The sequence below is a fragment of the Rhipicephalus microplus genome, chromosome 6, assembly GCF_043290135.1.
Source record: "Rhipicephalus microplus isolate Deutch F79 chromosome 6, USDA_Rmic, whole genome shotgun sequence".
Taxonomy (NCBI): domain Eukaryota; kingdom Metazoa; phylum Arthropoda; class Arachnida; order Ixodida; family Ixodidae; genus Rhipicephalus; species Rhipicephalus microplus.
This window is the reverse complement of record NC_134705.1, coordinates 76,360,414-76,504,592: the sequence shown is the minus strand read 5'-3', so window position 1 is coordinate 76,504,592 and position 144,179 is coordinate 76,360,414. Positions and strand designations below refer to the sequence as shown.

General features: G+C 46.3%; 1 protein-coding gene across 2 annotated transcripts; it reads right to left on the bottom strand.

Annotated features, from left to right (window-relative positions):
• Positions 1–27,844: 27,844 nt before the first annotated feature.
• LOC119167583 (uncharacterized) lies at positions 27,845–120,469 on the bottom strand. Of its 2 annotated transcripts, XM_075866084.1 has the most exons (9): positions 120,387–120,469; positions 103,329–103,400; positions 86,037–86,132; positions 77,103–77,213; positions 58,643–58,735; positions 53,895–54,005; positions 48,476–48,574; positions 29,851–29,958; positions 27,845–27,929 (listed from the first exon to the last, which is right to left on the bottom strand). In XM_075866084.1, the coding sequence occupies exons 2-9, from the start codon at positions 103,390–103,392 to the stop codon at positions 27,919–27,921; spliced, it is 693 nt and encodes a 230-aa protein (XP_075722199.1). In that variant the 5' UTR covers positions 103,393–103,400; positions 120,387–120,469; the 3' UTR covers positions 27,845–27,918. The 2 variants fall into 2 exon arrangements, with proteins under 2 accessions (XP_075722199.1, XP_075722200.1); XM_075866085.1 differs by lacking the exon at positions 120,387–120,469.
• Between the last annotated feature and the right edge of the window lie 23,710 nt (positions 120,470–144,179).

Here is a 144,179-nt window from a genome sequence, read left to right as displayed (position 1 = left end):
GTCGGAAGTCCACGTGTCTTTGTGCTGGAGGCAGCACATCGCGCCCAAATGAAGTAGACACGCTATAAATAATAATAATATGTGGGACACATACAGAGCAAGTGAGCCAGCTCCAGAACACGATAAACAAAACAGAAGGTGAAAACCAAACTTACTCACGACCAACAGCTGACGTTCCCGGCTGATCTGATAAAATTTCTTCATTGGAGCTGAAATCCGATGTCACCACATTGTTGTTCGATTCCTCACTGCTCGAGAAATCCAAAAGATCGCTCGTCGAGGCGTCGGCATCGAGCGAAATTGCTTTTTTCCGAGCGCACGTGGTTTTGGATGTTGACGCCATCACGCGGATCACGTGCGTTTCAACCTTTGAATGGGCGCGCCCTTTAAAAATCACTGCCACGCGGTGAAAATGCGAACGGTACAGAAACGAAAATTCTAGTGTGTGTATATTCGCCTAGATGGCGCTGCAAGTCCTTAAGCACGGTGTTTGTTGAAAAATAGGGGCGTAAAATCGTCGTTCACCGGTGAACGATGCCTAGTGGCGTGGTAAAGAAAGAGTTGAAGCAGATGCACTGTACTGCTTGTCAGATTCTTGATGGCCAATGCAGTGTTTACCGCTAGCAGGGCAGACTATGTATTGTTTGTGGTTTGACTTGCACTACTTTAGGCAAAGGTTCGCTAAAATAAAATGTTTGGTCTCAATCCGGTCGAGTACTGCAGAGTTCAACACCATGATTACACGACAATATTAGTTTTTATGTCTCTCCAAGAGATGTTTACATTTATAAATCCAGAAAGGTGAAATTCTATTTTTTCACAAGTGTGCAGATGCACAACTGCAAAATTATGAAATGCAATACTGACAGCAATTTTTTGTTTTATTGTGAATCCGTTTGGGGAAGCAGAGCAGTAAACAAGTGCCACTGTTAATTGAGACCATGTGCCAAAGCCCACTGATCCTCAGAGTAGCTTGCATTCCTAGCTGCCTAGCATGGAGTAAGAGTGAAGGTTTCAAATCAAACGTCAAAATGAAGCAATGACGTGCTGCTCATAATGGCCTGCTTGTGGTCCAGCATTTTCTCGGATTAACGATGAGATGTGAAAAGCTCTCAAAACTGCACAGCAGAAGTCCTTGAACACAATTGCTGTTGAAGAACTGGTGCAGGGCTAATGGTTTAAATATTAACTGAAATAAAACACACTTTATTCTCGTTCATTCTAGTCATAACGCTCTTTCACCTACCGCCGCTATACTATCAACGGCCACAGATATCTTTGTAGCATTATGTTCACATTCTTGGAAGTAGTACTAGAAGCTCATCTAAAGCACCATCATCACATTTCACTCATAAGACAGAGGGTAGCTCACGGTATGAGAACAATAATTAAAGCACGACAATTTTTCAACTTTGCCTAAACTATACTACACCTTTATTCAGATTCATATTATGAACTGCTTTACGTCATGAACGAACACCTATCCATATCATATCCTCCCAGTTCAACGTCTCCAAAACCAAGCCATCGCGTCCTAACATTCAGTACTCCACTCACCAGCTTGTCCCCACTTTTTTAGCAACATAGTGTACTAATAGTGTGTATTTTAGTGAAATACAAAACCAGAATTCTTATATTTAGGTGTCTTAACGGTTCCGTAACAGCATTGTCTTGCAGAAATGTCAATTAGTAAACACTAATCGCACTAAATCCGCCTCTAACAACATTTTTACAACCACATACACGCACTGACTACAACAAACACGCTATCATATTCATATCATATCGATCGTAAAAAAAAAACCCGACATCGGTAGCGTAGACCCCCCGAATGCAAAGAATAAATGCCAGGGTCCCAGATGGAATCAAACCCAAGCATTCTGCGTGGCAGTGTAGCATCTTACCACAGGGCTACGCCATGTCTCGGAACTTCTTTTCAAATTGACGCTAATCTTCGTGAAACGTCAATAGTGGTTGCAGTGTGGCCTATCCAATGTTATAAACATTACATATGTACTCTTTTGATACAGCCGTCACGTCAGGATAACGTCAATTGTGATTAGTTGTCATACGCTCAAGTTTATTTATGTAGCAAGGTCCACGTCCAGCATCCTCGCAAGTATCATTGCTCCATATCAGCTTTTGGTGTTGCTAATGTGCTTGTTTCAGTTCGCATCGTTGAGTAAGTGCAAACAACTGATTATATAAACATCTGCAACTCTTCAACATATGCTGTGCGTGCAATATTGACACATATATTACAGTCTTTTTATGACGTAATTCACAATAAAAAATCCAAAACGGTCACCTTCCCTCCACATGCTTCGCGTAACGCCGATTTCCAGGTACGTGGGATCTGCCGATTTTTTTTTCCATAGTCATGTATATAACTGAATGTTGCTTTACTATGATTTCTACAGTAATTCATATTACAATTTGGCTCGTCGTTATTCCTATAAAATGGCAGCATATACACGGGGTGAATGATGGAGAGTGGGGCGAAGCATCCATCCGTCCATTCGATCTTGCTTCCGTCTGTCCATGCGTTCGTCTGTGTGACCGTCCATGCGTCCATACGCCTGTCCGTGCGTGCGGCTGTTCGTGCGTCCGCATGTTCATCCGCGCGTCCGTCCCTGCATTCGTCCATGCATCCGCCCCTGCGTCCGTTCATGCGTCCATCCGTCCGCGCAGCCATCCGTGCGTCCACGCATGCATCTGTATGTGGGTCCGTTTGTCCATCTAGTCAACACTCTAAGTACCACCGTCTCGCATTTTTTCATCCTATATTCCGCGTATATAGAAGCAACGCCATCCAGCGAACATTCCAAGGACTAAACGAGAGGTGGCACACACACACTTTCTTACGGCTTGTGCTTCGTGTCTACTTCCCACCTTTAACCACCTCGAGTTCATGGTACATACTAGTTTACTGTATTCGTAGCACTGTGGCCCAACGCTCGCTATACCTTTCTAAAACCAAGGAGGTTGCGCCCAGTGAGTATAACGTAGCAACCCTTTCTTGTCTAATAGTGCTCAATGTACATGCCAATGGCTGCTAATGGGGAACGAGAGACAGGAGAATTCGGCTTTTAGTTAACGCGCACGCTGCGAATTTTTTATTGTTCAACAACGCACAGGAGAAATCACCCACCAGCACCACCTTGAAGGTCAAAGCGTAAGACATGTTACGCACTATTTTACGAGGGACGAACGGGTGCCGCTTTAAGGAGCTTCACCCCTAAAAAGCATTTAAATTCAAGGATTATGAACGTGCTAGAACATAAAGTCATTGCATAGTGAAAAGTACGCACAGCACTTGAAAATATGAGGTGGGTTCAACTTTCATTTCAGCTCTGATAACAAACAGTACTGTGGTGTAACTGTGCATGCAGATTACATACCAGGACAGATTTTGCTTGTTTAAGGATAAGTGATAGCAAAAACATCCAGCGCTACAAAAGTTATTTGCAGGTTTTTTATGCAATGTAAGTATTAAGTCTCAATAGCAGCAGGTTTCTTCTGGCCATTCATGGGTTAATTTTACGTTTTCAATTGTAAGCAAAGGTTATCTTGCACAACTTTTTCTCGTCAAGAAGAATGAGAAATTATGTGTACTGAACGCCTTCAGGAAAAGTCAACAAAGGCAGATGCTGTCCTCATTGCAGTACTTGCTTACACTGGGCCGAGTAGCAATACCCGGCAGCATTCCATTCCTGATCACTGATCTACATTGCTTCAGGGGCCAGCCTTTTTATAGGGAGTAGAAAACAAAATGATTTTAAATTCGGAGTTCAACAACCTGCTGTCTAGTGACATTTTTACTTGTTTTTCAGGACAGTTGCAAGCAAAGAAGTCTGCACTTTTAGGTGAGTCAACATTACAGAGCAAGTCACAAAGATGGCATAACATCGCATACAAGAACCGACAGCTGCACAAGCGGCTGAATCAAAGAGTGAACTTAAGGAACAGAAGCATAGGGAGGTTTCTATTGTTAAAAAATTATGTGACCTGATCCCGTGCCAAGTCTACTAGATTGCTCCACCATTCAACCTGCATACAGACGAATCCCAATACTTAATAGGAGCGATACTCTAATAATGAGACGAAAGACTGCCAAGTAGTTCCTAATTTTGTGTGGTTGGTTACCGCAGCTACACGTTTAACGAAGCGGAAGTGAATTGCACAAAAACAGGGAAAGAAGCACCGGCCATCCTAAAGCCACCCAAAAGCTTCAACGAAAGACGGTGGTGCAGTATTCATATTGAGGATCCCACTTGCTGATGTGTAAAACAGTAAATGCTGTCAAGCTTTGAGAACAAACTGAAGCTCTAAACTGACAAAAGCAGACTTCATCGCAGTGCCACCCACATTAAACAAAAAAGACATTCCATCTTTATCATAACCACCGTTCTTTGGGTGGTCACAGCGGCATCCGGCGGACGTATATGAAGCTAACCAAGCAGTTCACATGATTCGGCATGAAAGGCACATTAAGATAAGTACAATTTTATCGAGAGTGCCTGAATAATTAAGTAATGTTTAGGCAGCTAACTCAACAAATGGTACAATCACAATACTTTTATGCGCTGTTGGAGGTCATTCACATGATCTTTGAAGAATATTGTCAAAAAGGTCAACAGGTTATTGCTTGTAAGAGGATGGTGGCAGCAAAAGCAGAAAAGGGGATACCAACAGTCTGATCTTCTTCTAAGCTAAATGATGTCTGAAAAAAAGTCAGTATTACCATAGTCCTTCAATACTTTTTTTTTTCTGGTCATCAAACTCTCACGAAAGTTTCATATGGGGACAAAAGTGGCCACCAGACATGCCACCGTAAGCAGGTGGGCGTCAATCAGCCGCACTTGGCAGGGCTGTAGCACAGTCGCGGAAGCGTTTCCCATCAAATACACTTCTTCAGATATTTTCGTTCTCCGGGTTCTTACTAACAAAATATAGCAGCTATTAGTATTGTCAAAGTGGCCCATGATGCGCGTTGTCAAATTGCCCAAGCCTTTGATCGGTGAAGTTACGCGGACTCGTAGCGTTCCTGAATTTCTCAATTTCTGCATAGTCACTTTCAGACTTAAACCGAACGCTGTGACTGGTTCTAGATGACTGAAAGGTTAACATAGTGTGCGCTAGAGATTGTGGAGCAGCCGTACTATGGCTGCAACCAACGTTCATTTTCGGAATAGTTGTCAATTGATTCTATAGGGCGTCACGAAGCAGCGAATAGAAGTTCACGTGCCAATAAAGAAATCTATATACGAGGGTCACTTGGCATTAGTAGCTTTGAAGTACTTCTTGAGGCATACTTTTAGAAATCAAGCCGAAATATTAAAAGCTCAGAATGAGACACCATACGAAAAGGGGTGCTCAAGTTGTATTATTTTTTTATTTGGTGTCATCATTTGCGCCCTTGATTTTAAATAGTAAAAATGAAACGAAACGATTGTGAGCTGATAGATATAGGCACCACATCCTGTTTCGAAACGAAAGCTTTTGATTTTACGCATGCAGATTTGATAACGCAGCCGAGTTCTGATGTACTCGCCTTTTTTTTTTTTAACACACTCCCATGTGCTCCTCCAAGGACCACCACTTCTAAGTCGGCGTTCTAAATAGCCACCCCGTTCTTCCTACCACTGATAGAAATCAACCAGAATCTTCCTTCAGCCCAGTTGTTCAGTTTAAATGACTCAGTTGTACAAGAAACTACATTGCTCTTTTCAGGTATTTATAGAGATTTCCTTTATGCGCTTTGATATGCTTTTCAATCCAACTTCAGCTTTTATGTGGGAGACTTTTCTGACCAACGGAAACAAATCTGTGCACCACTTACCTAGCAGTGGGTAGCGCTTTGGATTGGGCGCCTTGCAAACACATTTCAGCACACATGTCGACATTTTTGCTGAAATTACTGGCAATCGTCAAAAACTCCAAACTGACATGAGCACAGACACATTACTTATTCGAATGTGCATTTCATTACCTGTCGTTGAAAGTTAGGAGGTGGAGTGAATGACACAACAAAATCACTGAAAAAAAATGTATGCCTCTCGTTTCTTCCCTCCTTTGTCCCGGCAGGATAAACAACGTCTGTCAGCACTAAACAGTTTGTTTTGCTCACGCGTAAAAAACATTCAGGTGGCACCTATTTAAAAACGCTCAATTTCTTCCGCAGTGCTCAGGAAATGTGCTATACAGCCAACACTGGCCAAATAAGTTCGATCGTTAAGCAGGATGCTCTCAACAATGCTCCTGTAAACACTGGCACAGGCTATTTTGGCCATGGTATGTTCATTTCCAGGCGTTCTTCCACAGTTTGCAAAAGCCGCGATAATTTCTTCCATGGCACTTGAGAAAATTCCCGTGACTTGATTTTAGTTAATGCAATTGGCTTTCGAGAGCACCTTGTGAGCGCTTCGAGTCAGTCCTTGCTGCTTAGTTTAGCAAACTTTTTGCTGCATAGCCACCGAGGTAATCCAAAATGCAGTCCTTCGTTGACTCGGAATAGATCACGTCTTGCATGCATTCAGCGTGCTCCAGCAGTATATCGTCAAAAATAACTGCCAAGGTATCAATCTGAAACATATTTCGCAGTATCACGGTAGCCAGAGTAAGAATTTCGAAAATAAAATAACATAAAAAGCAGAATAAAAACTTTTTCTATATCATACGACCCGACGTTCATGTCATTAGCATCAAAAGGCTATATGACATTCAGCACATTTATTATGCACAAACACCTTACAAGCAACATTGATGAGGGCTATTCAAATAATCACCTGATTAACAGTGGGTTCTCTATCTCGGAGGAGATCCTTCATTTTCAAGGAAAAATGTGGCCTTTTTTAAAGTGGTTGCTTCTTTGCACGCGAATGCTGTTTTGGTTTGGAAAGGTAAAAAGGCAAGCCTTCAAAACTCCTTTGTACGGCGTCTTCAACCAGTCATGGCCGTTCGCAGGGCAGCGAAACGATGTCCTCGTTTCCTGTGCACACGTCCTCACGTACAATGTCAGTAGTGTCGGAAAGTTTTTCACACACGCGGGCGTTCTTTGAGTCCCACGACCACCACCACTCCGCGCCAGCACTCTGCGTATGGCGGCCAGTGAAGCAGCCAGCCAAGTCGGCTTCATCGCCCCTCTATCTACGTCAGCGCTGCAGTGGAAAAAGCGCGGGTGGCGAATGGAGCTCTCCTTTGAGTGACGCGGGAGTTTCATGACCAGAATAAAGTATTAAACGACCATGGTATTAGTCAGAAACAGTGAACCAGAATTACAGTCATCAACCCAATAAATGGCAAACCAACAGCGAATTGCGCTCAAGCTTACTGCTATATGTCAATTAGCAGTGAACGGGCTAATGAAGCAAGCTAATTGAGACATAAATCACTAAATAATCACGTCTACAGACTTCCCATAAAGATGGAAAAGCTGTCTTTAAAGGACGTAGCTCATCATGCACAGCCCTAAAAATCATCTCTTGCATGCAAACCCCTTCTGTATTGTTACACACTGCTGCCTCAACGAAGCTACTGCAGGAGTGGGAAAAGAAAAAAAAACAAATAGAATCTAAATTTATAAACATACTTTTCACTGCTTCTGCAAAGCAACATATTTACCAGCCCACGTGACTGGGAGCTGAAGGGATGATCAGCCTGACAGAAAACACAACTGAAGAGGGTGAAGCTAAATACAGAAAGAAAGTAAAAAGGAACCTAAATAAAAGGTAGAATACAGCTTCACCAAGAATTGAGGTTCGGGACTTTACGCTAGCCACAAAATAATTGTGAATGTCAGCGGTAAGTCACAGAGGGCCATTTAAAAACTCTTCGGTATGTTGGCCTCAATGGCACCTCCGAAGTGTGGCAGCTTGGGCTAGTTGGTATGGCATGACGATAGTTATAGCGCGAGAACAAAACCACGACAAGCGCTCGTGTCCTTCGTGTCCTTCTTGTCTCTGTGTCGTCGTTTTGTTCTCGCGCTATAACTATCGGCACCTACGAATCAGCCTCCACAGCCAACAGTCTAAACGAGTACCACACTAATTCTGAAGGCGAGTTAACTCGGCCATTCAAATTCTGTGAATACAAAGTTGACTCGGAGCAAGTGAGAAGGAAATAAAACCTTGATAAAAATGTTATTTGTTGTACGTGGACTTGAGGCAGGGTTGGAGGGAGACGAGGAGGAAGAAGAGGTTAGAAATAAAGAAGATGGCTGACACCCCAGCCTAGTACCGTGTATTATTACAAATTGGCGCAGCCGCGTATACTTTCTGTGCGGACATTCAAGATGTGGGTGGACTTCAGCATTGGAGCAAATCAACGCGATGGCATCCGGATCTTGACCGCAACGCCTCAAGATGAAGGGGAACTAGCTCTTCCGGAAGCAGTAAGCACTGACGCACTTGTTTCCTATATAAGCACTAAAATGAAGCTCACTCCAGACCATTTACTTGCTAAAAGAACGGTGAGGATCAACATGAAACTTCAGGATTATGAGAATTTCGTGCTGACTCCAGTTAGAAACGACGCGAAGCCTGCTACCGCTGCTTCGCCCGACAGTTCCATCGAGCTGATCAACAAGTTTCTTGAACTGCACCAAGAACAGAATAGGCAGCAAAATGATTTATTGCGCTTGCTTGTAAACGCGACGGAAAGATTAAGCAGACCGAGTCACGAACAAGTGAAGCCAGACAGGTTTGACGGAGAGTCTAATAGTCCCGAGTCCTGGCTCACGTTTTACGAATATGCATGCAATGAAAACCACTGGCACAGCGACGAAGATAAAGTGAAAAACATGCGACTATTTCTATCGGGCATAGCAAAGAGTTGGTACGAATGGCGTCTCAACGCTAACAGCAACAAACCATGAACAGAGTGGAAAGCAAGCTTTCTGAGCTCCTTCAGCGAGAACAAGGTGTTGCTATGGGACAAAGCAATCACGTTCAAATACAGGTCTGGATCTGCACTCAGCTATTTTTATGAGAAAAGGCGCTTGCTACAGCTGGCGGACTTATCTTTGCCTGAGACGTCTGTGGTTCCGCTTATCATTCATGGTTTAAGTCCGGACCTCCAGAAGCAAATACAAATGCGAGGACCCAAGACAGTCGAAGAACTTCTGCAGGGAATGCGAAACCTCTACCTCCAGGACCTAGAAACCCAGCGTCAACCGATGACACCTGCTGCAAGGAATACCGGGGCCACACCAGCTGAGCAACGACGCCCGCTTGCAAGCTGGAGACCTACTGCAACACCCATATTCTTTGTCAATGCAACATTTTTGTGGGAGGGAACTGAAGAACTTAAGTTCCATAACGGAAAGTTCACAGTCCCAGAAACAATGGTGCCTCGAATTTTGGAGCTCTATCACGACTCCCCGCACTCAGGTGGACATGATGGCTTTTGGAGGACATATTACAAGATTCGTCAGCATTTCCAGTGGAAACACATGAAAGAGGACGTTCAACGGTATGCTCAGTCCTGTCATCAATGTCAAGTTCACAAAGCCAAGTACCTTCAGAGAACTGACGAGATGGTTTTGCCTCAACATTCCGACGTACCATTTGAAGTGATTCATCTGGATTTCGCAGAGCTCAAGAAGAAGGCTGCAGGGGTAAAAAGAACGCAGTCTTTCCTAGTGGCAGTAGACCAGTGCACAAGAATAGTGGCTGCACGGCCGGGAAGGGAAGACGCAAATAATGTGATCGCTCTTTTGAGTCGAGAGATGTTCAAGAATACAAAAATAGTAATATCAGACAATGGGCCAGCGTTTCTCAGTCAGCGTTTGCAAGATTGGGCTAAGGAACGAGGAGTTGCATTGCGACGCTGCGCTCCGTACCATCCTGCAGGAAATGGCATGGCTGAAAGAATCATTCGGGATTTGAAGCAGTTCATTTCAATGTATCCAGATTTTCAGGGTGGATGGAAGTGCTGCTTGGAGGCAGCTGTCGCTCATCACAATCGGTCGCACACTGCGAGCATCGGCTGTAGTCCATATTTTGCAGCTTTAGGAAAGGTACCAGTGCTTCCTGCTGATCAAGAACTTTGCATTGCAGACCGCCTGCAATTGTGCGAAAAACGAAAACCTTCGGAAGCCTACCAGCGATACCGGGAAAGTATGAAGAGGAACTTTGACCGTCGCCACAACACGCGGATACCTCAGATACAACTGAACGATCTGGTGCTCGTCAGAAAAGGCCTTCCCGGCACAAAGCAGGTGTACATGGGACCTTATCGCGTGGTGCAGATCGCAGTGCAACATGGCGTTCTCAAAAGGGTCGGTTACACCGACGATGATGGTGTGCTGGAGTTTGCGACCATTGGAAACGTTTTCAAGTATCACCCCAGGAGGGATGAGTCTTCAAAGAGGGGGAGTGTACGTGGACTTGAGGTAGGGTTGGAGGGAGACGAAAGGAAGAAGAAGTTAGAAATAAAGAAGATGGCTGACACCCCAGCCTAGTACTGTGTATTATTACATTTGTTATATTAAATTCAGGTTTCTTGTGGCACATCAGGCAATTCTAGGGACTTCATGCTGCAATCTGGCTAGTTGTGATGACATCATGTACCAAAATATTCACTCAGTGTCACAAAAACTATCAAAATGACTGCTTGTGGGTCGGCAATGCAGCAACAGTGCATAGAAGCTGAGCGGGTTTCACGATATTTGGCACAAGCAGATGGCGACAAGTTCATATTGTGTTACGATGTCAGGGCACTGTAGAAATGGAAGCTAGCTTTTAAAAGCATAGTGCAATTACTTTTCTAGAGTGCACCTGAACTTTGCAGTACATATTCAAGATAATTGAAGGCTGGGCCTTCCGTTTGATGCACGAAAATGAAAATTTTGCAGTCAATACCCCTTCAGAATCCCAGTAGGTTTGAAAACAAGTGCTGCAAAAGTGAAGAAAGCTCAAGCAGTTGCAAAAAACAAATGATTCATTGCACAGGGAACAGAGAGGACTGAGTAGATAAAATGCATAAGTTGGAAATGGCAACAAGAAGAGTGCTGTGTCTGTATTATATGCAGTCTCCTTACGTACTACCTGTTAGAACCTTGTTCATTATGCCATGGTTAGCAGGCATTGAAAAGAAAATGTCAACTAACTTTCCCAAGATTCCCAAAATTTCAAATTATCTTTGAAGAATCCATAACAAATATGTGTCAACAGCGTAGCATTGTGTCATTTTGTCAGTTAAACCTTTGATTGAAATATGGTAGTAATAACAGCATCATCCATATAGCTCTTACCTTGCATGTAATCCTGAGATGTAATGAAGTTTTTTTTTTACACATTACCATGGAGCCAGAACTAGCAGTGTTGCAAAGAGCACATTTAATGTCTAAGCAAGGTGCTGCAAACAGATTATAAACTGTTCATAAACTGATCATTCGCAGCCCTACAGCTAATGTAGCATTCCCTGTCACGTGCACTCGGTACACTAGCATAATTCTTTTGCCTTACGCGAACATGCATTGTCTGTAACAAGAAATGCCGAAGAGGGTAAATTTTTTAACACTACAAGCAACTTGGTTGCAGCTGGTTATTATCTTCATTCACAAGAAATTTGTCGATTATTTGACGTGTAAAGATTGCAACTAAAACCACTAACAATTCCGGAATGAAATTTTTATGTACACACTGCAGTGTTTCCCACCCCAACTGCAGCGATTTGCAACATGTTTACTCTGGCTACTTGATCGTAAAAACTTCACCCAAATACTTAGCAGTATAGGAGTGAACCCTCAATAAATGCGTTTGTACTTTTTATTATTTTATAGCTTTAGACAAACAATCAAAGAAGCTGTGGGTTTCAGTTCAATTTTTTGTTGTTTTTCTGTTTTCCACTGAAGTCTATGCGCACTAATGGCACTCTGCAACATCAGCCGTAGTTGTGCCTCTGCCCGAACATTGTTTGCGAACTTGACTGCACCGACGGTCTCGTAAACCAGCATAATATGGCTCTGTTAATAACTGCATAGAAAAAAAAGAGCTTATCGAGACCGGCATCTCAACGTCTTATTAAACTTCACTGGATACGACAGTCCACTTCTTGGTGTCTCCTGCAGTCTTTGGAAACGGACCAACACTGCCGGCAGCCGTAAAGAGCTTCGATAGGAACACGCTCCCAGCGTTTTTCGGCACATTTGAAGTATTTACGCGTGCCTCAAAACAATAGAAAGGCGTTTTTCACAATCAAAATCACCTCAGCAAACACACCACGCTTATTTAGTCTTGCCTGCCAACCGCCTGCAACATCGTCATGGGTGCATCCATATTTGCTGACGACATCACGCACGAACCAATGAGCGCGCAGCTTCCGAGAGCCTCGTAAAAGCACATGGCGCATTGCATTGCAGAAGGGGGGGGGGGGGTCTATTCGCTCACCTTTGTAAACTCGCGGTGGCTCCATCACTGTAATCACGATTACCCTATATGGTGACGCGCCCTTTCACTCTAACGATAGCACTGCGTTGACGGGCCCCGTCACCATAGTCACTGCTTTGGTGAAATGCTGCAACGCCTTTTTCAGAAGAACACAGATACTGGCAGACACAAACACTACCCAGGAAGCAGCCTTCCTCGTACAACCAGAAAGCTGCAACCATTAAATGCGGTCTAGGTGGCTGGCCAGCAGAGCTGACGGTGCACTTCGGTATCCGCTGTGCCGGCGTTGTTCGTAATTGCACTGTTCTTCAAACATTCTCACAACGAACGCTGGACCCATACTTTCTACAATGTGTACGTAAACTGTAGCGTAGCTTCCTTAAAGTCCCATGTATCCAGTAGTTGGTGATTCAGTGTTACCGTCGCCATTCACGTAAAGGGGACCACTGTCAGCCAACAAGTAAAGCTAAATATTGACGGCACAAGCGCAAATAGTAGTGATGTAAGTATTTGCCAAATATGGCGCGAAATTAAAATTTTGTATAACTGTGGACCCTTTACATGCCTTTTGAAAAATGTGCGAGGTGACCGCGCCTTTAAGCTCATCGTTTGCTTGCGCTAGAGAAAAGATAGACTAGAAAAAAGATTTAAGACGCTAGCATTCTAGGCCGAATAGTGTGCCTGAAATATATACATCAAAAACTTTGCAGATGAAGACAATTTGGTACAACTGCTCACAAGCACAACAACATAATAGTTTCAATACTGCCATCGCCCCATCGTGGGAAACCACTGAAGCTAGACAGCAGCCCTGATAATATCACTTTGGCAACCTTGGAGTACAGCGTTTCTTTGCTTAGCGTTTCCCATTCACTGTTACGAAAGCAGAGGGCACGCAGGCCACGTTAGCCAAGGCAGTCACAAGAGCGGCTATTTAAACATTCTGTGAGAGCTAGTTGAGCTTTGAACTCGCACGCAAGTAAACGGCGCATAACCAGTAAATGTGCGTAATGCCTCCTTTCCCGGCAATGCACACAAGCACTACGACCATACTGCCTAAAACAAGCCCTGTTAGTAGACTGCCTGCATAGGCCCCTCCCCCCCCCCCTACTTTATGGTGCTGGTCGGAAACAAAATAAGCCAATCAACAACAATATACCCAAGTGTCACATAAACCGCCAATTTCTGGCTTAAAATAGCATATAAAACATTACGAGTATTCGAACAAAAAATAGTTTTTTTCCTTATCAGTCTCTTACTAATCTATAACCGCGCTTCAATTGTCCGGTGGGCATACATGTCTGTGGTAATAGGTATTCGACCACTTTTTCTTCAAGATCCACCACAGATATTAGTTGACCATGCTTCGTGCGCAAATCCGCTCCAACGCAGCGCTTAGGCTGGAATGATGTGGCAAATTAGGCGTGAATAGCGTGCAGCGTTTCTTATGCATTCACACCTATACAGAGTGTACTGCATGGGCAGAGCAGATACATTACTCTCGCCAGAGTTTTTTTAACTCCGTGGGGTAGTAGCCCAGAGCTACTGTAGCCCAGATCCCAGAGCAACAATAATCGTCATCATGCTTGCGTGCGCTTCCTTTCTTGAAAACTTGGCACTGGCCACTTTCCTATCGAGAATGCATTGTAACCCTGATAATGGGCATGTCGAACGTGACCGAAATGTACCGGGCGCGAGGCGATAGCGCAACGATGGAACGCCATATAGATGACAATTATTGTTGTGGGAAAACAATAATTATTGTTGTGGGACAACAATAAAAAATGACTACGAATACTCGGCTACTCAGGGGCAATTACCGCTCCATGGAACTTTCCTGCCGACGTAGCGTGAAATGAACGCTGTCTGGCATAGAATACAATCTAGCGCCAACATCTCACTGACGCCGCCAATATATATAACTTCAGCCTTACTGTAAGCCTCCGAACGTTCACTTCACAGGTGCAATTTTATTCTGCCACGTGAGTAAAATAAATTTTAGTTATATTAGAAGTGAAGTTTTTGAGTATGTGGGCACACCCATGCTGGGCGATTGGCCAACAGGGGGATTGATTTTATGAAGACCTCTTTAATAAAAAGTTACGATTTATCTATTTGCGAGAAAGAATGAAAATGAAAGATGAATTTGACAGTGTAATTGCAAAACGTTTTGTATTGTGATGAAGCGGCGCCTTTAAATTTAAAATAAACTTGGAAAAGTAACAAAAAAATCTAGCGATAACTGAAGTCAGCCCTTAAAGAGAACCTGAAACACTTTTTTTTAAGTAACCACGCAATGAATTCACTGGAAGAGCTTATTGCCTCACGAATTCAACGGCACGAAAATTCGAGAATACGTCAAGTATGAGCGGAGTTACAAAGATTTGTGGCGCACTACAATCACGTTCTTCTCTCGTAAGCTAATCGGGGAACAATGGCAGGGCATATATACATATATATATTGATATATATATACATATACATATATATATATATACATATATATATATATATATATATATATATATATATATATATATATGTGTGTGTGTGTGTGTGTGTGTGTGTGTGTGTGTGTGTGTGTGTGTGTGTGTGTGTGTGTGTGTGTGTGTGTACGTCACGTGCACGTGTGGACAAGTCACGGCCTCCCGCGGCTATCTGTAACGACGGAGCGCGCCTAGTTATAATCAACCAATGACTGATAGATGGCCTTCTAATCGTAATTTTTGGGCCCCTTCGCTCATTTGTCGAAGGAAGATAAAACAGTTTTCAGCTGACTTTGATCATTTATAGGCCTCATGCTGCGCTATAACATTTCGCTCGCGTGTTCTTGGGAACCTCACGAAGCCGATATGTGTACTCCATGGGCTATCCATGAAAGCCCGCGTTGCAACGTATTTTCACAATAACTTGGCGTGTCGCACGAATAAAGCATATTTAGCGCGTCACAGAAGGTCCGTTTTGTGCACTGATGCAAAAAACTTGCAAAGTGGTAGTGCTGGTTATTTGCCAACGCGTTAACACTGAGACTAGCCCAGTCAACAAGGGAGTGTCTGCTTACTGACCATCCTTGCGAGGACGCTCCTGAATTCCGCTTGGCGGCCCGACAGTCTATGGGTGTTGCCAATAGCATATGAAGGGAACTTATACAGGAAGTGTTCTTTTCAGGGAAATATCTTGAACTAGGATTTCCATTTGAAGTCATCTTTTCTGAAGTTGGGGCGTGGCAAAAATCACTTGTCATGTTCTTGCCGTTAAAGCTCATGCTTGTATCAGTTGACGAACTTCACTTCAGAATTCTTACCAAATTATTGAATTTTAAATAATGCACCTTGATGGAGATTCGGCTGTTTACCTCCCCACCTTTTTTTATTTACCTTTCTTTCTTTTCCAGTGCATATTAGGGGCTTTTTTTTTCTCGATACCGCAGAGACACTGAATTGCGTTCAGCACCCTGTTGACAATCACGGTGAACAGGTGTGCCGGAAAGGTACAGTGCTGATGATTACGTGTTCATGTGCGTCTAAGTTAAGTGACGTAAGCGTAAGTAACATGCAAGGCAGCACCTTCATTGAAAAACACGAAACTTCACTAGGATCTGCCATCGTGGCCTTCTTAATTGATCTGACCTCCTACGTTCATATGTTGACTGAACATTTATATGTGTGAGGTTGGTGAATTTGGAAGGTTGATCCTTATAACATTCAAGCATCTGTTTCTCGTGTTCTGCCCCTTTTTGGCCACTGCCTCAATTCAATGCCATTAACACACGTGAATGCGGCGGCACTTTTGTAAAGTTTCTAGACGTTAAGCTTGTCTTAACAACTGGACATGTTGCTGGTTTCATGTAGCACGGGCAACCAAAAGATTGCACCCATTTTCCTTAGTGTAAGCTGGCAAAACGGGGCATCAACTTGTCTTAAATGAGCAATCTTTTGCTGATAGCATATCTTCATTTGACAGAGACCTTCTTTATTGCTCAGAACTCCGGCCTGTTTTGATTCAGCTGCTAACCCGTGTAATCTGCTCATAGCACTACCTCAGTCCTTGATAAAAGATAAGAGCCGCACTGATCGGCGCAGTCCGCCAAGAAAAAAAAAAAGAAACGATTGTTGCGGTGCCTTACTGCATACACAAGATCCCGCGTACTCCGAAGTAAGTGGGAACGTATGCAGGCGTACGCGCTAAGTTTTCCGTTTTTAAGAAGTTATGAGCACATTGTTTACTTATGAATTTCGATGCCAGAAAAAGAGGGTGAAAAGAAACAGGGTTTACTTTGTTAAAGAAACCGTAATATATTATCTCCCCTTGAATTATGGAAAGTTACACTGGAGTAGCTTAGTTGTCGTACCAACAACTTAGTTGTCGTACCGACATGGTGCATGAGAATGTTGTTTTGAAACCTGTAGTTTCAGGCCATTTGTTTTTACACAGTAAGTGTTGCAGCTAATAATAGATTTTTGGGCAGTGCTCGTGGTTATAGAGTTCTCTAGAGAAGCATAAGCTCACACGATAGATAAGAGAAGCATAATAAATTGATCGGGACAAAGAAATTGCGTTAGTGCTCCTCCTAATATTCTCTCGATTGATTGATTGATGTTTGATGTTTTGTGGCGCAAGGGCCATTTCATGGCTAAAGAGCGCCAGTTAATCTTACTAGAGATATGGACAATGTCTGTGATAAGCGGGTGTATAAGGGCCGTAAAATTCCACGCGCTAAGGCAGGTAAAAACATCGAAGTAATAAAATCTTAACCATGCCGTGAAAGGTATGTGGTGTTAATGGATGTCGAAACTTTGTTGTTATAAGTACTTTGTTGTAATTAGCACAAGTACCTCACTTGTTCACACCCTTGCATCCAAGGGCCGTGAGGCAAGTGCTTTGTTGAGTGTAGCCACCGCAGCGGAGACATCTCTGGAGAGGTCGTGCTACGGAATGCCTGGGTATATGATATGAAAAGTACAAATTTTTTTTAAAAACGCTGACAACGATTTATGACTAAAAAGTTGTTTCCTACCGACGAACATTGCAGGATGGAGTGGTATCTGTTGTCGGTAGGGTAACGGAAAGTGTTGTCTTCTCAGCGTGTCTAATTCTTTACACTGGATTAAAATCTGAAGTACAGTGAGTGCTTCTCCACATCTATCACATAAAGGTGGATTGCCCCCAGACAAAAGAAATGAATGTGTTGTATGTGTATGTCCTGTTCTTAACCTTGTAAGGGTTACTTCTGTCTGGCGTGAGTTTGATACGAGTGGCCAATAATCAACTTGCGGCTTGATGACATGCAATTTATCATCTGTGTATGTGTCCCATGGGATCTGCCAATAGCCTCTGAGCTTTCGTTTTAAAAAACGTTTCAAGTCGAGTGCAGGAACTAGTATTGATGTATTGGAAGTGGTTTTGTTGGAGGATCCAGCTGGCTGGTCCACCAGAACGTTGCCTTGAATTTCGCGATGTCCTGGTACCCAGCAGACTAAAACATGCTGCGTAGATGAGTAGACTGTGCATAAGAGCGATTATAGCGAGACAAGGATAGGTTTCTTGTGCTTTTAATGAGTTTTCAGAGCTTTTACTACGCTGAGGAAATCTGTATATGATATTACGGGGAATAAAGTATACACGATTATTATACTGGCGAGCAAATGCGTACAACGCTGCTGCAGTCCGAGCACGTTCCCCTCAGCGCTTCGTCGTCGTCATTCTCAGGCATCTACTTAGCCCGTGACACTACCCGCCGGTGGCAGAAGCGCCGTCCCGGTAAGATCAATTCTCGGGGCGTGAGTAGTATGATTTAAGCCGTGAGACGTGCACTATACCGGTCGGGACTGAAGCTGGTACTGACGTGGTATGGAGTGGAGCTATCTCATAGGTCACGCTGGTGACCTTGCGTACGACGCGGTAGGGGCCACCGTAATGGGACATCAGTTTTTCGCAGAGACCAACATGACGTGATGGTAACCACAGCAAGACGAGCAACCCCGCAAAGTACTGTACGTCGCGGTGCCATTGATCGTAAGCAATCTTTTGTTTAAGCTGCGAGGCACATAACCGGCCCCGGGCGACTTGACGGGCGATGTCAGCTCGGGCAAGGACATCACGAGCATAAGCAGTCGATGAGGGGGCGTCAGATGGGAGCATGGTGTCCATGGGCAAAGGCGGGTCGTAACGAACAGTAGGTAAAAAGTTGAAAATCCAGCTGTATCATGACGTGAACTCTTGTATGCGAAAGTAACGAAAGGTAAGTGAATGTCCCAATATTTGTGATCCTTGGAGACGTAAATCGCTAACATATTAGTGAGGGTACGGTTGAAGCGTTCAGTGAGGCCGTTGGTTTGTGGGTGGTACGCTGTAGTGAACTTGTGTTGGGTATAGCAGAATCGCAGGAGCTCGTCGACTACTTTAGATAGAAAACAGCGGCCATGGTCGGTGATCAACTGATGAGGAGCACCATGACGCAGAATGATGTGATCAAGAAGGAAATCGGCTACATCAGTAGCGCAGCTGGTGGGGAGGGCGCGTGCAACGGCCTACCACGTTGAGTAGTCGGTAGCAATAGCAATCCACCTATTGCCGGTGGCCGACACGGGAAAAGGTCCTAGAAGATCAAGGCTGACTCGTAAAAATGGCTCATCTGGTACCTCAATGGGCTGGACGGTACCAGCAGGTCCCAGAGCTGTTTTGCGGCGCTGGCAGTGGTCGCATGTCGCAGCGTACTGTCGCACAGAACGGCAGAGGCCAGGCCCAAAGAATCGGTGGCGAACGCGGTCATACATGCGTGACACCCCTAAGTGTCCATTGGAGGGGGCATCATGGAGCTGGGCATAAAACGTCTGAGCAAAGATTCGCAGGAACAACGAGTAAAAGCTCAGCACCATCTGGGTGGGCGTTGTAGTGGTGCAAGATGTCGTTGTGAAGAACGAACAGTTGTAAGGAGTGGTCAGGGTAGGGAGACTGCAGACCATTTATAATAGCACGCAAAGAGGGGTCGCGGTGTTGTTCAGCAGCTATGTCGGTGAAGTTGGTAATGGAAAGAACGAGGGCCTCTTGTTTATCTTCAATCATGTCAGGGGAATCAACTGGGTAACGGGACAAGCAGTCGGCATTCTTGTGAAGTGGTCCGAATTTATAGGATACGAAAAAAGTGTACTCTTGTAATCGCAGCGCCCAGCGACCAAGGCGTCCCGTAGGGACCTTGAGTGAGAAGAGGCAGCAAAGCGCATGGTGGTCTGTAATAACTGAAGATGGTCGGCCATACAGGTACGATCGAAATTTCACAATGGCCCAGACGAGAGCTAAGCACTCGCGTTCTGTGATCGAATAATTTTGTTCCGAGCGCGACAACAGTCGGCTTCCGCACGCGACGACGCGGTGCGGAAGCCTTGTTGCCACTGCGCTAGCACTGCGCCTATACCGTGGCCACTGGCGTCAGTATGAAGCTCCGTGGCGGCAGATGGGTCGAAGTGTGCTAGGACTGGTGGATTGGTGAGAATGTCAACGAGCGATGAGAAGGCGTTTGCTTGCGTTTGACCCCAGGTGAATGCGACATCCGTTTTGAGGAGACAGGTTAGAAGACGGGCTAATTCAGCAAACTTTTTGACAAAACGACGGAAATAGGAGCACAGTCCCAGAAAATTTCGAACGTCCTTGGCTGAGCGGGGTGTGAGGAAAGCGCGAACTGCTCAGACTTTCGCAGGGTCTGGTTAAATGCCCGCAGCGTCAACAAGATGGCCGAGCACGCAGAATTGGCGTTGCCCAGAGCGACATTTGGACGAGTAAAGTTACAAGTTGGCACGTGGGAAAACATCAAGCGCTGTGGACAGACGGGTAAGATGGTCGTCGAAAGTAGTCGAAAAAACAATAACGTCGTCAAGGTAGCAGAGGCAGATGGTCCACATCATGTCTCGAAGGAGAGAGTCCATCATGCGCTCAAAAGTCACGGGGACATTGCATAATCCAAAAGGCATCATCTTGAACTGATAAGATCCATCAGGAGTCACGAACGCCGTCTTCTCTATGTCTTTGTCGTCCACAGCAATCTGCCAGTAGCCTGAGTGAAGGTCTATTGAAGAGAAATATTTGGCACCGTTTTAACAATCGAGTGCCTCATCTATGCGCGGTAGGAGATAGACACATTTCTTGGTAATATGGTTGAGATGGCGGTAATCAACACAGAATCTCCAGCTATTGTCCTTCTTATTAACAAGTACAATGGGCGAGGACCAGGGACTAGATGAGGTTTCGATCATGCCTTTATGAAGCATTTTATCGACTTCTCACTGTATAATAGCACGCTCCCGGGCTGACACATGGTAGGGCCGTCGGCGAATGGGTCGAGCGTCACCGGTGTCGGTGCGATGGGTTACCACGGATGTCTGGCCCAAATTACGGTCGCCGAAGTCAAAGTTGTCCTGATAAGAAGCAAGCACACGGCAGAGAGAAGAGACTTGTTCAGAGGTGAGCTTGTCAGATAGCATTGGCTTGAAAAGGTCGGAACAGGAACGAGACGAGAGCGACGTTGATGAAAAACCGGGTGGCGAATCGGTGGTTAGGGCGGAAACTGTGTGGTTGACCAGTGGTGTCAGATGCACAAGTGACATGCCGCCAAGAATAACTTGCGCTGAGAAGCCAAAATTGAGGACGGAAAATAAAGTTCGGTTGCCCTTAACGGTAACCACCGTGTTGAGAAGTGCAAGATTACGTGTCATGGCCGCGTCAGAAATCGGGGCAGCAACATAATCACCATCGGGTACTGGAGGATATGGCGAGAGTTGGACTTGGACTGCAGCTTGCGGCGGAAGTCGGAGGAAATCGACCGATTGTAGACGAGGTGGGCTGGTATAGACGGTCTCTGAGAAGGATGGTAGTTCGAGCTGAAGAAGACCTTTAGAACAGTCAATGAGCGCAGCGTGTGAAGTCAGAAAGCCGAGTGTAAGGATGAGGTTATGAGGGCAATTTTCCAGTACAGCAAACAGAACTCAAGTTTGATGCTCAGAAATCGATAATCGCGCAGTGCAGATTCCAAGAACAGAAGGAGTACTCCCATCCGCTGTTCGAACGATAGGTGCAATCGCAAGCTTCAGAACTTTTTGGAGGCGGCGGCGGAGGTCTGAGCTCATCACAGATATTTGTGCACCGGTATCAATAAGAGCCGTTACAGGTAAACCATCAACAAGAATTGTAAGAAGGTTGTACCGCTGCTCGGGAGTAATCAGAGGATATGCAGTCCGAGTCGTGTATGCAGCGTCACCTCCGGGGGTTGCACTGGCTAGTTCTCCGAGCGACGGTCGTAGGAAGACTGAGAACGGTGGGTTTGGGGCGAGCGGGACTGAAGACGCACGGGCGATGGCGAGCGGCTGGTCCGACGTTTTGAATTATGCTCTGCACCTGTCTCAGCACGGGAGAACGGGTCATAAGGTGCACTTTCGGAGCGAGGTGCCCAATCATAGAAGCTTGGTCGAGGTTATGAGGTCCAACAGCTGCGGCAATGGCGAGCAATGGGTCATATTCGATGGCACGTGAAACATATATGGGCGAATCATCATGAGTGCGCCATTCAGCTGGGTTTCGTCGTGGCACGAACGTGCGGTTCGGAGTCGCAACGACTGGAGCTGAGCCGGAAGTAGCAGGGGCATTTGGATGAGGTGGCGAAATGCGCATATTCCCGATCTCTTGACCGACCACGGCCTGTATCATTAAAGAGCATCGAGGTTGTGTCCTGGCGTGCTGACGCTAGACATAGCGGGTGCCATATTCTGGAGTTCCTGATGGACTATTCTGGTGACATTTTCCGGCGCTGGTGGTTGATGTAGAGTGGGCAAATCTTCGCAAGAGGACGTAGCCGCCATGTTGGGAAGGAGGTCAAATCAGCGAGCTATGCGTCTACTTTTCGCCTGTTCGAAGCGACGACATGCTTCGATGACCGACTCCACCGTCGAGCAGTCTTTCGACAGCAGAAAATTGAAGGCGTCATCGGCAATTCCGTTCAAAATGTGTCCGACTTTGTCCTCGTCGACCTTGCGGCACAAAGCCAACACGTCCTGAATGTACGCGATGTACGGCTCTGTGGAAGTCTGAGCACGAGTCTCAAGCTCTTTCTTTGCGGCCACTTGACGTCCGATGGGTACCCCAAATAGATAGCGCAATTTCTGCTTACAGACGTCCCAGCTGGTCAACTCTTCTTGATGTGTCTCGCACCAGAGCTTTGCCGTGCTATGCAAGTAGAAGATGATGTTCACCAACGTAAGCATCGGATCACAATGGTTGCTGCTGCTGACGCGCTCATATAGAACCAGCCAGTCATTGACGTCTATGCCACTTGTGCCGTTGAATGGGCCTGGGTCACGAGATTGCACCACAACAATCGGTTGCGGGGCTGACGGATCTTGTTGACATTGAGTAGCCTGGTCAGTCATCCTGGTAGCTGTGTTGCGCCTTCCGCTGCGAAGATCCAGCTCGTGGGGCTGTATAGCGAGCTGTACCCCGCTCCTTCCACCGATGATGTTACGGGAAGTAAAGTATACGCGATGAATATAGTGGCGAGCAAATGCGTACAACGCTGCTGTAGTCCGAGCACGTTCCAGAAGCACCCGTGAAGAACTGAAGACATGTGTATTTATGTTGTAGTTCTAGGAAGTATGTATGTCTGGAGGTGTGCAATTGGAGCATGCTTCCTAACCTCCAAGAAAGACACATCGCGATCTATTGTCTACCACTGCCACGGTACACTGCGAGAGCCATCAAACGGTGTTCAATTGGCACACCGGTTTCCTTCGCTAGGCCCCACACACGGAGGGAGTAGGGCTCTCTCATGGAAGACCGTTTTTTAAGCACAACAAGGCTTGATATGTCAATAATTGTGGAATGTGATGGGTGATTCTTGTCTGCATTTACATTAGGATAATATTTTAAAGACATGTAACATCTCTGTAGGTGGAGCGACCATTCGTTCAATTCCACGTAGAGGCTTTCCACGGGGCTAGTGAGAAAAGCACCCGTGGAGAGACGGATGCCTAGATTATGAACAGGGTCAAGCATTTTAAGGGCGGTAGGTGTCGCATACTGGTATGCTATTGCCCCATAGTCTAGGTACGTACGAGGCTTTCATACAAATTGATTGGACACTTTTTGTCACTTCCCCACGTAGTGCGTGACAACATTTTCAGAACGTTCATGGCTTTTATGCACTTGTTTTTTAAATACTTAATCTGTTGCATGAAGGTTAGCTTGGTGTCCAAGATGAGGCCTAAGAATTTGTTTTCGGTGTTAACAGAAAGACGTTGCCCATGCAGTTGAATAACAGGCTCTGAATTAAAGCCTCTCTTCCTGTAAAACAAGACACACGTGCTTTTCCCTGCATTCAACCGGAACCCTTTTTCTTCAGCCCAATTGGAGACTTTGTTCAAACCAAACTGAACCTGGCGCTCACACAAGGCCAGATTTCAAGATCTAAAGCAAACCTGGATGTCATCGGCATATGTACAACAAAACATATTGCGAGAGATGGACAAGCGCAAAGAATTCATTTTGATGAAAAAGAGTGTGCAACTAAGTACACCACCTTGTGGCACGCCTGTTTCTTAGACAAATTTTCGGGAAAGAATTCTGCCTACAAGAAATCGGAATGTCCGATCTGACAAGTAACTTTCGATTATGGTAAACATTCTTTCGCAGACGCCAAGATGCGACAGGTCTCTTAATATTCCAAAGCGACATGTTGTATTGTAAGCCTTTTCTATATCGAAGAACAAAGAAAGAAAGTATTGCTTATGAACGAAATTATTTCTCATCTGTGCCTCAATATAAACAAGGTGGTCAGTAGCGGATCTACCCTCTTGAAACCTGCACTGAAATTGGTCGGGCAAATTGTTTGTTTCAAAGAAGTGTTTAAGTCGGCAGTTCATCAGTTTTTTCGAAAAGTTTGCACAGTCAGCTTGTAAGCGCAATTGGCCTGTAACTCGACACTGAAGAAGGGTCCTTGCCCAGTTTCAATATGGGAAAAACAACAGCTTGTTTCCAGGAAGAAGGCATGCGCCAGAGAACCAGATAGCATTGTAAAGCACAGTAAGGTTTTTGTGTTTCAATTGGAACGTGTTTAACATATGGAATACCACACGGTCATAACCTACAGCGGAGTCATTGCCGGAGTTCAGTGATGTTTGGAGCTCAGGTAAGCTGAAAGCTTGGTTGTACGCCTCGTATCTTGTACATATGTGTTCGAGTATTTACTTTTTTATTTTTGTTCTGTATTTTTGGAAAGCGTCATTATAGTGCGACGAGCTGGACACCAGCTTGAAGTGTGCACCGAGGAAGTTCGCCTGATCTTCCAAGGTGTCACCCAATGTGTTTACAAGTGGGAGTGTGTTTACTTGTTTTCCTGCTACCCTACCAACCATGTTCCAAACTTTAGCCTCCTGTGCATAAGAATTGATCCCTGATGAAACTTTTGCCAACTTTCTCTTCTGGCCTGCCGACGCGTTTGCCTGGCCTGAGACTTCATTTTCTTAATGAATTGAAGATTTTCGACTGTCGGTGAGTTCCGAAGTAACCTCCATGCTTTGTTTCGCTGCTTGCGTGCATTTCTGCACTCATAGTTTCACCGTGGCACACGTCGTTTTCCAGGATGTCAATTCGTTTGTGGGATGCATTTTGTTGCTGCATCAATCAAAAACGGATTGAAGCAGTTGACAGCAGCATCAATGCTATAAGTACATATGTCGCGCCAGCTTAAATAAGTGACGGTATAAAACTCTTCCCAATCGGCTTTGCCTAATAGCCATTTGGGAACCTGTGGTGGGCATTCAGTTGATGTAGGTGTGCTCAAAAATACGGGAAAGTGGTCACTTCCGTAGGGATTAGTGATGCTTTCCAGTGAAGTAGAGGCACAAGCGATGGAGATGCTATGCTGAGGTCTATTGAGGAATAAATATTGTTAGCCAGGTTATAATAGGTTGAGTCTTTTTTATTCAGAATACAAGCACTGGAAGAGAGAAGAAACTGTGCACTCAGTCGACTTCGGGCAGCACAGCGAGAGTCGCCCCATAGCCTGCTATGCGTATTCAAGTCTCCAAGGAGAATAGAAGGTTCCGGAAGTTCATTGATAAAGGACTGGGGTTCATGTTTTTGTGGGTGATAGCTTGGAGGTACGTAAAGAGTGCAAATTGTTATGAGTTTGTTCAAAAGCACAGCTCGAACAGCCACTATATCAAGTGATGCTTGGAGTTGAAAGTGTGTGCATGCAATCCTTTGATTCACTTTGACGGCAATACCTCCGGATGATGTCACGCCATCATCACGGTCTTTTCAGAAAATAGCGTATTTACATAAAAATTGGTGTGTTTTGCATTTATGTGTGTTTCTCGTATACACAGCACTTTTGGTGAGTGTTCGTGTAAAAGTTCTTGGACATCGTCAAGGTTCCTGAGAAGGTTTCCGACATTCAATTGTATAATTTGAGTGCTCATCGTGAACGTAAAGTAGTGCTGTGTGTACGAGGAGCGAGTTGCTGTTTAGGCGGGCAGTTTAAATTCAAGTAACAGGGCCATCACCAGGCCCCGTTATTTGCTTTTTTGCTTCACGCGCTCTAAGGAGCCACGCCGCTCTTTCGACACCAAGGGTACCGACGTATCCATTGCCTCCTCGGAGGCACTGGATGCCCGCACGTGCGAGCTGGTTGTTTGAATTCTGGGCCTCGCCCGGTGAGGCGAGGACTTGAGAACTGAGGACTCTGGAGTCTCCGGTCTTTGTTCGAGAGTAGGCGGAGTAGTCTGGAATACAGCCGCCTTCGGGGCAGGTGCCACAACCGCCGGCTTGCTATGTGCCGGCCGAGGGAGTGGCGCGGGCCTGACGCGCCGCTTCAGCATACGTTGGGCCATAAAATGGCGAGACTCTTTTCCTTGCTTCCTTAAAAGAAATGTTTTCTTTCACTTTCATTGTTATTATCTACTTTTCTTTCTTCCAGTATGGACAGGAACGTGAATATGCAGCTTGATTTCTGTCACAGTTTACACAGTGCGGCTGCTCTTCGCAGTTCTCAGACACGTGGCTCAGGGCTCTACATTGTGCGCAGGTCTGGCGACTACGACAGCTTTTAGAGCCATAGCCATACCTCTGACATTGGAAGTAACGACGGGGTTTTGGTATGTGTGGCCTGATTGAAGTTTTCGTGTACCCTGTTTGAATGGTTTCTGGCGATTTACTGGAAGCAAACGTGAGTATTAGGTGTTTTGCTGGTGTTTCCTTTTTGTCTTTTCTGATGATAATTCTCTGTACATTAGTCACATTTTGGGTCTTCCACCCCTCGAAAAGTTCAGTCTTGGTCAGGTCAAGTAAGTCCATTTCAGATACCACTCCGCGAGTTGTGTTCATTGATCTGTGTGGTGCTATGGTTATTGGTATGCCACCGAAATCTGAGAGACGGTCTAGCTTTTCAAATTGTTTTTTGACCGGATTTCGAGGAGAAAGTCTCCGTTAGTCACTTTGGTTACCTTGTATTCAGCGCCAACAGTTTCGGTAACACACCTCAACTACGAAGGGAGAGACGGTCCTGGCTTGCTTTCGAGTTTTTTCACAGTGGATAACATGAAAGTGAGACAAAGTTTTTATTGGCCTGTTGAAAAAGTTTATGTCATCAGTGCATACCCGCTTAAAGCCGGTACGATCGCTAAGTGAGGGGAATGCTTTATGCATGCCTCTTTTATTTTTATTCAGCAGCGTTGGCGCCCACCCGCCATGGTGCCCAACGAGGGGACGCTACAAGTTTCTAAATACTAAACATTTGCCGACGCCAGTCGTAACACGCCACTATAACCCAATGCGCCTTGACCAAGGTAGACTATTTGCACAGGGTTAACCCTCATCGGCAGGAAAATTGGAAGTAAAAGGAAGAAAAAAGAAGACAGGAAAGATAAAAAGTGATAGCAAAGACAAATATCTAGATAGAGGAAGGGATAGGAAAGACGACTGCCGATTTCCCTTGTTGAGTCAGTCCAGGGGTGCCACTTACGTGAAGCCGGGGCCAAAGGGGTGTGTTCCTTCTGCCGGGGGGGCCTTAAAGGTCCTATCACCCCGCGTCGGCTACACGCCCAGGATCCCCTTTTCCCCGGACACGGCACAGCCGCGCACGGCTAGGCGTAGGAGCTCGTCGAAACTCCCTCGTTAGTTCGGGTTCATTGTGTCGCTGCATCTATTATGCTCTCAAAGAAGAAATTTCGCGAACACTAAAAAGTAATCGCCTATATATGCGTGTAATATTATTAATGTGTTTTTCTTTGGCGCTTGGCTTGGGCGGCGTGGCCTGGTTAAGCGTATGCATGATTGCAGCTTCAGAATAAACCATAAGTTATACTTCAGCGCCCTTTGCGTGTTTGTTGATTTCTTCCCTTCTGTGGGCGCTGAAAATTTTATGAGATGTGACTTACAAATGTGAAAGGTATAATGAAGATCACGAAAGATATTTTTTCAATATGTTTATTGTAGAAAATTTTCCGCATGGGATGCCATTGCTTGGGGTGATGGAACAAACGCTTTAGCCTTTCACTGCAAAAGAGGACATAAGAAAGATAATATAGCTGTCACGACCTGTTATTCGTCAAATTATAACACTGCGACATACGATCGTTTCTGTGCGCCCCTATTGTCTTGGTTACTTTTCACAATGACCTCTTGCATGCTGTGTTAAAACCAACCCAATACAGGGCGACTAATGCATGTGGGATGTTGCTCCTTCTGTTTATTTTAATTTTTTAGTCTGCCATGGTTACTACGCTACAAATAAAACACAAAATAATGTCTCTTACGTCTTGCTCAGCTTTTCCTTCTGGATTGAGCACTGTAAGCCTATATGCAAGATGCAGACATTATTATCGCGATTTGTTTCATCAACTGCTGCGAAAGATAGGACATTACCTATGAACGCAACAAAATACTGCGTGCGTTATTTTTTAAATATTCTAATACTGTGGTCAAGAGAATACGGGAGCTTCTCGAAAAGGGGATGTGGAAAGATTAATGTCTGAAGGCAAGACCTGCACGCAATCATGTACTCTGCTCTCATGAACCGTATTACCATTTAGAGCACAGCTTGAAAGGACTTTTATTCGTGTCCTCCGTCATCAACTCAGCACAATCAAAATCGAGCTAATCGCACTAAAACAGAAAGATTACTAGGTATCCAATCCTGGAAGCAGTTAAAAACCTCGTTAAGTTGAGAGAGCTTCCGCAGGGGGGCATGGAAATATATTCCCACCCACAGATAAAAAAGAGAAATAGACTTTACATTAGTCCTAATTGTACAGTGCTCATGGACTGAAAGAGCCTGATTCCGAGCTAAAAAATTACATTCTCTCGTTTACATCATCTTGATTTTTGGTCATATTGGCGCAATTTCGACCTGAACGGTTAGGTCACAGCCGACATTATCTCTTGAGACCTCAGTGTTACTCTGTGCTGCGATTATATTGAGTAACGTCTCATGCCAGTCGTTTGATTTAAAAAAAATATTGTTTGGTGAATGCTGAGCACTCGACCAACATAGTCAGAGCGAGTGCCTTTTTGAAAACCACAAGTGCTGCATTAGGATAACTCCACGCTTAGGCGCACCCAATTCTCTTTCAGCAAAAAAAGTAATAACTCGTTATTGAACAGGCGAGAAGCTTAGGAGGCCATGGTACATGTTTCTAATCGTTGCGTAACCAATGTGATAAACCAATAATTTAAATGGACGCAAAATCACCACCTCTTTAGTGGGACATAAATACGCAACCGCTGACCATCAAGTACTCTGAATCGTAGCTTGTTAATCAGGTTCCTGCTGACACAAAAGACCATTTTTCTCCACTTCTATTCCTTTCAACTTATGTTATGAAATATGCAAAATTCTTGGTAGTCAAAGCAGTGCGTGCTGGCAGAATAATTTATTTCACAGCGTTGAATGAACTTTTGTGGAGCTATTATCACCAATGCCCTTTAGAACTTTTCTACATGTGTTCTAGTTTAGCATTGTTTCCACTTATGAAAATGCAAAAGTGATGCTGTAAACCTTTCTGTACTAATAAAAAAAGGAACATGTTGTTGTTTCGTATTAAAACACACTGTATAACCTGATCTTACTTCTGAATTTTTGAGGTTGGAAATTGACGTGGGAAGTTTGAAAAATACACATTTTTCATGCTATCACCATGAATGTCCATGACGGTTTGGGCGACCAGCATTAACAAAATGAGTACCAACAAACCAAGGCGTGTTATATTCAACGCATCTTCGCAAAAAAAAGCTGAGACGTTCTGTTGAATTCTAAAGACCATCGTTTCCAATAACTAAAACAAACAAAAAATTATGATGAAAGTTCCTGCAAACCTGTGCCACTGGCGACAGGTGTAGCCTGTGTATGTTGTCACCAACGCGCAGGAAAACAGTAAAACAAGCTCATAATACTCAATAAAAATATTATTGCACTCACCACAGGTGCACAGGCAAGTACCAAGGGTCGTCTTTCGGCAAGACGGCTTATAATCACGTCTATAGCAAATTTTCCACGGGAGTGTTGAAGGGTGGCAATTCCGGTCATCTACGAAGGCGTTCAAATAAAGTGTAGTTTTGTTACCCAAAACCATGTGGTAGTTTTCATTGAATTATGTGCACTTCTGGCTCCTTCTAACGTATGAAGCTTCCATCAAAACTATGCAAAAATACATCTGCGAACTTGATGTCAATTTTAAACCAAGCTATGGGGATAATTACACGGGCATTATACTCTTTTGTGAGGGCAAAATGCCTTGTACAAGAAAACAACATCCTGATAATTACTGAAAATATTAAATGGAACAGAAAGATGTTTTTAGGGTAATTTTGTGAATTCTTAGCGGGAACCGTGTGTATTTATCTCACCTGTACCGATGATTTGTAACACCATCAGCTTTGCACATATTGTAATTTTTTTTCATCAAGACGCTGAGAAATAAAAAAGTGGTATAGGAACAAGTACTGGCTTCTGGCGTGTATATGTGTAACTTTTTTTTAAAGAAAAGCTGATAGTGATAAATCAGAGGAGCCATTAGGACACGGTGTCCTAGAACACATCATTCTGCAATTTTTAATCTAGCTCTCAGAGTTCTAACTTAAAGGAGTTCTACTTCTCACAATCTTGCATTTATTCGCTGTGACACCCCTGTGTGTCCTACGTTTTGCTCTCTACAGCACCGAAGGCCAACCATGCACAAAGATTGGTGATATTTTGAGCCGCAGCCGACTGAGGAACATGACTTACGTATAACTGTTGTTAGTCATCTACTAAAAACATAAATTAGGGCACACTAATGCACCGACTAGAAAGACTTAAGTCCGGGCCATTATTCTGCCGGAAGAAAAATAAAGTTTTTTTATCCATAAATCACAGAGACAGTCTTTAATTTTTATGAGTTGAACTGTATACAGCGGTGACATCATTTGTAAATTGAACAAAAGACACTTCAAATCATCGTGATATTCAATTGCATGCAGTACGCTTCAGCTATTGCATTTGCACTGCGAATGCACGCGCAATCTGTTTTACACCTGCTCGCATCGAAAGTTAAAGACCTAGAAACGAATGACGGATCAGTTTCATGCCGCTCTTTACTTGCGTCATTCCTCGTATAGAAATTCTAACAGCCCTCTCTGCTGTTCTATCAGTGATGAGTGTGATGAGAGCTGGCTGTTTCAGCAGTGGTAGATTTCGTGCATATTAGCCGACGGCGCACAAAAACAGCAGTGCACATGACGACCCCTTAACTAATTCAGATAACTCGGACGACTGAGCTTCAGACCTATCAGCTGCGTTCTTGTGAGGCCTCCTCAGCTGAGTCAGATAATTATTTTTTACAAGCTGAAGAAGTATAAAGTCTAGAGCTATGTAAGCATGTCTAAAGCAAAGACACAGCCTTTTTTATATATTAGGTACCTGCATTGCCAAGAGGAATTATAGCAAGAAACGTACAATACATATAAATACTCACATAACAATGTATTCACAAACGATATAAATAAGGTCAATTGAAGAAAAATTGGGAGCCCCCAAGCTGCGCCTTTATGAGCCGAACGCGATAGTGATATTCGTTCATATAGGGCATGCTTCAGACACTTACTGCGTGAAATCTTTTCTACGTTGCTATGCGCCCAATACGTGACCTTGATGGTGCAGTACGGCGTGTGCCTTTTGTAGTGGCTGAGTGGCTTTAAGCTACCGAATCGTAATGATAATCTGATGTTCTGAACCCCGATGACAACGTAGGCTTTGTACAACGCATTACTGTGTCAAATTTTGATGTTGTATTGAGAATAATGTATACTGGACGTGTATGTTTATAAAGTATGAAAGTCCCCATCACTGTATTTCCAAGCAGAGAAAGTTAGTTTCACTCTATTCACAAGCAAAAGCGTGGCTGTATGGCAGAACACCTGCATGCTACGCAACCGACCCGGGCTGGAACTCCGCAGAAACCCGACTTTCTCATTCTTATTGCAATAGGTATTGTATGGACAATGCTGAATATATATATATATATATATATATATATATATATATATATATATATATATATATATATATATATATTGCGTGTGAGTGCGTGGCGTAAGCTACTAGCCACGAAGGAGCACCTCCTACAACGGTTGAAACAGCATGCTATTCATATGTAGTATTTGCCGCTGGCAATGTCGATCTCGAGGGAACTATCGTGTTTTCAGCATTACCAGCGAGATTAAGCATTGAGCACACGCCGTCAGATTATCACGACACGGCGACTCGCGGTCATGTGTTCATTCCCACGCGTACTTTGCCCCGCAGACGAGGTAAGTAGACGCTCACGCGTGTGCTCGCTTATCTCGTGGTAGGAAGAATTTCACGCCTTGGGCATTCCCCAGAACGATTCTGTTTTAGTTACCGGCCGTACAAAGGTCACTGCATTCACTGAATTCTCTGCACAGTCGCCCTTTGAGAAAAGGGTGCGCTTTTCAGACACAGCGAAGTAAGAACTCACATACTTATTCGCGTTCATCCGTACCTATGAGTACGTTCTGTGCGTCATTTTTGCGTGAGCATCGCGGGGTACGTTTAGATCTGCTAACCATTTTTCGCATGACTTTTCTATCGTGCTCAGTGCTTTGCCTTTGCGGCAAAGCTGTGACTTTTGTTTCTTTATTTGCATTGGAACGGGGTTTATTGGCACAAGTAGTGCTTGCACAGCAGGTCTATTGATGCGGGAACCGGGCGGCAGGAACCGACGCAGGATACACAACACTCGGGGCAACAGCTCGCGCTCGGCTCCTCTTGCTAAAGGCGTCACCCGCTGCGGCACATATTCTTCTTCCTCTCTACAATACCCCGGTGACGAAGACGAGCCATCCTGGCAAGTCAAGGTGATGATATTAGGAGTGGGTCGTGATATGGCTTGAGACGACTCACGTGGACAGTCTCACGACCAAGGCGTCGCCTGTCTGTAGATGGCGTGACCGGCTCGATCACGTATGTGACAGGAGATAGACGTTCGACGACGCGATAAGCACCGTGAAACTTGGGGGCAAACTTAGCGGACAGACCTGGGGAGTGGGAGGGCAGTCGAAGCCAGACAAGCGAGCCCACGGCAAAAGTCTCGACTTGCTGGTCGCGGTCGTGGCGGTCTTTTTCGAATGCTTGCTTGTTCGAGGTGAATGATCGGGCCAACTTACGACACTCTTCAGCGTGGTGAATATTTCAGAAAGAGGGCTGAACTCTGAGACGTCGGGACGATACGGCAAAATGGTGTCAAGTGTGGAGCATGGCTTACGCCCATATAGAAGAAAGAAAGGCGAGAAGCCTGTGGTTGACTGCGTCGCGGTGTTGTACGCATAGGTCACAAATGGGAGAATGACATCCCAGTTTGATTGGTCGGAATTGACATACATGGCGAGCATGTCTCCTAGCGTTCGGTTGAAGCGCTCAGTTAGACCGTTGGTCTGCGGGTGGTAGGCTGTAGAGGTGCGGTGCACCGTGCGGCATGCCTGAAGGAGTTGTACAACTTCGGATAAAAAGACACGCCCTCGATCACTTAGCAGTTCACGTGGTGCCCCGTGACGCAGTACGAAGCGTCGCAAAATGAAATTGGCTACGTCACGTGCACCAGCCGTAGGTAGTGGAGCTGTTTCAGCATACCTCATCAGATGGTCGACGGCGACAATGATCCATCGATTTCCAGTGGCAGTGTAAGGAAGGGGACCATATAGATCGATACCGACGCGGTCGAAAGGGTGCGCCGGACACGGTGGAGGATGTAATAATCCGGGTGAATGGGCAGCTGTCTTTCGGCGTTGGGATAATGAACAAGACCGAATGTATTTTCGTACAAAAGTGTACATACCACGCCAGTAGTAACGCTGGCAGATCCGCTTATATGTTTTTAACACACCAGCGTGAGCATGTTGTGGGTCGGCATGAAAATACGCACAGACATCAGATCGCATGTGGCGTGGTATAACCAAGAGCCATTTACGACCATCCGCGTGGTAGTTTCTGCGGTATAGTTGCGCGTCCCGTATCGCGAAAAGTGTGGCTTGGCGGCGAAGAGCGCGTGGGTACGCAGACGTTGGAGAGTCGGAAAGAATGTTAAGGAGAGATGTTATCCATGGGTCTTTCCGCTGTTCAGACGACATGCTTTTGACGGAAATGGGAGCGATGGAGAAGTTGGTGTCCGAATGCAGGTCTGCGGTGGATCTCACTGGTGATCGTGAGAGGGCGTCCGCATCAGAGTGTTTTCGTCCTGAGCGGTAGACGACACGAATGTCGAATTCTTGTAGTCGAAGAGCCCAACGTCCAAGGCGACCTGAACGATCTTTTAGCGACGCCAACCAACAAAGTGCATGGTGATCGGTCGCAACATCGAAACTCTGTCCGTACAAGTAAGGACGAAACTTGCTTAACGCCCAAACGATTGCGAGGCATTCTTTTTCAGTTACGGAGTAGCTTATCTCCGCTTTCGTGAGTGCGCTGCTTGCGTATGCGACGACGTACTCTGGAATACCTGGCTTTCGTTGCGCGAGTACTGCTCCCAGACCAACGCCACTGGCATCTGTGTGCACTTCAGCGGGGCACTTGGGTCGTAATGGCGTAGAATCGGTGGGGACGTTAGTAGGCGGCGCAGTGTAAGGAAAGCTTCGTCACATGCCGGGGTCCAGTTAGAAAGATTAGCTGGACCGTTCAGTAGTTGTGTAAGTGGGGCTACTATTGTTGCAAAGTTGTGGACGAAACGACGAAAATACGAGCACAAGCCGATGAAGCTCCTAAGTTCTTTGAGTGAAGTCGGCTTCGGAAAGTCTGCTACGGCTCGAAGTTTGTCTGAGTCAGGGGAAATTCCATCCTTTGTCACGACGTGACCAAGTATCGTAAGTTGGCGAGCCCCAAAGCGGCACTTCTTTAGGTTAAGCTGGAGGTTTGCCTTGGTAAGACACTGAAGAATGGTGCGCAGACGGTCGACGTGGGTAGGGAAATCAGGAGAAGATACAATAATATCATCGAGGTAACATAAGCATATCTGCCATTTAGGACCGCGTAAAATGCTGTTTATCATTCGCTCAAACGTTGCAGGTGCATTGCACAGACCAAATGGCGTAACCATGAATTCGTATAGGCCATCCGGCGTAACGAATGCTGTTTTGGGACGGTCACACTCTGCCATCGGAACCTGCCTGTAACCTGAACGTAAGTCCAGCGAAGAAAAGAATTCGGCACCTTGCAGGCAATCGATCAAGTCGTCGATGCGGGGAAGAGGGTATACATCTTTCCGGGTAATTTTGTTCAGTCGCCGGTAGTCGACACAAAATCTAATCGAACCGTCTTTTTCCTTCACTAGCACCGCAGGTGAAGACCAGGGGCTAGAAGATGGTTTGATGACGCCGCGCTGAAGCATATCATCCACGTGTTCTGCAATTACACTTCGTTCCTTGGGTGATACGCGGTAGGGGCGTTGCTGCAAAGGAGGGTGCGTTCCAGTGTAGATTGTGTGAGCGACGGTGTTAGTTTGACTCAGTGCCTTTTGAGGAAGGTCAAATGAATCTCGGAATTCATGAAGAAGGGTCATTAGCTGGTCCCGTTGATCCGGAGGAAGCTTGCTGTCGATGGAACAATTGAAGATATCCGAGGAGTAGTCATCCCGCGTGAAGAGAGGAGTAACGGCGTTCAGTTGAAGTTGCTGGCCAGGGTCGTGGGACTCAATAGGCACAATAACGTTGTCATCAACAGAATGAACATAGCCCAGTGTTTCGTGAGCTCTTAAGGTGAGAGGGCATGAGCTAGGATTGCAAACGACAATTCCGGAAGTATCCTGGTGAGGTGGCAGAACGGCGTATGGCAGAGACGTACCGTGGCGGCGACCGAAAACGTCAGATGGCGAGAACACAACGGTAGAGCCGGATAATTCAGTGCGATTGACGGGGACAACGATGGCACTAAGAGGAGGAGCATCAACGTCGGAAGCAACAAGAAGCTTGCCCAGGTGAGTGCACTCATTGTCGGTAGATGGCGCATCTGAAAACACAGATAATTCCACCTGCGCGCGAGTGCAGTCAATTACGGCGTGGTGGCGTGACAAAAAATCCCATCCAAGTATCACGTCGTGGGCACAAGTGGTCAACACAAGAAACTCGATGTGGTACAGGACGTCCTGAATGTTTACTCTCGTCGTACATGCTCCGACTGGTCGAAGTGGTTGCGCACTCGCGGTATTCAGCAAAACGTCGGAAGGCGGCGTCGTTACTTTTCGTATCGAACGGCAGTGTTTCTGACTCATCACAGATACTGCGGCACCCGTATCAACAAGCGCAAGAGTTCGTATACCTTCAACAAACACTTCCAGAACGTTCGTGGGGGACGGGCGAGGACTTGTACAATGCGCCGATTTCGCAGCTCGTGCCTCCGGAGCTGCGGCAGTCAGTTTTCCGTCTCTACAGGGTTCGGTCGGCGACGCAGAGGGGACGGAGAACGGTAGCGGCGTGGTGAGGATGAGCGACGGGGACCGAATGATCGGTAGTCGGCAGCAGGGCGGTGGTCTAGTTCGGTTGGTGACGGGTCGCGTTCCACTGATTGTCGGTCGCATTGACGTGGCAGTTCTCGTTGCGCGTTGTACGGGGCCGGTAAAGAGTAGTCGGAATACGTCGGAGGTGCAGCCGGACCCATTGCGAAGCGCCGGCGGCAGAAGCGCCCCACGTGACCTGGATATCCGCATGCGTAACAGATCGGGCGATTGTCAACTGTGCGCCAAGGGTTTCCGTTATAGCGCTGTTGTGTTGCTGGAAATGGCGTCGTTGATACTCGTACAGGCTGGGGAGTCGGCCCAAGCGGAGGTCGTGGTAGAGTAGCAGCAACAGCAGCATAAGTCAATGGCGCGGTGACGGGTGCTGTCTGAGAGACGGACGGCAATGCCTCAGAGACCTGCGCCTGTATTACCTGCCTGATGGCGGGCGCGAGACGCTCAGAAGAGGGTTCCGTTGCCGGTAGATACGACAGGCACGAAAGCTGTCGGGCCACCTCCTCGCGCACATATCGTTTGATTTCGGACATTATTGCGCTGTGGTCTCCACCCAGGCTCAATGCCGCGAGAGTTTCATCGGTAGCCGCTGGACGCCGTGTCATGACTCGTTGTTTGCGCAACTCCTCGAAGCTCTGGCAAAGAGTGGCGAGTTCGGACACGGTACGTGGGCCCTTGGCCAGCAGCATCTGGAAGGCGTCGTCGTCTATCCCCTTCAAAATATGTTTGATCTTGTCTGCCTCGATCATTAAAGGGTCAAGGCGCTTGCACAAGTCAAGCACATCCTCGATGTAGCTTGTGAAGCCTTCTCCTTGAAGCTGTGCGCGTCCCCGTAGGCGCTGTTCGGCACGGAGCTTGCGTACCTCGGGGCGACCGAACACATCGGTAATGCGTAGCCTAAAGGCACCACAAGTGGCAAAATCCGACTGGTGGTTGTTAAACCAGAGATTAGCCACCTCTTTCAGGTAGAAGGGTACATATTGCAGCTTCGAAGGGTCGTCCCACTTGTTGCTTGCGCCTAACTTTTCAAATGTCGACAGCCAATCTTCGACGTCTTGCTCATCAGTACCTTTGAAAAAAGGTGGATCGCGTACGCGTAGCGCAGTGGGAACGATGACCATCGGAGGCTGGGTCGTACTTTTCTGGATGGTTTCTTCAGCCATGTCTTGGATGGCAGGTAGTTTCCTGTTGCGGAGTTCCAGGTTGAGTTACCCCGCACCTCCACCACTCTGGAACGGGGTTTATTGGCACAAGTAGTGCTTGCACAGCAGGTCTATTGATGCGGGAACCGGGCGGCAGGAACCGACGCAGGATACACAACGCTCGGGGCAACAGCTCGCGCTCGGCTCCTCTTGCTAAAGGCGTCCCCCACTGCGGCACATATTCTTCTTCCGCTCTACAGCATCTTTTTTCAATTTTTTGGTCACGCAAAGATGCTAAACTTCGCGCTTGCGCAAGAGGAAGATTTTTTGCTCAGATCCAATAACACGGACGCCGACAGTTACGTTCTGTTTGGTTCTTTCCACTCGCCTCTCGCTTGTTGCGCGACATTTGCTGCTGCCGCCAAGGAAGCCGAAGACGAGAACTTTTCATCTGCTGGCACCTTGAGGAAACGACCGCTCCGACGTCGTCTGGATATAGAGACGTTTATTCGTTTCTCTTCTCTCCCTTCACTGTCCCTGCACCCCTGGTTTTATCCCCTGTCTCCCCATTCAACCACTCTTACAGTCCAATCATAACGCACCACTCTTACAGTCCAATCGGAACGCCCGGATGTGTCTCTCCTCGCCACAACCTCGAAGACCCACCGCCTCTTGCCCACTCATCGGTTCTCCGCCGTCGCTCAGGTTTCTTTAACACCGGTTCCCGGAATGGTCGACGACGGGCGTTGCCGGGTCGTGAAAAAGCGCCTCCGAGTAAGTTCCCGCGATGCCGGGCTGACAGGCCATCAATACAATTGGCCCGTGCGCCAATGCCGTTGCCTCCGCTGATTCTGATTGTCCGGCGGACGCGTACGTGTACCTTCCACGTGTACCTTTCACGTGTACCGGCCACCTGCAGCCTGGCTTGGTCTCCTGTGAGGCGCCATAATTGAACCCCTTGGGGCACGGAGTTGTCGCGTCCTTTGTGGCCAGCAGACAGTCATCGTCCCGCATTCCGGTGGCCCTGCTTCCTTGTTGGCGAGGGGTCGTCGGCCGCGGGGTGGGTAACATAAGGTATTCGGGGAACGCACGAAGTTCGAGCCCAAAACCTCCCTCCAACTGTGTTGCACTGTATCTATGACATGCGACACAAACACAACCACATATGCACACATGTTCACTGGCTCGACACGTGAGGCACCAACTGTCACTCGTACCTCGTTGACTCCGTCGCGCGCATGCGCTAACAAAGCATACACCCCCTTAACTCGCCTTCCCTTTTATGCGTAATCGTTAGGAGTCGCTAACCGCGACATTGCGTCGGCATTAGCGTTTAGACACCCCTTTTCGTGTTATATTTCCAGGTTATACTTAAGTAGTGCCAACGCCCAGCGTGTCAGCCTAGCGCTCTTCGGAGTGGTTAGAGTCAGAAATTTGAGTGGGTTATGATGGGTAATCACCTTGCTTTTAGCGCCAAACAGCCAAACATCCAACTTCCCCAGTGCCCAAATGATTGCATAAGCTTCATTTTCTATTTTGGCCCATCGGGTCTGAGCCGAGCTAAGCTTCTTACTCAGAAAAGCGATAGGGCGCTCCTTGCCCACCAGATCCTGCTGTGCCAGGCACGCACCAACGGCGTAATCGGATGCATCTGTGGCGAGGATAAAATTTTTCCCCGGGTCTGGTGCCTGCAACACGGACGCCTGCACTAGACAGTTTTTCACCTTGTCAAAAGCTTCCTGCGCCTCTGTATTCCAAGGTAATTTCTGCGAAATACGTCGGCCAGTTGGGTTAGTCAGAGGCATAACGACTTTGGAGTACTCGGGCACGTAGTCCCTATAATAGTTGGCTAGCCCTAAGAAACCACGAAGCTGTCCCTTTGTTTCGGGAGCCGGGATCTCCTTTATTACCCTGACCTTCTCGAGCCATAGTACTTGGTCCCCTGAGACAAACTGTTTGTCTGTGGCCCTCAAGTTACAGCGTCCTACGTACTCCTTCTGAGTGACTTCACTCTGTCGGGCGGCTCCTTCGCTAGCTTCTTCCAAAATACTTCGGAGCTTCGCAAGATATTCCGCTGCTGGCATACCCAATGATTCTGGCACTTCCCAGTCTCCTGAGCAAGTCCTTTTGAGAATGGATAGGGGCCCGTTCGGCATCCACCCGTACATGAGCTCGAACGGTGACCGCCCTGTAGTCGCATGTGGGACCTCACGATATGCCCATAACAAAAACGGAATCGTCCTATTCCACTCGCGTCCACGATCACTGACTATGTGAGAAAGCATTCTTTTGAAAGTGCCGTTCCAGCGCTCGACTAAGCCGTTGCTTCGCGGGTGATCGGGCGTGGAAAATCTCGGAGTTGCCCCAAGTCTTTGCAACATCTCCTGTGTCAACCTCGACGTAAAGTTGGTGCCCTTATCTGAGCAAATTGTCTCTGGCACCCCGTGTTGAGAAAATATCTGCAGTAACGCGTCACATGTAGCCTTTGCCGTTAGGGAACGGAGGCAAATCACCTCTGGCCATCTGGTATGTAAGTCTACGGCACAAAAAGCATAAAAAGCATAGCGGTGACCTGTAGCCGAAGGGGGTACCATGGGACCGATGCAGTCCATGTTTACTGTCTGAAGCAGCGCGCTGGGCCTGGCCAGGGGCTTTATCGAAACCCTATCTAACTGCCTCGTCGGAGATTTCACCCGACATTCATGGCACGACCTACAGTACTCCTTTACATCTCGCGACACCTGCGGCCAGTAAAATGAGCTTTTCAGTCGTTGTAGTGTTTTTCGCTCTCCTAAATGACCTACCCATAGTGAATCGTGAGCCATTTTCAGCACTTCTTTGTGCCTGTGGGATGGTAGCACTAGCTGTTTGCAGATGCGACCCGCGAGGTGGTCCTGATGATACAATAGCTCGTCTTGAGCGAGCATGCCATGCGTTCCGGCCTTTGCCTGCGCCCAAGCATCTCGCAAAGCCGGGTCTGCTTCCCGAGCCTCACGAAACTCCTGTCGTTTGCTTTTGACCGGCTCAGAACCTTCGCTGTTGCTCTCCGTGGTTATGACGCCTGCCATCGCCCGTTGCTCCTCGCATGCCTCATCTGACAGCTCTACTATAGCTTCGGTCTCCTCGACTGCTGAACACTCGTCTGACACTATGTCACGTTTAACCCTTTCCTCGAGAAGCTGTGCGTAATCGTTGAGCGTGATCAGCGCGTCGGTGCCGTCTAGCAGCTTATCTGTGATTGCACAAAACGCGGCCGACTGCACCGCCTTGGACATCACGTAAGGACTTCCTTCAGTAGCTATGAGCGGCACGTAAGCCAACTCAGCGGTTACCTGTTGTTCGAACGCTCCTGTCAACTTTATCTGCGAAACCGTACCATCGTACTGAGGTACCACTACCTTTCTGATGACGCTCACCTCCGCTCCTGAGTCTACCACGGCGTTTAATGATCGACCTGAGCTCTTAAGCGTTGAAGTTTCCAGTGAGGGTTGTTTCTGCTCTTTGCGCTGCCACAACTTGTCTGCCATTGCTATTTTTGACCCGAATGCAGAAGTCGTCACCCTCACGACCAATGGGCCATTTTCTTGTCCTGCTGGCCTAGTGCCTTGCCATGCACCTGAGCCCTTATGGGGCAATTCCTCGCAATGTGGTCGGCACCCTTACACTCAAAACATCGCTTTTTTCCTTTTCCGTCCGTGGGTGTATCTACCGCTGTTTTAGCTTTCTTTTGCCACTCCTCTACATTTGCCTTCTTTTGTGCTGCCTTGCACTTTTCGCTTTCCTCGAATCTCTCAGCGAGCCTAGCCACGCCACTGGGCAGCAAAAAGGACTCCTGTTGATTACATATGACATGCGCTCTCGCTTCCGGGCTCAAACATTCTTTCAAGCGATCCGCGATGACTACCTGCTTAAGTTCCTCGAACGTGCCTACCTTTGAACTCTGGACATAATAGTCGAAATAATTCTCAAGGCGTACGGCAAACTGATTCCAAGACTCCCTTTCTTCCTTTTTCGATCCCGCAAACAACCTCTTGTACTCGGCCGACGAAAGCCTGAGACCCTCCAAAATGCTTGACTTAAGCTTAACATAAGCTTTGCGCTCCTCTACTGTAAGCCTGCACAGCAGCCCGCGTGCCCTTTCACTCAACTGTGGCAAAACTAGCCCGGCCCACCATTTGCTCGGAACTTCATACGACTCGAGCGTTGCCTCAACATCCTCGAACCACATTGGCGCAAGCGCCTCTTGGTTCGGCATTGGTGCCAGTACACTCTTTAACAAGCTTGCGAATTTCAGTCGCCTGTCTTCCTCTGACCTTCCACCAAGCGCTACGCTGTCATCGCCCTCGTTGGACTCTGCCCCATTACGGGCTCGTAGCCGCTGGCTTTCCAGCATCAAACGCTGCTTTTCCGTTTCCGCCTCAGCAATTTTTAATTTAAGCTGGAGCAGCGCTAGCTGCTGTTCCGACGCCGTATCTGACGTGACACTACCATGACCCCTCGTGCCGCTGTCGGCTACTCCGAACGCCTGCAAGTTTTCTGCCCCGTCCCCGTTCATTTCCGAGTTGTCCCTTTCTCTGTCTCGCAAGTTGTAAACCTGACGCGCGCCTAACGTACGCGTTGAAACATGTATGTACGTGTCACCGGCAAGACCTACGCCAGCCATCACTTCAAGCAAATCTTTCAGCACTCACCGCAGCACCCATGTTAGCGCTGTTAAACCTGTGACGCCATCTGTGCGCAGCGCTGCTGCTTCTCATCCCCTCAGGATTCTTCTCTTTGGCCAGATAGTCCATTTTTTTCTATCTGTCATACTAATCACTTCTTCATATTTGCCAATGGCAATACGGACTGCTCTGCTCTGTACTTTTTTTTTCAAATTTATCAATGAGTTTCTTCGCATAGGGTTCAAGCAGACGCCCGCTGTTTCAAACGTCTCAAATTCTGGCTGGCGCAGCCCCTTCGTGTAAGCGATGACGCCTTTGTATTGCGAAAAGACTTCCAGCCACTAACTACTCGGGATCGGCGCTGGCGCGTCTTCCCTGCACCTGAGCCGAAAAGGGGCGCGCACGTGTTCAGGGAAAATAACCAAAGGGAATGCGTGTGCCCCGAAAATAGTTTGACTGTTTCGGCAGTTCATGTTGAACCGGCGAAGAGCGAGGTCATTGGTGTCATGAGTCTCACGTAGGCTGCTAGCAAGGAGTATTCAACGTAACGAAATTGAGTCGTCTGACACCGCAATCACACGTATCGTCTACCTGAGCTGGCGAGACCATCAGGGGCACGCCGTCAACTCCCCTCCACGCACCACGGCACTATATAGTTCATATGAAAATTCCTGTTCAGTTTTTTTTTCAAGTCGTTTTATTATAGACAGCTTAAAATAATTGTAGTTTTGTGGTCTACGTCATACGGGCAGTGGCGATGCAGGAGCTCGATCTTACAATTTTCTGTTGTACGTCCTGTAGTTTCTTCATGTCAAGTTATTTTATTAGTACACAGTGCTGTGGACATATGTGCCTGTTGTGTTATTTCAGAGCATTGTTTTTTGTAGCTGTTCTTTTCACCGTCCGTACCTTTCGTTTTCCTTTTAGTTGAATTTTGTTAACTTTTTGTGGTACCCCCGTTGTAATTACACGCGTTACTCTACACTACACGCGTAATCCAGTAAGGTCGATAGGTCTACACAAAAATTTGAAATGTACCACTTTGACGCCTTTCAGGCATCGCAGGCTTAAACGTAGAGTGGCAGGCTGCGACTCTGCCACAAGCCACTGTTAGATCGGCGGGGCCTCTTCCAAAGTGTGTGATACACGCATAGTCGAGTATACTACGGAAATCTGTAAATTTAAGTGCTCTCTGTGTGTCTGTGGCAAGCCACTAAAGTTCCCTTTCCGAAAACTCCGTGCATCTATAGGTATGTTTTTAGGTTCAGTGCAGTGTCTTTGCACCTCCAATGCGCAGTAAAAACTCCACCTAAATATTTGTATTCTATGGCTTCCTGCACAGTGGAATTTGTAACTGTGTAACGATCGCAGTCATGCGAGGGCTCCTTGGTAAAGGCGACGTGGACATTTTTGTCACACTCAATGACATTCCTCATTTTTCACACCATGTGGCAATCGAATACAAATCGTTTTGCAGTGCCTGTTTGGCCTAGTTGCTATTGATACCCCTATATACCTCAAAATCGTACGCAAATATTCTTAATTATCATGTGATAGTCGTAGTGATGTCGGTAATCAATAACTAAAACAAAAGGAGTCCTAAGACTGACCCCTGTCATACCCCCGAGGTCACAGAAAGATATTTAAAGGAGCAACCGTAGTATGACGGCAGACATTGTCACCTCACAGGGCAGGCATATGCGCGTCCAACCACACAGATAACCGTAAAGACCGGGCCAGACATAGCGTGGCGTGAGAAAACACTGAACTCGAGTGCCTGGGTGGTAAGTGTGGCGCAAAGAGTGAAAAACGGCGCGAGCTAATACACACCTCGAGTTCAGCATATGGAGAAGCTGCTCATGCTGTCAAATTTATGTTGCATACGCGCCAAGTAAAGCGTACGACAACAGTTTCAGTTTAACGTACTTTGATGCATTTCACTAAAATAGATAGCTGGTGGACGAGATACAAGGATACCTAATGCTTATCAGCGCCACCGCCGTAAGACGTATGCTAGTCCCACTATTGTGATATTAGTAATAACGTAACCTCTGGGATCTGCACGAAACACGACTGCCAGGTTTAGGGCTACCCTCGTACAAGTCAGCGGAGCGAAAAAACAGCGCGTAACACAGGACAGGGAAAATACGGACGAAGCGCTGACCACGTCTTCACTGTCCTGTGTTACGCGCAGTTTTTTCGTTTCGTTGATAATGTACCAACTAATCCAAATAATCACTTTAGTACAAGTCAGGCCGTGGCGTTCGCTGTGTAGATTTTCAGCATCGTTCCTGGGTGCACTGAATGCGCACGTTGACCTTTGCTGTTTTGAAGTTCAATGCGTAATGTAAGAACGGCCGTGAGAACGGCCTCTTATCGGGCATGGCTGCACTGAATTGACCCAAGCGTTCTATGCAGCGCTGCTGCGGAAGACGCTTTACGTACCCCACAGCAAGTGGTTGCGTTCCAGGTACTCATGACCTTACGCTGTACTACCAGATTATTTAAGGAGCCAAATCTCACACAAAGTACAAGGCGTGCTATGTTGCATCATGAATAAAAGTACGTACCAAGCTGCCGTTTTATTGACGGGTTCATTCGTCGAGAGGACTGGCAAAAAGAGACGCGTTCAGCACACACTATATTAAAGGTGACTCCTGAGAATTTTTATGAGACGCCCGACGATTTCTTTTAAATAATCAGGATGCCGGAACGCACACCTTGAATTTACCTTGTCTGGCATGAAAACATCGCATTTCATTGTGAAAAAAATTGGCCGATCCCACGCTTAGTGGGAATCGATGATATGCAAAGCACGACTAGGAAGGTTCATATAACACCTTGAAATCAGCACTTCATTACGACACGGAGGTAAATTATGCCTACACGGCTTCCATGTCATCATTATCATGTTTGGACGTGTCATTTACCTTCGTCGTTTATTCGCGTCACGTAAAACCAAATATGGTATATGCGGAGCTAGTGAAACGGTCGCGAGCACACTATGAGTGTAGCATGAAGTCATGTTTTTCATGACACGCGTATCATATTTATCATGTTTGGAAGGGTCATTTACCGGCTTTGTCTATTCACGCCCTGTAGTACCGAATTTGGTATATGCGAAGCTAGACAAACGGTGGCGAACGCATTATGAAGTGCTCAGTATACTTCAAGGTAACGCTGAAGCACGCACACGCAGGGCGCAGCGACACTACGCTAGCGAAACGCGAGCACTTAGTCTGACGCAAGGCGCGACCGGCGCGACCAGCGTCCGTCGGCGCGGCCCACTGGTACAGCCACTGTATTCTAGCCACTGTACCACTGGCAACCAGTGCGATGTGCGACATGCTGCATTTCGCACCAACAGCCGTTACCGAGACAGCACCGTGTCTGCCTCTCTTTGTGACGAAAGGACACCGGACGTGCTCAAACGCGCATGCGTCAAAGCAACGCAGCGCGGCACACACCTGCGAGTGTATGGCAGGCAGATCGGTGCCTGGAGCCTGGCGTGGCATCGGCGGTGAGACGCCACAGACCGAACGCTGGCGCGCACACCCGCCGGGTCACGTCGAACTGCCTTGGCGCATTCAGATTGGCATGTAGTCATGCTTTTAAACTACACGCATGTCGTGATTATCACGTTTGCACCAGTCACATTCCTTAGTCATCCATTACGTCCTCTTATACCAAGCCTGGTACACGTGAAGCTAGGGATACGGCCGCGAGCGCATTATGTTCGTGGCATGTAGTCCTATTTACAATGACACGGATGTCATCATTTTTGTGTAAGGGTCTGGCGCTTGTGTTCGCCATGCTTTCATGTCATACCACGCCAATTTTGAAGCATATCACGCAAACGAAACCACCGCAAGAGCAGCAAGACCACGAAATGTAATTTATGACATTCATGACATGCACGTCATTATTTCATGTTATCACTAGTAACTTATGTCCGTGATAAAATCATGTTATGTCATACCAATTTTGGTATCGATACCACTAACGGAACAGCCAGGAGAGCTAGAAGTCGTAGGTGGCTTGATAGATAGATAGATAGATAGATAGATAGATAGATTAGATAGATAGATAGATAGATAGATAGATAGATAGATAGATAGATAGATAGATAGATAGATAGATAGATAGATAGATAGATAGATAGATAGATAGATAGATAGATAGATAGATAGATAGATAGATAGATAGATAGATAGATAGATAGATAGATAGATAGATAGATAGATAGATACGCTCAAAGTCGCCGAAGTTCACCAAGAAATGCTTCGCATTTAAATGACTAACTTCTTTAAACAGTAATTGCTCGCGCTGCTAAACCGGCCACTGGGCAATTTGTACACATAGGCACTGGATCCTCACCTCCAAGGTATTGCGCGTAGGACACCTTTCCTGTGCTTTGTCGAACAATGGAAGTTTGCTGATGGCGCTGTAACTAAAAGCAGACCGTGGGTATCTGTGTGCAATTAGAGTTTTTAATGCGAAGCATTTCTTAAAAAACTTCGGCGACATTGAATCTATCTATCTATCTATCTATCTATCTATCTATCTATCTATCTATCTATCTATCTAGCCGCCTAGGACTTTTAGCTGTCCTGGCCGTTTGGATAGCGTTATCGATACCAAACTTGGTATGATATAACGTGACTGTATGACCAACATAACTAAATAGTCATAAAATAAAAATCACGACATATATGTCATAAATGTCAAGATTTATATGTCATTGTCTTGCTTCTCATGCGGTGGTTTTACTCAGATGGTATATTGCAAAACTAATATGGTATAACATGACTGCTTTGCGAACACAAGCGACAGACCGTAACATCAAAATCATCACATGCATGTGTAACAAAATGTCTACATGCATGCTCATGATGCACTCGCGGCCGTTTATCTCGCTTCTAATGAACCAAATTTGGTATCACGGGAAGTGGAAAGACGACGAAGGTAAATGACAAGTCCAAACCTAATATTCATATTATGCGTTTCATGCAAAACATGACTACATGCTACGCTCATAGCGTTCTTGCAGTCGTTTCACTAATTCCACATATACCAAATGTGGTATTACGTGACGTGAATGGACGAGGAATGTAAATGACACGTCCAGATATGATAATCTTGATACAGATTTTATGTAAAACAGGACTATATGCTACACTCACATCACGCTCGCGACCGTTTTACCTGCTCTATATGTACCAAACTTGGTATCAGGTTACGTTAATAGACGACGAAGGTAAACGAAACGTTCAAACATGATAATCATGGCATGGAAGCCATGTACGGCATAATTTGCCTTCGCGTCTTGATGTTGTGCTGATTCTAAAGTGACCTATCACTCTTCCTCATTCGTGCTTTGCATATCGTCGATTCCCACTGTACGTGGGATCTGACAATTTTTTTGTCTCTGATTGCCCATTAGCAGAGATTGGCATGTACCAGTGGAAAACACCGGTTCATCACTTTGTGCTTTGCACATCCCCAAGTTTTTCTGCTGCGCAACGCGATGATTAGAGTTAGTGTCAACGCTGCGACCACTGTAAGCGTTCGCTCCCGCTGCTTTTCATCGACTCATGTTTCCCTTCAGCGGGAGATGGTGTGATGTTTTTTTTTTCAATTTGATTCCGTTTAACAGTAAATCAGTGTTGAGACATTATATGAATTGTCTCCTTTTGATACAGAAACAATATTTGAGCAATATAGAGCACCTTATTTTCTCACAACTCGTGAAGTTTTGGAATGCCATCTGTGTTTGCTTAGGAGAAAAGGAATGCTCATTAGAGCAGCTTTCATAAAAGGTTGCGTATCTACACATTTACCATTTTTTTTCTCACTACAAATTTCAAAAATAGTGACTTTACTCGTCCTTACGTTCACTCTTCAATACCTGAATTGTAAAAGCAAACTTTTGGTTGTTTTAATAGTTTTCTGAACATTCGCGAATGACAGGTGATGAAATTAGTGCATACACACCGAAGTTGCCAAAAAATTCTAGCAAATTATTCACTGAGCGAACGAAGTCGAATTACCAGTTCGCCGGTGTGTGTGTAGACTATGAAACACCTAATAAAATATAAATTATTGATTTTTCAACGTGTGTCCATCTCGCCTTGTAGTTTTGTTAACCGCTGTGCTGTAGCGAGCATAACAAATCACAGCAATGAACTAGTCAAATTCACAGTGGCATATCGTCACAGATGCACCTAATTCTAAAGATCACTTACTACATGAGTCAGTATAGCGTCCTTTGTCACTGATCATACACCATTTCATTTTGTTGCTGGTGCATCTGTTTCCTTGTTGGTTACTGCAAACTTTTTCCACTAAAGGAAAAAAAAGAAAATTCTGGATTAGTGGACAAAAATGGTACTTACTGAAAATGAGTGTTTTATGGCTATACAATAAATTTAGGTAAGCAGTTATTTATGAATTACCTTATTAACCAAATGCAGCTAGCACACAAATCTTCCTTCGAGAGCTCAAACAAGAAATAGCCAACAAATATTAAAATGCGGTGATTGTGTTCCCTTGATTGCTTGTCAGCGTGTTTTCACGCACAGTTTTTGTATAGCGTAGGGACGCTGATACATGACTCTTCGGGTAGTGCGTTAAAAATGGTTGTCTATTTGCAGCATCTTCTATAAGAGAGTGTTCCACGGTCCCTATGAGCTATAACTCCCAATGCGTAGCTGTACAGTGGGCAGTTGGAGATACTGATAAAACAAGACAGATTCACTACTGCGAAAATTGAGCAGATCCCACGTGCCTTGTGAAGCACTGTTATGCGAAGGATGCGCATCCAAGCTGGGTTGTACTTTTTTATTGAGCAAAACGTTACGAATTTCCACTAAATATTTGTATAAGTTCACGCACACTCTTACGTTAAATAGCTGCATATGTTTTCTATCACCAGTTGTTTACAAGTGCATAACGATGTGAACAGCAACAAGGATATTAGCAACACCACATGTGGTTAGCTGATATGAAGGACTGCGCCTCGCGAGGATCATAGCCTTAGGCACTGCTACATAAATAAACGTATATAGCACCTGGCTACAATCGATGTTAGCACGACGTGACGGCTATATCGCATGAATGCATACGTAAAGCTTATGAAATTGGAAAGCCAGCACTGCAAGCACTATTGGCAATTCACAAACAATGAGGCCTACTTCAAAGGTAGTTCCGAGGCCTGGAGTAGCTCTAGGGTAGAATACATATTGCCACGCAAATTGGAAAGGTTCGATTCCTGCTGGGACAATGACATTCGTTATGTGCATTCGTCCGGTCAACGCTGGCGACGCCCGCTTTTTTTTGACGATCTTCAGATGCCTGCAAAGCAACACTTACATACATGGCACATGAATACACCACCTCTACATAACCACACATGGCTACATGTGCCCGCTCTGTAGCGTATTGGACAACCTGGCATACTTGCTCCTGGAATGCCAGTGCCATCCAAATCACGACATGCAACTGGGGTGGGACCAAGCCCCAAGAATAAACGAAGACCATCTAATAGAAACGTAGGAGGCCAAGCTCGTCCTCGAGGACCTGAAAAACCAGTGACAGCTCATCGCCAGGACTAAGAGGGCAGTCGAAGCCAGAGGGTTCCTGCACTAGGGAACCCTCCTACCTTAGGGTGACACCGAGCCTCACTCGGAACACTGTTTCTAAATAAGCGTTTATTTCTTTCTGCCTTCATTCTCGCTTCATTCTCGATGGTCAGGGTCAAAATAGCAAAACGTGGAACTTACTCAAACACCTCCTCAATGAAACCAACCCCCGCACAAATCAACGTCGTTCGATCGTGAAGATACTTCATCAGGCTAAACGGACAGTGTCACCGGAAGATGTTATCAAGAACCTCGTGGAAAAATATCTCCCGTTTCCCACGGGCCCTGTGACCCCTCACCCTGATGACTCTGGCAGCGACAACACTAACTTAGACGCCGACTTCTCTATTCAAGTTGTGCGCCGAGCTCTCCATGAGCTTAATGGCCGCTCAGCCCCTGGCCCCGATGGCATCGCCAACAAGCTCCTACGCAACCTGGACGATCCCTCCGTCACTTACCTCACCGACACTATCAACGAAATATGGAAAAAGGGTGAGATACCCGATGCTTGGAAACTAGCTCACATGGTTCTCATACCCAAACCGCGAAAGGCGCCGAGTCTAGATAACCTACGCCCCATATCTCTCACGTCGTGCGTGGGAAAAGTGGCTGAGCACACCGTCCTCAACAGGGTTGGTCGATACCTCAAAGATAACGACTGCATCCCGCACCACATGATTGGCTTCCGACCAGGGCTACCCACTCAAGATGCCATGTTACTCCTAAAGTATCAAATTATAGATGGCGGAAACACTCGGGACACTCGTGCAATACTCGGTCTGGATTTAGAAAAAGCCTTCGATACAATAACGCACTCGTCAATCTTGAAAGCGATCGCAGCCCTCGGCCTAGGACATTAATTTTACTACTTTATCCGCTCTTCTCTCACTCGACGCAGAGCCGTCCTCCGCGTAGGAGACCTAGTGTCGGAAAAAGTGGAGCTCGGACAGCAGGGCACTCCTTAGGGATCCGTCCTCTCACCCACGCTCTTCAACCTCGTGATGATCGGGCTTACCGAACGACTTTCAAAAATCAACGGGCTAAATCACACTACCTATGCGGATGATGTAACTATATGGTGCTCCACAGGATCGGATGGCTTCATTGAGCCCGCCCTGCAAGAGGTTATTGACGCCGCCGAGTCTTACCTCGACCACACCGGTCTCAGGTGCTCACCCGCGACGTCAGAGCTGCTGATATATTTGCCCAAACGCCGGGGTGCCAAGCCCAAAGGGTGGAAACTTCCGGCGGATCGCAATATCACCCTTCTTACTAGAAATGGTCGTACTGTACCCAGGGTAGACACCATCAAGGTCCTCGGCACGATCATCGAGTCACGCGGAACCAACACCCGAACAGTACACAAGCTCAGGACTAAGACTGAGAATGCCATACGACTCGTACGTAGAGTAGCCAACAGGCACCATGGCCTCAAGGAAGACAACCTGCTGCGTCTCGTACACGCGTTTGTTTTGTGTCATTTTACCTACGTTGCCGCTATGCACAAATGGCTACGTGCTGAGCGTGATCAACTCAATGCGCTTATTCGCAAGGTGGTAAAACGAGCCTTTGGCCTCCCTATCACCACTCCAACGTACAAACTCCTCGAGATTGGCGTACATAACACGCTAGAAGAGATCGCCGAAGCTCAGGAACGCGTGCAATTGACCCGGCTCACTACCACCAAGGCAGGCCGCCATATTCTGCGCGAGCTCGGCTTCTTCTCATCGAGGGCCAGAGACCCCCCCCCCCCTCGAGTTGACTCTAATTCCCCGTGAAATCCGCGACCTTATCGCGATCGCTCCCATTCCACGAAATGTACACCCCGAATACAACAGATGCAGGCGCCTTGCGCGGGTGACCGCCATGCCAAGCGCATAGACATGGAAGCGGACAACGTCTCGCACGTGGACGCCGCTGCCTATCGCAACAACCGAGCCTTCGCCATGGTCGCGGTATCATCCGCGCAGCAGACTCTTAACTATGCCACAATCCTCATTTGAAACCGCGAAGTAGCGGAGCAAGTAGCTATAGCTATAGCTATGCTCGACAGCAAACGGGAATTCATCTACAGCAACTCCAGGCTGGCCATCAAAGCCTTCAAACGCGGAGTCATCTCCGACCAGGCGTTACGTATTCTGCGCAATGCGGACCCGAGTGCCCTGAAGCACCACACTGTCATCTGGTTCCCCGCCCATTTCGGCCAGGTGCAGGGTGCCCTATCCAACCTCAACGAGATCGCCCATCATGCAGCGCGCGCACTTACCGACCGCACTGCCACCGGGCAACCTCGATTGTTGGGTTAAATACCAATCGGGATGCATCAATTACGTACAATGAAATTACAAAGCACTTTTACCTGGAACGTCGCATTTTTCCACCCCCACATCCGAAAGCTAACCGACCGCAGATATTAACCCTACGCCTATTACAGACACACACGTACGCAAACCTTGCCACGCTTCACGTTTATTATCCCGATGCATACCCCAGCGACACATGCCCATCATGTGGACACACAGCGACCCTCGCACACATGCTCTGGGAGTGTAGAACAACTCCTCCCGACTCTACCTCAAGCAAGTAAGAGAGGTCCCTCATGAGCTCACTTCTCGCCGACCAGCAATGGGCCGTCCATCAGGCACACGAAGTGGCCGCCAGGTACTTACTTCCTGTCGTTCCCTACGTGGGAGACGCCCGCTACGCGCTAAGCGCGTCTTGCCGGACTGAAATAAAGTTTTTTCATTCCATTCCATTCATTTTCGCTGTTCATTGGTAGATATACACTGTCACACACCTGTGGCACATACTCACATACCAGTAGCACATTCCCGGCCCCGGGTACGTGCCACTGTTTATTTAGTTAACAGGGTGATCGATGGTGATCGTTAGAGCACCATGGCGTATGCGGCTCGATGGATGGATAAATGGCTGGATACAACAAGATAGATAGCTAGATAGATAGATAGATAGATAGATAGATAGATAGATAGATAGATAGATAGATAGATAGATAATTGATTGATTTGTGGGGTTTAACGTCCCAAAACCACCATAATATTATGAGAGACGCCGTAGTGGAGAGCTCCGGAAATTTTGACCACCTGGGTTCTTTAACGTGCACCCAAATCTGAATACACAGGGCTACAACATTTCCTCCTCCATCTGAGATAGATAGATAGATAGATAGATAGATGGATAGATAGATAGATAGATAGATAGATAAATAGATAGATAGATAGATAGGTAGATAGATAGATAGATAGATAGATTGATAGATGAATAGTTTGATGGTTAGATACATAGATGGATAGATAGATAGATGATTGATTGATTTGAGGAGTTTAATGTCCCAAAACCACCATAATATTATGAGAGATGCCGTAATGGAGGGCTCCAGAAATTTTGACCTCCTGGGGTTCTTTAACATGCACCCAAATCTGAATACATGGGCCTACAACATTTCCTCCTACATCTGAGATAGATAGATAGATAGATAGATAGATAGATAGATAGATAGATAGATAGATAGATAGATAGATAGATAGATAGATAGATAGATAGATAGATAGATAGATAGATAGATAGATAGATAGATAGATAGATAGATAGATATGAAAGCGCGCGCAGTAAGCAAAGAAAGACTTAGCAATTATTACCCTCATCTGCTGGAAAATGTAGTGAAACTTTGGTGCTTTACACACACGCGTCCTGTATACAGGCTTCACAATAGAACATTTAACGCAGTACACTTTCCCTGTCATCAGTTTGAATGTGAGTTAAGAGTTATGCTGCCACCATTTATATAATCAAAAGTAACATGAATGGCTTCTTCGACAAACAAGATTTTGATAGTAAATTCTAGAGGCCCACATTCACAAAACAAAAAAACAGGCAGAGAACATTGACGGAGTGACATCTGAGTCTGTTGAACGGGAGAAGGGTTCGACATTTTTACGTCGACACCACGATGAAACCATTAAAATGAGTTCCCAATACATAGGAGATATATGCATGCACTCACCGCAGGTGCAGTGGCATGCATCACTGTCTGAGGTCTTCTCGCAGGACATCTCGGTACCAGGTGTTTTGCAAACTTTCCAGTGACTTTTTGAGGCATCGCAACCTGACTCACCTGCGTTGGGTTGCAAACAATGTATAGCTAAGGTTATCATGAATATCAGGACAATTTTTGTAGCATTACATGCGTGCACTGCTTGCAGCTTCGCACGTGCCAATCTTCCAGCTCAACTCTGTAAACACATATCTGCGTTTCTTAAGCGAATTTCGAACTAAAATACGAAAATATCTATTTCGAGTTGACCCGAAATTAGAGTCCTAATTGTTTCCGATCAAACAAAATAAAACTTGCGTATTTGTGTGTATAAATATGTAAATATTGCACTAGAACTGACTATACTTATTCTATCTGCCCTCATGACTCGTAATACTTTTATTTTGTTTAGCTTGATAATTTTTTTCGCCAAGTTGATTGTAAGTCTCAATTTGGTAGTAAAAAGCGAGCATCAGCATGTGACGCATGCAAACGTGGTCACATTTGCAGAAGAACAATTTCGGTAAGAACAATTTCGGTAAATGAGAGTAACTAATTTAGGCACAATGCTCTACAATACAATTTCTTATTTTTTTTATTATACTGAGCCCTAAGACCACCATTTTTACTGCCCGCCCCTACAACTGACAATTTTGGATAAACGTATTATGACAGCCGTGCATTTTCAACACTAAGGTTCAGTGACCTATAGCAAGAAGCGGTTAAAAAACAAAGCATAACGTATGGTCATTATTCGGCAGTTTGCTGCTGCCGTTTTAGGCTGACGAACACGCTCTAGAGCTAGACGTCAGTCGTTTGCTTAACAGAATAACTAGTGCACGACATCTCGGAGCTTGTGCTTCAGATCATGTAGTTTTAAAGCAGAGACAATAATAAGGTCTTCTGTAGTTTCATCAAAAGATTCCTCGGTAGGTCGCGGAATTCACTTGAACGTTGTACTTTACGGCTCTTGCATTCTCACAACGGATGCATGGTCACTCCGTTTTGTGTGAGCTCGTATAGAAACTGAAGAACCTAAAATGTGAAGGACTTTCGATCTGCAACATGATTTCATTCAATTTCGTATAACTTTCTTGCACTTTTATGTAGCTCATGTTTCGTAAGAGCTCTGTATTTGTATGCGCAAGAGCACGAAAATTAGATTTTTACTTATAACCGATATATTTGTAATGTATTTTTGAAGCCTTTTTTGCTGCCCTTCTTTCTTTCCTGCCAAACTTTTTGTTTCAATGACGAAGTGTTTCCACCCTACTTATAACCCTCTGGGGATTGTAGTCTCTGTAAATAAATGAAAATAAACAAAAAATAGTTCACGTATCAGTATCTTGCAGTGCTAATTTCACGTATCATGCGCTGTAGGGAAATGTTGACAGTCCTATCAGAGAATTCAGGCATGAGGAACGTCAAACTCACAAACGTAAAATGGTTTCAGCACTGATGAGCCATCAGCTTTGCTGGTACTCGCCCACAAAGGGGGATTGGCCAAAAACCGGGCGGCAGGATCATCAAGTGTGCTAAGTCAAGCATTCCGGTAGTCTCGTAGCCATAAATAATATTACCAATAGACTAACAAGGTAATCTTTTTGTTGCCATTATGTACGCACTCACGGAGAGTAAACCTCCCTGCGGTTCCCTAATGTAATCCCCCCGAAGGATAAAAATACTTCCACGTTTATTTTTAAACCTAGCTTCTCAATTGCTTCGACCAAGTATCTTTTCCTTCGATAAGAATATCGTTGGCAGGATAAAAAGAAATGATCTATTGATTCTGATTCCTTGCAAAAGAGACATAACAGAGATGCTGTTAGTCCATCTTTATGTGGGTAGTAATTCATGTGCGGCTATAGCTGCCCGACATGCACATGACGACGACAAACTCAACCAGATCTGCTTAAGACGACTCAGAAGTATTTTTCTGACACCTGCTCAGCTCATACAACTGAGCTGTCTGTGGCAAAAATTCAGTCAGAATATATACACACACCTAAACATTCTCAGAAATGCCCGTGTATAAGCTATATGCGCAAAACATCAACGTCCGTTCAGAAGAAAAATCACATCAAAAATATTTTCACGGTGAGTGTGAAATCTCGCCGTATGGTGTGTCACCATCACTTCGAACATTGAGATTCCAAATACAGCGTGTCCATCGAATGATTTAAAAACTTCAAAACAATCCTAAGAAACGTATTCTTTTTACCAATAGCGAATGGGCTCGTGGACCCTGTTGCCTAGGCAAATCGAGCGCCGAAGAATGTAAATCTTTTTGCCTTGAGTTTCGCTCTGTAATATAGACCGATTCCGACGCTAGCGCGAAAAAAACCAGTGGATAAGGTCATTACCAAATCTGATCAAAACGACACTGCTGAGCCCAGCGGATGTCCGGGAAGCTTTTTCTGCGTTACCAAAGGCTAGTCTGAGTGCTCTTGACAGAGTCCCAGCAATAAAATCATGTAGAAGCTTCTTTTGTTAACAGAAACAGAGTATGCTTCCAAAATATTTATCACGCGTTCAGGCACAAAGGCTTAAGGTCTCCTTCAAAAAGATAATGCTAACATGGCCTCGATAGCTTTGTTCACTGTGGCCCAAGCGGGCATTGCCACACCGCAAAAAGCGTGTCTTTGTGTGTACTGCACTAATGCCATGGAAGGTGTTTTCGCACAAGCCCTCGCTGATTGTGTCTACACTGCGGACTTCATGACAAAATTGTGTCATTGCAGCTCGCCTACAATTCAACATTTTTTAGGTGATGGTGACTATTGTGAAAAATATGCTGTTTGTTAATGCCTGTGGCCATTGAGGTAAGGTGAGCAGTGTGGGAAAATGGAGAACTCACAAAAAAAGAGTGCGAGAGAGTTTTTCTAAGTGAGAGCTCAATGTGCGATTTGGTAAAGCTATCATCCATGATTACGTGAGGCAAGTTTATTAATAATCAGTACTCGAGAAAAAATATTAACACCAAATGTATTCCTGTTTTTATGTTTTGCCGAATATTGGGCACTAATTTACCAATCGAGGTAGCGCCGCATCATTGGCACAATGAGCATGTGTCTATATTTATGTTAGTTATCCCGAGAAAGCATTGTACTCATAATTTTGTCATGCCACGATGCTCCGCGTGCTTGTGTTGAACTAATATAACCCAAGACAGCATGCATGAACCACTTCAGCACGACACGCACGTTAGCTATGTTCTTGACGGCGCGAGCACTCTACTCAGGATCTAGAACAGTTGATATTAGTTGCAGAAATTGCGTCGGAAAAATAACATATCAGGGAAGTCAATTTTTCGGCCTCAAGTCATGCCAAGAATATTCCTGATGTTGTTGGTGGCGTGGTACCGCACCAGATCTGAAAGCGACAAGAACTGGTGTGATGAAGTCGAGATCTCAAAAGGTGACTCAGATGGCCGCGATGCTCAAGGATGTCAAGCTGCTATGTGCTAATGCAGAATAGAAACCTTTCGTCAGTATATTAACGACTAAACTGTTCTCATATATTCTTGGCGCACGTTCTTACCGCGTTTAGCTACGCATATCTGACGACACAAATAATGGTCATCTTTTGTTAGTCTCGCGCACTGGTAGAGTAATATGAAAAAGATGCAGCCTTATTGCGTGCATCTCTTTTTCTATCAAGCATCATTTACCTAAAAAATGGGTGCCCTCCAACCACTTATCTTTTACCTTCCGAAACCCAACGCTTGTGTTATCATATTTTCAAGAATTAGTTTATCTGATAACTAAGCAGACAGTCTTACACTGTGTCACTTGGAACTGCATTTCTTCCATTAAGACTCTGCGATCTCCTGCATCAGTGCAACTTCATAGATAAGTACTCGTCACAGTGCCAAACTACCTTCTGCCACGTTCTAATGCCTCGGACACTGATTCCCGCTTTTTCATAGTGGTTTTTCAACTCGTTATCACATAAGCGTATTCTGGACATACTCTGACTTGCACCCTGAATATTGTAGCTGCAAACAAAATGATACCACATGTTACCTTTGTATTAAATATTCACAGCTTCCCTTTGGTTTTAAGGATTTTAAGAAAAACCGAAGACGGAGCTTTTTATATAGTCAACTTTGGAACAAGGTTGTCGTTTGCCAAAATTCAATGCTTTCTGTTGTAATGGTATATTCACGTATGCTACCACAATTTGACGGAATCTATAGAACACATCAATTTCTGACAGCTCATCGAGTTTGGAAACGCTACCTGTGTGGGCTTTGAAAGAAATAAAGAGCAAAACAGCAACATTTAAACATTGCTGGAAGTTCAGACACTTTTTAAATACTTTCTTTCGGTATAAAAGTTTTCAAAAAAGTTACCTTACTCTTTATTGCACCTGCAGTTTACGAAAGTTTTTGCTCTTACGGCGTCTTACACTTTCGGAAAGAAAGGTGAGGAAATTGTTCCCACTGTACTCAGTATCTTTTCCTCAATAAATATGCACTCTAAGAAATCCAAGTACACTATCGGGCTACCGGGTGATGTGTGCGTAAATTATGAAGTTCCTCATCAAATCAAAACTATCCATTTTTCAACCAATGTTATTGATTCATGCAATCATCATCGAAGCGTTATTATGATGTTAACCGCAGTGGTGCTGTAAAGAACAATTTAAATCAGTCCAGAAGTCACATTTATGAAGGCACATCAACGTAGCCATGCCTAATATTAAAATGTACTTACCACACATTTCAGTGAAGCCTGCTGTTTCATTAAAGCACCATTTTGTTTTACCGCTGCATTTCTGGCCCTCATTCCTGTCGCAAAAGTTTTTCACTAAAGTAAAAAAAAGAAAAGTCCACTTATTTTCCCGAAACGTACTTTCGTTCAAACGAAGACAATTTAAGATTTATAGCTAAAACACAATTACATAAACATTGCATTTTCGTTAAGACTAATCACTGCATGCAATTAGCAAACCTTCTTTTTTAGAGTGAACCATTGACGATGATGGCTATATATAGTGATTGTGATTATTTTTCTTGTGTGGCCTCGACGAAAGCGAAAATGTAACGGTAGTTCTGTGCGCTTTTGGCTATTCTGTTTTCGACAGTAGGCTTAAGGTGAACCGCAAAAATGTTCTAAGTGTCCGTGCCTCCATTTTAGGATACTGCCACAGAAACGTATTTGATCCAGTATGCAATCTTAAGCAACTAAAGCTATTTCAACATAATATCTACTTTATTATATACTCGAAAAAAAAACTAGTGATGTATTTTTAAAGTGAATAAATGCAGCACATACAGTCAAATGTGATTGGGTGAGGCAAAGTCATCTGTCTGGTTAGCTCAAATCTCAGACATTTATTGTGGTATTGCCACTCATTTTCTTTTACCTAATTTTTTCTCACTTTCCTACTCTTTACCATTGTATTTTTCTTCATATTTATTTTTACAGTTTTAGCCATAAGCTAGGAAACAATAGTGAAGTTTTTCGTTCATATGAATGGACGGAAAAGCTTCATAAATTGTCCGGTAGGTTATTCACCTGGGGTCAGGTCTAGGACAAAACGTTTCGTCACCCAATCCCTCGGAGTGGGTACCCGTCAAATTCAACAGGTTACAAAGAAACGAATTTGGCACAGAGTTTGCTTCTTTGATTCACCCAATACAAGAAGCTTGTACGCTCCACGGGAGATTGGTCATTTAAACTGGTGGTTAGTGTAAAAAATATTTTGTATTTAAAGGAAGAAAAATGAATTATTCGGTCGTCTAAGGGTTATATAGGTAGGAAACTCTAGTATAGATTACCATCAAAGTACTGTGAAAAAGTAAAAAAACGTTTTCATTGGACCTATTCTTACAATTATGTTGTAGAGAAATCCGCAGGTAGCAGCGCAAATGCTCCTGTTGATGTGGCTCAGAGAAGAAGCCCCAAGGGAAAAAATATTTTCATAACTGAGCAATTCCTAACTTATCAAATGAAATTTCGAAATGGTTTATTCGACGCAGGTCAAACCATGGCAAGTAAGAAAAAAATGATTTGATGTTTTCATGCTCTTTATGTAAAAACACATAGCAGACGGCACCTTACTCAGTATCAGTAAAATGTAAGACGAAAAATTCGGCATCGAAATTTTGTGGAAGACACTTTCAAGTTGCAATTGGAGCTTCTGACGGGAACAGAAAAAAAATCACAGCATATCCACAGAGTGAATATATATGAGGGGGCCGAACCGTCCGTTTGTCCATCGACAATGAGAGAGGTTCGTTTGGATGATCGGTATCTAACCCGCCACGCTGTCAATTATTCTACATTAGAACGCTTTTGGAACGAAGACGAGCATCCGAACGAATCGGCTATCTTGAAACGCTAGCATATGATAGCTCAGTATCGTACAGTAATATATAACAATAGTGCAATTATGAGATGTGATGAGGACAAGTGTGAAGGTGAGGAGAAGAAAAACTAGTAAGGGAGAAAGTAAATTATGGCGTAGAGAGTAGAAGAGTGAATTAGAAAGTTCAGAAGGTGAAGATAAAAAGGTGCAATAAAGAGGAAATCAAAGAAATAGAGCGAAATAAAGACATAAAAAACAAAACGCAAGATCTGCAGGGATATACAGATGTAAAAAAAAGACGACGGAGAGAGAAAGCTAAACAGATCTAGAAAGAAAGCGACACAGCTAGACAGGAAATTCAATTAGTATGAATAGACAGAGACAAAAGCGACATACGTAAACCACAAAGAGAAGATATCCAAATAAAAAACTGTCACAGCTTTGCCGCAAAGGTGAAGGAATGAATGTGATCGCAACAAATTTGAAGGTCACGTGCAGAATTGCCAGCAGATGGAAACGTGCCCCACGTTTTTTATGCACAAATTATGCACGAAACGTACTCTCAGGTACAGATGAACGCGAATAAGCAACTCAGTTGTTACTTGACTGTCTGAAAATCTCGCTCTTTTCACAAACGGAGACTGTGCAGCAATGGCAGTGGCCTTTGTGCTCCCGGTAACTAAAACTGGATCGTTCCGGTAAAAAAAGAAAGCCAGCCAAGACGTAGAATCCTCCATATCTTTTTTCTCCGGCCTTTTAATGGAGGTTGAGTTGTTGTGGGTGAACGTCTTTTCCCATGTGGCCAGGAAACCAAGACAGGCAGTGCAAGCCCATGCATTTTTGTGCTCGTAGAATTTAGGCTGCTTCTCGAGTGAGTTTGCCACTTTTGTAAGCCTGAATGGCGGTGCAAAAGTCTGTGAAAACATGGGTGTGTGAAAGGTCGACCATCGTGAAAGCTATAGCAACCTGCTCACCTATGGCTCTGCTTGCTAGTCTAACCGAGGCGGCTGAGCGTAGGGCTCCGTCACCATCTACTGCAGCGAGTGCGAAGCGGGAGGAGTTATTGTGTTGCGCCGCATCAACGAAAACAGAAGAGTTTTGATTCGCAGCGATGCGGTAGAGGATCGCGCGAGTGCAAGCCAGGAGTCTGCTTTTGTTGTGTTGCGGGCGATCATTTTATGGAAATTGGGTTACCGTGTAGGTATCGCGTACAGCTCTGGAGAGGGTTACTGCGCGTTCAAGGTAGGGATGTGGGGAAATGACAGCCTTCACTTTGCAAGGGAGTTTAATAGCGACGCCAGGTAGTAGGCAGGCAGCCGGTACGGACAGAAATGTTCGAGCCGTCCAGCGTCTACAGCTCGTGCACACACTCGCGCTTCGCACTCCGAGGGAGATGGTCCCACTAGTCAGTGCCTTGCGAATTCCCCACTACAATACCCCGGCGACCAAGACGAGCCATCCTGGCGACTCAAGGTGACGAGAGAACAGGAGGGTCGTAGCAGGGCTTGAGGCGACTGACGTGGACCGTCTCACGACCAAGGCGGCGCTTGTCCGTGGATGGCTTGAGCGGTTCATTGACATAGGTGACAGAAGAAGGCTGCTGTATGACGCGGTAAGGGCCCGTATACTTCGGTGCAAACTTGGAAGTCAGTCCAGGAGAGTGGAAAGGCAGTCGGAGCCACACGAGAGAATCGACAGGGAATGTGTCCTGAACAAGATCACGGTCGTGGCGATCTTTTTCGAGGGCTTGATGATCGGCTGTGAAGGACAGTGCAAGCTGACGACACTCTTCGGCATGTTCTGCCATTTCAGAAACTGGGCTGAACTCGGAGGCATCAGGATTGTATGGCAGAATTGTGTCCAGTGTGCTGCATGGGTCACGACCATATAAAAGAAAAAATGGAGAAAAGCCCGTTGTTGAATGAATCGCCGTATTGTAGGCATACGTCACGAAAGGAAGGACAACGTCCCAATTGGAGTGGTCCGAATCAATGTACATAGCGAGCATGTCTCCGAGAGTTCTATTGAAACGTTTCGTTAGGCCGTTCGTCTGAGGGTGGTAGGCTGTGGATGTGCGGTGTACCGTGCGGCATGAATGTAAGAGCTGCTGCAGAACTTCGAACAAGAATACACGGCCCCTGTCACTCAGGAGCTCCCGTGGTGCACCATGACGAAGAACAAACCGATGCAAGATGAAGGTTGGAACGTCACGAGCACCAGCCAAAGGTAGCGCTGCCGTTTCGGCGTACCTTGTCAGATAGTCGGCAGCCACAATCACCCATCGATTACCACCAACAGAGCACGGTAGCGGGTAGTATAGGTCAATCGCAACACGGTCAAATGGGCGTGCAGGACATGGTAAAGGCTGCAGGTGACTGGGTGAATGAGGGAATGTCTTGCGCTGCTGACACAGGGAACATGAGCGAATGTGTTTGCGTACAAACGTGTACATACCCCGCCAGTAGTAACGTTGGCGGATCCGTTCATACGTCTTTAGCGCACCGGCGTGTGCGTGTTCAGGCTCAGCATGAAAATATTCGCAGATATCAGAGCGCATATGGCTGGGTATGCCTAGCAGCCACTTACGACCCACCACTTGATAGTTGCGACGGTATAACAGGCCATCTCGTATGGCGAAATGCGTTGCTTGGCGACGAAGAGCACGAGGGTAACCGGAAGTTGATGTGTCAGAAAGCATATTCAAGAGCGAGACAATCCAAGGGTCTTTCCGCTGTTCGGATGGCATGTCTGTGACGCTGACGGAGTAGAGGGGAAGGTCAAGAGCTGATATTTCCGATTCATCAGATTTCACGGGGGATCGTGAAAGCGCATCTGCGTCAGAGTGCTTTCGCCCCGATTGGTAGACGACGCGTAGGTCAAATTCCTGGAGGCGTAGTGCCCAACGTCCCAGGCGACCAGAAGGATCTTTCAGTGAAGCCAACCAACAGGGTGCGTGATGGTCTGTTACCACATCAAAAGTTTGGCCGTACAAATAGGGGCGAAACTTGTTTAACGCCCACACAATCGCCAGGCACTCTTTTTCAGTAACAGAATAGTTGGCTTCTGCCTTAGTGAGTGCGCGGCTGGCATAGGCGACCACATACTCCGTAAAACCTGGTTTGCATTGCTCGAGTACTGCACCAAGGCCGACGCCACTTGCATCCGTGTGTACTTCGGTCGGCGCAGTAGGGTCGTAATGACGCAGTACGGGTGGTGAGGTAAGGAGTTGGCGCAGTGTTGTGAAGGATTCGTCACAGGCTTCTGTCCAATTCGAAAGATCTGCAGGGCCAGCAAGGAGTTTGGTGAGTGGAGCGATGAAGGAGGCAAAGTTCCGGACAAAACGACGAAAATAGGAGCACAGGCCCACAAAGCTCCGTAGTTCTTTAGCAGTAGTCGGCTTAGGAAATTCGGCAACAGCACGAAGCTTGTCAGGGTCGGGAAGAATTCCAGCTTTCGAGACGACATGACCAAGTATGGTGAGTTGTTTAGCCCCGAAGTGACACTTCTTCAGATTAAGCTGAAGCCTGGCGTTTGTAAGGCACTGTAGAATCTTACGCAGACGAGTGAGATGCGAAGTGAAATTGGGTGAAAAGACCACAACGTCATCAAGATCGCACAAGCAGATGTTTCATTTGAGACCGCGTAAAATGCTGTCCATCATTCGCTCGAATGTGGCGGGCGCATCGCAGAGTCCGAATGGCATTACGGTGAATTCATAGAGACCATCTGGTGTGACGAACGCCGTTTTTGGACGATCAGACTCAGCCATTGGGACCTGCCAATAGCCTGAGCGAAGGTCAAGCAAGGAAAAGAATTCTGCACCTTGGAGACAATCGAGAGCGTCGTCTATGCGGGGAAGAGGGTAAACATCTTTCCTCGTAATGTGGTTTAGGCGCCTGTAGTCTACGCAGAACCGTATCGAACCATCCTTTTTTCTGACGAGTACAACTGGTGAAGACCAAGGACTACAAGAAGGCTTGATGGCTCCACGCTGTAGCATGTCGTCTACTTGTTCTGCAATTACGCGACGCTCTGCCGGAGACACACGATAGGGGCGCTGGCGCAAAGGAGTACTCTTTCCTGTGTCAATTGTGTGCACAATTGCGTTCGTTCTTCCTAGAACCGCTTGGGGAAAGTCGAACGAACGCCTGAATTCGTGCAACAGGGTAAGAAGCTGCTCTCGTTGAGCCGGGGCTAGATGTCAGTCAATAGAACGATGAAATGCATCGGAGGACACACTGTTCGAGGCAAAGTGAGGAACCAACGCGTTCAGTTCCATATTCGGCTTGGTGTCGAAGAAATCGGCAGGCACGATAGTACATTCATCGATAAGCTGAATGTGGCTGAGCGTCTCGTTGCGGCGCAAACTCAGGGGGCACGAGTTCGGATTGGAAATAAATATTTCGGTTGTGTCTTTACAAAGCGCAAGAACGGCGAATGGTAGCGATGTGTGATGGCGGCTACCCAAGATGTGAGATGGCGTGAATAGGACGGTAGCGTTAAAAGGTGAAGTGCAGCAGGTGGGGACAAACTGGGCGCTGAAAGGAGGAAGGTCTATGTCCGTCGCGACGACAAGGCTAGCCACACTAGATACGGCCGCATCAACAGAAGGCGCATCACGAAACGGTAACAGCTCCACTTCGGCCCGAGCGCAGTCCACGACGGCGTGATGACGTGATAGGAAATCCCATCCTAGGATGACATCGTGAGAACATGAAGCCAACACGTGAAATTCGATGATGTACAACACGTCTCGAATAACCACTTTTGCCGTACAAGCCGCGACGGGCTCAACTTGTTGGGCGCTCGCAGTGCTCAAAGAAACTACGGGAGAAAGCATCGTCACTTTACGAAGAGAGCGGCAGAGTCTTTGACTAATCACAGATATCGCGGCACCAGTATCGATGAGTGCAAGTGTTCGTACACCTTCGACGATTACATCAATAAGATTGGCGGGAGACAGGCGAGGGCTTAAACAATTAGACGATGGCGCAGCTCGTGCCTCTGGAGCTGCGGCAGTTAAGTTTTCCGTCTCAATGGAGGTGGGTCGTCGACGCATAGGCGACACGGAACGACGACTTGGTGAAGGGGAAGGTGAGCGGGAAGTAGAACGTCGAGAAGCGGAGGTTCGGGTGCCGGAAGCAGCTTGCACATCACGCTCGTGAACTTCAGGTGGCACGTGAGGCGCGTTGCATGAAGGCCGGAACGAGTAGTCAGGGTATCTTGGTGTATTAGCTGCGAAGCGCCGACGACATAGACGCGCAACGTGACCTGGAATCTCGCAAAAGTAGCATATCAGCCGGTTGTCAGCAGTGCGCCAAGGATTTCCAGCGTGCTGCTGTGTAGCTGGAAACGGCGCGGTAGAAGGTCGCACAGGTTGTGGCGTATACAACGGCAGACGAGGCGGAGGCATTGCCGCGACGGCCGCATAAGTCAGTGGCGCGGCAACAGGTGTTGATGGAGAGGCAGGCGTAGGTAATGGCAACGCCTCGGAGACCTGCTCCTGAATAGCCTGTCTGATTGTCGGCGTTAGACAGTTCGTTGGTGCTTCGGTGGTCGGCAGATACGAGAGACACGAAAGCTGTCGTGCGACCTCTTCACGTACATATACTTTTATCTGCTCCAGCAGGGTGCTGTCACCACTGACGGCCAGGGAAGCGAGAGAGTCGTCTGCTGTCGTTGACCTCCGTACAAATGCACGTTGCTTGCGAATCTCTTCCAAGTTCTGGCACAAGGTTACAAGTTCGGATACGGTACTTGGGCCCTTTGACAGCAACATTTGAAAGGCATCATCGTGTATTCCTTTCAAGATATACCTGATCTTTTCTTGCTCGGTCATCTCAGGGGTAAAGCGCCGGCATAAATCGATAACATGTTCAATGTAGCTAATGAAGTTTTCGCCCTGCCTTTGCGCTCGTCCGCGTAGGCGCTGTTCAGCACGCAGCTTGCGCACTGCGGGGCGATCTAACACAGCTGCAAGGGTGGTCTTGAACGCGGCCCAAGTGGTAAATTCCGTACGGTGGTTTGTGAACCACAGGCTGGCGACGTCTTTGAGATAAAATGGGACGTCCTCCAATTTCGAGGGGTCGTCCCACTTGTTGGCGGCGCTCACCTTTTCAAACAGCTGCAACCAGTCTTACACATCTTGGTCCTCGGTGCCGCCGAAGAAGGGGGGATCCTGTTGACGCAGGGTGGTAGGTACGATGACCAGTTGAGATTGGGCCGTGCTCTGCAGGGGGGTGCCTTGCTCGGTCGTCTGATCAGGCATTGCTGATGCAGTGGGCAGCTTCCGGCTTCGAAGTTCTAGGTTTGCGTACCCAGCACACTTCCACCACTTTGCAAGGGAGTTTAATAGCGACGCCAGGTAGTAGGCAGGCAGCCGGTACGGACAGAAATGTTCGAGCCGTCCAGCGTCTACAGCTCGTGCACACACTCGCGCTTCGCACTCCGAGAGAGATGGTCCCACTAGTTAGTGCCTTGCGAATTCTCCACTACAGCTTCACAAAGTCACTTCACAAAGAATTGTAAATGACTTAACATTGAAGTAGAAGTAGAAGTGATGAGGATATTAGTGCTCATGTTCATTGACAAGTAGGTATTGTCAACAAGATTATAGTATGTCGGCTCTTTTCAATGTAGAACGAAGGGGCGAAAATAGAACAGAAATTGCTCGATCAGGCGACCTCGAGCATCGCTTCGAGTCACTCCACAGTCTACTGTGTGCATTGAAAAACCCAAGAACAAGATAGGGTTCTGGGAGTTCATCTAATGAAGAGTTGAATTCATATTTATAAAGACAGTGGTTTGAAGGTAAATAAACAAAAAAGATGGTGACGAGTTCATTTATAGGAAATGCTCCAACAGCCACTCTCTCCAGTAATGTTTGTAGCAGCACTTGTGTACATACAATCCCTTGATTAACTTTAACGGCAACACCACCAGATGACGCAGCAGCACCATGCGGGTCCTTTCGAAAATCAATGAAACTCTGTTGGAAGTTGATGGGTTTTTTTTAAGAGTGTTTGTGCTACATAAAGCACCTTTACTGTATGTTCGTGTGATTTTTCCTGGACACCGTCGAGGTTTATCTGCAGTCCACTTACGATCAACTGGAGTGTTTGTGCTTTCATTTTAAAGTAGTAAAGTATACTATTGTTTGGTGCTGTGTATACATATAGCGTTGATCTATGCTACAGAGCCTTTTAGAAGCACTGTATTGTGGAGTTTTTTTTCTTATGTGTGCTGCGAAAAGCTGCGCCAAAAGTTGTTGCTTGGGGCACCGGATGACTGTGACTTGTATCAATCAGCTCCTCTTAGTTGGCGGATGCTGCCTGCTCGGCAGGCACGTTTGCAGATCTTTTCGACCTTACAATGCCGCGATGTCCGACAGACTCGGAAGTCTGCTGGGCCTGTTTGGCAGAGGGCAGTGTAGTAGAGGCCTCTTCAGCCGGGGCGCTGATGACGCCACCGCGGTCCCACTCTTTGTAATGGTCGCAGGCGCGGAAAGTTGTGGTACAGTGCTCCTACGCGCCACATCGGTGAAGGATAAGACGGGCTGTGCAGTGAAAAACGTTTACTAGCCTCTTGGAAGGACAAATTGAATCTGATCTTTAGTTCTACCAATCCTTGCTGTTTTTTTTCTACGAGGGGCATGATCGTGAGTAGGTGGGGTGGTCTTCTTCTGAATTCGCACAAAAGAGCTCAGAGGTGCAGCTGTCATTCGAATGTTCTTTGGATGCATATTTTGCACATGTGTCTTGTCCTCTGCAACTTCTCGACCTATGTGCAAAGTGCTGACACTTGTGAAATTTGTGGTAATTTAGAATATATGGCCAAACACGAAGATTGAAATAGCTAGTTTACATGAATTCCGGTCGCTTGCTAGTCTCAAAATTGTAATGTGCTTACTGAAATCTGTTTGTTATGTCACCTTATCATTATTTTTTACATATATGCATGCCTCTGTCTGCCAGCCTCCCATTAGTCAACTTACAGTTATGTTGTGCCGGTCATGTGCATAGATGCCCATGCACGGTATACATGAACGTTTGGGTACACGTACACTAGAATGTCTTCAAATGCTATAGGTGTGCAGCGCCTGTCATACGACTCATATTGGGGCTTGTCATGAACTTCGAGAAGGAGATCGCTGCTTCCCGTCTTTGTTACTTTATAACTTCAGCCAATGGCTTCTCTGAGGAACTTAGGTACGAGAAATGTTTGAATTCTGTAGACCTTTTTTTCATGTTGGCTGCCTTGGCTGTAAAAAAGCTATCTTGGTTGGACAAAAGTGAAGTTCTGGTCGGAGTGTCACGTATTCAGGCGGCGATCAGCTACCGCAGAAAAAGTGCCTGCTATGAGAGAGATTAGGTTCGGTTGCGATGGTGGCCACCCGGCAATGAGTCTGTAACACTTTGAGACGCAATTTCGATAACACAGCGCGATTTATTTCGCTATCGTTCCAACTACCTCTTCTTCCTTTTCTGGAGACTACCCACTGCCATTTCATGTCCCAAGTTTGTTATGGCAGAAGGAGAATAAAAGTACGCCACAGATGCGCCCCCCTGTAGACAAGTGGCCATGGGCACTTGAAAAAAATAAATCAGACGGAGTTTGTCAAAACGGGCACTGGCTTAATCATTTTAATGCTGGTTGTGTCTTTGTACCCACTACGCAGCATTTTAAAATGGTGTTCAGAACGTTTCATGAATGGGAAAAGCCCTTCATAGCGACATTGAAGAGCACGGCGAGACGCATCAACACAAACAAAAACATGTGAAGATGCCTGTAGGTTTTCCGGCTGAAAAACATTGTTCTTAGGGTGCGCTGAAGTAGGTGATAGGCGCAAGCATTGCATGAAGTTCCGCAGACGCTGGATGATAAAGAGATGGATCTGAAACTTTCTGCGTATAAATGGGGCAGACTAGGTCACCAGGCAAATGAAGTGAGCAGTCATGAACCATCTCGGTTACAGAACAGGCAGGTTCTGGCCGAAGTGTTGAACGAAGGTCGAGAAACACGATGGGGAGGTGTGATACCCAATCTTCGGCGTGGGGCTGTGAGGTGAGTGCTGCTTTTAGATGAAGATGGAGTCTCTCTACAATGCCATTTGATGCTGGGTGATACTCAGTTGTGCGAAAGCGCGAACATCCCAGTATAGATGTGACAGAGGTGAAAAGCGCTGACTCAAACAGTCTGCCGCGATCAGTACTGACCGTTGATGGTGTATACATCAAAACAGCTAACCCATGCAGGTGGCAAGAGAGGTACGAGCAACTGTTTCTGCCGTGGTGTCAGGCATTCGAGCTGCTTCAGGTCACCTAGTGTACCTGTGAATACACGGCATGGAAGTAAAGGCCCAACAATGTCTAAATAAATGGTGTTGAAACGTGCATCAGGGAGAGGAAATTTTCCCAAAGGAGGCTAGGTGTGCCGTTGTACTTTCCTACGCTCACACACTGTGCAAGTGCGAACCCAGTAACAAATGTTAGCGCGTATGCATGGCGAGACGTAGTGTTTAGTGACCAGGTCTTGCATAGCCCTTACGCCTTACGGATCCCCCTTATGGATCAGAGTCGTGGAAGCACATCGCCTAATGTCTGCCCTTCTGCGAGCGAAGACAATGAAAGGTCGGTGGTGCTGGTCATGGCATTGATGATATTATGACTAAGAACATCTGGTGCACTGTTAAAGCTGCCTTTTACATAACGTACGTCTGTTGTGGATTCGGATATGAAAGCAAGGTGTCGAACCTCTTCCGGAGTCTGCCTGGCACTGCAGGAACATGAAGCCGAAACAAGTGGCTTGTGGTTCGTAAGAATGGCAAATTGTCGCCCTTCAAGGAGGTACCTGAAATGCTTCACCGCAAGATGGGCCGCGAGAAGCTCCCACCCGAAAGTACTGTATTGACGCTCAGTATCGCGTACCTTGCGGGAAAAGAAGAAAATTGGAACCGACGCTTCATTGATTCATTGATGAAGAGCAGCTCCAACTGCTTCTGAAGAAGCGTCTACCATGAGGCTAGTGGGAGCAGTTGGTGATGGATGGTGCAGGAGGGTGGCCGGGGTGAGTTTGGTCTTTACGGCGGCAAAAGCTTTGTAGCGGCGAGAGAAGAGAGACGTGAGATGACGTCGAAGGCGGCCGATGGGGCCGTGCCGATCTCGCCACTTTATTCCAGGCCTGAAGCGGAGCCACGTCTGCTACCAGCGTCCGCCATGCCAGGCGTGTCAGCTCGTTCTAGTTCTCGCGCTGCTCGAGCTCGCATCAGCTGCGCGAGAGGCGCGGCGCGGTGATGAAGAAATGATGATGGTGATGATGGCGCTACAGGGCTCCCCCCCCTTAGCGCTTTGCGCGATTTGAAGGCATGTGAAAAAGAAAAAGAGCGACAAATGGTATATACATGAACGGCAATCCATAAAGTGTTCATTTGGCCAGTCCAGGTTGTCAACGTTTATGCGCCATCAGTAGGCAGTGTGTCTCCGGTGGGTGACTCTGGGAGAAGCGCAAGGGACGAAGAAGGAAGTGCCGGGTCGCTGTATTCATAGACACGTCCATCCCACAATTACGCGGCGGGACCATTCGAATGCGCACCCGCCGTTTCGAGTAGACGCGGCTGACAAACGCGCCCACAGCTGGAACTGTGGACAGGCGCTGAAGAGCTCACGCCGGCAATGTGGGCGAAATAGTGTGAAGGATCGGAACGCACCCATGATGACCGAGCACTGAAGTTTCACAGCCACATCGGGGTCTCGGATAGCGCACAGGATGCCGAGCATGCTGTCGACAAGGAGTTGCGTCGCGGTCGTGCTGGTGCGGACGTCTCTATCGATGAAACACCGGCCTCCGCGTAGCACTGCGACCGGCATGCCGGGGCGTGTGGCCGAGTCGACGGATGCGGAAACGCCGTGCATTGCGGCTAGTCATGTGCACGGCAAGTGGTTGGCCCTTGCGTCAGGAAAGCCTCGTAGGTTTTTGCGCCATCTTGAAGGCCAAGGCATCAACACATGACTGTTCAGCAAGAGGCTTGAAAAAGGGCCTCTCTGTATTATGCCGAACGTGATGATTTCATTGGCATACTCTCAGGGGCGGCAGATATGCAGTTGGACGGCACGTCGTCGCTGTTGTTACCAACGAGCCTGTGTGGCGGACTGCATCCGGCGCCAAATGCTCTGGGGAATAGTTGTAAAGCTCAGAAGACGTGAGCTTTGATGGAGGATCGGGTGGGACACCTGAAAGACCATCGGTTCTCCGCGCATGAGGGTTGGTGTGCAGGTCTGCATGATCGATGACAACCTCTACAGCACGTGTGGCATATGTAGTCTGCAGTGCCATAGGCGTGCCAGGTACGTCGTCCTCAGCTGCGTCAGTCATAGTCGCAGCCTCTCGGAAGTTTGGCTGTGGTTGACGGCTTATGACTTTAACTTCGGCTGCGGGAGACTGCGGGGCTGAAGATGGTCGCTGCTGGCAGGATGGCAGGATACAGAGAGCGTCGAGGTGGGTGGGGAGGCGCCTTCGGACATCGTCGACGCTGAAGTCTCCGCGACCAAGGGGCGAATAGTGAGCGTGAGGTTATCCGTAGTCTTGGCAGACTCCGGAGCATGCGGCGATGAAGCCGTCGTGGAGTCTGACATGTCTGAGAAATCGTGGTCTGTGTAGGCCGGAGAAGACATGCGGGTGGCGAGAGTGCCCGAAGGACAATTGGCCGAGGACTTCGAAAAAATGCACCTCGTGGCGACCCGGTCGTTGGCTACAGGAACGTATTGAAGAAGCTCGTCGGATTTCGTGGCTGACTGGTCGCGTGCAGCATGAATGTTCTGAACCTCGTCGGATGGGCATTCGTACGCGGGACTCGCGTTGATAGTGGCCGGACGAGATGCTGTAGGAGACGTAGTCGGGGAAGTTAGGTCCCGGTCAGTGAAGACTTTCGGGCCGGAGGGTACCGCACGCTGCGACGCAGACGAAACCTGTAAGTTGCGGGTGAACGGCAGCGGGTGGTAGGTGAGGCCATATCTGGCAAGCACCGCCGAGCAGAGGTCATCGTAAGGCTGCTGGCTGGAGGTTGAAGTGCCAGAGAGATGACGCAACTCTACCGGAAGGGCGTCTTGAAGAATCGCGTGCATCAGTGGCTGGTCCGTGACGCCATTCAACGCCAGAACGGCATCGAGCTGCATGAATCATACCTTGGGGTAGGTCGATTGGAACGGCGGCACTGGCGGGCAGAGTTGCGGGAACATGGCCGCGGGCCACTCGGCGAAGGGCGTGTTCTCCGGGTCACCAATGTAGCGGCGAGAGAAGAGAGACGTGAGATGACGTCGAAGGCGGCCGACGGGGCTGTGCCAATCTCGGCACTTTATTCCAAGCCTGAAGCGGAGCCACGTCGGCTACCAGCGTCCGCCACGCCAGGCGTGTCGGCTCGTTCTAGTTCTCGCGCAGCTCGACCTCGCATCAGCTGTGCTAGAGGCGCGGCGCGGTGATGAAGAAATGATGATGGTGATGATGGCGCTACAGCTTGATCCGTGACCATGTCTGAGAGAAGTGTGGCTGACTCAGCTTTAGAAGTCAGGAGTAGTGCTTCCAGAGGCTGCAATAGTATAGAACATGTAGGGATGAAGTGGCGATGAAAATTGGCGAGTCCGAGAAAACGTCGCAGAATGCGTGTGGACGTGGGATGCGGGTAGTCCATGATGGCTTGAACCTTGTCAGGTAGAGGAGTGATGCCATCTTCAGTGATCTGATGTCCGAAGAAAGCTATCTTTGAGACTCTAAACTGACACTTGCCGACATTAATTTTCATGTCGCAATCACGCAGTCGAGTAAGAAGCTCACGGAGATGTGCCTTGTGCGTTTCAGCGTTCTTGCTGGGATCCAGAAGATCGTTTATATTGGCGAAACAAAGCGGCAAGCCTCCTGTGACTTCGTTTATAAAACGCTGAAATGTCTGAGCTGTGTTTTTGAAACCGAAAGGCATTCGCAAATACTCATAAAGTCATAATGGGGTAATTATTGCAGTTTTGGGAATGTCGGAAGGCTCAACGGGAATCTGATGATAAACTTTCACTATATCCATCTTTAAGTATACTGTTGTACCGGTCAAGAAGGCAGCTGTTGCAGTATTGAATAATGGGTAACGGGTATCGATCGGGAAGGGTGACTGCATTGAGAGCCCGCCTTACGTAGAAACGCTTGTACCGTGTTAACTGCATCTTGCAGTTTTCCTTCGATGTTTGTGCCATTGCCTCCGTGCTCCAGAATGTAATGTCATCGGCGTAGAAGGCATGCCTGATGCCAGCGATTTGAGAAAGTTGTCGCGAAAGTTGCTGCATGGATAGATTGCATAGGAGTGGAGATATATAGCCCCTTGGGGTGTGCCTCTCGGCCTTAGGTTGAATTGCTGTGAGCGCCAAATACAAGGCACGTAAAGACATTTTCTCCGAAATCAACCTTCATGTGGCTGACAGTTCACACATTCCAATGGTAGGGCAGGTACGAATTTGGGGCATGATTATACAAACCAATGGTAGTAACGCCGCCAGCGTGAGACGCATCTCAAAAAAGCTGAAGCAATGGCAAAACTCATCAATAGAGTGGCCAACAAACGTGATGGACTGTCTGAGGAGAATATCCGAAGACTTTTCCATCCGTTTTTTATGAGTCACATTAACTACGTAGCCCCTGCCCACCTTTTGCAAAAAAGAGACGAGAACCGTATGGATGTAATCATTCGTTGTTGTGTTAAACAGGTCCTTGGTTACCAAGAAACACACGAACGCTAAAGCTCAATGAGCTAGATATGCACAGCCCCTTCAACGAAATTGTAGAAGCAAAGAAATTTTCCCAGCTTGCAAGGCTTTCTTCCACAGAGGCTTACGATGATTATTGGCACACAATGGGCTCAATTCTCCTGTTACCCAACAACGGCAGTGCCAGATCACCGAGGAGTTACGAGCTGAATTCACAGTATCCCCGATACCCCGAAGCATGCTCCCCACGCATAATGTGGGGAGAAGGCAGACACGGGCACGACCGCTACTCAGTGCTGCCACTGCTATGGAAGATCACGTGGCCTTCGTAGATGCAGCGCAGAACGGAAACTCGGATCATTTTGTGTCGGTTGTCACCACACTCAAAGGCGAGCATTTCTCGTTACTGACTTCGCTAGACGCGAACGCCGATAGTGCTGAGCAGGTTGTGGTAGCACTAGTTCTCGCTATCACCAAGCGCACAGCTATTTACACAGACTCGCGAGCAACCACGAGTCTTCATGATGGCTTCGGCATGCCATGAAGCTACTCGAGTTCTCTGTGGTGCTATTTTTACAGGCAAAAAGCACATTATCTGGTTCCCGACACACGTTGGCCGACACGTCCATAGAACCATCCTTAATGCCAATGAGTTGGCGCACTCCCGGGCACGAGGTCTAACATTCCACGCCAAAATGAACCACTTGGAGGGAGAGGACACGCTTTGGTTTTACCGATATCCACTGCTAACTTTTGAAGAAACTTGTAAGAACTATCACTTGGAGCAGCGGAGGTTCCCCCTCCCGCATCCAACTTTAAACAGAGCTCCGTCTATCACGTTACGTCAACTGCAGACTGAGGCATACGTTTCTCCCCCGAATTGCTCTAAATATATGGACGGTATACAGCCAGGCAGCCCTCGCTGTGAAAACCCGCGTTGCACTTTGCAACACATGCTTTGGTAATGTCTTGCCTTGCTCGAGAGCTCCGGTTCTCCCTCAATGGAGGAGGACTTGTGATCTCTTCTCACATGTAGGAAAAAGAAGACCAGCTAGGGGTGATCCAGAGAGCCCATGACATGGCCGAGGAGATGCATCTCCCCGTTCTGTCATGGGTGCGGCCCGCCGATGTCGCCCCCAAGGGGGAGTGAGCGTCGTTTCCAAATCAAATAAAGTTCTTTGCCTGCCTGCCTGATAGCCCGATAATCACCACAAGGCTGCCAGTCATTGTTCTTCTTGGGAACCATGGGTTGCGCCGACGACCACGAGCTTAATGACGCACGGATGATCTGCAGCTGTAACATATGCTCGGATTTGTTGCGAGCGATTTGAAGTTTATCAGGGCCAAGTCGGCCAAACCGACAGTGGACACGTTTGCCTGTGGTAACGAGGCAGTGGGTCACAGTGTGCTTGGGGGTCTTGTTCATTAGAGACTTCGTAGTAATCTCCGGAAACGCGATGAGTGGAACAGTGTATGGTGACGTAGACGATTTATGAAATTGCATGGTGTTAGGTGCCGTCGCACGGGACAGAAAACTATTGACCGATAAACCGGATAGCTATTCGCCGGGCGACAGTGGTTCATATCCACGAGCACATGAAAATGCCTTAAAAAATTGGTACCGAAGATTGCGTAGCGTACGTCTGCTATCCAAAATAACTTCTGTAGTCTCTTCTTGAGACCTAGATCAAGGGTCAGATACTTTTGTCTATAGGTTGCAATCAGAGAAGAATTAATCGCTCGTAAAGAAGTTGACTTCTCGTGGATACGCCGGTCAGTTTAGGAAGCTGGGACTATATAACCCTTATTATTTCGTGTCACACCTTTTTTGTGCTACTTGGCTGCTTGCGCAGACACCCCTTCGAGGAGCTAGTGCATATTTACGAATGTTTTTCAATGCTTCGATTCAGAATAACGCGCATCAATTGCCTGCCACAAATGGCATAAAGCAACCAAACAAACATCATAAATATATCAAAGTGAATATTGTCATTAGTTATACTTCATGTAGCGTGGAAGTTCCTCTACTTGCACCTAAAAGGACAAAGCTATCGATAACTACAGCCAATCACGTACTGCATGCTCTCACAGTTCATTTCTATTCATTTTCAAAGTAACTATTGTTATCTATTTAGTGATCATAACTGCCTACTTACAAACTTCTATGCATGCGTCACAGATTAGCATTGTTTCAAGCTTTCAACTTCAGAGCTAATAAACTAAATTGTACAGGTAGTTAAAACGTAACGCTTGGCCCTTCTTTTTGAAACCAAAATATGAAGTTGATCTTATAATTTTGTAGCTGTGGGAGCGTCGTGCGGCACTCAATGTTAAGCTGACGTACCTTTTCTCTTAAAAATCACCAAACTCTCGCTTTTAAAACACCCTCTGCAAGTGATTAGCATCCCACAGGCCCGCAATCATCTTTGAACACAGTTTCGAAATGCTGCTTATCGGTAGTCGTGGCTTCCGAAAACACACGTACCAAATGTTGTCGCGCAACACATTACCTTGTTTTTATAACAAATTCTAAAATTCAGCTAAAATCAATTTCTCTTCTCGCGTCAAACTATCCTATGTAACGAAACATGATTGCGTAATAGCCCCAAGTTTTATGCCGTTGGCTGATTTGAGCATTACGTACTTACCAGTTACTAGAACCGCCCCGGGAGGCTATGTCGTGTCTGACCGTACACGCGCGATCACACTGAAAAGCCTCTCGTGTGAAGAACAAAAAAGACATAAGTGCTCAAGCTCAAGGAGTGCGCGTATTCCTCTCTGCTTAGCTTCCAGTGCTTTCGCCGGGATTAGACAAGACAGAAAGCAATTACAGCGCGCGACGAATCTTTGTAACTTCACTCGTACTGGACCTGTTGTAAAAGTTTTTGCGGTGGTGAATTTTGAGGCAGGAAGCTCCATTAGTGAGCTAATGGCTCACTGAACAAGTGTTTCATAGCCCCTTTATTATGAGGTGGTTGTGACTCGAAATGATAAATGTGCGAGTGGCAATGAAGGTAGCTTCAGAAAAAAACATGAAGCTGAATTCTTCAGGCAATTGGGCCCTACATGCAGTGAAAAATTTTCTTAAGTTCACAACACCGGAGAAAACATTAAACGCACTTACCGCATGAGCATATGCATTGATCTTCCGTGGGGCTTTTATGGCAGGCCAGTGTTGTGTCACCCTGGCATTGAAACCAACAGGAAAATCTTGAAGAACTACAATCCAAGTCACCTGCGTTGATATGAACAGAAAGCAAAAAAAGAATCAGTGTAAATTGAGTAACCACTGACTAGGTCCACAGTATTACGTACGCTTCCGCATGTGCATGTTAAGCAGACATGAGTGCAAGCATTTCAAACTAAGCGTGCAGTAATGTTCCCACAGTGACATGCAAACGCGTTGTGGCAAGCAAATTACGTGAGGAACCATCGAGACTACAGGGCTTGGCCCACTCACCACTAGGTGCCGGCTCTGTGCCACATTGAGGTGAATCTTGGGTGTTACTGCAACTCATAATAATGAGCAAGGCGACTATCTCTTTTCTGCAGACAGCGATCGCAGGTCTTTTAGAAAAAAACCCAAAGCCGAGCTTGAACTACAAATTCTAAAGGGAGAGAGATAGAAAGAGAAAAGGGAAGGCCGGGAGAATAACCAGATATTGACATCTGGTTTGCTCCCCAGCACTACAAGTGGGGAAATAGGGGCAAGAAAGAGGGTGTAGAGAGATAGAGAGGGAAAAAAGGGCTCGTGGACTCAGGAGAAAACAAAAACGCACACAGAAAGGGCATTTTAGCTAAGACCATTCAGAAAGGCCGCTTGATCGCAAAAAGCGCAGTAGCCTTGTAGGGCCTTCTTCGACGTCACATTCTGTCGATTTTGTAAAATCCATTCCTCCAACAAAGGTTGATTATCTAATTTGCTGAGTTTCTTGCGAAGGCATAGTCGCTGTCTACTGTGCTCAAGCAGTCACAAAATATATGCCGGATAGTTTCTTCGTTGCCACAGTGGTAACAGGCTTCGGTGTCAGCCATCCCAATGCAAAAAGTGTAGGTGTGGTAAAGGCAACGCCCAACCACAGCCTACACTAAACGGTCTCGTCTGCTGGGCGAAATTTCGACGGGAGTTCAAGACTTATAGGAGCACTGACATCAAATTTACTCACGCCAAGATTTTCGCATCAGCGGGTAGCTATAGACCTCGTAGCAGCGATTCACGACCTAAAACGTAACTGAGAGATGAATAACAATCACTTTTATTGATTTATATTACTGGGATCTAGCACTATTGAAAAACAGCCGGTAATTCCGCCATTTTTAGCGCTGGGAGCGCCAGCAGTAGCGCTACCTCGTGGTCACCTCGAGATCACGCCACAGCTGACCACTTCTCCACAGAAAAGAGTGACGTGAGGCTCAGCTGCTCCGCAAAGATTTAATCTGTAGGCGGACACATTCAGTCATGCCTTGTCACTTGCATTGCTGTCGACTCGGGTTCAATACGGTAGTCTGGGACAAGGAATCCCCGTGATTCGCGACGTCGCGAATTATTTTTCCTTCGAACGACCTTTTGCAAAACAGTGATTCTGAAATGGACGCCATTTCAAGCAGCACAGCAGAGGTGCCCGAGGATGCATGCTTTAGCCATGTTCGCTCGTGTGACTCAGTTAGCTATATTGGTGTGTTTTGTCGTGCAAAGCATTCTGGTATACGCACAGGGGTCACTGAAATATAGCTACCACGAATGAGCACCAGCGGAGAAATTGAATACGTTTCCTGCTTGTCAGGTTCTTTTTTGCGCCTAACAGATAGCCCCATCTATCCAGCTTCTCGAAGTTAACACGATGTTACCACTTTTACGTGGACGCAAAGTGTACAGATCAACAAAACTTCAACGATACCTGCGCGTTACTTGTTAGCGATGATATATGACTACACGCTCTTCCACGTTTGACAGCTTGCGGTCGTGTTGATGTGTAACACATACGTGATTTGAAAACACAACCTGATTGCGCTTTTTCCGTGCTTTAAACTAGACGACTGCAACTCAACTGCAACTCACAACGATTCCTCGACATGCTGATCAACAAGCACACGTTTATCACGCTCTTTTTTTCGATATTCTTTTAAAGGTGGTTTCATATTGATAATTTCACGTAATCATTCAAACCAGTGTGATGAAGATCAGACGCGACGAGCCACGGCCGGGATAGACTGCACCTTCGAGCGCTAGCCCGGCCGTAGACGAGCGAGTGCGTTTCGGCACTTCAGCGCCAGTCGGCGCCACGATAAGAACACTCGGATCGTACACAACATCGCTACTAGGGCATCGACACTCAGGATTGTAATTGTGGAATGTATCACACCGAACACGTAGCACTAGTGTCGATGTCACAGGGCCGCCTATTTTTTGTTCTTTCTCCTTAGCTTTTCTACGCTGTTTGACATCGAATTAAAACAACTTCCACGCGACGGATGCCGTTCAAATTCGGCCAAGAAGACCTATGCATACCAAGCTATCGAATGATGGGCACATCTCGATCTTGAAATTTGATGTCAGTGCCCCTTTGAGGTAGGATCAAGCGGGCACTGTCGGGCGTGCTGGAAGTTCGGCTGATTTCATTGTTACTAAGGAACAAGAGGGGTATCAAGGTTGCTCTTTCAATGCAGCGACTAACCTGCCAGAACTATTCCTCCCTTTAGGGTGTAAATGCGAAGTTACTCTCCCCCTCCTCAAGGGAACAACAGTTAATTTTGGCGCCAAAGAAGCATCACTTTTCGTTCGATTCTGTCGGCATTTGGAAGCTTCAACAGGCATGGGATTAGATATACTGTCGATATAAAAGCATAGAACTTAGAAGTAGCTTTCAGAAAATTTGCTGGCACACGGGACGTCAGCATGCCCATGCACATTCTACTACACAATGCCATGCTACGGCACCGTCTGGAAGGAAACTGGTCTATGTACGCACTACCGATGGATCTCTTTTAACGCGATAGCGTTAGAGAGCTCGTGTCCCAGAAATTCCGCCGTCGGCATCAGTTGTGAGCAAAAAACGGCAGTGAGAGAAAAGTTGAAAAAAAGCAAATAAAATGAAGAATAAAACTTGGTCCCATTGAGGATTGCACCCGAGCTGTTCGCATGGCAAGCAGGTGTCCTACCACAAAGGCACGATGTTACTTGCAGTCACTTCGGGAAAAAGCACTACATGAATACCATGTAGTGGAAGGAGTCTTCTCAACGGATTTTTTGACAGGTGTATCGACGAAAACGAGCCCCTTCGGCGATTTGTAGGCGCATTTCGGAGGCCATCAAACTACGTTGGAAAAGGCCGGGATAGGGCATCTATCACCGCTAAAAACACCCAGAAAGATGATAGCAGCTCTAAAAATGGACAACCATGTCCATCTAGCAGAAAACACATCACGCCTTTGCTGAAGCGTTGATCAAACAAACAGCAAACGCTAGACATTGTGCTGCCATCTGTGAGGCATTGTGAGACTCTTTAAGGTCTTACAAAAAGAGAACGCACGGCGAGTATCCTGGAGGCTATGTTGGTTTAGATCTAAAACCTGTATGTACCATGCACCCGCGCGCGCGCGCGTGTGTGTGTCTCTCTGAGTACCATCAAACGCTCGCGCTTGCCCACGCGCGTTTGTGTGCGTGTGTGTAGCAAAACGTAATATTAAGTATGCACTTAACAGTTGAAGGGCGCACTAGAGGCCGGATTTTGCTATCGCGTTCAAATCTTAAAGAAAAAGCGTAAGGGCTCCCAATTTTTCGCACACGGTGTGAACATTTCTGCAGAGCCTACAAAAAAGCAGGAAGGAGGGTGCTTCTCTCTCCAAGACAGGAAAGCACCCTTCTTGCCGTGCCGTGTGCAAAGCTTGTCCGTCAAGAAAGCGAAGCGCCCGTTTCGGGGTAGCTATTCTGGTGTGTGGGAGTCCAAACCTGACTTCACCGATTCTGCAAAGCGTTTAAGCTGGCATCTTCTGACTCAAGTGGCGTTAACATCGATTGACTGGCTGATACAACCAGCGTCACAGCCAGCGAGTGAGCCAGCCTGATGCAAATAAAGGCACCTCTTGCGGTGCGTCTTACCCAACACACGGGAAACCCCTTCCCCCACGGGTCCATTTCCAGCCAGTGACCACTGTCGTTTCTGATCGGAGGCTTCGATTTACTGGCTGATGCAAGAGATCCCCAGGGCCTATAAAAGAACGAAGTGGCACGACGAGATAGAGAGCAAGCGAATAAATCCCGGCTGATCGTTGCACCTCGGTGCGAGGTCCATAAGCTGTTGGCCCCAGTGCCCTTGTAATTTCCCTTGTAATTTTTTCCTTGAAAATTTAGTAGGTCTCTAGTGATGATTTTGTAAGCATTCCCATCTTCCATATGTCCCTCTCTGTTTCTCTCACCTTCTGTTTAACCAATTTTTCAATTTGGCTTGGTTTCCTGCAGTTGTCTAATTACTTGCTTGAAAGTTTTTGAGTTCACTTCCTCCATTTAGTATCAACAAGCTTCATGTACAAGTAGCTGAAAACTTTTCTCGCCTAACGCTACTGTCCCATTTTTCTCAATCGCCCCTCAATTCTATCTTGCTGCTAGCTTCCCTGCACTAAACGATGTCCATCCCATGTCACCCTGTACCCCCTGATCTGGGGTATTCCCGTGTGCTCCCAAAGCCAGTGTACCGATGCCACGTTCTTGATTTCCAATCTTGCTTGAACTTCTTATTTCAAGCATAAGATCACATTGCCGAACGTCAAACCCGTGACCATGACAACCTTCCCAAATCCCTCTCACAACGTTATACCTATTGTAGTTCCACAGTGCTCAATTTTCTATTACAGCTACATTCCTGGTGTAAGTCATTACGTATCTTTCGTGCTTCGTTAAATACTCAGCCCCGTTATTTATCCATACGTTCAAATATTTTGTATTTATCCACTATTGCTAGCGTGTTTCTATGCTCACGGCCTTTTTTATCATTTAAAATGATGATTGCCGATTTTTGTTCCTGCTAAACTTCAAACTTAGCCTATCTCCCTCATTATCACAGATGTCTATCTATCCCTGCAGATCTTTCTTGTTGTTAGCTATTATTACTATATCATCTGCATACATCAGTGCTCATAATGACTGTTCAATGTGTTTTCCTTGCTTGGCAAAAGAGAGGCTCAAGCCGAGTCGACTCCCCTCTAAATTCGCTTCTTTTCTCCCTGGAGGTGCAGCATGAAAAACAAAGGTGACAAGGGCGGACCAGAATTCGAAAAGTGCACTGTTGTCGCAAAACACCGTCAGCAGCTAACAGGTGAAAATTTTGAGGCCAATCAAATGCAAATGCTGAGTGATCTATGTATCAGCATGCCTTCGGTTGCACTCGCCAAAATAGAAATCGAGTATCTGGCGTTGACGCAATAGATTGTGAGTTTGTGCTGAGATGTTGTTGTACCCACTTGAGGAGTTATTGATTGTCTGTCTGTGACTCAATAAGTTGTGCGGTTGGGCTGCGAATTGCTGCTTTTCATCACGAGTATAAGTTTTCTGCGTTTCGCTAATAAAGTTTTACTTGAAGTCAGCGCTTTTTTCTGTCCTCTCTTCTTCCGTAGTTACGCAGTAACTACTCGCAGTCTTGCGCCGTGCGCTGTACAAATATGATTCCGTTTGAAAAGATGGTGTGAATTTCATTGGAATGCGGGGCTAGCAGTGAGAGCGTCTGCAGCGTCGAGCCACGTCGAAGCCGGGCTATTCCGTTCTAGTTGTTCGCATACCACGAGGTACGCAGCTCTCTTCTTTTTTGCCGCTTCTACCGTGGAGCTACATAGGACCCTCTTCTAGCGTGTAGCGTGATTGACAAAAATATATGCAAAAGAGAAACTCAACGAGCCGATACTATGTACATGTACAACAGTCCAATAACAAGCCCGAAGAGAGTTTGGGTCAGCTGACCGGCGAAATCGAATGCGCGGGGCGTCGAGCCAGATAATCGGGAATAGGAAGGCGTAATCCGCGTACCGCGTAGAACCCCACGGTCAGATGCGCGCTTCCAGTGTGAGGACGGGGACTTAAGTACCATGGATTCAATTTTGCCTACAGATGACTTCTGCCACTGCGCTGAGGGCACTGCCTTGAGTTGCCTGGGCCTAGGTATTCAGCGTGACCAAACTCTGCGAGGACCCTTCATAGCAGTTCGCGCCAGCTCAGGCCTGTAGATCTTTTCTGTAGGCCTGATCTGGTGCTACAGCCGATCAGTAGGCAGTGCCATGGACTCACACGATGCTGACGACAGCGTTGGAAGGACCGGGGCAGGTCTCGCTACAGCTGGAACGGAGAAGCCAATAAAACCGGTCCAGAGATAGAAGCCGATTGACAGGTTATTGTTCTGACCGGTGAATAGGCACGTTCGAGACGGTCCAGGATCCGCGTCTGTTTCGTGTAAAGAGTGCCGATCACTGCCACCGAACTGATTAGTGCTGCCCTCTCAGGAGTCAGTTAGCAAGTTTGTAGGCTTCGAAGTGTAGTGGTGAGAGGAATTACATCATGTCGCCGTACCAAGCGACTTGACATCGTCGACAGGCTAGCGCCGCAGCTCCTTGTTGGGGGAAACGCCCTCGTAGTCTTGACGGCGGGTGGTAGGGCCCGAATCTCAAACCTACAGCCCGTTTTTGTGTGGAAGATGGTCGGGATAGATGGCGATGTCTCAGGAATCTGTGGGCAAGTGCCATGCGAGACGTTCTCTGCAATAGATTTGAGTCATGCGGAATTGTAGCCAGCAACGAGCCTGCGTTGTCACAGCTGCCACGGGTTTTCAACTAGGGGAAACACGCATGGACGGCCTGTGTGCACTCCGGAATCGCATGATATGCTGTTAGAGGGTCAATGGAAAGATAGACGCTGCATTTCTCTAAAGGCAAAACAGATTAGCGTCAATGAACCGATGAACTGCGGCTTCCTCACTGTGTTGTGTGGGCTTGAGATGGTAGGCGCTTGAGGCGCACCGTGAGGTATAGACTCGGTTGAGATGGTCGGTGAGGACAGGTAACGTAATGTACAGTATGCTTTAGGTCCTGTGAGGGCTTTGGCTTGCGCCGTAAAAGTGGAGAATGGCTTGAGTAGATTGTCGTAGGGGCACCGGCCTGTCGAGACATTTGGGAGCATTTGAGGCAAGTTGTAAAAACGTACTGAAGCACTTCAAGCATAAATTACGGGAGCCAGATGTTGTTGAGCTCTAGTGCCACCTCGAGTTTCACGAAGCATCACTGATGAAGACGACGCAGAACAGTGGCATCGACGGGTCCAATTGCGGCTGCCAGACTTTGGTTGCCCCTACTAATATTGCTTAAAGAGCCGCTCGGTAATAGCGGTGACGCGCAGGTAGCTGGTTCTAGCGTCCCTGATCACCAAATGTAGTCCAGAAAGGCGAGATAGTGGCTGATGAGTCCGTGCTGTTGGCACAGCTTTATCAGGACACGGGCGTATAAGCAATAGCTGCATTCACGTATAGCCAGGGGAAGAGCCGGGTTCTTTTCTAGTAACTCACACATTTCGAGTGTACGTGGTTCTCTTCCTTTGCCGCATCTGCCGCATCACTAGAACTTCATAAGCAAAGTGAAGAGCGTCTCTGTAGCCGCCGACAAAGTACTGGTTAGTTTCGACGTCTGCTCTGTCTTGGCAAGTGTTCATCGGCTTAGCTGTCGACTCTTTCGGACAATTGTTTCAAAAGGACACAACTTTGGCGTATAGCGCAGTTTCACGACACTAAGTACTGCACCTAGTTACAGTTTTACCTGCTCAACACTTAGTTCTTGACAAGGATGAATTGTATAGGCCTACTTTTGGTACCGCGATGGGAGCACCTATATTAGTCACAACTGCTAGTATCACAATGGAAGCAATTGAACACAAGGCATTACAAGCATTTCCACCCAAACCCAAGGTCTTTCTCAGATACGTCGACGATTGCTTCTGTGTGAAAAAGAAGAAAGACGTGCAACCTTTTTTAACTGCCCGAACGGCGGCAATCCTTCCATCAAATTACTGTTGAAAAATAGAAACCCAGTCTCCTTCATTTCTTGTACTCAATTGTATAGCGTACTCCCACAGGCGTCCCCTTTACTGTGTACCGAAAGCCAAAGCATTCAAGTAGATACCTCGACCATGAGTCAGTCCATCACGCAGGCGACAAACGCTCAGCAAAGTTCAATGGTTCGGTCTTTTTTTGAATGAGCCATTCGCACCAGCTGCAATGCAACAAGCCTGCTCGAGAGAGTCTGGACCACTGAAAATGAGTTCACCAGCAGTATACACCGCAAGAATTTCATTACGAAATAACTAAACACGCCATACATAACAAAGAGCCAAACAGTCAAGCTGCGCTTAATTCGGCATTTGCGCACCTGCACACAGCGATTCCATACATTCGAGAAGTAAGCAAAGTCCTAGTTCATGTGTTTAAAAAACGCGGTGTGCAGATCGGGCTTCTGCGAGCATGACTTGCTAAATGTGAAAGATTAAATGCCTAGTCAACGCTCTTTTGGTGTGATGTGCAAGATTCCATACGCAGATTGTGAATCGGCTTACGTTGCCGAAAATGAAAATTTTCGCAGATGTCTGAAGCTGCAGAAGAATGATGTCGCCAATTACCACATAGTGGCGTATATACTGACAGAGCACGCCGAGAAAACAAGCCAAAAAATCAGCTGGGACCGAAGCATGATGGCCTCGCAGAATAATTTGACAAGACTCAATATGAAATCACTAATGATGAAAACAAGCACTCACACAATCAATAGATCATCTTCTACGCTAAACCATGTGTACTCTTAAGCAATGCGTCATTCGTTCAACGCTTCGAACCTGCTATTCAGCTGTCATTTTACTGTCAACAACGAATTCGTATTAATAGCGAAAATACACTTTGTTTTGTCCTTAGATTAGCTAGTTACCTGTTTTTTTCAACATATGGACTCCAATATGAGGCATATTTTAAAGCGGTAGATAAGTCAAGTTTACAGCGAGACTTCGTCACAGTTGCTCCTGATTCTAATTATTACTTACGACACTTTTCGTGAACACCTCCATTCTCATCAACCAGACACCATTTTTCTTTTCCTGTGCAATTTTTTTCACCACCTCCTTCGCATGGTTTTTGAGCTGAAGAAAAGCAAAAAAAGAAGCATGCATATCAGTGGATAAGGAAGATCTTTTGGAGGGAACAGAGGCACTGTGAAACTGTACATTCTATAGTGTCGAATAATGTGCAAGTTATGTTGTGAATAACGTGAGTTATAACATCGCACTGAGTCTTGCTTACAAAGCTGCCTGCGGCACATGAACCACTGTTTTCCTGAAGCTGACATCTAATGGTATCACTATGAGTTTTTGTGGTATCCGTGTTTTTGTAAGTAAGGAGGTAAATATCAATTGCTGTAGAACACACACGGTTGGTTATGCAAAAACATTACACCATTGAATTTAACTTCCACATAGAAATCAAAGAAATTTAGGGGACCTAATGGCAGGAAGGGGCCAATGAAACAAACACAAGCAGTGACACTGACGTACGCGTTGTTCATCTGTGTCGCTCCTTATGTTTGTCTCATAGATGCCTTGTCCTCTTCTGTTAGAGCGCACCAAATAACTGAACAAAACGTTCTCCTGGAAAGAAACTTTATGCTTTCTTCTATGCCCATTTTCAGAGCGCCGCTTTCTGGCACCCGTTTCAGCGTTGAGCGGCGTCGACGTCACCAGTGCTGTTGCCGTCTGTGGCGTAAACAATTGACATGAAAAAGTTGCCAAAAGACGTAAAAAATTAAGTGATCAAAAATACCCAGAATTCCCATGATACTGACACTCAAATGAGATGTTAATATGGGCCCTCTGCAGTAAGTTTCGTGCGAATGTATTTGGAAAAACAGAATTCTTAAAAAACCCCCTCTCTGAGGCGCCACTGGCCTGCTCCTAAGGGACTTAATAAAGTTCTTTTTCGGGCTGCCTGCGTCATGCTTCTTACTTCTGTGTGTTGGCTTCCATCTGAAACTTAACTTTTTGTCACTACGGACTGCGGCCCTTTTATTTATTTTTATGACCCCCTTACTTTATATATCGGTTACAACAATCTAACAATTACGGAATTTGAGATTTGTTAAAAGTGCGCTTGATAGTTATAAATGGTCGTACTGTTTAAGATAGAAATTAGACACTTGCGGCTTTTATGTCCTATCTACATAAGTGCTGTGATGCTGTCACCTTGTGCGACAAGAGAAGCAACTACCGACCTGTTCTTGTTATTTTCTTATTTTCAAATGCCACACTTTATGCAAATAAATACGAAGTTGTCACCTGGCTAAGTAGAATGTCGGTAAAAATAAGATGGAGAGTTACTTTGAGTTTCAGTATGTTTCGCACAACAGATAGATGGCATCCCTGTTTCTCTCAATAGATAGACGACAATCCACTGGTGCTGTCCCTGTGTCACACATGACTGTTGGACCAATGTGCCACGGTAGATTGGAACGTTTGTACGATGGACACTTGAGTGCCCGATACAAGCCAGATTCTACCGCCTACATTTAAAAAAACTTTCTTGACGCCCAGATAATAATTAGGGCTGAAAAAGGAGTACTACATGAAAAAAGCCTAAAAAGAGACAAAATCAGAACACTACAGTCGAAATGAGCACATCTGCCCACTGTAAATTCTAATTCTTACACATTGCTGCTACGCCACACTTGAAAAGTGGGAGTTTTTTTTGTATACCCTATTCTGGTTGGCAGTACTTTCAGTATCTTTATAGGAATGCAGATTTTAGTCTCATTATATCCATGACAGGTCAACAAAAATAATGAATTTAATTTTTATGTGCTGCCATGAATCAGAACGTCTAAATGACATGTTTTGCCAGTAAACATATTAGCGTAACGACAAACATCCTCCCGCAATCACATGGACTTGCTAACTGGTTACTTGGACGCATGTAGAAAACATCATGTATCTGAGCTGCTCTCTGAAAGCAAGTTTTTGTCACCCGTTATTCTGTACTTTTATGCCTTCCGCGTACTCTACAGTCTCAGTAGCTCACTCTAACCAAACTGAACTTTAGCTAACCAAACTGAGGCTAAGAGCTGTACTCCATCTGCCGTGATGACTGTCAAGCCGTGGCGTTGCCAGGGGGTGGCAAACTACGCCCGTGCCACCCTCCCCCTCAATTTTTTCGCCATGGCATACAGAGTACAAATTGGCCATTTGCTTTGCGGGCCCTCATTTCAAATGAAAGAGATGCGCCCCCCGAAAAAATATTCTGCCTACGTACATGTTGTGAATATTTCGAACGTTCTATAACAATTAGTTTGTCACTTTTGTGACATGGTTTGGAGCATAACTGACTCAAGCGAAGACATAATATCATATTCGCAACACAGGCATATGAAACATGCAGAAGCTAAAAATGACGACATTCAGCGTCACAGTGGATAATTGCGACCGGTGAACCCCTGCGTTCACTGGTCTAAGAGTCCATATAGAAAAACTAATTACTAGTGTGGTTTATCTTGATTACCACAGAAATACCAGTGTAGTATTGTGTTGCAAATTATAAGTTGTTTCAAAGCAGCTAAATAGCATACATTTGCGACACTCGATCTCACACTGAAAGAAAATCACATGCGCGAGCACTAGACAACAGTATCCCGTACGTACAGACGCGTCCACTGTTAAAGGTAACACCTTAGTGCACTGCCGGTTTATGTTTCGCTATCTTACGAAAGCATAATAGCATATAATTGCATAAAACTACTGGTGGTTAAACGTTTTGACTCCTCTTGACAGACTAGTGATGTTCATCCAGACTGTTTTACTAACTGGTTGCTGTTAGAAGGCAAGCAAGAATATTGGCGTGCATTCGAGTATTCCAGTTAAGCGTGAGCGGTACTGTACGTCTGTCAACTAACTAAACCCAAAAATGGATGTGTAAAACGAAGAGTGGAAAAGCATTTTCAAAGTATTCGATAAGTTTTAAGCTCCGCATGATGAGATGTCATATTCATTCTTAAGTCTACCCAGCGCATCCAGTTTTTTTGTTGTTCTTCAATGTGCCGCCAGTGTTCCCAGTGTGTGCGCAGACATTGTACAGCGTAGCCAGCGCCTCCCAGTGTTCTGTAAGACGTCGCGTCGCGCTCTCCTTTAATGACAGTATTTTTGAGGATACTTCACGGCTGTGGGAACACTCTCCACTCTGTCAAAACGCACTGTTGTTCAGTGGGACACACTATGCAGCGTATCCAGGGCCACCCAGGGTGTTCAAGGGCCCTGAGCACGCAGTTTTTTTTATAGGACTGTACAAGATGAGGTGACAAAAACGGCATAAAAGATACGTCAGCAGTACATTCACTAGTCCCTCGCATGTCAATCATAGTATGAATAACCAGAGAATATAGTAAAAAAAAGAACGTGTAGCCAAAATGACTTTTTGTGTGAAGTTTAGAACAAAGCATGATGCGTCGCTGATCCAAAACGACACTTTGTATGTTCATTCTAATTGAGTGAGAGGAATAAAACTTCTGTAGCTTTGGGCGCGCACCCAAATGATGAGGCGTGGATGTGGAATATGTCCAGTCTAGACTCGAAATATTTCTTCTCGAATAGGGGTTATCAACCTTACCTAAGTCAGAAAAAACGTCAAAATGCCCATAGCAAACCTATTGTGGTAGCTTACAGACATTAGTAAGATGCACCTTCAGGCAAATGTTTGAAAGAACGTGAACTTGGCATGTATCGCTGCGCCCACGTCGTACGTATGTCTTCAGACTTTTTGTGTGCAATAAACGATGAGTAAACGATTCAATTGAAGGACACTGACTCAGTAACTGAACCTGATGTAGCTACTGCATTTGTCCCGGTATGGCTTTATGCACGCTTAAACCGTCTTAGCTTTGTGTGACGGAGCCAATGTGACCACTCCGAAGCTTGTGTTTTAATTAAATTAAGCTTTAATTATATGTTTCTTAGAAAATATGCAGACACTGTTAGGACCCTTAGCCCTAGCCTAGTATGGGTTGAAAACATCAACCTTTGATAAAGGCACTTCGGTAAAGAGCAACAGCATAACATTATGTAAGGTCCAATATAAATAAACTATCCAAACAACAAAGCAGATCAAATAACCACACGAGAAAGTAACCACAAAAAATAGAAGGAGCTTCTATATACAGCCATCAGCACTTTTAACTTGAACGCTCCGACGAGTGGACTCGGCTCGTTTGAACTGAGGTAAACGCCACGAAGCGTTGAGTAGGACATGCTTGCTGCAGTTAAGGATAGATGTAGCACGCGTCGATTTCACTAGAACATTTCAGTTTCCAATCTGCCTGACCGGTGGGTCGAATGCACCTACTTCACATCCCGTTATCGCCACGCTTTGCTCGTGGCTACGTTGTAACGCACCCATGGCGTTCGTTCAAGCACGAAAGGTGCGTAAGCTGTCGCACACAATGGTTCGTTCTCGAGATAAGTATCAGAGGACGAACGCCGGGGGTGCAAGCGATAACATAGCCATGACCGATACGTGGCAAAAACAGGATGCGAAGTGAGTGCATTCGACCCACCGGTCAGGCAGACTGTAAACTGAAATTTACTAGTGAGACCGATTGATTGATATGTGGGGTTTAACGTCCCAAAACCACCATATGATTATGAGAGACGCCGTAGTGGAGGGCTCCGGAAATTTCGACCACCTGGGGTTCTTTAACGTGCACCCAAATCTGAGCACACGGGCCTACAACATTTCCGCCTCCATCGGAAATGCAGCCGCCACAGCCGGGATTCGAACCCGCGACCTGCGGGTCAGCAGCCGAGTACCTTAGCCACTAGACCACCGCGGCGGGGCTACTAGTGAGACCGAAGCGCGCTACATCTATCCTTAAAGGGACACTAAAGTCAACTATGCGGTCGGCGTTTATTGTTGAAATGGTGGTCCATAAACCTCGTGGTGTTACTTTTGTGCCAAGGAAGAGCCTACTTTGAAATAAAATTACGTCTCAGTGGTCCGCATTGGGTTAGCGCCCTTCAAATTTTCCGCCTCAAGAAGTGCGCCGACCGGACCGACTCACGTCACTGTTGCCGTCCACAACGTTGCCTGGCTTTACTGCGCTAGTAGCAGCTGACCGAAGCAGTGGGAGGAACAGCAGCAACAACGGCCATTGATCAATTTCTTGCCATTGGCTTCGAGTTTGCAGACGCTTTCCTTTCAACTGCACCCCACTAGATAGTCCAAACTGTCCTGTGTTACCACGTGATAATGGAATTTTTCAACCACTCACGCAATTTTCAATTGTAACGTCTGGCGGTTTTTTTTTCTATGAATCAAACAGAAACGAACAAGCAGCATTTTTTTGCGTCTCTTGATGCATGGAAGGTTCTTTATTTAGTGCAGTTAGATCGATTACTAGTGATTATTTTCAGGCGGTCCGCCTGACGTCATCGGAATAATTTGGAATATGTCCTACTTCGGCACTTTCCTTCTTGTGCATTTACCTTAATTCCTCGGTAAGCAGGGCACTGTTGATAATAATATTGTCGTTTTAGATGTTGTTATACATTGAGCTTTCAATCTGACGTAAGTTGTTATTCGACTTTAGTGTCCCTTTATCTACAGCAAGCATATCATCTTGAACGCTTGGTGGCGTTGACCTCAGTCCAAGTGAGCTGAGGCCACGCGTTGGAGCGTTCAAGCTAAAGGCACAGACGGCTGTACATTAGTAATGAAACACATGAATTTATCCCCAGCTGAAACGTGGTATAATCTTCACAGGTGAGTCAATAATAATAGTAATATTATTATGACGATTCGGTTGTAACGAGGTTTATTGGTCGTGAACTCGGGAACGAACAAGCGCAACGGACCCGACAAAGAAGCGCACGTTCCAAGAAGATGATGATTGTCAGCCAGAACATATGATGATGATTGACTGCTGTTCAGATGAGGATGAAGCGCATAGTAGATGCCTACACTGATTCCCCCCCCCCCCCGTGGAAGCGGCCAGCCTGGCCGCTGCGGGCGGGTAGTCAAGGTGACGAGGAACGTCGTGTGAAAAGCTTCATGCGGGAAACGTGTACAATTTTGGTGCTGCGGTAACGGTGGTCAGTTGGCACGACAAGAGGCGTCACACGATAGTTGACAGGTGAAGTCTGCTCCAAAACAACATATGGGCCGATGAATCGAGGCTGAAACTTGTCGCAGAGACCAGGTGTGCAAATTGGTGTCAATAGCACCACCTCGTCACCCGGTCGGAATGATACCACACGATGAGAGGTGTCGTAGACGGCCTTCCTTGCTTGTTGCGTAGCTTCCGTGTTCATACGAGCGTGCTGGCGGCACTGGGCAAGGCGAGAAATATATTCTTCGCAAGAAGATGGTGATGGAGGGCCATTGCTGGTGAAGAAGGAAACATCGATAAAGAAAGTAGGTGAACTTCCGTAAACGAGATAAAACGGTGAGTAGCCGGTTGTGCGCTGAACAGCGGTGTTGTAGGCGAAAGTGAGGAGCGGTAGAAGTTTATTCCAGTTTCTGTGATCCGGTTGAATATATACGGCGATCATGTCGGCTAGGGTTCGGTGAAATCTCTCGGTCAGACCGTTTGTTTGAGGATGGTAGCTAGACGCCATCTTGTGTGTGGTACCAGAAACGCGAAGAACTTCACCTAAAAGCTGTGATAAGAACACCTTTCCACGGTCACTTAGAAATACACGAGAAGCACCATGACGTAGTATTATGGCCTGAAGAACGAAGTCAGCAACTTCCGATGCTGAACCAGTAGCTACTGAAGTTGTCTCGGCGTAGCGTGTCATATGGTCTACGGCGGTGACTATCTATTTCCAGCACCAGAAACAGGAAGAGACCCATAAAGATCGACACCGACGACCTCGAAAGGTGTTGTAGGGCACGTCAATGGCTGTAACTGACCAGCTGGGGGAGATGTCGGAAGTTTGCGAAGTTGGCACGGAGAGCAGGAACCCACGTACTTTGCTACGCTGGTAGAAATCCCAGGCCAATAAAAGCGGCTTCGAAAGCGGTCGTAGGTTTTGTGAAAGCCTAGGTGGCCAGCAGTCAAATTGTCATGAAAGGCGTTAAGTACATGATGTTGAAGAGCGCGTGGCAGAACAGGTACCCAGCGTTGGCCGTCAGGATGATATATGTGACAATACAGCACACCGTCCTGAAATTTGAAGTGCTCGAGTTGTCGACGAAGGCGTGCATTGGGTGGACGCGTAGCTCCTGAGAGGTGGCCTATAATGCGCCGACAATACGAGTCAGCCTGCTGGCGAGAACTGAAGGGTTGTTCATCGTCGATTGGCGGTTGGTACAGCGAGGCGAGCAAGGCAACAGAAGTGGGAGTCACGTCCGCACTGGTGTCGTTGGAGGTGGCAGCTGGATTGTCGAACGACGCCGTAGGTAGTGGGCAACGAGAAAAAGCGTCGGCGTCTTGATGTTTTTTGCCCGATTCATAAATAATCTCAAACTGATACTCCTGTAGGCGTAAAATCCAACGACCCAAGCGTCCGGACGAGTTCTTCATTGTAGAAAGCCAGCATAAGGCGTGGTGGTCCGTTACGATGGTGAATTGACGGCCGTACAGATAAGGACGGAACTTTTGTATGGACCAAACCACAGCGAGGCACTCCTGCTCAGTGATGGTATAGTTTTTTTCGGTAGAAGTTAGCACTCGGCTAGCATATGCGATGACCCTTTCCCGTCCAGAGTTATCGCGTTGGAGGAGAACAGCACCTATACCGCAACCGCTGGCGTCGGTATGCAAGAGTGTTGGGGCGGTGTCATCAAAATGGCAGAGTACAGGCTCTGACGTCAAAGCTTTCTTTAATAGGTGAAACGCCGACTGACATTCCTCGGACCACACAAAGGGTGCATTAGATGCAAGTAGTTTGTGAAGTGGCGCAGCTATTGAAGCGAAATTTTGTATGAAGCGACGAAAATATGATGCGAGGCCAAGAAAACTTCGCAAATCCTTAAGTCTTGTGGGGCATGGAAATCGAAGGACGGTAGCGATCTTTTCGGGGTCAGGGCGAATACCGTCCTTGCTGACGACATGACCGAGAACCTTGGTGGATTTGGTGGAGAAACGGCACTTCTTAGTGTTGAGCTGTGGACCCGCACCGGCGAGGCATGTTAGGACGTCATCCAAGCGCCTCGGGTGCTGAGAAAACGTTGATGAAAAGATGATAATGTCATCAAGGTAGCAGAGACACGCCTTCCATTTCAGACCACGCAGGACAGTGTCGATCATGCGTTCAAACGTCGCGGGCACATTGCAGAGCCCGAAAGACATCACGTTAAATTCGTATAGGCCATCGGGGGTTGCAAATGCCGTTTTTTCTTTGTCGTCATCGTGCATGAGAATTTGCCAATATCCCGAACGGAAATCAAGGCTTGAAAAGTATTCGGCGCCTTGCAGTGAATCAAGGGCGTCGTCGATGCGTGGCATGGGGTATACGTCCTTGCGTGTGATGTTGTTAAGTGCCCGGTAATCAACGCAAAAGCGCACGGAGCCATCTTTTTTCGTACCAAAAGAACAGGGGATGAACAAGGGCTAGTTGATGGACGAATTATTTCTCGTTGGAGCATGTCAGCGACGTTTTCCTCGATTATTTTTCGCTCAGCGAGAGACACGCGGTACCGGCGGCGATGTACAATAGATGTTCCCTCCGTCTGAATGCGATGCGCTGTAGTGGTAGTTCGGCGCAACGTTGAGGAGCAGGTGTCGAAAGAATCGGCGTGTTTCGTTAATAACGCAAGCAACTGCTGCACCTGGATAGCTGTTAAGTCATCACTGATAAGAGCTGTGAAGGGAAAGAATGAGCCAGGCTTACTCATAGGACGGTCGTTGGTAGAGGCAGGTTTAAGTGGCGTGACGCTGACAGGCTCAGCATCCACAACACAGGCTACTGCAGTGCCCTCTGGCAGGAGAACTTTCTCTGGCGTTTCATTCGTAGCAATGACGAGCGCAGAGCCATGGTGAAAGCGTACGACACCTGATGCAAGGGCTACTCCTTTTGCGACACAAGTCGACGAAGGGGACACCAAGACTCACCGTGGTCGATGTCCTTAGACATTAGGGTCACAATTCGTTCTTGATGTGGCGGTAGTTCGAGATCTTCGCGAGCGAACAGGCGTAGCGGCTTGTAGATGCCTTCGTCGAACATGGAGTCCGTATTAGTTCGGTGCAGAATCCGTTCACCACAACATATAGCGGCTGAAGAAGAAGATAGGAAGTCCCACCCTAGAATTAGCTGGTGAGAGCACCGGGTAAGCACAGTGAACTCGATGTAATGCAAAATGTCATCAATAAACACACGAGCAGTACAAAAAGCAAAAGGGCGGATAGTGTTCCCCTGGGCTTCGACTAGATTGGGTCCATTATAAGGTGTCATTACTTTATTGAGGCGTTTGCACAAATCATACCTAATCACAGAAACTGTAGCACCGGTGTCCACCAAAGCGTTCACGAGAACTCCTTCCACCGTAACAGAAACCATGTTGAACGGGCGTGCTGGATGAATACGAGTCCTACTGTTACATGCAGTTTCTCCTCCGAAAACTGCATCATTCAGTTTTCCGACCGGTTGTCAGTCGTAAACGAGGCTGGCCGAAGAGAAGAGGAGGAGCGATGAACGGGCGAAGGTGATTGGCGTCGCCTTGAACCGTAAGTGTTCCGCGTCTCAGTCGACGCGGGCGGAGATGGAGACCGCTGCTGTCCAGATGAATAACGCCGAGCGTAGGAATTCCCACTAGAAAAGTCCCGTTCGCGCATGTCGTACCCACGACGCTCGTCCTGCTGGCGCTTGCGGCAGAAGCGCGATATATGGCCACGATATCCACAGTAAAAGCATGTTGGGCGAGACGAGCACCACGGCGGGTAGTAGAGGGCGTTCGGCGCACCAGGAGATAGCGCACTCAAGTGGACAGACGGAGGGTCGGGTGGGATTGGCCGGAAGTGGACCGGTGGTGCAGCAGCAACCGGCGTGAATGATTGCAGCGGCGAAGTAGAGTTTACGTTGCGAGGAGGCGTGGCCGCAACTTGCGCGTACGTTGGAGGGCTAGACGGAGGTGGCTGTACGCAGGCTGGACCAGTGAATGATGTTAGTTCCTCCCTTACGATGTCACGGAGGGCCATGCTTGAAGGCTGTGTGACAAATGGAGAAGGTTGTGAGATGCCCATTGATTGAAGTTCTTCTTGTATGATCTCCCGTATCATGTCACGCAGGTCCCGGTCTGCTGTACGGTGTTCACTATTGCCCGACTGAAGGCGAACAGAATCAAGTTCGTCGAGACGCTGACACTTAGAGACGACGTCAGTGACAGTAGAAGGATTCTGTGCAACAAGGGCATTGTAGGCAATGCTTCCGATGCCCTTCAGGATGTGGCGCAGTTTGTCCGACTCGGACATCGAAGCATTGACGCACCGGCAAAGCGCAAGGATGTGTATCGATGTAAGATGTAAGATGTAGGATCCTCGAAGTAAGATGTGTATGACTCGCCAGGATGTTGTGGGCGAGTGTCTAGGGCCCTCCTCGCTAGAGCGGATGGAACGGCTGGCGTGCCGAATACTTGGCGAAGCTGCTGCTTGAAGGCAGGCCAGTCGGTGAGGTCGATCTCATGGTTCAAGAACCATGTCTTGGCAACGCCCGTGAGATAAAGCGATACTCGGCGGAGCTTGTTAGAGTCGTCCCAGTGATTACTTGCGCTTACTCGCTCGTAGTTATCGAGCCAGTCCTCCACATCTTCGCCGCGGAGACCAGCGAAGATCGGAGGGTCCCGCTGGTAGTTTACGATGTAAAGAGGAGGGGCTTGCGGCGCAGTGACGGCTTGCGGCGCAGAAACGGGAGCAGAAAGGACATCCACCCACTCACTCTAGGACATGTTGGCGGACTGAGGGTCCAAGCGGCGGCCTGAACGGAGCTCCAGCGAGCAGGCGTTGTAAGGAGAGGTACTGGGAACGTCAATCCACCTCCACCACGTATGACGACTCAGTTGTAACGAGGTTTATTGGTCGTGAACTGGGGAACGAACAAGCGCAACGGACCCGACAAAGAAGCGCACGTTCCAAGAAGATGATTGTCAGCCAGAACATATGATGATGGTTGACTGCTGTTCAGATGAGGATGAAGCGCATATTAGATGCCTACAATATGAATAATAATATTATTATTATTATTAAAATCTTGGGTGTAACATCCTTAAACCACCATATGGTTATGAGAGACGCCATAGTGGAGGACTGAGTAAATTTCAGCCACCCCGGATTCTTCAACCGATAAGGTAATTTTTGCAAAAGTGATTTTTAAGTGTTTCCTAAATTGTAAACCTGTTTTTATTTCAGAAAGTAAATGTTTTTCGATTTTATCACTAGCAAACTGTAACTGACATTCACCATATACTTTTTATTTCATAAATTATTTTAATTATCGAAGGTTGTGTTTTGGTAAAACGACAGTTAGGCAGTCATGGTGATACTCGTGGCGGCAGTTAAACATGGTACATAATATTGATTCCCGTTTTGAAATGGATGAGAAGGTATAGCATAACTTATCAATTTGAGCTCACTACGAATTTCTCACAGACCTATTTGCTTCTTAATACCACTAGGCTCTGAACCATGAAAAGCACCTACTATGCATATTTCATTTGTATACCCTGATACTATAGTTCGCATGAGCCTGGCGAACTTTGGCTGCTCCCTCGACTTAATGGGCCGACGTAATGACGTGTACCATTACCCTATAGTTCCCTTATTCTGTGAACATTTACTAACGGGCCGGTTACCATCAACAAGAAAAAGACAAACAGGTAATATAAGAAAAGTATAGAGGTCAACTAGATTTCATGCAGTTTTCTACCATACACGTGAGGAAAGGGGAGTACAAAGGTACAAAAGACAGAGACAGAATGAGATGTACATTGCACAACACACACACAGCGGAGTGTTTCACAGGCGGTTGCTCAGTGATGTTGCCTTATAGAATCGTAGAAGGGCTCGTGTTCCATTCGGGGCTGATGTACTTGAAGATCATGCACCCAAGATCTTTTCTTTAGTAAAAAATGGATGATCATCGAGTCTCGTCAAGGCACAATGGAGAGTCTGCCGATCATGATCAGTCGGGATAGTGACAAAATACGTGGCCAAGAGTTTTTACATAGGTCCGTTACTTGGATGAGTCAGCCATACAAATATCATGACTGAATGCGTTGACAAAGGCTACGCCGACCCACAACTGAAAGATCGTTGTACCTTCATGCCTTGAAGTATCTGATGATAGGTGTAGATGAAGTACCAAACCGCGGCTCATTGGGTGACGAGCGATGTTCAGTGGAGAAATACATTGTGGAAGCGGGGCATTATGCGCATTTTCACGAACTTCCCTAGCAGAGGTGACATTTTTCCAACAGTATTGGTGCTTCGCCATTGGCTCACCGGGCTGCGCTGTCGGCTACGTTGTTACCACTCTTCCCACAGTGAGCCGGCTGCCATTGAAATACTATGTCTGGTCCTTGGTTAGTGGTGCCATAAGTATATTTATTTGTTTTAAAAACTAACTGATGGTGCTTTTAGCGTCGCATACTTCACACACAGTGAAGGGACGCCTTGGAGTCACCGAATATGGGTTCCTTACTGGAAGACTCTTGCATAACAAATTTTATTGCCGCTGGATGTGCGATGGTCTTGGAGCACGTTGATATCGTGACGTGTGATTTCGATACTTTGACGGCGATTAATCTAGATGCAACCACAAAGGCGCCTGACATCGAATAGTGTGTGCAAATGTGAGTCTGGTTAGAATGCGATATTTTCAAAGGTCCACGAGATCTGCGTGTGGGATGCAGATGACACGCTAGCCTTTTTGTTCATTGCCGGCACTTCAGGGTGCACAGCGTGTTCTTGCAGGCACCCCTCCAGCCATCGCGGTACGGTTGTGGGCGAGAACCATTAGGAAACGGAATGCTCGTTAGCCGCCACTCAAGAAAACTGCCTTGGGTCTTTCTAGGGGCAGGCTAGCGAGGTGGTAGTAAGACAATCTTGATATATGGCGAATATGCAGCCAGGTGTTATATGTATCGTAATCAAGTGGTATTTGGCAATTACGATGGTTGTGATTGTTTTAGCACACCTAAGTATCCCCAAGCTCGTCTTAAGAACTTGGCCTTGAGCACTTCGAAAGACCCACATATAAGCATTTCCGGCATTGATATACACTGCAGCAAATACCCCAAGAAGCGCACTCTACAGGTGAAGCATAGCTGATATGAATGCGCAGCGAGTTTTAGTGCCGAGTACGAGAGGTGATCATTCCATAACAGATCTATTTCGATAGTGACGGCCAATAATTGGCTACATCTCGTATACGAAAGTCGTATTTTCCCGATTAAAAACGGGTACCACAACATCCGGCTTGTGGATAAAAGGGGTTGAGGCGCACTTCTCCATAGAAAGTTTGAGGCCTCGAGCACGCAGTGGCTCATTCAGAGGGGTGGGAGGGGGGGGGGGGTAATCACCTACCCTCAAACCTGTGCCTGCACCCCACCCTTCTCTTAAGTGCTCTTCTTCCACCTCCTATCACCAATCAGAACAATTGTGAGCACACAATAGCAGTATTTATGCAATGAAGGTGTTTTTATGCAATGACCGCGAAACAAAAAGTCGGGCTCCTGCCCCTTCTGGTACCTGGACGTTGCTCTAGCTGCTTTTCGGAGCCTTGCACGTCCCTGGGGTGGCGTCACTGCGGAAGCGCAGATGCATATGTAATCGACATACACAAAAAGGTGCACTTATCGATGCCGAAACCGGGCCACTTCAAATATCGTGAGGTTAAACAAAGCCGAGACGAAAACGCCGCCTTGACGCACGCCACTAGAGGCGTGATGGTCCTTCTTGCATGCAGCCTTTTACGGCTTGCATGAAGTAGGACCTCTTCATTAAGTAACTCCGAATCCATCAAGATATTTCTCCACCGATTGTAATATTTTTGATGGCATGATAAATAGCATCGCGCTTTACGTTACCGCAGGCCCCTTCGATGTCGAGGAACATAGCAACAAATAAACACTTTGAGGTAATTCTGTTGTGTCACAGTGGTCATAAGGTGGATGATACTGTCCTAAAAAAGTGGACTCGTGAAAAACCAGTCAGCCTCTGGATATGTATTGTTGGCGCTCCAGTAACCACTCGAGTCGTGTGTGGAACATTTTTTTCCTTCTTCCCCGCGCAGCTGAATGTGGCAATTGGTCTGTATGATGCCATTTCAAGTGGCGACTTTCCAATCTTCAGGATCAGTACCAAGCAGCTTGTCATCCACTTATCAGGAACGACGCCATCATTTCATGACTGCATGCAACATTTCAGTAGCTGGTCTGTGCCGCGTTCTCCAGGATGTTATAAAGCAGAATATGTAATGCCAGGCGGGCCCCTCCGCGGTGGTCTAGTGGCTAAGGTACTCGGCTGCTGACCCGCAGGACGCGGGTTCGAATCCCAGCTGCGGCGGCTGCATTTCCGATGGAGGCGGAAATGTTGTAGGCCCGTGTGCTCAGATTTGGGTGCACGTCAAAGAACCCCAGGTGGTCTAAATTTCCGGAGCCCTCCACTACGGCGTCTCTCATAATCATATAGTGGTTTTGGGACGTTAAACCCCACATATCAATCAAATCAATAATGCCAGGCGGTTCAGGTGACTTTTGGGTTGCATATTCCTAATTTAGGACATCTATCAGAGAAAAGGTGCTGGCGAAAAGAGAAAATTTCTCATTTTAGAGATCTGACCTTCCATTTGAAGAACGTTGCACTACACACCTTTTCGCAGAATGAAAGTGGTGAATGAGCCGTTGTGTGTACGCATTGTTGGCAAGCACTCAGCTCAAGGAATCTGGTACTTGCGCTGCGCATCCGGTAGTTGGCGTAATCAGACCGCTTACAAGGGTGCGAATTGAATCGATGAAAGACATGATCAGTGTCAAAATATCGTGATCATACTGTCAGAGATCATCTGGGCTGGATTCAGAGCGTAGTGCTACCGGTCACCGGTGCGGAGTCATCCTAAGGAGTTATTCCAAGTGAAGGCCATGCTTCTTTCATAGCCTTTTTTTTTTCAGTGCAGCATTGGCAGAGTGCGTGTTGCTTATGTTTTCCCGTGGTTGTAATGATGCCACTTGACCAAAGAACGCTTTGCAGTGAGTATGCACAGCAGGCAGAGCTTCTTGATGCGTGTCTGCAACAAGAACGATGTCGCCTGACGACAGCAGCTGCTTCCCGGTGATCGGAACGGTCCCTCGCCATTTTCGGAAAATTAAAATTTCTCGCCTTATATTTCGACACTCCTTAGATGAGGTGTGATAGAGTCCTTGGCAATACAAAAAGTTGTAAGATTTACCAATACAGTCGTCGGCGGATTGTGATGCACCGCAGTTGGAACACGTGGATTTTTCACAGATGGCGCTCACATCACCAAATTTTTTGTCATTTTCGGCATTTAATTGGCTTAGGAACCAAAGGCCTCAAAGCATTTCGGAAATGACCCACCTTGAAACGTGACACCCAGCAGTCACTCTTATTGCCAATCATCACGCACCGAGAGTTTTCTAGACGGCACACCAAGAGAACTTGTGGTCCATCATTGGCAGTACTAAGGACAAACGATAGATCTTCAATCAAGGTCGGCACCTCGAATGTCATGTAGAGCGCATGCCGGTACTCGATGTCCCAGCAAATGGATCGTCGGAATGTTTATGCCACTAAGAACGGCGACCTTGCGTAGAGGGTCCAACGCTTGAGGGACGTTTACCAAGACAACATTTTGTGCGCATTCACTATTACGTCTTCGATACTGTTCGGTAACAGTGCATCGAGCTCTGAAGATGCCGCTTGCCTGTTCAGCGGGCTCCTGTTGATAGATGATTGCGTAGTCAAGAAGAGGGCAATTTACTTCGGTGGGCTCGGGGGGTCTTCACAGCAGCTGCATTCACAGAAGCTCCGAACATCCTCGGCTTCGCTTTATGGCTCACTAAAGTAACGCTTTCGTGACGGTAATTGTCGGTACTATCGCCAGCATCAGTTATAGTGGCCTTGCTCTTACCGGCAACGCCATTTCGCTTTTTTGAGACTATCGACATGGACTACAGCGAAACGGGTAGGCATGCGGGAGAATACGTTTTCATCTTCGTGAAGCAGGGAATTGTATGTTTCCAGCATAAATGCAAGAATACCAGAAAAGTCCGAAGATGAATAACAAGAGGTAAAAACAATATATAAGTGTACGATGTCAAAAAAGAAAAAAAAATAGACAACCACCCTTTTGTGCCACGAAGCCACGAGGCAATAAAACTATGCAATATATGATAATATATTATTATTGGCATTAAATGCACGATGTGTCCCTCCAACTAAAGGCCTATTTACTTATTAGATCTATGCAGTGTCACCAATCAGAGTTTCGTCAAAGAAAAAAACTTTCTAATCAGAAACTGAGGATGGTTATGACGTATAGGGTATCTGAACCAAGGAATAATTGTTCCAGGCGTTACTAGTTTTTTCGACACAAGCCCATGAATCAAACAATGCTCAGGTTAACAAAATTGCAGGGCAAATTACCTTTTTGTATTTTTCCCACTAAATATGGCACAAGAACAATAATTCTAGTAGACGAAAAAGAGGCCCTATCGCCAGTGCGTCTCGAATTCGCAAATAAGTGAGCTCGACCAAACAATGGAGGGTTTGTCTGAGCCGTGATTGGTTTAGCCCACGTGGTGGTACAGTTACTGCATGGCAGTTACAAATATTAAGTTGTCCTGCGCTTTTCATAGATTAGTGTCTGCTGGATTGATTTGCTTATATTGTATTTGAGCATTTCAAAAAAAGAAAATACTTTAAATGCCAGTTTTAATGTTTCTAAAACAAAAGGCCCATAAAATGAATAACAAAGGAATGAAAAACTGTACAGGATATGGTGGTTGTCGTCCTCAAATTGTATTCCAGTAATTGTAATTTGACTGCGAAGAAATCAATTAGGCTGGATGACAACTAGTCACCGAAAGTGACATCCTGCTACCTTTGAGATCGGACCCGTAAATAGAAGCACCAAATATGTATATACTATTTCAAAGTTGCCAGATCTCAAGATTCACTGCAGCCGTTTTCTTAAAGGCAATGTATACACAAAAGGAGTATTTAAATAAAAAAATAACAACTTAAACATACGTCATTTTTCTATATAAAAAGCTGTGTACTTCAACCAGGATCAGTAGTCTCTAATTGTTGTGGTATGAATAGGAAATTGCTTCTTGTGAACACTTACCTGTACTTGTGGCAACCATAACGACAAATAGTACGAGATTGCACAACACGTAGTCACAATGCATTTCTAAATCTAAAAAAGAAAGAACGTGGTTGTTGATCCCAAACACAATGTACACGCATGCGAATATACCACAGAAACAATAGTGCCTACTTAACCTGTAATTACTTCGCTGAGAAGTAATTTCGCGCCTAATATACAAGATTTCTCTGAACGCACATGTTCCGAGACCCTAAGATGCACCTTCGGGCCCTGAGAGTGTTTCAACAAGTGAACAAATAAGTAATAAAATTGAATAACTGCTATTCAAGGCTGCATGTGGGTAAAAATACTAAACGTAGTGTCATGCCAAATTTTATTGAACTAATCTGCGTTTACTCTCAACCAGTGTCAGTTTGTTGTGCAATGTCACACTGTACCAAGCAAAGCCCACTATAGCTTTGTTCCGCGCACTTCTGAATAAACTCAATTTTTCCCCGTTTCTGGCTTGCCACGATGTCTCGCATAGCGCTACGAGCCTTTGTATTTGCAGGACACTGCACCCAGCAGGCGATACACCCTACACTCAACTGTTGGCTGTCAGACTCATAAAAAAACAGAAAAAAGGCCGCCCGCATCTTTCCACGGGATAAGGGGGAGGGGGGCAAGTGAGTAAATGAATCGCAGAATAGCAGGCGTATCGCGTGATTGTTGAGTAATGGAGTATGGTTTAGGAACGCCTAATTGTTATTTCGTTTTTATTATTCATGCTTATTGAATCACTGAGAAGCGTTCCCTTCAACGAGTGGTAGTACACTGTCAATGAAAAGTTGTGCAGACCACACGACGATAAAAAGTCCCCGGTACTGCCGCTACACAACGACTCGACGCCGACGAATATTACAACGACAAAATGGTGAGCGCTGATCTCAATGTAATTATTGATGGAGAGCAAGTGACGGCCTTAGTCGATACGGGTGCTGATTTTTCCATAATAAGTCACAAGCTGGCTGATCATCTTAGAAAAGTAAAAACGCCATGGACAGGAACACATATAAGAACAGCGGGTGGTCAATTGCTGCTCCCTACTGAAAAGATGCACAGCAAGAATCAGCATAGGAGATTATTCTTTCGTCGTGACTTTGATTGTTTTCCCAAAGTGCTGCAAAGATTTATTTATAGGAATGGACTTTCTCAGGGAGCATAGCGCAATAATCAACATCCCGGACCGCGTGGTTTCATTTTACGAGAGTGCTCGTCTGACTGATCCTACATCACCAGAGCACAAATCCTTTCCTCTCAAAGACCACAATATAGTCGTGCCGCCTCGATCATGTATCCTCGTTTCAGTAGCATGTGACGTACCGTTCGACGGTGAAGGAGTCGCCGACCAACTAACCTCGCTGCTTTTCACACACAGGATTTCCGTAGCACGAGGAATAGTCAATGTCACCGACGGCCGAACGAACTTGCTGTTGACCAATTTCACCTCCGAGCGACGGCACCTTTCTAAAGGCACAATGTTGGCACATTTCGACGAGATCGCAGATGTTTGTGACTGCTTTTCAGCACTCGAAGCAACACCTGCACAAGACCCACGTGACCTAGCACCTAACCTTGACGTCAGCCCTACTTTGACTCAACAACAGCGGGAACGCCTGCTTGTGCTGCTAGACGAGTTCTACGACTGTTTTGCGTCGACCTCGAAAATTGGCCGGACGTCCTTGACCAAGCTACGAATCGTCACAGAGGACACGGCTAGACCAATCCATCAAAATCCGTACCGTGTGGCTTCAAAAGAACGAGAAGCGATAGAACATCAGGTAACAAAAATGCTTGAAGACGAGGTCATTCAACCGTCGAAAAGACCGTGGGCATCACCTGTTGTTCTAGTGAAAAAGATGGACGGCAGCCTGCGTTTCTGTGTGGACTATCGAAAGCTAAATCAGGTTACAAAAGAGGACGTGTACCTGCTTCCCCGCATAGATGATTCGATCGACTGGCTTCGAAACGCACGTTACTTCTTTTTCATGGTCTTAAAGAGTGGATATTGGCAAATTGAAGTAGACCCCGGGGATCGAGAAAAAACCGCTTTCGTGACGCCAGACGGACTGTAAGAATTTAAGGGTTTACCATTTGGCTTGTGCTCCGCGCCTGCTACTTTCCAGCGTCTCATGGATACCCTTCTCTCTGGGCTTAAAAGGAGAACCTGTCTAGTAAACCTTGACGGCGTCATTGTGTTTTCTACAATGTTTGACGAACACCTTGAACAATTGCAAATGGTCTTGCAGGCCATACGGGCCGCAGGCCTTGACGCTCAAGCCGGAGAAATGTCACTTCTGCTTTGAGGAACTGCAGTTTCTTGGCCATGTCGTCAGTTACGCAGGAGTTGGTCCAGACCCCGAAAACATTGCCGCCGTCGCACAGTTCCCAACACCATCAGATAAAAAGGCAGTGAGGCGTTTTCTGGGTCTCTGTGCATATTATCGGCGGTTTGTTACAGACTTTGCGCGCATTGCGTCACCTTTAACTCGTCTCACGAGGGATGACGTTGCATTTGTTCGGGCCGACGAACAGGAAGATGCTTTCAATGACTTGTGGCAACGTCTACAGACGACCCCCGTGCTTGCCCATTTTGATGACACAGCCCCTACAGTGCTCCATACTGACGCCAGCAATGTTGGCCTCGGAGCTGTGCTTGTGCAGCGCCAGGACGACGAGGAAAGAGTGATCGCTTACGCAAGCAGATCTCTGTCACGCACAGAAGCAAATTACTCGACCACTGAAAAGGAATGCCTCGCCGTGGTGTGGGCAGTTATAAAATTTCGTCCATACCTGTGCGACTGCTCATTCAAGGTTATCAGTGACCACCATTCGTTGTGGTGGTTAACAAGTCTGAAAGATCCTTCCGGGCGATTGGCACGCTGGAGCCTTAGACTACAGGAGTTTGATATAACGATGGTGTATAAGTCAGGAAAATGACAGACGGACGCCGACTGCCTATCTCGATCACCAATAGAGTCGGCTGCTGCTTTTGATGAAGAGACAGCGTTCCTCGGAATCCTCGACACGTCAATCACCACAGATCACCAGCATGACGATCCTGAGCTACTTGGCTTGATTAATTACTTAGAAGGACGAAGCCAGAATGCACCCAAAGCCTTTACAAGAGGACTATCGTCGTTCTGTCTGCGAAACAATGTCCTTTACAAAATGAACTTCTCCTCAGGCATAGCGCTTGTCCCTGTCTTTCCGTCTGCGTCTACGTTGTGCGCTTCCATTTCATAATTAGTCCTCAGGCGGGTCCACCTACCTGCTTGTCGTCCCTACCACTCTTCGTTCTGAGGTGTTGCAAGCGTGCCACAACGAGGTAACATCTGGACATTTAGGCTACACGCGCACACTGAGCAGAGTTCGAGGGAGATATTACTGGCCTAGATACACCGCTGCCGTGAAGTATAATGTTCAGACCTGCCTTGATTGTCAGCAGCGCAAGTCCCTTCCAACGAAACAAGCTGATTTGCTACACCCTGTCCAGATCCCGACAATGCCATTTGACCAGATCGGAATGGACCTTTTGGGCCCACTTCCCACCTCGAGTGTTGGTAACCGCTGGGTTATAGTGGCGACCGACTACCTTACTCGCTACGCCTGGACAAAAGTCATCCAGAGAGGCACAGCAGAGGAGGTAGCCCGGTTCTTCATAGAGAACATTGTGCTGAGACAAGGTGCGCCACCAATCGTTATAACAGATCACGGAACCGCATTCCCGGCCGTGCTTTTAGATCATGTGTTGGTGCTCAGCGGTACTATTCATCGCAAGTCGACAGCTTACCATCCACAAACCAACGGGTTGACCGAGCGACTTAGCAAAACTCTGGAAAACATGGTTTTAATGTATGTGGACATCGAACACAAAAACTGGGACGAGATTCTCCTTTACATAACGTTTGCTTACAATACTGCTAAACAAGAAACCACACGGATGACCCCATTCAGCCTTGTTCATGGACGCGAAGTAAGAACGATGTTAGACGCGATGCTGCCCCACGAATGCGATGGCAACGAAACGATTGCTGACACGTTTACTCAACGCGCAGATGAAGCCAGGCAGATCGCACGTCTGCGATTATACCAACAGCAAGGGTACGACGCAGGCCACTATAACCAACGTCATACACCTGCAACGTACGAAGACGGGGACTATCCGAAAAATTGCTCAGAAGGTACTTCGGACCTTATCGAGTGCTGCGACGACTAAGTGACGTAACCTATGAAGTCGTCCCGGATAGCCCAAACTGTTCAAGGCGTCGCCAGCACTGACCTGAGCTTGTGCACGTAGTGCGCATCAAGCCAAACGTCAGCGAGTGACTCTGCGAGGCACCGTCGCTTCTACAAAGTGACTTCATGGGTGAAATACTGTCTCAGCTAAAGCATCGGGGCAATGCTCTTTTAAGGGGAGGCAAATGCCGCGCCAAAAACAAAGAACGAAGGCGATGTGCGCGCCAACAGCCTCGTGAAAAGGGGACAAAAGAAGACGACGTGCTTTTGTTTTGCTCGCCTGATCTTGGCTCCTGCATAAAAACACACGCCGTCGGTTCTCGAACTCAACGTCTCGGTATATAAATCTATATATATATATATATATATATATATATATATATATATATATATATATATATATATATATATATATATATATATATATATATATATATATATATGTGTGTGCGAGTACGAGGCGTTAATGACTAGGCCACAGACCAAAAAGCACGCCCGTCAACGTTCAAACGCAAAGCAATCTATATAGACCATTTACCGCTGTTGATAGGCACCTAGGTGGAGGGGGAATTATTGTGCTCACTTCCCACGCGTACTTTCCCTCTCGGAGAGGAGTGGCTGGTCCTAAAGCCCCTGAATGCACCCTCCCATGCCTTTATCTCAGAGTTGGGAGTCTCTTATGTCTTCGCTGTCCTTAAGGTCTCAGCAGAACGATTCTTTTGTAGTTACCGCAGCACAAAGGTCACAGCAATCGTTGCACAGTCTCCGTATGCGAAAAGAGCGCACTTTGCAGACACAGCGAAGTAACAACTGAGACGCTTATTCGTGTTTATTTGTACCTGTGAGTACGTTTTGTGGGCTATTTGTGCGTGAAAAACTTGGGACACATTTCGATCTGCTTGCCATTTCACGCCTCACCTTCCCACTTGTTGCTATCGCATTCTTTGCTTCGCCTTTGCGGCAAAGCTTTGACGTTTTTTGTTTTTATTAGTCTTATTCAATAAATTAGGAACAGCGTTGCCTACAATGAGTGCTCGTACGCTGATGCCCGAACCACTGCATAGATATAAACCTTTTCGTTGTTTACCAACAAAGGTGCTGGATGGCTTCCGGTTTTGGGCACCAGCGTAGCATAGGAGCAGTTTTGCCTGGTCCGACGAAGTGGCGTAACCAGAAACGAGAGCAACTGAAGTCCAAATGTAGTCAAAGATATAAAATAACACAAATATTCCTAACCAAATACAGCCATTCGCATTTTCAGTTTCGTTTGCAGTTACAATTCTGCTTTAGACTATTACAGTAGATTTTTGTATAATCGGTGGTTAGTGTACCTTATTAAACATCCGGAAACAAGACGTGATTATGAAAAACACCTTACGAGAGGACTCCGGAAATATGGAGCAAAAGCGGTTCTGCAAGGAAATCTGAGTACACGGGCCTCCTAATTACCGTTCGAAAACGTGAGAGTATGAAACAAATCCACTTTATCTTTGTATACGATTGGACCAACTTCTGACCATAAAAAATAATGAAACAAAATTACAGACCGCACAAATTACAGACCGCACAAAAGCCGCATCTTACCAGTCCGTCACTGAAGAGAAAGAATAAACATGCGCCGCCAAGGCTGCGAGAGAAGACGAGGAAACTGGTGATTCTAATGACATATTGTAATAAAAATTCTATACACATAGTTATATTGCTCACAGAAAAAAATGCACTATGCTTTCTTGGCCAATCCCCCTCAGTGGGTGTGAGCCATGAGTCGAGGGAACCAAACAAACTAAGGGCAAGATGGCTTCTTTTCTGACTTCTCGCGATAGCGCATAGTTTTCTTACAATTTATGGTGCCGAAAACCCCGTGCGGAACGTACCTCCTTCTACGCACGACTCAAGGGATTTTCTACTCGTCCACGTCACGTCGAGGGTGGCGAGGATTGACGGACGAACTAGAGCTTCACTGATCGTTACAGTAGCTGTACACCTCCCTACTAGCAGCCAAAAAGCTTTCATCATGGATTTTCTCAAGGCCAAGCGGGCAGTTCGACGCGCACAGAGTACCATGCTACTGCAGGAGGCCCGAATCTTGATCAACCATTCCAACGCTGACATCACCAATCTCACATGTCTTCTCGAACGCCTCAGCGCGAGTAATCTGGAACTATCAATCATCAATGCCGCTCTCGAAGAGCCCATTCCTGACGATGATTTTGAGGCAGAATATAACGCTCCGGTAGAGTATAACGACCAAGTGATAAGTATGCTCGCCTAATTCTGCTGCCAGATCGACGCTTTAGAGCGTGTTCAAAGCCAGCCACAGGCGGCAGTATCCGTCCACAAGACCATTATGGCTGAAGCTAATGCTCATCCAAAGACTGTACAGCCAGAACTAATGAAGCTATTGTACAGCCAAGACATGACGCGGGACTTTTTCCGGCTTATGATTGCTTAAGCTCTGCCTCCCGGCTTTTAACGGCGACATTCACAGTTGGGCAGGATTTAGAGAGCAGTTTGAGCAGACGGTTCGTCGCAACGAGACATTATCCTCGACCACAAAGTTTTACTACTTACTTAATAGCCTTGTGGGAGAAGCCGCGGCATCTTCCGCGGGGCTACCTACCTCAGAGTCATGCTATTCAGATGCCGTCAAAATTCTGAAGGAAAGGTTTGGGGACTTTAAGAAAATAGAACAGTACCACCTGTCAGCTTCAATAAATCTTCCTCAGGTCATGTCGGCAAACGATATAAGAAGTCTTCGGAAGTTGTACGACACCGCGCAACTCCATATTCGTTGCCTGAGAGCTTTAAACGTACCGACACTCAGATTTTCTGCAATGCTTGTCGATATCTTGCGCAACGCCTTACCGGATGTCATTGCTTGGCGTTAGTTCGTGAAAAACAAAAAGAAGCACTAAGAATTTCTTCCATTGCAGAAGCCGTGGGTAGTATGTCACAACAGGCACTCGCGATCGCGTCTTCAAATGGTGGGCAGAATGGACCTGCTTCATTTCACAAGGATAGAATTAGGAAGCCTCGAAACGTGCTTTACGACGCCAATGGAGTGAAAGGAATATGTTGAAAGCTTTAGAAACCGCAGTACGCATCAGTTTTGAATAACACTACAGAGTCAAAACGCGTTGAATACTTCTTTTGCGGATGTGATAACCATGGCACCCGTACTTGTCACTTCAACATTTCTCTCGAGTCAGAGGGGCAACAGCTAAGCAAGGACGATCGTTGCTTCGGGTGTACACCGCGAGGCCATCAGGCACCGTCCGGCCATGTGAAGCTCACTTGTTCACTTTGCCACGGCAGACATGCCTCAATGATGTGTGACCAAAATTATAAGAGGCAAGAAAGTACACTGACATCTGACAGCATGATAGCATTTTGTGTCAGCCAATGCTGTACTCCCACATGATCAGTCATCGCGCATTATAAATAAGATGGACAATGGATTATACCTTCAAACATTCCGTGCTTGGGCAGGTCACGATGATAACTGCCGATACGTGAGTGGTACCATAGTTGGTGGCAGTGAGCGATCATTTATCAAGGAAGATCTCACCACTAAGCTGTGACTCAAGATGGTTAGAAAGTCTAGAGTCGTATTTAACATTTTTCGAAAAGCGACAATTTCCAGAGCTGCAAAACTGAAGTTGCGGAAGTGTCTCTTCGAAGTCATCATTACTCGCAAGTCTGCATTGTACAAGTCATCATAGTGTCATTTATTTGCCACGACGTTTGTACACCGTCCGGCGATAACAAATTCGTGAGACAGCTGTGAATGGAAGGACAATTATTTGCTGACTAAAAATGCTTCCTTGGAGCAGATGCAGAACCCTGCCTGTCTTTACTCATCGGGTCAAATAACCTTTCGAAGATATTGACTGGTGAATTTTCGCGCCGCACAGATATTCATAGAATGGTTGCTATGAATTCACTATTCGGATGGACTTTCCAAGGACCAACCCAGCAAGTGCTCTCCACCGCAAGCCATGCAAATTTGATCATCGGAGCACTAAACGTGAGTAAACAGCTTGACAGCGAAGTGACCTCACACAGATCACAGTCTTCTGGGAAACGAGGGACAAGTGGTATCGCAGACCCAAGCAACTCTGAACAATACAAGACTCTCGACGCACTCTGCCAGACAACAGGTGAATCACATGAGAGTTGAACAGTTAAGGCACCGAGGAATGAAGATAACTATGGGAAACCTCTCACTCGACTGCCGAAGCAAGATGAAATGATTTCTCTAAACGGGAAGCTCCATCAATACGACGCGGTTATAACACAATATCTTTTGCACGGACACGCGGAGTTAGTGCCTAAAGATGTTCTTGAGAGCCGACACGTCTATGGTATACCCCACAGAAAAGTGACAAAAGAATCACTTACTGCAAAGCTGAGCTAAGTTGACGCATTGTTTCATACACCACCTTCGCCATCTGTCCATGATTTTCTGGACAAAACAGATATGTGCAAAGATCCTTGATCGATAGATTAGCCATAGTGAACCTGGCCTACAAAACCAAAAGGATATCTTACTTCCGATAAAAACGCCTCGCCAACGCGTGAACTGACAACCCTATTTCTACACAAAGGAGGCCCCGTGCCAATATGCCCCGGCCATATTTAGGTCGGTTATTCATTGATTGCTTCTTCAGGACCACATAGCTCCAAGTATGAACAAGATGCACTTAAGCAACAACTCACAACCTTATGAAGTTCAGGTATCGTCTGCAATTGCTTAATCCACGGTAGATTCGACGGAGAAAGCAGTACCTGATGCAGCTGCGAGCCCGTCATCGGTATCCGTCGCGTATTAGCAAGGACCTAATAGTGTATGACATCTTCCTTGTTTCTTTCAAGGTGTATGTGGCCCTTAGGCAGTGTGGTAGAAGTTGTTCTCGGTCAAGACAGTGTAGTACAGGCCTGTTAAATCAAGACACAATGAGGTAACATTGTGCCACGACCAGTACAGAAGCTCCACAAGCTAAAGATATTCTGCAACCTCTTGGGGCGGGAAGATGAAAAAAAGAATAAACGTGCACAGCCTAGACTGCGAGAAACATGAGGAAGTTGGTGATGCTAAGAGCAGGATGGCTCCCTGTCTGATTTCTCGTGTTAGGGCATAGTTTTCTCAAAGGCACTGTTTGGCAGTAAGATTTCGAAGCGAGGTGTGCTTCTATAGAGCCAGCTATTACCAACTCAGCTTTATTTTGCACGCGCACAACATGGACAACAGTTACTTTTGACTATTGTTCTTGTCATAGACACTAGCTTTTGCTGCCGTCTCTTTGAATATTCAGACGGTGGATCGAAGTCAGCTTAACACCAGCAAATAACAAAATGGACATTTATTCACAGGAGCGTACCTAGAATTTTTTAGTGAGGGTGTCACGGACGGCCATTTTCGGCGACACCGCGTCACGGCAATTAACGGGCGCCGTACTGCCCCACTGACTGTGAGAACGGCGGGCGCATGAAAGGGAGCCGAGAAGTGCAGAATGGGATGATCTTCTTGGAACGTCCCCACCAACGATTGATCTTTTTGTAACTGCTGCGGCGCCTGCAAGGTCATAGAAGGCCGCGATGTACCCCGAACAAGGATTAGACTACGGGACGCACCGGCTAAGAGCCAAACAGTCTGACCGTTTCCCACGGGGAAAAGCGTGGGAAAACCTCTGGTGGCCAAGCCGTATGACAACAACCCAACAGGTTGTCAGTCTCGCTAGTTGGGGGCCCTCTCCCAATTAAAAAAAAGTGGGGTCAATATATTTTTGGGGCGGAGTTGCCATCAATGAAACGCGCCTGATTGGACCCATGTAGAGGTCTCTTGTCCCCAAGGAAGAGAGCGAGGAGGCACGCGGGGGATTTAGGCGCAGAATTTTGCCCTGCTAGGCAGACTAGTCGCTGTCCAACATGGTGTAGAAACGGATCAACAAGCATCTCTTCTAGAAATTTTTAGTGTGGCTCTGTATCGGCTGGCCACCTAAACTTAGCCGTTCGTCTAGTTGTGACTCGATATTAACGTCTGCAACGTAGACATCGGGACTTCGCCTCGAGTTAGCTCAACCTGCTCGAAGTCACCTGCACGCACTAGCCTCCCGGAGCCACCAGCATTGCAACACCGCCGACATCGCAGTCATGCCAGAACTCTCTTCGACTTCTCGCATCCGATCGTCGGGGACGCAACGCTGCCGGTCATCACACGTATGCCTTCACCTGTTTATATCTTTGAACTTTCTCCTCCGTAGTTCTATTGTTGTTAGTTTGTGTAGCTTGTAATAGTTCTCTCGCGTAAACTGATTTATTGTTTTTATATGTTTTTTAGTTGTATCAAGTGTTGATGTATTTTGTTAGTTGCATTGAAGTGTTATACTAGATCCCCTGTGCTGCAATATCACTAGAGTAAAGTTTGTTTTGTTTTCTCACATCTCTGTACTCTTCACTGTCTCTGCTTGCGTACGGAACGAACCAACCTGCTGTCATTCCCGTCGCCGACTTCGCGCTGGCGACGCTAGAGTGGAATTGTCACTTTCGAGACCCGCGAGTTATTTGGTGACTACGGGGGCCCCCAAGCCTCGAAGGCTGAGGCCTGCGGGACTGGCCTACCGGTGTTTCCAGGCATGGCCAAGCACGCGTCTGGCCAGCCACGCAATAGTAAAGCGGCCGTCTCAGGGACTGCCATGATAGGAACACCACAACCTCAAGATGACTCGGCTACACGTCAGACCATCTCGTTTACAGCGTCCTCTGAGTGGCTCCCGTGCATTGGTGTGTTGAATAGCTGCCCTGTGTCAGGGTCGCTGGAGCCATGTACCGTAGCTAAGTAAGTGCAGGGATGATAGTGCCGCAAAGGTTTGTTAGACGATTTATGTCACTGTAAAATATTAATATATGTGTGTCCATGTCATATAACCGTGCTTCCACTGTTTACGTCGCAACGCTTGTCGTTTGAGCCTACACGAACCTTTCAGAATTGGCGAGCCTTTCCAAGACTAGCTAATTACATCGGTATCCAACGCTCAAACCTAGGGGTGAGACATGGCTAATGAAAACGTTTTCGGTAATATATAAGAGCTAGGATTAAAGGATGCAGAATCGAGGGCATGGGTGGAGCAAGAGCGTATTCAATTACGCGATGAGCGTACCGAAAAGCGAAACGCTCTGAAGGAGGAAATGTAATTGAAGCAGCAGTTCATTGAACAGGAACGTGAGGCAGCTCGCGAGAAAGCGGATGAGCAACAAAAGCTGCTAGAACGAGAGATGAAGGTGCTTGCGCTGAAGCTTCGACTTCAAGAAAGCGCCGCTAGTCCGCAGGCAGCCAAAGACGTAAATGCTGTGAGCACGAATGCATCTGTAACATCAAACGTGTGTGTAGTCCCCATACGCTAATACCTCCGTTGAATGGCAAATGGGATGAAGTAGAGGCTTACCTAGAACGTTTCGAACATGTCACCGCCTGTCAGCAATGGCCAAAAGAGAAGTCGGTACTCTCATTGTGTCTATGTACCACTGGGAAAGCATTGACGGTCATCGAACGCAAAAACCCGACTGCTGCCTTCGATATCGTCACGTTAAAGCGGGCACGCCTGCAAGGCTCTTTGTACACGGCGAATGGGTACCGAGATAAATTCCGTAATGTGAGACCCGAGGATAGAAATACCGCCAAGCAGTACCCTTCGAGGCTCTTGGGGTACTTCGCACCACCGCGGTGGTCTAGTGGCTAAGGTACTCAGCTGCTGACCCGCAGGTCATGGGATCGAATTCCGGCTGCGGCGGCTGCATTTCCGATGGAGACGGAAATGTTGTAGGCCCGTGTGCTCAGATTAGGGTGCAGGTTAAAGAACTCCAGGTGGTCAAAATTTCCGGAGCCCTCCACTACGACATCTCTCATAATCTTATGATGATTTTGGGACGTTAAACCTCACGTATCAGTCAATCATCTCGCGGTACTTCGATCATTAGCTGTAGCTCGCAGAGACAGAGAAAAGCTACATTGGCCTAAGGGAGCTTATCATTGCCGAACAATTTCTCAAGGCATGCTCCCCCTCATTAGCAATTTTCCTGAAGAAAGAAATCGCCGAACTATCCAGGAACTCTCCCAGGCAACGAAAGTTTTGCCGATGCTCACGCTTTGTTGAACGTTCATAGGAGGAGATGATTCAAAATGTGGTCTGAGAACAGATAAAAAATCACAGCATGTCCCCTGAGTGAAAAATGATGAGTGGGGTGAAGCGTCTGTCAGCTCCTCCGTGGTTCTGTGTGTTCCTTCTTGCTTCCGTCCGTCCGCGCGACCATACGCGCGTCAATCCACGTGTCCGTCCATCTGTTCGTGTGTCCATCCGTGAGTCTATCTATCCGTCTGTGCATCCGTTCGTGCGTGCATTCATCCATCCGACCGTCTGTCTACTAGTCTGTTTGTCCATCCGTCCGTGCTTCTGTCTGAGCGTCCATCTAGTGAACACTCTAAGTACCGCCATCTCCCGTCTCACAATTCTTGTGACCAATACCCGCTCTAGAGTGGGTATGTTGTAGCCCCTGGTGGCTACATACATACATACGTACATACATACATACATAATTACATACATACATACATACACACATACATACATACATACATACATACATACATACATACATACATACATACATACATACATACATACATACATACATACATACATACATACATACATACATACATACATACATACATACATACATACATACATACATACATACATACATACAAGGGATGAACAAACCCACGCTATAAGGAGCTTCGTCTCTAAAAAAGACACCTCCGCGAGATCGGGGGAACAATCACACTTTCCTATACGACGAGAAGGGGTACACGGGAGCCGTGTGTTGGGCGCGCACTAAAAAGGAATATGGAAACCAAGGTCGAGCAGTGGAGAAGCTGCGTCCTAACAGGAAGAAGTTCATCACCCGAGGATAGGGCGAAAGTGAAGCGTCGTGCATGGTTGCTGTAGACCGCACACCGGAAGAATCTCCAGGGAATAAGAGTTATTGCTCTCAAGAATGGAGAGAGGATTCCTGTGGTGAAAACCGCAGTCAGCAGCGCCATTGCATCGCAAAGAATCCAGAATATGCCAGTGGAGGAAGAATTTTCAAACGAGGGGCTGGTTACCATGCTGTACGATACTGGCTACGAACGCTCATCGTACTACAGGGAATAGTGACTGCCAAAGGAAAGATTAACTGGCAATTATAGACCGGTCTTATTGCTGGATCGCACGGTGAGCTACCTCCTGTAAGCTGTGGTATCCCTGGACACCCCATTCCTAAGAGGAGAGTTTCGTGCTTTGTGCTTAAGGGATTCTCTGCACGATGTAGTTGTTGAGAACTGCGCGGGAGCAGCGTTGCTGGAGACTTCTTATTTTTTATTTCATTTATTTAACCTCAATGGCACAAGAACGGGCATTACATAGGAAAGGAATACAGCAAAGAATACAACAAATGAAAAAAATCAAATTAAAGAAGAAACAATCATGAAAAAATGCAGAAACAAGCAAACATAATGCAAACAAAATGTATAAAAGTCAAACAGAGTTCAGTAGTACAAGGTTCAGTAGAGTAAAATAAGTGATCAATGATTATATGACGGAGTACAATCTAGAAAACATATGCATAGATTAAAGGAAAACTTGGAATCCGATAATTTAGCTAGTATGGAAAGAGAGCTCACTTAGGTGAGATAGTAGAGCTGACTGGAAAGCAGTGAATTTTTGATTACTTGCAATGATTATATAACGGAGTACAATCTAGAAAAAATATACATAGAATAAATGCAAACTTGGAATCCCATAATTCAGCTAGTATGGCAAGGCAGCTCACTTAGGTGAGATAGTAGAGCTGACTGGAAAGCAGTGAATTTTTTATTACTTGCAGTATTGCGTAAAAGGGCATCCCACTCGTTTACTGGCAAAACCAAAGGAGAGCGTAAATAATTTACTGTGTGAGCAATTTGTGGACGTACCTTGTGATCGTGATCACATCGGGCCAAAATGTTTGCGGCTAGATCAATTTCTGTGCGAAAGGACTGTTGCTAGTGTAGATGCCATGAAAAAGTGAAAATCTGGAATATTTTTCGTGTGTAATAAGTGGTAATGTACCAGGAGTTCTTTTTATTAATAATACACAGTGAAAACCTGAATATGGGGAAGCAAAGAACCTAGCGGCTTTATTTTGAATTGATTCAAGCATGTCATAAAGATATGCTTCGTGCGGGTGCCTTATGTTAGAAGGATGCTCTATGGATAGTGTAGTGTCTGAAGTAGCCAGGAGTAGGCGGCGTTTTAAAAGGCAACGCTTACGAACTGCTTTGCTGGTAATCAAGTCTACATGCTTGTTCCACTTAAGATTGGAATGCAGAGTATTTAATAGACGATACTGTTTCAACAGGAGCAATGTTGGTGAGGTATACAGTCGGCAATATATTGGCATCTCAACCGAATATAGCATGTTTCATTCTTAATGTTATTTCATTTGTCATTTGCAGCACCATTGGGATAGTGTCGTTAGGTCAGATTTCACAGGTAAAATGTCGTTCTGGTGGCCTAATTTTTTATATATTGTGCAGTCATGAGCAAAGCGTCATACTGCACATTATTGATATATCGCTGATGTAGATTACAAATAACAGCGACCCTAAAACTGACCCTTGTGGAACTCCCGACTTGATCTGCGTCTCTTTAGACATGTAGGAGTCGATTTTAACACACTGAAACTTGTTTGTCAGAAAGCCTTCAATCCACTGAATTGTTTTTATCTAGCCGTATACTACGCAGTTTTGATAGAAGACGTTGACGAGGAACGCAATCAAAACGCTTTCAAAAAATCAATTGAAACCGCATTGATTAAAAATGATTTATAAAAAGAGTTATGTAAATCAGTGACTAGCTTATGCAGTAGAAACTAACAGTTGAGATACACTAGATTTATGTTTCTGAAAGCCTTGTTGGTTTTAAAAAGTACCTTATTGGATTGAAGGTATGGCATCATGTTTTCGGAAGCGATTCGGTAGCACTTCGGTAGCAATTCAAAGCAAGGCCGATAGTCAAGCAGCTGCAGTGACGTTGAGCAAGACACGCCCACGACGTCTACGACACGCCCTGGTGGACGACACGGGGTATCCATAATGAACCGATCAGGGGCATATGAACCAGAATCAAGGGAGAGGAACCCAGCTCCGGAAAGTGGTATTAATCAGACGACGAGTGTGAAAAAGACGTCAAGAAAAGCCAATCCCATGTGAAACTCGACGACTATCACCCACGCCATGGCCTAAGGCCCGACCGGAATAGCCCCTACCTGCCTGGACCTCTACCCAAAGAACAGAAGATGAGGCGCCATTGCCTCCTTACGCTGACAAGCCCAGGGTACAAACTAATCAGTAGTCGGCACTTGAAGCGCTACGTCCCCAGGTTTGTTGACGAACCTTTCCGGGCCAAAGTATTCAAGCGAGAAAAAAAAGACTGACGACGACAAGCTGGTGCCTACCACAACCAAGCGAAGACCAGGAGGAAACCACCGCGTGCATCGTGTGTTGTGCATTCTGCGTGTGTGCAGGTGTTTTTGTGTCAGAGCCGGTAGGGTGTAAGTGACTCATGGCGAGCGACCATGGTCTGCTGGTGCGTGAGTCCACGAACCCTACTTGGGCTGTGCCAGACGTCCGGAAAGTACTATGCATGTGCGTGGTGGTTATGTATGAAAATATTTTTTGTGTGCCGTTGTGTTGTGTCTACGTGAAGCGTATCTGCGCATAACGTTCTGAAAGCAGGGGAAGGGGGACTAGTGAAATACATTTTTTTGTGTGCAACGTGAACTTCGAGGTTAAAAGAAGACGGAAATGTGTATTGTGCGCGGCGCTGTAGCTCGTGAAGGATTGTTTTCTGGTAACAAATAAATTGAAATAAACTACGCTTCTGTGCTCCTGTGGCCGTCTCGTTGACTCGGTATGTACCGAAATCGACCCTGCTGATCACCAGTGTAAGGCGAAAATGCTCCGCGGACACAACATGAATACCATGGCTCATGTTTCATGAAAGCAATTTACTCAGTAACGTGCAATGGATATGCGCAAAGCAGGTGCGGTGATATGGGAATATGTACCACACGAGGAACTCGAGATCTGTAATAACCGGCATTACAAATCTTGTATAAAAATAAACATTGTTTTTTACAAGCAGACATGACACAACCATTGTAAAGCATGTCGTAGTGGTGGTACTCATTAGATTACCTGGTCTTTTTTATTATTTTCCTAATGTAAGCAGGCATGTTTTTGGAAACGACCATGGTGGTTAGAATGAGACCCACACTATTGAGCTTACCATACCATCATATATTTCTCAAGGGTAAATGGTGGATCACTTTATAAAACATATTGTTAAACAACACACGGAGGTGCTATTTCCTATAAAGCTTAGTTTCTGGTGGCAGGCAAGCTTGCTGCGATGACAACGCAGTCGCATGACCTCTCCTTGCTCACTGTTTCACATGAATATCGTTGGCACAGCGTAACCTGTCTGCCGGAATTTTACCCAATAGTGGTACTTGTGAACAAAGTACGTAATTGCATTTCATACAGCTGCTTCTGAACGGTAATCTTAGAGTAGAGTGACAATTTTATCCAAGGCAAGGCTACGTCTATAAACATCTTGTAAGCATCGCACCTTTACGACGCTACCAGTTTTATGCATAACGCTTGTGTTTAAAAAGTTAAAAATTCGCAGTAACTATATAAAATAAACTACCTACGGAAATGAGTCGCAGATGGTCTTCCTAGTGCACCCACCAACTTTTGCAGTGAAATAATATTACGCTGACGACTTTTTATATAGCCAAATCGGCGCTCTTTAATCAAGCATACAGTGATATCCGAAAAGGCCAATTATGTTTCTCGTTAAATTGATCGCTATGCACTAAATGTGTTTCTTTAGGCTGAGAGACAAATTGCAAAACAAAAAGCACTGCGCACAGAAATAAATCATTCCATTTTCACCATCACATCTATGTAAATGCGTTATTCAAGCTAATCATCAGGTATGCATGAGAAGTTTCACAGAGAGGTAGTATTATTGTGTAAAGAAGAGCGAAGACAGTTATAACTTCAGGCTTGCTTAGGATCAGTATCATTATGAATTGGTTTTCACTTCTCAGTGAGCGTCAGAGCAACCATATGTTTTTTATCAACTAGAAGCCTTGCATTACCCAACTGGAAGCCTTGACGTTACCCAAACGGAGGCAACATATACGCAGCTTTACAGCTTTCAAGCACAAGGAAAATACTTCATTCCAGATTAGTTTTGTCCATTCAGATATTGAAAGACTAACACTAAACGTGGCCGATGAATAGCAACATAAAATGGAAACACATTCATACAGGTTCATTAGCAACGCTGAATTCAGCTTATCGTAACACATATGCGACTAACTCTCTCACCACATCAATATCAACAGGACCTTATGCAACTCTAGTAGCAACAGAGTCTGCCAGCATGTTCAATTTCACACCTAAGATGAAGTGTTGGATGCATAACAGCTAAGTAAGACCGTCAAAACTTCGATGTCTGCAAATGGAAATAACCTATAAGGATGTAGCACCACAGGGCAATTCGTTAATCAGATGTCTGCCATGACGCGCTTTAGAAGCTTTGTGCATGCGTGCGTGCGTGCGTGTTTGTAGGGGGGGGGGGGGTATGGCACTCGCCTAAAAAGGGAGGTACAACTGGCGATTGATTGTCAGCATTTCTATATCGCGGCTGTGTTTCGGAAGCATAAGCCTAGTGAACATATTTAGCCTCTGGGCTAAGGCACTTTAAAAATTAATTCTGCAACCTACCTGGAAGCAGTAACCTTTTAAAAGAGAACCAAATAGCAATTGTGTAGCGCGGTCGGCAGAGACACTCCCTTTCTAGTCAAAACGTAATGAAGTCGTCTAAAGAAAGAATGCTGTTTGTTCTTTCTTTAGCATATGCGTTTGCACGTTTGAGAAAGATAAAACTGTAAGGCTTAGGAATGTTTGAAGTGTAAAGTCGCTGGCTAAACCTGTTGCAGCACAACCGCAGAAGGCATCGCTGAATTTCTGGGACTCTGCCACACTATTCATTTGGCCTCGCGCTACATAGTCGTGTACCCTAATTGATCTCAATATGAACAAGTTCAAGGTGCTGGAACTACAACAGAAGCTGAGGTGATTTCAGAACTCACTAAAACTTCTTCGTTAGCTAGGATTGCCATCATTGTCAAAATTTAGTTTTTCTTTCTCTACTTTTTTAGCAGGTGGCCTACAATACGCGACAGGAAGGTTTCTTTACCGTCGCCCACGCAGACGCACTAAAAGTGAGGGCGTCGAATGAACTAACCAGAAATACGTTATCACTGCAACCTTTGTTGTAGCTGCGCTGCACTCCGGTAAAGGTTACTTCACGTTCTGAGATCTGAAGTAGCTATAAGAGCGTTCCTTATGAAACTGAGGCGAAAGTAAACATAGACGTGCTGCAAATTCTGCTTCAGCTATAAACAGTCCATCATAATGACAGACGGGCGAGTGCAAACGGCGACGTCCATGCTGTGACACTCCATCTGTTTCATGCAGTGTTTTGCTGTGTTTTAATCGTTCTGTTGAAAATGTGTAGTGTTTGGTCTCAGTTTTGATTAAATGCGGGTGACAATTGACTTATGTGGTTACTAGCATATACCAGGTTACATCAGTTTTCAAGACTAAGGTATTTATTCTCGGTAAATGAAAACCGTTTTTTTTGCAGAAAGGGGGAACCTTTTTTGGGGGATCAATAGATTGCATTGATCAAAATTATTAGTGCTTTGTCTCAGTTCTTATTGAATACCGGTGGCAAGGAGTGTTTTGGCCACTGCCATATTCAACGTTATATCAGGTATAAAAACTGAGGTATTTCTTTTTGGTAAATTTGAACTCTTTTTTTTTTTGCTGAAATAGGGAAACCTTTCTTTCTGAAGGACCTGTGGGCAGCAATTTTACCGCAAAGTTGGGCAGCTGAGATTACCACTCCCAGGTGCGTGTAGAAGGCGCCAGGAACAGTCTACCCTTTCACTCTGTGGCATGTGTCTGGCTATTTTAAATGTGAAGCATTTCTTTGCGTACTGCAGGAAATTTTAGCATCTATCTATCTATCTATCTATCTATCTATCTATCTATCTATTTATCTATCTATCTATCTATCCGTCTATCTATCTATCTGTCTACCTATCTATCTATTCAACTATCTATCTATTTATCAATCTAACTAGCTAGCAAGCTGCCTACGTCTGGGTGCTCTCCTTAAAACCCCCTTAACTTTGAGTAGACCAAATTTAGTATTAGGGTATGATTATTTGACAAATATGAGTAGCTGTTCATAACATGAAAAATGTCGCAATACTGTCACCTACCTTATCCAGTTCATTTCACCAAGAATGTGGCAAATACCCGCGGGTGGGTATGTGCCACTGTTATGCAGATATGTGTCACAGACAGACAGACCGACAGACAGACAGACAGACAGACAGACAGACAGACAGACAGACAGATAGATAGATAGATAGATAGATAGATAGATAGATAGATAGATAGATAGATAGATAGATAGATAGATAGATAGATAGATAGATAGATAGATAGATAGATAGATAGATAGATAGATAGATAGATAGATAGATAGATAGATAGATAGATAGATAGATAGATATGGATGGATGGATGGATGGATGGATGGATGGATGGATGGATGGATGGATGGATGGATGGATGGATGGATGGATGGATGGACGGACGGACGAACGGATGGATGGATGGATGGATGGATGGATGGATGGATGGATGGATGGATGGATGGATGGATGGATGGATGGATGGATGGTTGGATGGATGGATGGATGGATGGATGGGTGGATGGATGGATGGATGGATGGATGGGCGGGCGGACGGACGGATGGGTGGACGGATGGATGGACGGATGGGTGGACGATTGGGTGAATAGATGGGCGGATGGATGGATGAAGGAACTTTATTATTGTTCAGTACGTTGGCTAGTGTCCTAGCCCAAAGAGGGCCACTCTGATGTTGGGACCGAAAGACGTAGCTCTTTAGCCGCTTCACGGGCCCTTTAGGCTGCCCATAATGGTTCCACTAATGTAGGACTGCGTGAAGCTGCGTTCAATTGTGCTTCAGCATTTGATTTGTCGCTGCGTTACGCAGAACAACGCTAGAGCATATAAGCGACATCTATGGTATAATAACATTTATTCCATATTGTACGAACAGAGAAACCCAGGATGAATTATTTATTTTAAAAGCACGTTCGGGTAAGTTCTTTTCATTATTAGCCCCTGCTTTGTGACCTGAGCTTTGCTCACTTTACTGTGTGGAGGGGGGAATACCCTGAATCCCAGATGAAAATGTTTCATTAGCTTGTTTCACGAGAGATCGTGGTCCTTGCATTCTGAAACCTCAGTATCAATTTGCCTTGTGACAGCATAGTTGACAAGTTCTCGCAACGCATTATGGACAGATTCGCTGGGGTACGCGGGGGCACCGTTGATTTCTCTCATGTGAGCAAGAAACCAAATAATCGTGCCTGGCTTTATTAATTTTCCCTCGAAAATTGCCAGAGCCTGTCTACAAATTACTCTTATGGCAAATGCTCGAACGGCTGACCTAGAATTGCTGTAGATACAAATAATTGACAGTAATTATTCAGGGAATAAGAGTCGGTACGAGAGCGGGATCGAAGTGCACAGGTGCGCACAAAATGCCAGTCAACGGGGCAATCCGGAAAAAATGATGATGCCTTCACTATGGCTCTTGCCCACTCAGGAAAAGTGGCAAAGAATTGAGCGTATGAAATTTAAGGCCTTTGGTATGATACGTTATCCTAACAGAAGGAAGATAAAGCACACGTAAATACATAAAGAGTACAATAAGGTTTTGCCATTTTGACCAGCCAGAATATGTATCTTGAAATAAAATTCCAGTAATTTTGAACACGTTTAAAATTGATGTTTATAATTTTTCTAATAATACTATATCAACAAATATACAAATAGTAATTCAGGGGCGTGATCGTTTTGTTCCATGAGGATAACTGCAAACGACATCAAAGGCATTCTTGTGGCTGTAACCCAGAACCGAAGCACCAGAAGAGAGCACATTTTCAATGGTCAAGGGCAGCCCAAGGTAGCAAATGGGATGACAAGGAGACTTCTTTTATTCGTCTGTAACGGCGACATGACAAAAAAAATTACTCTCTTGGTTTCTTATTCGTACAAGAAGATATTCCCAAACCAGCCCTGTGTAAATATATATTGAACGGGGGCACATGACATCGTAATCTTGTTAGCATGACTTACAGTTGTCTAGTATGACACCAGTCAGATTTTCATCAATATTTCAAATTTCTAAATTAAGTGCATGGTGTTACTGATTCTATGGCATCAGCCCTGAGAGAACATTTTCGATATCTTACCACCGTTACACTGGATAGCACCAGAAGCACAAAAAGTATGGGGCCATTTATCGCCATTCGAGCTAACAAGTCCACCATTTCATTTAATTCTAACCCGCAATGTCCAGGTACCCATAATACTTTTAAGAGCTCCAGCTGGGGAGGAGTTGGCGTAAGGAATGTCCTTATTGGGATCGGATCCTAAATGAGCCCTACAACAACAACGTTGTCGTGTTCTTTATTTAAAAGTCATCTTAGTGGCTCTGCTGGAAAGGTACATCCACCTCCGTGACGTTGCCCCCGGTCTGTGAAGCATCATATCGGTGGCAGTCAAGACTAAAAGGGCGTGCTACCATTGTAGCCCTTCAAACGAGAGACGTGCACTGTGTCGGTTTTGAGAGTAGTAGTCGATGAGTTCGATGATATGGTTGTTGGTAAAATCTCATAACTGGCAGCTAGGTGTCACTTGGCTCTGGAGAAGTATTTCAACCCCCGTGACATTGCCCTGGCCTGTAAAGCACAATCTCGGCAGCAGCTAAGACCAAAAGGGCTTGTAACTATTGTAGGACCTCAGGCACTACGTCGGTTTGAGAGAAGTCGATAATTTCGATTACATGTTTGTCGCAGAAATATCACAGGTGACAGGTAACCAGCTCACAAATTGTAACCTTTTCCAAAGCCCTATTCATTTTATTTCAATTCATTCAAGCCTGTTATAATTAGGTGGTGCAGGTGAAAGCATCTATTTTTAGTTTTTTAACAAGCCTTAACATGATTTCTGTCGCCCGTCGCACTATTTGATAGGGCCTGACGTGTAGCGACACAAACGTCTCGCTGAGGCCAACACGTTGATATGAGAGGCACACTATAGCAAAAGAGCCCGAAGGAAAATCAGTGTCCCTTTGTCGACTATCATACAGGGCCTTTTGTGTGAACTAGGACAGTGAGAGTCGAGTGCGGGCTGCCGAGCATGCGTTGAGAGCTCGGGTAATGGTATCTTGAGTGTATGAAGTCGTCAATGTTGGGTAAAATGAAAGCAGGGTATCAAACGGTAGCAAAGGATCGCGCCCAAAGAGAACATAAAAGGGGAAATTAGCGGCCATTTCGTGGCTCGATGAGTTATTGGCCAAGGTGACGAAAGGGAGGGCAATGTCCAAGTTGGCGTGGTCGTCGGCAACGTACATTAAAAACCTGTCTGTCAGTGTTTAGTTGAGGTGTTTGGTCAGCCCGTTGGTCTAAGGATGAAAAAACATACTAAAATTATGACGTGTAGCACAAGATGACAGTGTGCCATCGACTACCCAAGAGAGGAAGACGCGACCACAGTCTGTGTGTAGGTAAGAAGGTGCACCATGCTGAATAATGACGCCGTATAGAAAGAAATCAGCAACATCGGTCGCGCAACTGGTCGATGGCGCTTGGGTGATTGCGTAGCGAGTGGCATAATTCGTGGCTACTGCAATCCATTTATTTCCAGTTGTCCTACATGGAAAATGACCAAGCAAGTCTAATCTCACTCGACGAAATGGTTCAGCTTGGCCACCGGCAGACTGAAAGTGATCGGCAGACTGAGTTGAAGGCTTCTTTCAATGTTGGCAGAGGTCGCAAGCCGAAACTTAGTGGTGAGCGAAGCGATGGGGGCCTTTCCCGAAAAACCGTCGTTGGACAAGGTTGTACGATAAGCTCACGCCTCAATGCCCTGAAGTTGGGGTGTCATGAAGCTCTTCAAAGACTTTTTTGCGCCAATAATGCCGGACGGCTTGTAAAAGTTCAGCACCTCAGGATGTAAATTACGGGGGTACGGCACGTTTTCTTGCTGCAATAACATGCTGAGGGCAGGGTAGGCAGTGTCAGCTTGAAGGCGGGGTTTGATGACGAGTACTGATTAACCTCGTAATTGTTCAACCACCTCAAGCAGGACGTCCGTGATGGCAAAAATATAGGCGTCGACTTACAATTCAGTGGAGTTGGGGGGTTCAACCGGGTGGCAGAATAAGCAGTCGGCATCATTGTGCAACTTCCCAAATTTTTACACCACCGAGAACGTGTACTCCTGCAGTCGCATTACCCAAGGGCCGAATCTTCCAGCAACGTCTTTCAGTGTTCACAGCCAGCAAAGTGAGAGGGTGGCCATACAGGTAGGGAAGAAATTTAGCACAGGCCCTGGCGAGAGCTAAACGTTCCTTCTCGGATATTGGTTTGGGAAAACTTTATTGTGAAAGTCCGAAGACGTGCACTCTGGCACACAGCAGGCCGCTCCCACGACGAGACAGTTAGGCAGAGACCTAGCGCCGCATCGTAAGCGCTCTGGGCAGCCCAAAGCTGTGATGCTATGCCCGGACTCCGGAGAGCGGAGTTTCACTTGCTGGACGACACTGTATTAATCTCACGTACCGAAGGGCACTCCTTGAGCATGTGGTGTAAGGTGGGTACACAGCCACATTTTGTACATCAATTAGTTGAATAAACCTATGAATAAAGCTTGTGAAACAGCCAGGGTTAGGGCCACATCTTGTGCACGAGTTAGTTGAGTGAACCTCTGCATAAAGCTTGTGAAGAAAGCCAGGATGAGGGTGCGTTTGTGTGCTAATATTGCCACTTGGCTGCTCGTTACGGCGAGCGCAAGCCATGGCTGCCCGCGAGAATGGAAGACAATGTTCTGGGGCAGCGCGTGCTCTGGCCAGTTGTTTATTATTGAAGCAGCCATCTTGCCAGTTTTCGGTGCGTCTCCCCGCCGGCTCAGTTCTTCCTAGTTGAAGGCCTTTTGTAGCACGTGACAACTGGTGGAGCTGCTGGGTAACCCCCAGCCGATAATCCAAACGCCTCCAGGTAGCCCTGTACCTGCAGTGACAACACCTGTCCACCGCTCAAGCAGAAGACTCCGAAGACTACCTCCTGAGCGTGGACCTCTTCCCGAAATGACGTCTGTCACATCCCCGAACGCTATGGAAGGCGCTGCAACCTGCAACGCACAGGAAAGCGGTGCGACCACGCATCATACGCTGTGAAAGCCACGTGTGCCGAAGGTGTTCCACGGTTCCGTCTTGGAGGATGTCGAAGACTCGCTGGCCCAGTTCAAACGGGTTTCGGATTACAATGGTTGGACCGACTTCGACAAAACGAGGAACGTGTATTTCAGCTTGGAGGACGGCGCTCGTACCTGGTACGAAAACCGTGAGCCTTTTCCCTCGTGGAGCGTCTTTCGTCGATACCTGCTGGCAAGTTGGGCCAATCCCGATCGCCGCGAACGAGCCGAGCGAGAGATTCAGTCGCGCCTTCAAATGCCGAATGAAAGCGTCATGATGTACGTCGAGGACATGACGAGCCTCTTTCGTCGAGCTGACCCCGACATGGCAGAAGAAAAGAAGGTCCGTCATTTAATGCGAGGAGTGAAGGAGCAGCTTTTCGCTGGCCTCGTTCGCTGTCCCCCAAAGACCGTGGCGGAATTTTTCACCGAAACCACAACCATGGAGCAAGTGCTGCAGCAGCGCTCCACTGTGTACGACCGACAAGTGAGTGCCGCTTCGTCAATAGGTCAGATTGGAGGTGCGGCAGGCAACATCGACATCGAGCCTCTTTGCAATCCCATTCGATCGGTGGTGCACGACGAACTACAAAAGATTCAGTGCCAGTCCCAACCTACTACAGGGTCTATTTGCAATCTTGTCAGAAACGAAGTACGACAGGCTCTCCAAGTTTCGCCTCACAGCTATGTCCCACCTGTCCCGGCGGAGCCACATCGTGCCTCATACGCAGAAGCTGTAAGCCGATATATTCCTGCTGCACCGTGCTTTATTAATCCTATGCATCAGGATGCACTTCCTTCGCTGCAGCCAATTCAGCACTTGGAAAATCGGCAGCCACTTCCCGGAAAATCCGACGTATGACGCACACCAGACAGACGGCCACTGTGTTACCACTGTGGTGAAGCTGGACATGTGTACCGGGAATGTCCCTACCATCGCCTCGGACTACAGGGTTTGGCCGTCGACGCACCACGGCCGAGATTAGGCGAAAGACTGAGAGCTATTCAAGATTACCTCTCACAGCGGCGCATGCCACTGCGGCGGCAGTCACGGTCCCCATCCCCAAGGCAATCTTCTCCGAATTTTCGGAGCCTCCCAGGAGCGGCGCCGGCGCGCTCGCCAAGCCCTAGGCGGGAAAACTAACGACAGCGACCTTTGGGAGCGAGGCCGCTGACACTCGACGCAAGCAAGGCCTCCCACCGACGCAAGCACGGACACGGAGCGATTCCCCGACGACAGCGACGAAAGCCTGAAGCAGATTTTCTCTGGATATACATGTGGTAGTCGACGGTCACCACGACGTTAGTGCGTTATTGGACACAGGTGCGGACTACTCGATCATAAGCGGGAAACTAGCAGCACACATAAAGAAAGTTGTAACGCCTTGGTACGAAGCACAAATTCGTACTGCCGGCGGGCACGTAGTCACCCCAATCGGCATGTGCACTATAAGAGTGAGCATTCAGGGACGTACGTTTCTCGCCAGCTTCCTCGTACTTCGTGACTGTTCCCGAGACCTAATCCTCGGAGTCGACTTTTTGCGGGAGCACGGCGCTATTATCGATCTTCGAGAGCGTACCGTGATGTTTTCGACAGCCAAATCCTCCGACATACCTGACGACATCCGTGACAGCACGCTTCGCAATTCTGCCGACAGCATCACATTGCCTCCGCGTTCAAGCGTCCTAGTTGATATGGTGTGTGACTAGTTACGGGATGGTGAGGTTGTCGCCGAAGGCAACTTGACGCTTTTGTTCGCGCTAGGTATCTGCGCTGCACGCAGCCTCGTCACGCTTTATGACGGACACTCTGCCCTACTTGTGACTAATTTTAGTAACGAGTACCGGAACATGTTTCGTGGCACCGCCATCGCTTTCGCCTACCCTATCGCGGACGTTTTTGAATGCTTCGCATCTACATCAGCCAACGACGGGGTTTGACCGACACCAAGCGACGTGACTGCACTACTTGGAAAAGTCGATGTCAACTCGACCCTCTCGGAACAACAACAGGCCGAGCTACGTGAACTGCTATATCAATTTAAAGAGTGCTTCGCATCCACCACGAAGGTTCGTCAGACACCGATCGCCAAACATCGAATAATTACCTGTACCGACGCCTCGCCCATAAAACAACACCCTTACCGCGTTTCGGCAAAGGAACTTGGCGTTATAAATACTCAAGTCAAAGAGATGTTGCAAGATGACATTATCCAACTTTCGAAAAGTGCCTGGTCATCTCCGGTCGTGCTCGTGAAAGAAAAAAGATGGATCACTGCGCTTCTGCGTGGACTACAGGAAACTTAACAGCGTGGCTAAAAAAGACGTCTATCCGCTGCCTCGCATTGACGATTCCCTCGACAGACTGCGGCGAGCCAAGTATTTTTCATCGATAGACTTGAAAAGTGGATACTGGCAGATCGAAGTTGATGAACGAGATCGTGAAAAAACTGCCTCCGTTACACCGGATGGCCTATATGAATTCAAAGTGCTTCCCTTCGGCCTCTGTTCTGCACCTGCGACATTCCAGAGAATGATGGACACTGTTCTTACCGGTCTAAAGTGGCACACGTGCTTAGTTTACCTCGATGATGTTGTCGTGTTTTCTTCCACCTTTGAGGAGCACCTGAAGCGTCTGCAGACTGTGCTGGAAGCGCTCCGCTCTGCTAACCTGACACTGAAGCCAGAAAAATGCCATTTAGGTTACAAGGAACTTAAGTTTCTCGGCCATGTTGTCAGTGCGGATGGTATTCGACCAGACCCTGACAAAAGTACCGCCGTGGCCTCGTTTTCTGTTCCACGTGATAAGAAGGCAGTGCGTCGCTTTCTTGGGCTCTGCGCGTACTACCGCCGCTTTATAGCCAATTTTTCTAGGATTGCTGAACCACTCACTCGACTCACTCGTGAAGATGTTCCATTCGTCTGGGAGGAAGAACAGGACGCAGCTTTCTCTGAACTACCGGAGCGTTTGCAGACACCGCCAGTCCTCGATAACTTTCACCAAGACGCTGATACTGAAATTCATATTAACGCAGGCAACGTGGGTCTTCGTGATGTCCTCGTACAACAACAAGAGGGCACAGAGCCAGTGATAGTGTACGCTAGCCGCACTCGTTCCCGCGCCGAGGTCAACTACTCCACGTCAGAGAAAGAGTGCCTCGCTGTTGTATGGGCCACTATGAAATTTAGGCCTTATTTTTACGAGCGCCACTTCAAGGTAGTGACCGACAATCATTCGTTGTGCTGGTTAGCCAACCTACGGGACCCGTGTGGGCGACTGGCACGATGGAGTCTTCGTCTGCAGGAATACGATTTCACGATCGCTTACAAATCGGGCCGCAAGCACGAAGATGCTGATTCATTATCCCGTGCACCTCTCGAAATTTGTGGCCACGACACCGAGGATGACGATGGTTTCCTTGGGGCCCTTACTACAACACATCTGATTACACGACAGCGTGCGGACGATGAAATTCGCGCAGTTATCGAAAACCTTGAAGGACGCAACTCGTCCATACCTCGATGTATTTCTCGAAGTCTGTCATCGTTCTGTCTGCGAGATGGGGTCCTGTATAAGAAAAACTCCAACGGCAATGAGAGAACTTATCTTCTGGTCGTGCCAACAGACATGCGTGACGACATTCTTCTTGCCTGCCACGATGAGCCCACATCTGGTCACTTAGGTTTCTCTCGAACTCTCGCTCGAGGTTGACAAGCATACTACTGGCCTAAGCTTTCTGCATCAGTTAAGCGATACGTGAAAAGCTGCCGGGAATGTCAACGCCGCAAATCCCCGCCACTAAAGCACGCGGGGCTTCTTCAACCAATAGAACCACCCAGAGCGCCATTTGATCAAATAGTAATGGATTTACTGGGGCCCTTTCCACTATCATCTGCCGGCAACAACTGGATCGTAGTAGCCACCGACTGTTTGACGAAGTACGCCAAAACAAAGGCACTACGACGTGCTACTGCTTCCGACGTCGCCCAATTCTTTATGGACCAGATCGTTCTTCTCCATGGCGCCCCGTCATGCGTAATCACAGACAGAGGAACAGCATTCACGGCCCAGCTCATTCATGACGTATTCAAGCTCAACTACACGAGCCATGGCAAGACAACGGCATATCATCCACAGAGCAACGGCTTGACAGAGCGACTCAACAAGACCATCGCTGACATGTTATCTATGTACGTAAATGTCCAGCATAAGACCTGGGACCAGGTGCTACCACACGTCACATTCGCGTACAATACTACCGTCCAGGAAACTACTCGATTCACGCCTTTCCGTCTTGTCTATGGACGTGAGGTCCAGACCATGCTGAATTCGATGCTTCCACAAAATTGCGATCACTCCTGATGCTGTGCATCTTACCCAGTACGCCAAAAAAGCACGCCAGTTAGCACGCCTACACATTACGCACCAGCAGAGTACAGATGCATGCCGCTACAACGCTCGCCATTGACAAGTTGAATACCATCCAGGCGATTAAGTTTGGGTGTGAACTCCAGTTCGATGCAAGGGATTGTCTGAAAAACTGCTAAGTCGCTACTTCGGACCATACAAAATCTTGCGACGCGTGAGCGATGTGAACTACGAGGTAGTCCCTGACGGCGCCTTCTCACCACGACGGAGAAGGCACTCCTCAGAGATTGTCCACGTGGTGCACCTGAAGCCGTACTTCACGCGGTAGTGCGACTGCGCATGAACCATATCGCTGTTTTTGTGCATGCGCGAATTTTCTGTTGGTTTGCCCCGACTTTGCCTTTGTACTTTCCGAGCATCAGAGTGATGCCTTTTTTTTTCAGAGGGGGAATAAAGCCACTTGGCCGCTAGTTACGGCGAGCGCAAGCCATGGCTGCCCGCGAGAATGGAAGACGATGTTCTGGGGCAGTGCGTGCTCTATCCAGTTGTTTATTATTGAAGCAGCCATCTTGCCAGTTTTCGGTGCGTCTCCCCACCGGCTCAGTTCTTTCTAGTTGAAGACCTTTTGTAGCACGTGACAATATTCATGTAGCCGTTGGAATCGGTACTGGACAGGGAAGAACTAGTTATATAAAGCATGTGCGGCTGCTTAACATGTGTCTGTGCGTGCATTTTTTCATATAGTTGGCACCGCTTTGTAAAATTTTGCACAATGAAAAATTTGCACTTGAGTCACCTTCCATCCGCATACATGGTATAGCATCGATTACCAAGGCAAGGCGGCTGTGCCGAATTTTTCCATTTACGTCATACCAGCCCCTTAGAATAAAGCAACGAGTTGAAGTCTTTTTCATTAAATCGACAAGCAACTCTAATTACTGTTTTTATTTCAAAATTAATCAGAAATTTGAAGTTATGGAAAGCAGCCTTGCACGCAATACGTTATCTGAGACCTGAGGTGCAAATTTGGCTGCCATAAGAGATGTTCAAGAAGGGGCGTGTGAGTATCGCTTAACTGCAGTTGGATACTCCAACCATTCCAAAGGATTGTTGCATGCAGTGCTATAGCATGTGCACATCTATTTTGCGTTCCCTGTATATATCTTTCGCTATGCAGTTTGACGTAGCATTGAGTAACGTTACTCACAAATAATACGTCCAGAAATAAAATCTACTGTTTTTCAACATTGCCGTTATTAGGAAAAACTTGAGAAAAAGAAAAACGTAGTTCATTTTTTAAACTTTATCTAAAATAGTGAACTTATTCCAGCATCTATACAATATTTTAAAAATATCACCAATTTCGGTGCTTCAGAAACCATTCATGAAAAATTAGCCGATCCCAAGTACAGTGGCAATCGACGATATGCGAAGCACGAATGATGGAGGTTGATCTGTCACTTTGAACTCAGCCCTACGTTATGAGGCGGATGTAAGATATGCCGTATATCACATCTATGTCATGCTTATCATGTTTGCCCCTGGCGTGTGTTCATCCTACATTCAAGTCACGTAATACAAAATTTGGTATATGTGAACCTAGCGACATGGCCGCCAGCACGCTATGAACTTAGCATGTAGCCATGTTTTACATGACACGCATGTCAATATTATCATCTTTGGACGTGTCATTTACCTTCGTCGTCTATTCACGTGACGTCATACCGAATTGGGTTTATGTAGCGCTAGCGAAACGGCCGCTAGCACGCTATGAGCGTGGCATGTAATCATGTTTTACGTTTACACGCGTATCATGAATATCAAGTTTGGACGTGTCATTTACCTTCGTCATCAATTCGCGTCACGTGATACGAAACTTGTTAAATCTGGAGCTAGTGAAACGGCCATGAGCATGCTATGAGCGTAGTCTTTCGTGATGTTTTACATGAGACGCATGGTATAATTATTATGTTTGGACGTGCCAAATCAAATCAAATGAAGTTTTATTGTTTCATAATACAATGTACAGTAACAATATACAGAAGAAGGTCCTGTTGTATACACTGGAATGGGGCCTCCTATGAAAAATAAACATAAATCTTTGGCTACAACAGTGGCAAGAATGATAAAATACAAGGTTACAAAAATGGACTACAGATACAATTGAATAACGATGCTAATATCTAATATATGCAATCACAAACGTGAACTGTAAAAAATATATAAATAACCATATAAATAGCATACCATGATAAAGAAAAAATAGGAGACTGAAGCGAGAATGACATGGTCAGGGAGAAACCAGTTAGGCATAAGTGCGAGTGTCGCATAACAAAAAATTTTCACTTTATGACATTAGTTTTTTTTCTTTTCATTAGAAATGGCAATATATTGCATGATGATATAGCCGCAAAGTGGACTGTCTGTCTGCCACTAGTTCACACTTTGGGCAGAATGGAGTTGTTATATTGCGCTAAACGAGATGGGTTATCATTTCATAAAGATGATGAAGGAATTATTGATAATGACAATTGTTCATTGATTAGCTTAGAAAAATAAGTAGCCAGATTGAATTTTACAAAGGCGGCAACATCGATAATTTTATGTTTTTGTAGCAATTGTTTAGCATTGTAGGTTGGCGGACTAAACGTGATTAATCGAATTGCCTGGTTATGAATGGTTTGTAGTGGTTCATATGAGTGGTGTACGTGTTACCCCATGAGGTTATGCAGTAATTCATGTGTGAGTTTTTACACTCAAAATAAAGTAAGAGCAAAACTGGACGTGCTCTTATTAGCATGCGTATTACGAGAGATAGCTTTGCTTTAGGTTGTGTTACATGAATTTGAAATTTCAAGTTATGGTCAGTATTTATGCCGAAGAGAAGACATCCTTCACTTACATATAATGCGTGGTTATCAACCGATATGGGCGGAATGCACGGTGGTGAGTTATTTTGGGATGAGAGCCAAGTAAATTTAGTTTAAGAGGGACTATTAGTAACTCTATTAGTTTAACACCATGCTAACAAGTTGTCAAGGTCACTGTTAGGTTGAGTTACTATTACTCATAGATCTTCATTAGAATTCATACTTGTAGTGTTATCAGCATATAATACTCACTTCGGAAGGTAAAAAAAGTTAGGTACGTCAATATTATAAATTAAAAATAGCAAGGGGCGTAAAAGTTACCCCTGGGGTACACCTAGATTAGTAACTTTAGGTTTAGAACAAGCATTGCATATACTAACAGCTTGACACCTGTCTGGTGAGTAGTGAGGTAGTAGCAGTAAAGTAGGACCAGTTATGCCAATTGAGCCTAGATTTATAATAAATAACTTCATTATTGATGGTTTCGAATTCTCGGATAAAGTCTACGAATAGAAAACCTGCAAATTCACAGAAATCGATGTCTTTTTTTAGTTAGTCAGTAAAAGTTATAAGTGCTAGATCAGTAGAGTAACTTGATATAAATCCAAATGGGTTAGTTCAAAGTATAATAAAATTGTTTAGGAATTTTGTTGTTTCCCAGTTACATCTTCAGTGGTCTTGCTAAAAAGCAAAGTACAGATCGCTGTATATTTGGACACTATTGAGTGTCACAGGTCCCGTAATTAAGGAGGCGATCGCCGAGCTAATTCCAAGGGCCGAAGTATCGGCCCCCCGAACTGCACCATGAAAGCGTTGACAATTTAGAAGTGGTCTTATTTGGCGCGCCAGCGGACGCCGGCTGTGGCCCAAAGAACAAGTAAGAGCCGAGAGATGATAAACAATACAAAACTATATTCACAATATTGGCAGATCAAAACGATACACAAATATGCACACTCGAATCTAGTTGAATACGATATGGCACCAATCAAACAACGCACTACACAGAACAATCAGCCACACTCGAAACAACGGACACAAACGATACGCATTACAATGCAGTAGCATGCATCGAACAACCAAGTCACTGAAAGAATAAAGACTTCAAAAACTTATTCAGTCCAAAGTTCTTGGAACAAAAGTCTGAATGATACTCTTCCGAGAATCACTCACTCAAAGTCCAACGCTGTTGTCGTTCCGCTGCCCCCAAAGTTTCTCTTCCAGGAAACCTCGCGTCTTCGATTGGCCGCTCTCCAAGCACCAAACTTCTTCACCGGTAACACGTCGGCTTCCCACGCGCAGCTGTTGCCACGCGTCTTCGCTCACTGGTGGTAGACACACAGTCCTGCCTGTAGCAGAGTCTTCACCCCTCAGGTGGAATCCTCTTCTTCTTCTCCTTTGTCACTGAAGACAAATAGCTTGGCCCACACGGCGCAAAGACACTACACACTCTTGCGCAAAACTTTCATCTTCTGCCTACGCACACGGGCGCGAACTTTCTGCTTCTGCTTTGTCTCTTAGGACAAAACCTTCGCCGACAGACACGGCGGAACACCCTACGCACTCTGGCGCGAAATTACTTCTTCTCCTGATCTCCCATCACTGCTGCTTGGTTAACTACCCTTCGCGCTAGATTCCAGAAAATTCTAATCGTTTCCGTCGGCGCCGATGCGCTGCCGAGGCTGGGGAAAGAGCAAAACGGTTCGAGAGCCGTCCGCGACACATGACGAAACTCTGCATCACAACGCCCCTTTCCCTCAAGAACCTTCCAGGGCTTGCTCGGCCGCCGATGTGAGGAGGTTGATCCGCCGAACGATGCGTCCGAGAGGGAGAGACGCACGCCCATGGAGTCTTCGGATGCTTGTTTTTTTTCTTTATCGTTGACCTTGAGGCGCCTCTCTAACGCCTGTCGGGAGAATTCGGCAGCGTGCCCTTTTTTTTTGAGCGCTCGTTTGTGACATTGAGTGATCTCTTTTCCAAAAAATTGGAGTAATTTGACCTCGTTTCAGTTTTTGTGGAATGATTACCATTTTGAACTTGAGGTTGATAATGTGAGACATGCCAAATAATGCTGGTTTCGAGACTTATTTATATGCCCCTTATGCATGGTATAAAACCCAGCGCTGCTTATTCTTAAATTGTCAATTACAGATGCTACCTCATCAGGAGTAGGCGGAAACATATAGATGATTATGAAAGTCATTGGGGGTGTGTATTGTTTGCTGTGCATTCGTAGTGGCACCAGAAAGTAAACAATCACCAAGCGCATCTGCAGTGGTAAGCCGCATAAAATAAGTATTGCCATTACAGGATATTTTTATATCATATCCGCTGCTTGTTTCCAATTCAAAAATGAATTCACGATTTCCTTTGTTTTCACATCATGACCACATTTATTTATCCTTGCCTCGTGGTATTTTGCTTTAGCTTCTTAGTGCTGAGCAGATAGTGAGTTGAATTTCGTTATACCACGCAGTGAGTTTATGATCAGTGGCTGTCTTTTACATGCGAAGCATGTTATACTAGGGGCTAGTCATGTGCCGTGACCGTCCGCAGCCTCCCTTCCTCCTCCTCCAGTCATCTGTGCATCCCTTCCTCCTCTCAACACAGCGCATGCTATGCTCGCTTCTCCCCTTCGCGCGACTTTTAGTTTTACGTTTGCCAGCTGTATGCTTACGCGCGCATGCGCAGGCCGGTGCCAGCGCTCACTATAAATAACCGAGTGTCGGGGCGCGCCGCCCTTCGTCGGTTGATTTGTGCGACGCGAGCACTGCATCGCCAGCTTTTGCGGAGTCGACGTCATGAAGATGTACCTCACGCCCAACCTATCGCGTGCCGCTGTGGAGAAGTATGTCGACGAAGCCGGTAAGAATACCTGAAACAATGACCGCAACGACGACCTTTCGTGATAGTTCACGACTTCCACGTCGACGTCATTAGGGACGATTGGGTGGTCTACTACATGGAGTCGCGGCACTCGCTGAAACGAGCGACACACGACGGCAAACATCATCCGACCACGGTTCGTGGGACATGCATCAACCACGTCTTTGCAAATTTTTACCTTCGACCGCTGCAACGAGATCCACTCACCCTTCACTTTTAAGACCATAAAGCCATCTTGCTCAAAATACCTAAAGCCTCTCATAAATAAACATCGTCTTTCGCAGCATACGTACGCGCGTGTTCACTCGTGTTCACTCATAACGCACATGCATGTCAGAAATTAAAAAACCACACTTATCGCAGTTCAAGATATGTGCATCGAATGCTAACCAGTGTTCCCACTCGGAAAACTGCGGTCAGTTTTTTTTTTATTTTTTAACATTTTCTCGTGTACGCGTTGCTTTAAGGAGATTATCGGTGACCCAAGGGTTTTGAAGAGATGCCACTTTTTTTGCATTTGCGCATCATGGTACGCGAGTGATAATGTGATAAGAACTTTGTCAAAAGCTGTGAGTAAGCTAACTGCATATCATTAAAAATCAAAAACAAAAGACCAGTCAGCATTGGAAACATTAATTCAGCATTTGTAATTTACATTCATCGTCCATTCAAGTCACATAATACCAAATTTAGTATATGTGCAGCTAGCGAAACGGCCGCGAGCACGCTATGAGCGTGGCATGTAGCCATGTTTTATATGGCCCCATCGCGGTGCTCTAGTGGATACGGTACTCGGCTGCTGACCCGTACGCCCGTGTGCTCAGATTTGGATGCACGTTAAAGAACCCCAGGTGGTCTAAATTTCCGGAGCCCTCCACTACGGCGTCTCTCATAATCATATAGTGGTTTTGGGACGTTAAACCCCACATATCAATCAATCAATCAATCATGTTTTATCTGACACGCATATGATTATTATACTGGTTGGACGTGTCATTTACCTCCATTCTCTAATCAAATCACATTATACTAAATTTGCTGTATGTGGACCTATCGAAGCAGCCACGAACGTGCTATGACTATAGCATGTAGTCATGTTTGGACGTGTCCTTAGCCTTCGCCGTTCATTCACGTCAAGTAACACCAAACGTGGTATATTTGAAGATGGCGGAGCGGCCGCGAGCGCATCAATTGAATGATTGATATGTGGGGTTTAACGTCCCAAAACCATAATTTGATTATAAGAGACGCCGTAGTGGAGGGCTCCGGAAATTTACACCACCTGGGGTTCTTTAACGTGCACCCAAATCTGAGCACACGGGCCTACAACATTTCCGCCTCCATCGGAAATGCAGCGAGCGCATCAAGAGCATCGAACGTTGTCATGTTATAACTTGACAAGCATAGCATGATTATCATGTTTTAACCAGTCATATGCCTTCGCCTTCCACTTAGGTCACGTTCCACCGAATTTGTTTATTAGAAAATAGCGAAACGGCCACTAGCACACTGCGAACGTCGTGTGCAGTTATGTTTTACATGACACGCATGTCATGATTATCATGTTAGGACGTGTTTTTTACCGTCGTCGTTGGTTCGCGTCCCGCAAGACCGAATCTGGTATACGCTCAGCTAGCGAAACGTTCGCGAGCGCGCTATGAGCGTAGCATGTAGACATGTTCTTACATGACATTCATGTCAGGATTTCCACGTTTCGGTCTGTCACTTATGTTCGCCATGCAGTCATGTAATACCATACCAGTTTTGCAATATGTCATGTGAACGAAACCACCGCAATAACAGCAAGACCGTGAAATATAAATGATGACATTGATAACATACATGTCATGATTTTCATAATTACTAGTCAGTCATCCTCGTAATACCGCTTTCGGTATAGATACCAATATCAAAACTGCCAGGAGACCTGAAAGTTGTACGCAGATAGATAGATAGATAGATAGATAGATAGATAGATAGATAGATAGATAGATAGATAGATAGATAGATAGATAGATAGATAGATATAGATAGATAGATAGTGATTGAAACGAAACCTTAACTATGCGATCGCCAAAGAAGAGTACAAAAAAGAGCATGCACTGGCGGCGAAAGAGCGCGTGCCACTGTTCGCCAGCGTTGTAGGCAGAGCAGCGATCGAGGCAATTCTCGGCTGAAGGTCTGATCGGGTGAACTCGTGGGCGTCGTCGGCATGCTGTTCTGTTCGTGGAATCTGGTTGGGTGACTGGCCCAAAGAACAGGTGGTGCGCAGCTGATCCGGCTGCTGTCCCTGACAGCTAAGCAACCGAGGAATCAGGCCTGCAGTCCGGCTGGGCGACTGGGCCAGGGTTCAGGCAAGGTGCCACGGTTTCCGCCACCGTTCAGTGTTGCTGAGAGCTCCCGTCTGCTGTGGGCTGCTGCTCCGACTGCCGTCTCAGGTGGCTGGCACTGCTACCACGTCTTGACTGCCATGCAGAAAACAGCCATGCTGTGGCGTGGGCCCGCTCACGCTGAAGATGTCAGCGAGTTGGGAGCGTACCGCCGCAAGGGACCGGCGACCAAGAAGCCACAAAAAATCACGGGAAGAGACTTGTTTAAAACAAACGTTTATAAGGACTGCACAGGACAGCCTTACCTTAACTTTAGCTAAGCGTTATTACAATTTTTATATTTTCCTGAAGGTATATTTGTGTTTGTGTCTGTGTGCACTCGTGAATCGATCGAATTCTTTGGCTGGTGGTCCTGGGCCCAAGAACAACCCGACATTACATCACATAGATAGATAGATAGATAGATAGATAGATAGATAGATAGATAGAAAGATAGATAGATAGATAGATAGATAAATAGATAGATAGATAGGTAGATAAATAGATAGATAGATAGATAGATAGATAGATAGATAGATAGATAGATAGATAGATAGATAGATAGATAGATAGATAGATAGATAGATAGATAGATAGATAGATAGATAGATAGATAGATAGATAGATAGACAGAGAGACAGAGAGACAGACGAACAGACAGATAGATAGATAGATAGATAGATAGATAGATAGATAGATTGTTAGATAGATAGATAATGTAGAAGTCGCCAAACTTTTCTAATGAATGCTTCGCATTTAAAACGAATTCATTTTGCTACAAGTAAATACAGTGGTATTCTCTACCATTAGGTTTACCCATACATGCCATGCGCTAACAAATAATTGTGGACGAATATTTCGGCCTCGTAATGAATACATATGTCATCTACCGAATACATTATTATATGAGCACGAAGCTTCGTTTGAAATAGTTATTCATGAATTTTAACCACACTGGAATTTTTCATTGAACGGCGAAAGTCCTGAATCTAAGTACATACGCAAAAAGCACAATAATGTCTATTTTTGTAGCGTCATTTTGTCCTCTCGAAATCATACAGCGTGTACGTGATATTTAATGGCTACAGTTCCAAGCACAAGCTTGCTACAGACATTATAAATTACTTTCTCATTGAAACTTTTGTCTTTCTGACAATGAATGATGCATGCTACCATGCTCTTTCCGTAAGCCACTTCGTGATGCACACCTCTATCTAGTAACATTTCCAGAATGAAATCTGTCATCAATCAACTGTAGCACTCCTAAACATTTTCTTGAATCTTCTAAAATGTAACACGAAATAAGTACTGCGTCTTGAAAAATTAGCGTTTCACAACTGTGAAAATGTTTGCACTGGCAGAAAAATTTTTCGCCTAGTCCTCAAAATACTGTCACCTGATCGTGACGTTTACGAAGGCACTAGACTGTATGTTGGAGATAAAACTAGTTATTTGGCTGTGCTTCTTGCCAGGAAACTGAAGGTCAGATCGTATCAACACACGGGCACTGATAGCGACGAACACAACGTCGAACGTCGACAAACTGACAAGTGATTAGGCGCGTCGGCATTTATGTTTATGCCGTCGAATATTCCGGCGCTCTCTCTATTGGCCATATGAGTTCTAGAGCAGTCTGTAGTGTTCCACCTGTGGGTGTAATCGCATCAGGAGGTTCGGCGATTAACTTGAAGATTCTTGAGTCGATCTCCGTAATTACAGAAGGCAGTACTTACACGTGTAATAGTGCGATAACGTAACTTTAGAGAGAGGTGTAGCACTGTCCCCTTCTGAAAAACACATCGTCCTGATGACTCAATTGAAGATGCAAGTAAACTAGTTGTGCTAGCAATGAATCACAATATAGCAGAACAACAATAAGAAAAATCACAGCATATCCACGGAGTGATGAGTTGGGCGAAGCTTCGAAGGGTTTCATCGGCAAACTGTGAATCAAATCATCCGCTTGCCGCGTCTGTCTGTCTGTCTGTCTGTATGTATGTCCGTCTGTCGGTAAGCTCATCCTTTTGTTTGTCTGTCTGTATTTATGTCAATCCATTCAGCTGTCCACATGTGTCTGCCTGTATATCTGTGCGTTCACCCGTCCGTCTATCTGGTTAACTGCAAGTACTGCTATCTCGTAACTTTTCATCACGTATGCATAATATACGGGTGACGTCAATGAGCGGACATGCCAAGGACTAAATGGAGAGGCTACTATATAAAGGAGACGCACGACCAGCAAACCATGAGGAGCATCGACCCTATTACATTCTTTCGGTTCGTTAATGCGGATGAATCCGCTTGAAGGCCCGCGACGTGGAATTCAAGTCGTGATCAGCGCCGTGAGATCTCGTGATTCTGTCGAGGGCAACCTTGTATTCGAGCACACCGAGACGTTGAACTACCCTGTATGGTCCGAAATACCGCCGGAGATTTACAGCGAACGCTGTTATGATACCACAACTAGGGTCAAGCGTGGCGCCGTAGTTGCTGGCCGCGGCCGCCGGTGTCCATAACCACTATCGCAAAGTAATAAAAAGCGATTGGCAACAAAAGCACAGTAGGGCTCGAACCCTGGTCCGCTAAGTGCCAGCCCAGTATTCTACAACTGAGCCACTGTAGTTCTGGGACTTGCTCACAACTTGCGATAGGCGGGCTTGATGCCACAAAAGAATTCGCGTTATGAGGAGTGATAAAGCGTTCTAGAACAGAAAAAAAACCATGAGTCGTCACACAATGCGAATAGCGTATTGAGTAGGTGTCCAATGCTCCAACCTATTACAAAAGCTTGTTTTTGATCACCTATTAACTGTGGCGCATACCCACTTCAGGCATGATTTCCCATCGTCGTCAACAACTGCATGAACAATTGGCACTACATTCCTTGCAAGCGTTGAGCGGATACAACAGTCGTCAGAAGAATGATCAAAAATGGCACAGCGAATGCCGGCTTGCTACTCAAACATTTTTACTATGCCATAGTGGGTATCAAGTGTGCTTGCAGCTGTCAAGAAATGGCTGTTTCGAAACTTGCGTCGAAGACTGTAATGGCGCTTGTCGGTCAGCTGCTAATTGCTGATGCGCAGGTGGGTGACTTGACGAGCTTCTTCAGCGCGCTTAAAATAGAGGCTTACGTCGAGGTTTTCTTCATCAGCGACGTTTGGGAGCAAGGCGTCGAGTGTCATTGGCAGGTTGCTTTCGTATACGAACTTCAATGGCTATATGCCAGTCATCTCTTCGGCAGCGGTGTTGTATGCGAAGGGTCCATACGGAAGGAAGGCGTCGACGTACATGGACCGCAAGTCGGTGATGGTCTTGTTTAGCCCTTCGGTGAGGCTGTCGGTCTGCCTAGTATGCAGTCGTCCGGCGGTGGCTTGTCTGTATGCCAAGATGTACTTAATCAGGTCCGCAGTAAATGCCGTACGGTTATCTGTTATTAGGACCTCCGGGGCTCTGTGACACAAAAAGACATTTTCAACAAAAAATTTGACTACCTCGGTTACATTGCCTTTGGGAAGGCGCTCGTCCCAGCATAGTGGCTGAGGTAGTCGGTGGCGCAGATGATCCATTT

Bases quoted from the DNA above. Each gene is read 5' to 3' on its own strand.
- LOC119167583 (XM_075866084.1), bottom strand. From the start codon at position 103,392: ATGCATTGTGACTACGTGTTGTGCAATCTCGTACTATTTGTCGTTATG. The intron at 86,133-103,328 runs GTAAGTGTTCAC...GCTTTTCTTCAG, and splicing joins TATGGTTGCCACAAGTACAG to CTCAAAAACCATGCGAAGGA. The intron at 58,736-77,102 runs GTAAGTGCGTTT...TTTTTACTTTAG, and splicing joins TCAATGCATATGCTCATGCG to TGAAAAACTTTTGCGACAGG.